At 38.1% G+C, this 144179-nt stretch overlaps 2 protein-coding genes across 2 annotated transcripts; both read left to right on the forward strand.

Annotated features, from left to right (window-relative positions):
* The first annotated feature begins 33014 nt into the window (after nt 1–33014).
* Nucleotides 33015–110281, forward strand: C1H2orf80 (chromosome 1 C2orf80 homolog). Its single transcript, XM_053690436.1, has 9 exons — nt 33015–33093; nt 36392–36465; nt 36700–36781; nt 42865–42947; nt 43789–43873; nt 51180–51257; nt 84226–84313; nt 97848–97957; nt 110052–110281. The coding sequence occupies exons 2-9, from the start codon at nt 36425–36427 to the stop codon at nt 110115–110117; spliced, it is 633 nt and encodes a 210-aa protein (XP_053546411.1). The 5' UTR covers nt 33015–33093; nt 36392–36424; the 3' UTR covers nt 110118–110281.
* Nucleotides 110282–115957: 5676 nt separating this feature from the next.
* Nucleotides 115958–131156, forward strand: LOC128659448 (gamma-crystallin 1-like). Its single transcript, XM_053713077.1, has 4 exons — nt 115958–115969; nt 121192–121251; nt 130484–130726; nt 130884–131156. The coding sequence occupies exons 1-4, from the start codon at nt 115958–115960 to the stop codon at nt 131154–131156; spliced, it is 588 nt and encodes a 195-aa protein (XP_053569052.1).
* Nucleotides 131157–144179: the final 13023 nt, after the last annotated feature.

The raw sequence follows: 144179 nt of genomic DNA on the forward strand, positions 1-144179 counted from the left end.
AGTCTGTACCTACTCCTGTTATACCTCCTGACCATATTTTGGCTACAATACGTACTAATTTGACTTCTCCCTTGCGGGAGGAGATCCTGGCTGCACAAATCAATGCACCTCCTGAGAAACCTAGTGGTAAGTGTTTTGTTCCTGAGAATCTTCGAACTAAACTTTTGCACACTTACCACTATCCTAAAGCCACAGGTCACCCAGGCAAGAACCAAATGATTTGGTCTGTCACTCGACAATTCTGGTGGCTAGGTCTTCGTTCTGATGTTGCTGCATATGTTGCCTCCTGCTCAGTTTGTGCACAGAATAAGACTCCTCGACGTCTTCCTGTGGGTCTTCTTTAACCTATTGTTAATGGTGAGTGTCCTTGGACACATCTTTCCATGGACTTCATTGTCGAGCTCCCTGTTTCCAATGGCAATACTGTAATCCTTATTGTGGTTGACCGTTTTTCTAAAATGTCACATTGCATTCCCTTGATGAAGCTGCCTACCGCTCAGGAGCTTGCTTCAATTTTTGCCCGGGAGGTCTTCCGTTTACATTGGTTACCCAAGGAGATAGTGTCGGACCGGCGGTATCCAGTTTCTCTCCAGATTTTGGCATTCCTTTTGTGCTCAAATGTGGATCCAGCTTTCCTTCTCCTCGGCATATCACCCTCAATCTAATGGGACTGCGGAACTGTCTAATCAAGCTCTGGAACAGTTACTCCATTGCTATGTCTCAGATCACCACAATAATTGGTCTGAACTGTTGGGCAGAGTTTGCTCGTAATAGTGCTATTAATGCTTCCTCCAACTTATCCCTGTTCATGGCGAATTATGGGTTTCAACCATCCTTGTTGCCCGATTCATTCATGTCTCAGGGTATTCTGGCTTTGAAGGAGCATCTCTGGTAACTCCGTTCCACGTGGGTGCAATTTCAGGATTGCCTCCATCTTTCTATGCAGCGCCAAAAGTTGCAGGCTGATCGTAGGCGTCTGCCCGCACCTTCCTACCAGGCTGGTGAGAGAGTTTGGCTATCCTCCCGCAACTTGAACCTTCGTGTGCCTTCCAATAAATTGGCTCCTCGTTGTGTTGGTCCTTTTCGAATACTTTGACGGGTTAATCCTGTGGCCTACGCTCTTGACCTTCCTCCTGCTATGCGCATCTCCAATGTTTTTCATGTCTCCCTCTTGAAACCATTGATTTGTAATCAGTTTACCACTGTGTTGCCTCATCCCCATCCTATCTTTGTTGACAACCATGAGGAGTATGAGGTCAGCAGCATTATTGACTCTCGTATGTCCAGGGGCTGTGTACAGTATTTGATTCACTGGAGAGGCTACGGTCCGGAGGAGCGTTCTTGGGTTCCCTCCTCTGATGTTCATGCTCCCGCCCTCCTCCGTGCCTTCCATGCTAGTTTACCCAGTAAGCCTTTTGTCCTCCCGCGGGGGAGGGGTTGTTGAGGGGAGGGTAGTGTCAGGGTTTTTCCCCTGTTTTGTTTGCCATGTGCTGCAGGCAGCCATTTTACTCACCTCTCTTGCTGACTATGGTGCATTGTGGGGGATGCTGCTCATTTCCTGCACTTCCTTTTATGGCCAGACTGGTGTGCATCATCCGTGTGAGACAGGATGCAGTCTCAGAATTGTGATGTCATCACTTATTATTTAAAGGGCCTCTGTTCAGTATGCTTTGCCTTTGCGTTGTCTCAGACCTGTTTGTGAGAGTTCCTGTGTATTACCTGGCTGCCTGACGTATTTCCTGGTTCCTGATCCCTGGCTTGTTCCTGACTCTGCTGTTTTCCTTGTTCCTGATTCCGGCTCGTCTGACTATTCGCTTTGGCTCCTGACTCGGCTCCTCTGACTACCAGCTCTGGTTTTGATTACTGGCTTGTTATTTGACTTGTGGACTTTTTTTTTTTTTTCTATTAATAAAGGTGTGATTATTTTTGCACTTCTCGTCTCAGTCTGATTCCTGGCACCCTGACAGATGGTCTTTAAAGAAAAAGGAGCGATAAAGTCACTTTCTAGATCAATTGAAGTGAATAGCTCGGTTTCAACAAGCCAGTCAATGCGATTTTAACTAACACGGCTATATTATATAGCTTAACATCTGGGAGAGAAAGACTGGCTGTCGCTGATTTTTGCATCAATTTATTTAGCGAAATGCGAGACCTGTTTCCCTTCCAAATAAAATTTGTTGTCTAAGAATATAATTTACGGCAATCATTATTAGTTATTAGTGATGTCGCGAATAGTTCGCCGGCGAATAGTTCCCGGCAAACATAGCATGTTCGCGTTCACCTCGGCGGGCGAACATATGCAATGTCCGATCCGCCCCCTATTCGTCATCATTGAGTAAACTTTGACCCTGTACCTCACAGTCAGAAGACACATTACAGCCAATCAGCAGTAGACCCTCCCTCCCAGACACTCCCACCTCCTGGACAGCATCCATTTTAGATTCATTTGGAAGCTGCATTCTTAGTGAGAGGAGGGACAGTGTAGCTGCTGCTGATTTAATAGGGAAATCGATAGCTAGGCTAGTGTATTCAGTGTCCACTACAGTCCTGAAGGACTCATCTGATCTCTGCTGTAAGGACAGCACCCCAAAAAGCCCTTTTTAGGGCTAGAACATCAGTCTGCTTTTTTTTTTTTCCCTGTGTAATATAATTGCAGTTGCATGCCTGCCAGCGTGTGTGTCAGGCTAACAGCGTATACTGTGCCCACTTGCCCAGTGCCACCACTCATATCTGGTGTAACAGTAGTGTACATTTAAAAAAAACAACACTTTTTTGACTGTGAAATAATAGCAGACAGCTGCCAGTACCCAAGATGGCCGCCAATAAGGCAGATGGGGAGGGTTAGAGAGCTGTTTTGGGGGGGATCAGGGAGGTTGGGGGCTAAGGGGGGATGCTACACCACAGCATATGTAAATATGCTATAAAAATAATAATTTAAAAACCTTTTATTTTAGTACTGGCAGACTTTCTGCCAGTACTTAAGATGGCGGGGACAATTGTGGGGTGGGGGAGGGAAGGGAGCTGTTTGGGAGGGATCAGGGGGTCTGATGTGTCAGGGAGGCTGATCTCTACACTAAAGCTAAAATTAACCCTGCAAGCTCCCTACAAACTACCTAATTAACCCCTTCACTGCTAGCCATAATACACGTGTGATGCGCAGCAGCATTTAGCAGCCTTCTAATTACACGAAAGCAAGTCATATATGTCTGCTATTTCTGAACAAAGGGGATCCCAGAGAAGCATTTACAACCATTTGTGCCATAATTGCACAAGCTGTTTGTAAATAATTTTAGTGAGAAACCTAAAATTGCGAAAAAATTTAATTTTTTTTAAAATTTGATTGCATTTGGCTGTGAAATGGTGGCATGAAATATACCAAAATGGGCCTAGATCAATACTTTGGGTTGTCTACTACACTACACTTAAGCTAAAATTAACTCTACAAGCTGTCTACATGCTCCCTAATTAACCCCTTCACTGCTGGGCATAAAACACGTGTGGTGCGCAGTGGCATTTAGCAGCCTTCTAATTACCAAAAAGCAACGCCAAAGCCATATAAGTCTGCTATTTTTGAACAAAGGGGATCCCAGAGAAGCATTTACAACCATTTATGCCATAATTGCATAAGTTGTTTGTAAATAATTTCTTTGAGAAACCTAAAGTTTGTGAAAAAGTGAACAATTTTTTTTTATTTGATCGCATTTGGCGGTGAAATGGTGGCATGAAATATACCAAAATGGGCCTAGATCAATACTTTGGATTGTCTACTACACTACACTTAAGCTAAAATTAACTCTACAAGCTTCTTACATGCTCCCTAATTAACCCCTTCACTGCTGGGCATAAAACACGTGTGGTGCGCAGTGGCATTTAGCAGCCTTCTAATTACCAAAAAGCAACACCAAAGCCATATAAGTCTGCTATAATGGCATGTCTGACACACAGTGTTGGGGCAAGGGTCCATGCAAAGCATGGTCAGGGCAGGTATATCACCTACACTGCGCACTGTGAAGCGGGCGTAACGCTTACACGTAACCCTTACACTACCTGATCGATACAACATCATACCTGATGTTTTAAAGCACGTTATTCCAAACAATTTAGGAATGTTAGGTGATTTATGCCCTTTATGGATTAAAACCAGACTCTGCATCAACTATGTAATTTTCCATGGGAGTTTTGCCACAGATCCCCCTCCGGCATGCCACAGTCCAGGTGTTAGTGCCCTTGAAACAACTTTTCCATCACTATTGTGGCCAGAAAGAGTCCCTGTGGGTTTTAAAATTCGCCTGCCTATTGAAGTCTATGGCGGTTCGCCCGGTTCGCCAGTTCGCAAACCTTTGCGGAAGTTTGCGTCCGCCGTTCGCGAACCCAAATTTTTAGGTTCGCGACATCACTATTAGTTATAAAAACGGTAAGTTCCGAAGTAAGAATAATAAGTGCGGGAAAATAATTGTTTTTATAAGGTTAACTCGAGCAGAGATGGATAAAGGAAAAACTGTCGAAATTTCTATGTCAGACTTGATTTTTTGTTAAAAGGGGACATAGTTTAGTTTATACCAACTTTTAGGATCTCTGTGTAGATAAATGCCAAGGTTTCCTGAAAGAATCAACTGTTTTAAATGAGCGATCTTGATAGCTAAGAATAGTCTTACTAACCCATAAAAGTTTGCTTTTCTGATAATTTATCTTATATCCTGAAAAGGAACTAAACAAGGTGAACAATGGAAGAACGGAATACTATGGGATGTGTTATGTAGAAAGGGAAGTACAGAATCTAAAAGACAGAGGAGAGGAGCGCAGACTCAAATGCAGGGTATAAAAAGTTTTAATAAAAGTCACACAGACAAATGGCAACTCACAAGAAGTAAAAGTTAAAACAGCATATCGTGTACCATATACACAAGAAAACGTATCCCCTCGACGTGTATGTCACCAGGACGGCTCCAGGAAAACAAAGGTGTTGCTGTATTCTCCCACAGATACCAGAACCAGGCTGGTAGTGAATCGATTTAACAGTCCGTTTTCAAGATATAGTGTATAATACAAATGTACACTGAAAGGGTGACAAGCTAGCACTTACATATATCATAAAGACAAAGCGAACAGTTTAAATTCAATTAAACAGATCCTCGGCGCTCATACCACACAGTTCCTAGCTGCAGACCCGGAACTAGGGCGGCCTCACCGGATCGATTGGCTGAAAAAGTGGGCGGGGCTCTATGCCTTTCGTCCCAGCAACGTAGGGACTTTCTCAAGAGTGGTTACGATACTCGGATGTTGCTATTATCTGATGTCACTGTGAGTTACTAGTTACCCTTCCCTATTGGTGGCGTATGTGGGAGTGTCAATACACACCTCCTTTAAAGATCATTGCAGTATCCGAGTCTATCACTCTTGAGAAAGTCCCTACATTGCTGGGATGAAACGCGTAGAGCCCCGCCCACTTTTTCAGCCAATCGATCCGGTGAGACCGCCCTAGTTCCGGGTCTGCAGCTAGGAACTGTGTGGTATGAGCACCGAGTATCTGTTTAATTGAATTTAAACTGTTCGCTTGGTCTTTATGATATATGTAAGTGCTAGCTTGTCACCCTTTCAGTGTACATTTGTATACACTATATCTTGAAAACGGACTGTTAAATCGATTCACTACCAGCCTGGTTCTGGTATCTGTGGGAGAATACAGCAACACCTTTGTTTTCCTGGAGCCGTCCTGGTGACATACACGTCAAGGGGATAAATTTTCTTGTGTATATGATACACAATATGCTGTTTTAACTTTTACTTCTTGTGAGTTGCCATTTGTCTGTGTGACTTTTATTAAAACTTATTATACCCTGCATTTGAGTCTGCGCTCCTCTCCTCTGTCTTTTAGATTCTGTGCTTACAATCAAGGTCTGTGGATTCACCTGTCTTAGAGGAGCAGCCGGATTCTTGTGCATTCTTTGCACATATTGGACTTGAACATATATATAGTTTTTATAGTTGTATATTATTTACTATTTGAGTGCACTTTCTTTATTATACATTTATTTCTTATATATTTTTATTTTTTTATTATTTAATAGGATTGGCGCTACTTAGGTGTGATTTTATCACATCTTTCTCTGTGTTTAGAAAGGGAAGTAAATCATTGGCATACAAAATAATTTTTTATATGTTTTTTACATGTTTACCGAATGGGATTCCTTCTAGGGCAGGGTTCTTCAAACTGTTTTTCCCAAGACCCAGTTTAATGATACCACATACCTTCGCGACCCAATTTCTGAAATAATTTACAAGATACCAGCAACTTTTGGCAAAGTGACTAAAATATCTGCGTACTTTAATCCTGATTGTAGTCAAATTTGAAAGTGTAAAAGGTGATAACACACACACTCTCATACAACACACACATCACACACACTCCCATACAACACACACACCACACACACACACATACAAAACACACATCACACACACACTCTCATACAACACACACATCACAAACACTGTCATACAACACACACATCACACACATTCTCATACAACACACACACTTTCATACAACACACACATCACACACACTCTCATACAACACACATGTCACACGCACTCTTATACAACACACATGTCACACGCACTCTTATACAACACATGTCACACACACTGTCATACAACACACACATCAAAAACACTCTCATACAACACACACACATCACACACACTCTCATACAACACACACAACGCACACACTGTCATACAAAACACACATCACACACACTCTCATACAACACAAACACATCACACACACTCTCATACAACACACAAACTCTCATACAACACACATGTCACACACACTCTCATACAACACACATGTCAAACACTATTATACAACACACGTCACACACATTGTCATACAACACACACATCACATACACTCTCATACAACACACACACACATCACACACACTCTCATACAACACACACATCACACATACTGTCATACAACACACACACTCTCATACAACACACACATCACACACATTCTCATACAACACACACATCACACACACTCTCATACAACACTCACACACACTTTCATACAACACACACATCACATTGACTCTCATACAACACACACGTCACACACACTCTCATACAACACACACATCAAACACACTCTCATACAACACACACATCATACACACTCATTCTCATATAATACACACACACCACTCTCATACAAAACGCACACCACCATTTCATATTATTCACACAAATCTAGGGAGTTTCTTCTCCTGCACTGTGGCTTACATATATTGGATTTCTTGGATGTATAAGTAATAGGCTGGTTGCTGTGGTAATTACTACTATTAGTGAGAGTGCCCTTTCTGCAAGAGTACACACATACACACACACACACACACACACACACACAGGTTAAGCCTTAACTTCTTCCTTCTGCTCTGTTTTCCATTTAACCCTTGGCTGCCACATAATATATATATATATATATATATATATATATATATATATATACATATATATATATATATATATTTATGTCAAGGTATCTGAGTATTATTAAATAATATACACATATATATTTATATTATTTAATAAATCTATGGTTGTGTACACCAAATAATTCATTTCATTGGTAAAACTCCTAATGTCACTGTGTGTAAACCAACCCCCTCCTTCCTAATTACAATGCATTCAGGTGAGAACAAAGAAAAGCCATGTGATCTAGTTAAGTTCAGGCAGTCATTTCCAAGAAAGACAGATTGTTTCAAAAAGATAGTCATCTGTATATTCTGTGTATTCCAGATCTTAGATCAGACAGTTACTTCAAAGTGACATTAGCATGCCCAAGATGAGTGATACATTTATCAGACATGGCCTAAGTGTATGCAAGATATTAAGTGCCCCTGTTGTGTAGAATCCACAAATTCTAGACATTACGTCTAGATCAAAATATAAGCTAACAGACACATGTGATAATTTAACACCATGGCTCATTGGATTTTATTTGAAGCTTGATTGGGCTCAGGAAAAAACAGTTTCTGGCTGAGGAGATGACTCATGTCACTTGGGTGTGAATTGTCCCTTGCGGAGTTTCCAATATACAACCCCAGCAAATTAACATTGCCAGTCTCTGTATGACATAAAAAAAAAGAATCTTACAAAAGGAATTGTGCCTAATCTTCATGTAAGTATAAAATACTCTAATGAATATATATATATATATATGTATATATACTGTATGTATATATATATATATATATATATATATATATATATATATATATATATATATATATATATATATATACATATATTCAGACAACATATTAAATATATGCCTTAGACTGTATTAAATATATATATATATGGATATGGGACATACAATTCAGATTTGTAATGGATTAAATAACAATTGTAATAATCCCATTTTTGAAATATAACATATTGTTGTTTTTCTATCTTCCAGATGCGGCTAAAAGATGCTATTACAGGATTGCCTGCATGGGGTGACCTAAGTCATATCATATGGTTATGCACTAAATATTTATGATACTTTAAATACATCTCTTAAAATATAATAAGATGAATGTATAGGAATTACTTTGATGTGATATGACTATAAAACACTGGTGTTTGGTATCAAATCATACATTTTCTGTTATGCTAAATGAAATATAGAGGCTGACCAGACAGATCTATTAATATAAAGAAATATGGTACATTGAATAAAAATATATAAGGAGATATTTGGAATGTAGCAGTGATTGATGGTGAGACTGTATTTGCTGGTTGTCTGCTGCCCCCTAGGGGATTGGAGTGGTGTGACAGCCAAATGAATTGTCTGTTGAAAACATATGCAAAGCCGAGTAACCAATCAATGCTCAGCATCCAAAGGGCCAATCCAATAAGACAAGCACCGTAGGGCCTCCCATATCGTTTCACCAATGATTAAGATATATAAGCTGAAAGCAAATTGGGCTACTTCTTGTGATCCATATTGCAAATACCCTTATGTTCATATGAGGTGAAACAAGAAAATACTTGGAAAGGATTGAAACATTTATTGGTTCCGGTTAGTGATGTATGATTGTTCTATATTTTAATATTTAAATCAAAGGTATTTAGTAACTGTAGTCAAATAGCAGATTTAAAAGAACAACTTATATTTAAACCTTGTGTTTCATAGTTTTGTATAGTGTTAAGCTTGTCTTTTGTATGCTAAGTAATTTATCTTTGCAAATATATACCTATATTTTAGAATTTACTTTATTGCTGCTAAAGAATGTATTTCATCTCAGATAACTTAGCATAGAAATTGACTGGTAAAGTGTATTGTTCTATTGTTTAACTAAGCACTGTTAAAGTTAGTGGCTCATATCTTGGTATCTCATTGTGGTATTTTAATGAAATTCCACTGTGAATAAGGTTAATAAATACAGTAACTTTTATGATCTTTGCCTAGCATATTATAACAATTTAAACGTGTATAGTTTGATTTAGATCTGGGTCTTTACAAATATATTTCAATGTGTCTATAAATTTTAACTAATATAAAGAATTTAGGAATTTACATTAATTTTAATATTTGGTATATACATTTTATTTGGGGTTTATTTTAAAGAATAATTATTAAATATATTGTATTATAACCCAGTCATATACTGACATATATATATATATATATATATATATATATATATATATATATATATATACTGTTATGATATAAAAATAAAAAGTATGGCCACAAACAAAATCTAACACTTACAATACAACATATATAAAGTTGTATTGTAAGTGTTAGATTTTGTTTGTGGCCATACTTTTTATTTTTATATCATAACAATTTTTTTGTATCTTAGCTTGGTTGTCTTCTGAGGCAGCCAATGGGTTAAATGCAAAACAAAGCAGAGGGAGGAATATAAGGCCTGACTATTAAGCTAAAAGCAGATACATTGCTTATTCACAGTTTTACTAGCAGTTGGAGAGAGAGACATTAGCCAGGCCCTGCAGAGACAGGAACATGAGCTGTAATGACCCAACATAAGAATGGCCGGATACCCTCTCCCTTTCTGACTTACCAGATAGCCTGCAGGACAAGAGGGCACACAAAATCAGAAGCAGTAGAATTTTCCTGTTTTACTGCTGTGCAATGCATATGAGTGGGATTCACAGAGTTCCATCAGCCCCAGTGACCACATAGGCTGTGGAGGGGGTGGGTCCATCTGCTGTCATCGCACCACAGTATTCTGCAGAGAGCGCAGGGGCTGTGCAGGGAAACAATTTAGTGTGATGCTTCCTGCAGATCTGGCTGCCCTGTGCTCTCTGTCTGTCAGTTAACGCTGTCAGTTTTAAAGAGAATCTTGCGGAGCTGCTGTTTGTGACATCAATTTTTTTAAACAGTGCTCTGCTGCTTGAACAAAGATATGCACGCTGGTGACCCAGTAAACATGGTGTTGCGACCCAGTAATGGTTTGCGACCCGTGGTTTGAAGAACCCTCTTCTAGGGTATTCCTTAAGGAGATAGCTAATGGTTCCAGCGCAATATTAAACAGGAGAGGAGATAACGGACAGCTCTGTCTCGTACCTCTCAAGATAAATTTTGGGGGAAAGCATCCGCTTAATAAGAAGATATGATATGGGGTTGTTATAGATATTATGAATAAACTGCGTAATTTGACTTTTAAATCCAAAGTTATCTAATGCCTTAAAAAGATGACCCCAGGTGATTGAATCAATGGCCTTTTCGGCATTCAGTGTAAGTATTGCAGTATCTTTAATCTTACGATTCTTCTCTTTGTCAACTATGCTCCAGGAGTAATCTAAAATGGTGACAACTTTACAGAGATTTTTAGTTAAGTTTCTCCCTTTCATAAATCCAGTTTGGTCTGAAAGGATAATTTTATCAAGACAAAGAATTTAATCTATCCGTAATAATAGAGGTTACAATTTTATAATCTACATTAAGAACCGAAATCGTCGGTTTGGTCTTCAGGGTTTTTACCTTTTTTAAGAATCAAGGAGATGTTAGCAGCTGTAAGATAAGTGGACATTGGGAGATTGGATAGATAATAGCTATTGTATAGTTTAACCAATGCATCTTTGATCTCATCCGACAACGTTTTATAATATTCACCCAGAAGAAAATCTGGGCCGGCTGCTTTATTTAATTTCGTTTTTTTTATAGCAAGATGAATCTTATCAACTGTGATAGGAAGATTTTGGGATCTTAACTTTAGACCAAAACAATTCTTGATTAGTAAGGTTAGGTTCGGTCCCTGTGTATGGTTGTTAATAAAAGGAAAAAAATGCATTACCAATATCCTTAGAATCAGTATATCTATTATTACCAGATTTGATAGCCGAGATATCATTTTTACTCTTTCTATTTTTAATAAGTTTGGCCAAATGTTTTGTGGAGGAACCATGGAAACCTCTATAATGAATGCTGATTTTTAATTCTTCTACCTGGGATTTTTATTTTAAAAACATCCCTCTCTTTTCCGGCTTCAGCATATTTGTTTCAATTAATATTAGAGCGGACCAACTGAAATCTCCTATAAGCATTTTTTACCCGATTGGCTAGCTGGATTTCTGAGGCTATTATTTTCTTATTTCAAAAGCTAAGATATGATTTAAAATCACCACGTAAAACTGCCTTGGAAGCTTCCCAGAATGTTTCTATCTTGTTATAGGAGGAAATATTAGAAGTACAAAAATCCTTCCATTTTTGTTTCAGACAATTCGTAAATCTGTGATTGTTAAGGAAAAAACGCGGAAAAGAGAAGTATTGTTTTTTATCTTTAGCATTAAAAGAAGAAGAGACTGATAGAGATAAGATCGCATGATCCGATATTATTATCTCACTTATTTCTGCTTTCATTCTTCAATCAAAGAGAAGGTTTTAAAAGACTTACGGCTAGATTTAGAGTTTTGTCGGTAAAGACCCGCGTAGCTAACGCAGCTTTTTTTCCTACCGCTGCTTCCAAACAACGCTGGTATTTAGAGTTGTCTGAAGGGCTGCGTTAGGCTCCAAAAGGGGTGCGTTGAGCCTAATGTAGCTCCACTTCAACCCTCAATACCAGTGTTGCTTACGGTAGTGGTAAGCTGGGAAAACGTGCTCGTGCACAATATCCCCATAGGAAACAATGGGGCAGTTTGGGCTGAAATAAAACCTAACACCTGCAAAAAAGCAGCGTTCAGCTCCCAACGCAGTCCCATTGTTTCCTATGGGGAAACACTTTCTAAGTCTGCACCTAACACCCTAACATGAACCCTGAGTCTAAACACCCCTAACCTTACACTTATTAACCCCTAATCTGCCGCCCCCGCTATTGCTGACACCTGCATTATACTATTAACCCCTAATCTGCCGCTCTGGACACCGCCGCCACCTACATTATCCCTATGAACCCCTAATCTGCTGCCCCCAACATCGCCGACACCTACATAATATTTATTAACCCCTAATCTGCCCCCCCCAATGTTGCCGCCACCTAACTTCAAGTATTAACCTCTAATCTGCCGACCGGACCTCGCCGCTACTATAATAAATGTATTAACCCCTAAAGCTAAGTCTAACCCTAACCCTAACACCCCCCTAAATTAAATATAATTTTAATCTAACAAAATAAATTAACTCTTATTAACTAAAGTATTCCTATTTAAAACTAAATACTTGTAAAATAAACCCTAATATAGCTACAATATAACGAATAATTATATTGTAGCTATTTTAGGATTTATATTTATTTTACAGGCAACTTTGTATTTATTTTAACTAGGTACAATAGCTATTAAATAGTTATTAACTATTTAATAGCTACCTAGTTAAAATAATTACAAAATTACCTGTAAAATAAGTCCTAACCTAAGTTACAATTAAACCTAACACTACACTATCATTAAATTAATTAAATAAATTAACTACCAATACCTACAATTAAATACAATTAAATAAACTAAACTAAATTACAAAAAAAACAAACACTAAATTACAGAAAATAAAAAAATATTACAAGCATTTTAAACTAATTACACCTAATCTAAGCCCCCTAATAAAATAAAAAAAACAAAAATAATAAAAGTCCCTACCCTATTCTACATTACAAAGTAATCAGCTCTATTACCAGCCCTTAAAAGGGCTTTTTGCAGGGCATGCCCCAAAGTAATCAGCTCTTTTGCCTGTAAAAAAAAAATATAACCCCCCCAACATTAAAACCCACCACCCACATACCCCTACTCTAACCCACCCAAGCCCCCCTTAAATAAACCTAACACTACCCCCCTGAAGATCTCCCTACCTTGAGTCGTCTTCACCTAGCCGGGCCGAAGTCTTCATCCGATGGGGCAGAAGAGGACATCCAGACCGGCAGAAGTCTTCATCCTATCCAGGCAGAAGAGGACATCCGGACCGGCAGGCATCTTCATCCAAGCGGCATCTTCTATCTTCCTCCATCCGGAGCGGAGCAGAGCCATCTTCTTCCCAGCCGACGTGGATCCATCCTCTTCAACCGACGCCTACTCGCCGAATGAAGGTTCCTTTAAATGACGTCATCCAAGATGGCGTCCCTCGATTTCCGATTGGCTGATAGGATTCTATCAGCCAAAAAAAGCAGGTGTTAGACTTTTTTTCAGCCGGCTCTCCTCGTTGATTCCTATGGGGAAATCGTGCACGAGCATGTTACACCAGCTCACCGCTGACTTAAGCAGCGCTGGTATTGGAGTGCGGTAATGAGCAAATGCTCATCTTCTATCTTCATCCATCTGGCGCGGAGCAGGTTTATCTTCAAGACATGCGACGCGGAGCAATCTGTTCATCCGACGACTAAAACAGAATGAAGGTACCTTTAAGTGGCGTCATCCAAGATGGCGTCCCTTAGAATCCGATTGGCTGATAGAATTCTATCAGCCAATCGGAATTAAGGTAGAAAAAATCCTATTGGCTGATGCCGTCTGGATGAAGACTTCTGCCCGTCTAGAGAACCACTTCTGCCCGGCTTGGATGAAGAATTCTGCCCGTCTGGAGGACCACTTCGCCTGGCTTGGATGAAGACGTCTCCCGGTAAGTCGATCTTCAGGGGGTTAGTGTTAGGTTTTTTTAAGGGTGTATTGGGTGGGTTTTATTTTTTAGATTAGGGTTTGGGCGGAAAAAGAGCTAACTGCCCTTTTAAGGGCAATGCTCATCCAAATGCCCTTTTCAGGGCAATGGGGAGCTTAGTTTTTTTTAGCTAGTATTTTATTTGGGTGGTTGGTTGTGTGGGTGGTGGGTTTAACTGTTGGGGGGGTTGTTTGTATTTTCTTTACAGGTAAAAGAGCTGATTACTTTGGGGCAATGCCCTGCAAAAGGCACTTTTAAGGGCTATTGATAGTTTAGTTTAAGCTAGGGTTTTTTATTTTTTATTTTGGGGGGGCTTTTTTATTTTAATAGGGCTATTAGATTAGGTGTAATTAGTTTAAATTTCTGTAATTTGTTCATTATTTTCTGTAATTTAGTGTTTTTTTTGTACTTTAGCTAATTTAATTTAATTTAGGTAATTGTATTTAATTTAGTTAATTTATTTAATTATAGTGTAGTGTTAGGTGTTAGTGTAACTTAGGTTAGGTTCTATTTTACAGGTAAATTTGTCTTTATTTTAACTAGGTAGTTATTAAATAGTTAATAACTATTTAATTCCTATTCTACCTAGTTAAAATAAATACAAACTTGCCTGTAAAATAAAAATAAATCCTAAACTAGCTACAAAGTTATATTGTAGCTATCTTAGGGTTTATTTTACAGGTAAGTATTTAGTTTTAAATAGGAATAATTTAGTTAATGATAGTAATATTTATTTAGATTTATTTAAATTATATTTAAGTTAGGGGGTGTTAGGTTTAGGGTTAATAACTTTAATATAGTGGCAGCTATGTTGGGGGTGGCAGATTAGGGGTTAATAAATGTAGGTAGGTGGCGGCGATGTAAGGGACGTCAGATTAGGGGTTAATAATATTTAACTAATGTTTGCGAGGCGGGAGTGCGGCGGCTTAGGGGTTAATATGTTTATTATAGTGGCGGCGACGTTGGGGGCAGCAGATTAGGGGTTAATAAGTGTAGGTAGGTGGCGGCGACATTGGGGGCGGCAGATTAGGGGTTAATAAATATAATGTAGGTGTTGGCGATGTTGGGGTCAGCAGATTAGGGGTTCATACATATAATGTAGGTGGCGGCGGTGTCCGGAGCGGCAGATTAGGGGTTAAAATCTTTATTTTAGTATTTGCGATGCGGGAGGGCCTCGGTTTAGGGGTTAATAGGTAGTTTATGGGTGTTAGTTTACTTTTTAGCACTTTAGTTATGAGTTTTATGTTACGGCGTTGTACCATAAAACTCATAACTACTGACTTTTAAATGCGTTAGGACTCTTGACAGGGTAGGGTGTACCGCTCACTTTTTAGCCTCCCAGGACAGACTCGTAATATCAGTGCTATGGAAGTCCCATAGAAAAAAGACTTTACGAAGTTTACATAAGTCGTTTTGCGGTAAGGCCAAAGAAGTGCGGTGACCCTAAACCTTCAAGACTCGTAATACCAGCGGGCGTAAAAAAGCAGCGTTAGGACCTCTTAACGCTGCTTTTTTACCCTAACACAGAACTCGTAATCTAGCCGAATGTAACAAAAAACTAATAATCTAATGAAAACAGCTTTTATCAAAAGGTGAATACAATCAAAATATAGGTGTTTTCTTTTTATAGAGGAACAGTTTATGAAAATTTCCAATATATTACCTATGTCTTCATTTAATATATGGTAGACAGATGTACATACTATCCATTATAATCTGATTAAAGTAAAAGCACTTGGTACATAAATTGCAAAACATTCATCTCACATCTTTGGTGTATAACTCATACAAAGTTGTATACAGCACCTTTTCTTGATTGATGCACGAGGAACAGGGTTAACTGCTTCCCCTCTACCATAAACATGCAGAATCCTCAGCACCATAAATTAGTCCACTTATTATTTATTCAAACATCTTGTACAATACAGCAGCAAAAAAGTCAAGCAGTGTTTCAGGATAGTCTCCCTTAATCATGCTCCTGTATATCTATGGTGTACAAATGTCTCACAAAATGTGGCCCCTCAACTCTCTGCACACTGCAGTCTAAACCCAATCACAATAATTTGTTTCAGAGATTAATGTTCAGCAGAATTCAAAATTCACTCAAGAACAAGTGAATGCTGGGATAAAAGAGGATTCATTTCTCAGTGTTAAAAACATTGTTATCCAGATTTTGCTCTACCTATCGCTGCCCCTTGACCTGTTAGTCGTCAAGTTCCGACCCCTTTCAAAACAAATATTTACCACCTTTCAAAACAACCCCAACACCCCTTAATGAATGACACAAGACTTAGTTATTGGTGCAACTTGGCCGCAGCTCCTTTATTCAATAAATAACCTTTTAGAATAAACTTAACTATCTTAATAATTAACAGTGCAAATATTGCAAAAACATTTTTAAAATTACCCATTAAGCAGTGCTAGTTCAATGTAATAATTTTTTGATATGGCCGTCATTCCACTGGACCCAACCATGCAAGTAATTGAGCCCATCAAAGATAATCACCATCAGTCTCAAGGAACCCCTTGCCCTTAGAGACCCCAAATAGCATTCCACCCAGTGGGAATGCAATATTCCGTCACACTACCAATTGGCCATAACCTACTGTACCTGCAAGGACTAGCACCCCCGCCAATCAACTGCGACAAACAAAACATACAAAATACACAAAACAAAGAAAATAGGAACGGGTGGGAGGGAGATGCTTCCTCTAATTTTTCAATAACAAACTGCTGCCTTTCCTGCCCAGACCAGCCTTACATAATGGCCTCTAGGCTCCACCCACTACACCCTCTCACCCTATCACAAGGGGCCTCTTCCTCCCTGGTCAAAGCTCCCTACGACAATGCTCTGCCCACCTCCAGGAGCAACTTGACCTGTTAGTCGTCAAGTTCCGGCACCTTTGAAAAAAAATATTTACCACCTTTCAAAACAATCCCAACACCCCTTAAAGAATGACACAAGACTTAGTTATTGGTGCAACTTGGCCGCAGCTCCTTTATTCAATAAATTACCTTTTAGAATAAACTTAAATATCTTAATAATTAACAGTGCAAATATTGCAATAACATTTTTTAAATTACCCATTAAGCGGTGCTAGTTCAATGTAATACATTTTTTATTTGGCCGTCATTCCACTTGACCAAACCGTGCAAGTAATTGAGCCCGTCAAAGATAATCACCTCAGTCTCAAGGAACCCCTTGCCCTTAGAGACCCCAAATAGCATTCCACCCTGTGGGAATGCAATATTCCGTCACACTACCAATTGGCCATAACCTACTGTACATGTAAGGACTAGCACCCCCGCCAATGACTGTCCTGAAACCTCAGTCCCTCCAACTTCACAACCTTACAAAGGGCCTCCTTGAAATCAAGGATAAAAAGCTGCAGTCCAAAGTCATTTAGATGCACCCCATCCTGCAAATAAAATTCACCCTGCCCAACCTCCTCCAAGTCTGGATGATGAACTACTGCACCTCCAATTCTCCGGACAAAAGACCCCATCGGCTTATTAACTTTCCGTCTGCTTTTATCTAACCGCACAGGGTCGCAAGCTGCCCTCCAAACCATCCGTGGAATAATATCTGACTACACAACCCTCAATGTAGTGTACAACTCAACCAACCTCCCAAGATCTCTCTTAATGTGCCGCACCAAAACCCTCTGTGGCACAAAACCCAGATCATTGCCCCCGGCGTGGACCACCAACACAGACGGAGGTTGAAACCGCCTGCAATAGTCCACCACCAAAGGCAACAACCTGTCCCAACGAAGTCCCCGGACACCGAACCATTTAACTTCACAACGCGACTTGTCATAACCCAGCTGCAAGCCATTCAGCTTCACTGCAGCCGCTCGTCATGCCCAATAAATAAAAGAGTGGCCGACCAACCATAACCGTTCCAAACCTAGAACACAGAAATATAAATGAACAACACCATTAGACACCCAACTCAGGACGGACATACAGACGGAACCTCCCAGATCCCCACCTACCAATGCCCTTAAAAGCATTCTCAGACAAACCTCTAACTGAGGCCTCTGTTGCAGCCCCAATTCTGAAAGAATGGAATCCAAAATCCCAGAAGAGAGCCCCAACTTCACTAATGATTTTTTGAGAACAGCCAGAAACTGGAACTGAGACAAAGGAGAACCATACTGGTGAACCAACAACGATCCCCCCACAATGGGGCGAACCCCCAAATAAGTCTTCAAACAATTCCAAGGACAAACTTCCAAACCATTTGGAAAAAGGACAACTGTCCATCCCTTCCCCATCTGGTCCATTTTACTCTGTCTCAAGAATATTTCAACCTTGGAATCAGACAAAAACACATCTAAAAAACCTAAGCCCCCCATGGTAGCCAAATTCTTACTAACCAATTCTGAAATTCTAAAAGCCCCGAAAAAGGCCAAAACAAAAGCCAATCAGAACAAACAAACTTCAAAATCCGATACACACACGACCAATAACACCCCATAAAGACTTTGCAACAAGGAGAATGTAATCGGATGCCTGCTATCAGGAAGACTACATCCAAAACCCCTCTTCAAACCCTTCAGAACCTGACAGACACAAAAACTTTTGGTAATGTCATGCAAACCCAAAAACGTAAAGCTAACACAAACAAACACCTATCCATAGCAGAAGAGGACAAACAAGGATACAACAATTGGAAACAATTCCAAAAAGACCAAGTTCCTAACCAAATCCAATGCCGACCATTCAGCCGGCCATGCAGGGGCACACCAATGGCCCACAAAATAGGCCCCAAAACCGCAACTGCCAGTATAATCAGTCACAAGACCCAATTCCTCATTAGACACCCGTGCCTTCTGAATCAAAGTCGAGCCATTAAATCCCAACACAAAATGCCTCCATACCCTCAAATCATCCTTAAGCTCCTTAGAAATCCACACAAAATGATGCGGCTTGACCACCCAAGCAGTAGCCAGGGACAATCTCCTGCAGAAAACCCTCCCAATCGGGATAATTCTGCAGGCATAATTCAACTTGCCCAACAGGGATTGGAGCTCCCGGAGCGTGATCTTTTTAGCCAACAAAGCCCGTTCAATGACTGCCAAGAGGTAAGCGACCTTATCACTGGGAAGCTGACATTCCATATTAACAGAGTCAATAGTGATTCCCAAAAGCTGAGGGACGTGACCGGTCCCTCAGACTTCTCAAGAGCAATGGGCACACCAAAATCTGCTGCTACCAGGTAGCACACATCCCTCAATAATTTACAAACTCCCACACCAGCCGGGCCCACGAACAGGAAGTCATCAAGGTAATGAACTAGAGATGTAAGACCCGACCTTTTCCTGACAACCTACTCAAGGAATGTGTTGAAACATTGGAAGAGTGAACAGGAGATGGAGCACCCCATGGGCAGACACAGGTCAACGTAGTAAAGACCATCAACACAACAACCCAGAAGATGATGCGACGACGGGTGCACCGGCAACAAGCGAAAAGCAGCCTCAATGTAAACTTTTGCCAACCAGACAGAAGGACCAGCCTCCCTAACCAGGCTGACTGTTTGATCAAAAGAAGAATACTTGACAGAAGACAATTCCTTCAGAATACCATCATTTACCGATGCCCCTTTAGGAAAAGATGGATCAACCTGAATTTACCCAGGTGGATCAACCTGAATTTACCCAAGCGGCGAAACTCTCAAATCCACAATTGGAGAACCGGTAAATGTACCAGCCATGCAACCCAACAAGACCTCCTTCTGGAGCTTGTCACGAACAACCTCCGGCCACAAACGAGCAGATTTTAAATTACCACCGAAAATCCCACTACCCCCTTGGGAAGGAATGACAAAACCAAACTGGAAGCCGTGCACTTCCACTTGGCTTACCCTTGTGGAAACACTTTGCATAGGGGTGGGAGCCCCCACACCCAGAGCATTCATCCTTAAACTTGCACGCGGATCCCCACTTGCCAAATTTTTCGTTATAGGCAAAACAAAACCCTTTTATAGCTGCTGTCGATGACCCGCTGTTAGATTGTCCACCGACAGCCGGACAAAAGGACTGCGAGGCCCTCAGAGGCGTCATAATTTTGAGCCACAACCCCATGTCCCAGTCGTCCCACTTCATATCCGGTTTTACCAACAAACGCTGTCTAAACTGTTCATCATAAGACCACCAGGCCATACCCCCGTACGTCCGCTGGGCGGCCGCCATCTCATCAAGATAACAAAACCACGCCCCACCCTGCTCTGGGAACCGACCTGCGAGTACACTCGCATAGATAACAAAGGCCTGGAACCAATTGGTAAAGGTTTTAGGCAACTTTCTATACTGTTTTTTACGCTCCTCTTCCTCCTTCTTAGCAACATCCTTCTTGGAGTCCTCAGGGACCTCAAAAGGTCAAGCGGAAGGAGGTAGAACAACTCAATAAATTCCCTCATATATTTTCTCCTTAACCTCTGACGGAAGGTGCATACCCAAGAGATCTATGGAGCAGAGGCATGACCGAGACATAGCCGTGTCTGCCACCCTCAATTCAGCCCCCTCCCACCGACTTCACGGGAACACTAGTGGGCGCATTGGGCACCACAACAATACCCGGCCCTGAAACGGCCAAAGGAACACTGACCACGCTAGAGACAGGGGGTGGAACGCTGATCGCCTCCAACCGCCCCAGTACTGGCGCACCTGCCACCTCAGGGGCAGGTACTCAGGCCCTCTCCACCAAAGCACTAGGGGGAACTGAGGGACCTTCCAGCTTTAATAACAATTCCCTCAAACCAGCTACAACCCTACCTGCCACTGAATCACTTTCACCCCCATGAACACTCCCCTCTAAAACGTCCCTCCCCCACACAGTCTGCAACCCTGCCTCACCTATCAAGGCCTCCGCCGAATGCTGTGCTCTGGAGAAGTCGAATGGCACCGACTAGAGCCCGCCCATTATCCGTTGTCCCCTTCAGGGTATTATGGCAGCAGCCCCTCGAGGCTGAACCGGCTGCCGTGGTTGATCCTGAAAAATAGCAGAACGTGAACACATCTCCAGGGGAAGAATCCTCTGCTTCCCCATCCCCCCCTGTGCAGGCTGGAACCCCTAGCCGTAAAGCCGCCCCTCCCTCTCTTAGGGGCCCCACTTCCAGCACCACCAGACCAAGCAAGTTCAGTCACTAGTCGTCTCTGCGACTTGCCCCTTGTCTCACCAACACAGTCCCCAGGCCTACCAGGCTGTTTTATTCCACCCCTACATCCCTTAGCGGCAGCTGTACATATCCTGGCCCCACTGCGATCCCTGTCCAACTCTCCAACCTTGGCCGTACACCTCTGCCTCACCTGGCTTCCGCCAACCGGCCAAACCTCTGGCTGCATGCAGTCATCAGGCCAAAGATTAATAGACTCCGTCCAAGAGCCATACAGGCCAGAGAAATCCTCCTCAAGGCCGTCAACTCCCTCAGCCACCATTGATGGGCTGGGCTGAGCCACTGGCCTTTGCCCCACAGGGCCAGAAACTGGAAAAGAAAAACTGACATGTGAGGTACCCACTCCAACATCCTCCAATACCCCTGAAGCCCCAGACCCCCCAGGAAGGGGCAGAATGACCACTGACCTATCCCCAGTAACAGACCTGCCACTAAAGCCCTTAAAGCGGGCTCCAGAGCGGCCCTGGGCCCCAGGGGAGGGGGGACATATTCATCCTCAGAGGAATTTAGGTACAATTCCACAACACCTGCATCTAACTCCAACTCCTCCTCATCACTGGACCCATACTCCTCATCCACCAATCTCCGGTCAGACACAACCCCACTATCCCTAAAGAGGCATCCCTCAAGGGCCCTGGAGCTACTACCCCCCAACGCAGGAGGTTCTCCTCCCTCCTCTCCCACACTAACATCAAAGGCTTGGCTGGGAGCCCAAACACCCTCCCCCTCACTCCCGCTATCCTCAACCACCGCCCCCAAAATCAACAGCAGGCCCAAACAGGCCGTAACTCCCCTGCTTCCCAGAAGGCCCTTCCCCCACAGGATCAGGCCCACACAGACCGTGCGCCACCTTAGGACGGCCCCCTTTACCCATGGTGGACCGCTTGGAATAGGCTCTCAGCTCTGGATCACCGCCGCTCACAACCTCTGCTGACAGCACTACTGAAGGCCCCATTTGATCCGCCGCCGCATCTGAAGACTCCTGACGAGCCGATCTCCTACCGGAACCAGAGCTGCTCTTCTTTCCGCCTCCCGGCCGCCTACCGCCATCAGGACTGAGCCGGACCGGAGGCCTGGAACACCTGGACGACTTCTGCCGGGTTACCATCTTCTCCTGGACCGGATCCGGATGGATATCAAGCAAGGCCCAGACCTGCGATTCCAACCAGGTAGGTCCCCTGGACTCCGCCGCCTCCTTCAGCTGCGCCAGTAAATCCTCAACAGAGGCCATGGCCAGGGCGGGAAAGACATGCAGTAAGAGATGCTTCCACTAATTTTTCAATAACAAACTGCTGCCTTTCCCGCCCAGACCAGCCTTACATACTGGCCTCTAGGCTCCACCCACTACACCCTCTCACCCTATCACAAGGGGCCTCTTCCTCCCTGGTCAAAGCTCCCTACGACAATGCTCTGCCCGCCTCCAGGAGCAACTGTCCAGTACTGCCTGGGTCCCATGCTTCCACCTGGTCCAATTCTAAAGTCGGCCCTACTTATGAGTATTATAGTACCAATCATAGATGCCTAGATTATTTAATGCACACTGTGTGTGTGCTTTAGCAGCTCACAGATCACATAAGAGTTATCATTTTTAAATTCAGTTTAGGGATGGAAAACTTTAAATACAAATAAGATCTGTCTGGACCCAACACAATGTTTTTATCTCCTGCCATGTTATTAAAAAAAAAAAAAAAAAAAAAAAAAAAACAACAACCCTCTCCCAACCCCTTATTGTTAGTGTGGGAGAGGAGGTTCTCCTCCCTCCTCTCCCACACTAACATCAAAGGCTTGGCTGGGAGCCCAAACACCCTCCCCCTCACTCCCGCTATCCTCAACCACCGCCCCCAAAATCAACAGCAGGCCCAAACAGGCCGTAACTCCCCTGCTTCCCAGAAGGCCCTTCCCCCACAGGATCAGGCCCACACAGACCGTGCGCCACCTTAGGACGGCCCCCTTTACCCATGGTGGACCGCTTGGAATAGGCTCTCAGCTCTGGATCACCGCCGCTCACAACCTCTGCTGACAGCACTACTGAAGGCCCCATTTGATCCGCCGCCGCATCTGAAGACTCCTGACGAGCCGATCTCCTACCGGAACCAGAGCTGCTCTTCTTTCCGCCTCCCGGCCGCCTACCGCCATCAGGACTGAGCCGGACCGGAGGCCTGGAACACCTGGACGACTTCTGCCGGGTTACCATCTTCTCCTGGACCGGATCTGGATGGATATCAAGCAAGGCCCAGACCTGCGATTCCAATCAGGTAGGTCCCCTGGACTCCGCCGCCTCCTTCAGCTGCGCCAGTAAATCCTCAACAGAGGCCATGGCCAGGGCGGGAAAGACATGCAGTAAGAGATGCTTCCACTAATTTTTCAATAACAAACTGCTGCCTTTCCCGCCCAGACCAGCCTTACATACTGGCCTCTAGGCTCCACCCACTACACCCTCTCACCCTATCACAAGGGGCCTCTTCCTCCCTGGTCAAAGCTCCCTACGACAATGCTCTGCCCGCCTCCAGGAGCAACTGTCCAGTACTGCCTGGGTCCCATGCTTCCACCTGGTCCAATTCTAAAGTCGGCCCTACTTATGAGTATTATAGTACCAATCATAGATGCCTAGATTATTTAATGCACACTATTTAATGCTTTAGCAGCTCACAGATCACATAAGAGTTATCATTTTTAAATTCAGTTTAGGGATGGAAAACTTTAAATACAAATAAGATCTGTCTGGACCCAACACAATGTTTTTATCTCCTGCCATGTTATTAAAAAAACAAAACAAAAAAAAAAAAAAAACAACAACCCCTTATTGTAAAATTAAAATTTGAGGTCAATGGCGCTGGCACATTTTTCAATGAAAAAAATAAAAAATTTGATTTTTTTTTGTTATATTCTCTTAACCCCTTAACTACTGAACCATTTCCACCTCTGTGCTGAGTTGTTTTGGAGTCTTTAGATGCTGCTCACATTTAACCCCTAGGTAAGGTTTTAGCGAGAAACCCACACATATATTGTTTTGCTTTATTTCAACAGACCCAGCAGATTTAAACTATACCTTAATTATATGTATATATCAGGCAAGTAGTAACCGTACAACAAAGTGTGCAAAAAAATGAAAAATTTTACTAAACAGGGATGTAAACAATTGTGTTTTTGTTGTTATTTTTTATACAGTCTATAGCTACAAGCAAAATAGGTTTTCCTCATATAAATAATAGCCTTCTGGTATAGTTATATAACTTTGATGTGCACATAGGGGCTCCCATGAGCCTGCCTCTGTTCAAATAAATGTACATTTAGGGCTAGTTTACAAGTGTAGGGCTAATTTATCACCCGTTTGTGGGCCTGATAAATAACCAGCCATTACAAGTGGTAGGTTGTCACTACCGCAAGCGTGTGGTAGCAATCAACGCTTATAAAATTTACCAGAGATCAGATCTCTGGTTAAATTTATAAATGTCCACCAAATACCCCCAAAATAGAGTGTATTATACTTAATTAAAAACTAAAGATAGTAGCATCTTTATTTTTTAATGAAGTAATTGCACTTAGCAGTTTTTGGGGGCTAAAGTTGGCAGTGTTGGTTATGTATCAAAAAGACACTGGATGCTTTTAGGAATACTGCATTTGGCTTTACTTATAGCAGCATTTAGAACATACCAATCACTTGTAAAACAGTAGTCAGCACACAGAGAGGAGAAACAATAGAGAAAAAGAATACAACTTCCTTCCTGTTAGTGAATGAACAAGTTCACAGATATAAACTTTTAGTAATCTGAACTGAACAGCGCCATCTACAGTCTTAATGTTGTTCATGCATGTGGTACAGTACATGCTGTTGTATTTCCCAACAGGCAGCTCTAGTGTGTTAGAAAGAAACTTTACATTGTGGTCTATGGGAACTGTGTGTTCCCTGTAAATATATATGTATATGCTTATATACATATATATTTATGTGTTATTATGTGTATATACACATATTAACACATAAATATATATATATATTTATTCATACATATATATTTAGAATTTGCTAGTTCTCATGCCGTGTCTGCCCATTGGAGCCTATGGAAGCGCGCTCATTTGCGTGTGCTGGTATTACTCAGTGGAACGCTTACTCAGTGGAACGCAAATATTGCTTTCGCAAAAGCGATATTTTACGCTACACTTGTAATCTAGCCCTTATTAGGCAAGGCGATCACTTTTACCATAGTAATCATCTGGTTATTAAAACCTATATAGGGGCTTTATTTTAAAGAGAGGCTCTTAGTGGTCTCTAGGTTTTTTGATGGTCTGTTCTAAGGGCCTAGAGACACCCTCATTAAAAAAATTATATTAAAATTTCAAAAATCAAGGTTTCAAAAAAAGTGTGTGTGTTTTTCTAAACACTGTAGTCAAAAGAAGAAGGGGTTATCCTCATATAAGTGACGGCCCTTGGGTAAATTTTTATAACTTTAATGTGCAGATAGGGGCTCTATCCAAATAAATGCACATTTATTTACTTAAGGTGGTCATTATTAGCTCATAACCTCTTAAATGTAATTGCATGTTTTTATTTTCTATTTTTTTTGTGGTTAAATTGTGGTTTCACGTTACACTCCCAAACACACACACCAATTGCCTTTGGGCTTATAGTACTTAAGGGAGCTAAGACTGAGAGGTTTCAATACTTACCCGTCCGTCCAGCTCCAGGGAGATGTAAAGTAAAGTGTGTGTGTTTGTGGGGTTCAATTAGCTCCAAAAGCTGACCACATGCCGTTATCCACAGCAAAGAGGTTAAATAAAGTGCTATACATAAAATACAAACCAAAATGAGTAGAAATTGAAAATATTATATTGTACTTCATTAATCTCTCTTCATCCAAGAATGTAGGAAATCCCTTTGTTAAAGGGACAGTGTAATGTACAATTTCTTTCCATTTTTGCACCTAGATTACGAGTTTTGCGTTAGAGACTGTGCGGTGCTAACGAGCAGTTTATGCTCACCGCTCACTTACAGACAGCGCTGGTATTACGAGTTTTTACAAACCAGACAAGAAGTGAGCGTTGAGCAAAATTTTGCTCATTACCGCACTTCAATACCAGCGCTGCTTACGTTAGCGGTGAGCTGGTGTAACATGCTTGTGCACGATTTCCCCATAGGAATCAACCGGGAGAGCCGGCTGAAAAAAAGTCTAACACCTGCAAAAAAGCAGCGTAAAACTCCTTAACGCAGCCCCATTGATTCCTATAGGGAAATACATTTTATGTCTACACCTAACACCCTAACATGAACCAAGAGTCTAAACACTCCTAATCTTACACTTATTAACCCCTAATCTGCCATCCCCGACACCTACATTATAATTATTAACCCATAATCTGCCGCCCCAACGTCGCCGCCACTATAATAAACATATTAACCCCTAAAGCGCCGCACTCCTGCCTCGCAAATATTAGTTAAATATTATTAAACCCTAATCTGCCATCCCTAACATCGTCGCCACCTACCTACATTTATTAACCCCTAATCTGCCACCCCCAACGTCGCCGCCACTATATTAAAGTTATTAACCCCTAAACCTAAGTCTAACCCTAAACCTAACACCCCCTAACTTAAATATAATTAAAAGAAATCAAAATAAATATTCCTATCATTAACTAAATTATTCCTATTTAAAACTAAATACTTACCTATAAAATAAACCCTAAGCTAGCTACAATATAACTAATAGTTACATTGTAGCTAGCTTAGGGTTTATTTTTATTTTACAGGCAAGTTTGTATTTATTTTAACTAGGTAGAATAGTTAGTAAATAGTTATTAACTATTTAATAACTACCTAGCTAAAATAAATACAAATATACCTGTAAAATAAAACCTAACCTAAGTTACAATTACACCTAACACTACACTATAATTAAATTAATTCCCTAAATTAAATACAATTAAATACAATTAAATAGAATTAGCTTAAGTACAAAAAAACAAACACTAAATTACAGAAAATAATAAACAAATTACAAGATTTTTAAACTAATTACGCCTAATCTAATCCCCCCCAAAATAAAAAAGCCCTACCCTACACTATATTACAAATAGCCCTTAAAAGGGCCTTTTGCGGGGCATTGCCCCAAAGTAATCAGCTCTTTTACCTGTAATAAAAATTACAAATCCCCCCAACATTAAAACCCACCACCCACACAACCAACCCTACTCTAAAACCCACCCAATACCCCCTTAAAAAAACCTAACACTAACCCCTTGAAGATCACCTTACCGGGAGAAGTCTTCATCCAACCGGGCCAAAGTCCTCAACGAAGCCGGGAGAAGTCTTCTTCCAAGCCGGGCGAAGTGGTCCTCCAGACGGGCAGAAGTCTTCATACAGATGGCATCTTCTATCTTCATCCATCCGGCGTGGAGCGGGTCCATCTTCAAGACATCCGACGCGGAGCATCCTCTTCATCCGACACTTGGATGACGTCATTTAAAAGAGCCTTCATTCAGTGTTAGCTGTCGGGTGAAGAGGATTCTCCGCGTCGGATGTCTTGAAGATGGACCCGCTCCACGCCGGATGGGTAAACTTATTAACAGCTATGGCTTCAGCTATCACCTCTATGCTGATGATACCCAGATCTACCTTTCCACCCCTGCACTCTCTCCTTCTGTCAACTCTCACATCAGTGACTGCTTATGTGGGATTTCTTCCTGGATGGCCTCTCACCACCTAAAAATAAATATGTCCAAGACCGAACTACTTCTAATTCCCCCCTCTAGCTGCACTCCAGTTTCTAATTTTTCTATGAATGTTGGCGGCACCACTATCTCCCAATAACTCGAAGTCCGATGCCTTGGAGTCACACTTGACTCAAATCTGAACTTCATTCCCCACATCCAACTGCTGCTCTCTTCATCATGCCGCAACCACCTACGCAATATCTCCAAAATTAGTCCGTTTCTGAGTGCTGAAACTGCTAAACAGCTCATCCACTCCCTGGTAATTTCCCGACTTGACTACTGTAACAACTTACTAACTGGCCTCCCTCTCTCCCGCCTCTCTCCCCTCCAATCCATCCTAAATGCATCTGCCAGGCTAATCCACCTCTCTCAACGCTCTGTTTCTGCTGCACCTCTCTGTGAGTCCCTTCACTGGCTCCCCATTCACAACAGAGTTAAATTCAATATTGTCACCCTGACCTACAAAGCCCTCACCAATGCTGCCCCACCCTACCTGTCCTCACTCATCAACAAATATACTCCTGCCCGTCCCCTAAGATCCAACAACGACTTGCTTCTTGCGTCCTCTACCATCACCTCTCATTCTAGACTACAGGACTTCTCTCGTGCGGCACTAACCCTCTGGAACGCACTTCCTCGAGATGTCAGACTTGCCACTTACCTCTCCTCCTTTAAACGTTCCCTAAAGACCTTTCTGTTCAGGGAAGCTTATCACTCGACTTATCAACAAACTAACTTCACTTAAAGGGACACTGTACCCAAAAATTTTCTTTCGTTAATCAGATTGAGCATGAAATTTTAAGCAACTTTCTAATTTACTCCTATTATCAAATTTTCTTCATTCTCTTGGTATCTTTATTTGAAATGCAAAAATGTAAGTTTGGATGCCGGCCCATTTTTGGTGAACAACCTGGGTTGTCCTTGCTGATTGGTGGATAAATTCATCCACCAATAAAAAAGTGCTGTCCAGAGTACTGAAACCAAAAAAAAGCTTAGATGCCTTCTTTTTCAAATAATGATAGCAAGAGAACGAAGAAAAATTGATAATAGGAGTAAATTAGAAAGTTGCTTAAAATTGCATGCTCTTTCTGAATTACAATAGAAAAAATTTGGGTTCAGTGTCCCTTTAACTAACAGTTGCCCTCTATCTCCTCACTAATATCATTCTCACCTCTGCAGTCCCCACCTCCTGTTTCCATCCTCCTACCCATCTAGATTGTAAGTTCCCATGGGAATAGGACCCTCAATTCCCCCTGTATTTTTCTGTAAAATGTTGTGTCTTATTGTATTGTTTCTCCATTGTACTGTTATCCTTGTACCCATGGGCAGCGCTGCGGAATCTGTCGGCGCTTTATAAATAAATAATAATAATAATAAGATGCCGTCTGGATGAAGACTTCTGCCCATCTGGAGGACCACTTCGCCCGGGTTGGATGAAGACTTCTCCCGGCTTAGTTAAGGACTTCGGCCCGGTTGTTTGAAGACTTCTCCCGGTAAGGTGATCTTCAAGGGGTTAGTGTTAGGTTTTTTTAAGGGGTTATTGAGTGGGTTTTAGAGTAGGGTTGGTTTTGTGGGTGGTGGGTTTTAATGTTGGGGGGGGGGATTTGTAATTTCTTTTACAGGTAAAATAGCTGATTACTTTGGGGCAATGCCCCGCAAAAGGCCCTTTTAAGGGCTATTTGTAATTTAGTGTTAGGTAGGGCTTTTTTTATTTTGGGGGGCTTTTTTATTTTGTTAAGGGGATTAGATTGGGTGTAATTAGTTTAAAAATCTTGTAATTTGTTTATTATTTTCTGTAATTTAGTGGGGTTTTTTTGCACTTTAGCTAATTTTATTTAATTGTATTTAATTGTATTTAATTTAGGGAATTAATTTAATTATAGTGTAGTGTTAGGTGTAATTGTAACTTAGGTTAGGTTTTATTTTACAGGTACTTTTATATTTATTTTAGCTAGGTAGTTAGTAAATAGTTAATAACTATTTACTAACTATTCTACCTAGTTAAAATAAATACAAAGTTGCCTGTAAAATAAAAATAAACCCTAAGCTAGCTACAATGTAACTATTAGTTATATTGTAGCTAGCTTAGGGTTTATTTTATAGGTAAGTATTTAGTTTTAAATAGGAATAATTTAGTTAATTATAGGAATATTTCTTTCTTTTAATTATATTTAAGTTAGGAGGGTGTTAGGTTTAGGGTTAGACTTAGGTTTAGGGGTTAATAACTTTAATATAGTGGCGGCGACGTTGGGGGCGGCAGATTAGGGGTTAATAAATGTAGGTAGGTGGCGGTGATGTTAGGGCCGACAGATTAGGGGTTAATAATATTTAACTAATGTTTGGGAGGCGGGAGTGCGGCGGTTTAGGGGTTAATATATTTATTATAGTGGCGGTGATGTCCAATTCGGCAGATTAGGGGGTTAAAAAATTTTTTTTAGTGTTTGCGATGCGGGAGGGCCTCGGTTTAGGGGTTAATAGGTAGTTTATGGGTGTTAGTGTACTTTTTAGCACTTTAGTTAAGTTTTATGCTACAGCGTTGTAGTGTAAAACTCTTAACTACTGACTTTAAAATGCGGTATTAGTCTTGACAGGAGAGGGTGTACGGCTCACTTTTTGGCAGACTCGTAATACCGGCGCTATGCAAGTCCCATTGAAAAAAGAGGATACGCAATTTACATAAGTGGATTTGCGGTATTTCCAAGTCTGGCCAAAAAAGTGAGCGGTGAGCCTGTACCTTCAAGACTCGTAATACCAACGGGCGTTAAAAAGCAGGGTTAGGACCGGCCAACGCTGCTTTTTAAGCCTAACGCACAACTCGTAATCTAGCTGATTGTGTTTCTATTGACTTGTAATACCAGCTACAGAATATTAAATTATGGAGAATTGTTCTTATGTTTGTATGTGAAATAGCTGTTTTTGTTCATCCAGATCACTACCTATAGTTCTCAAGAAATACTTATTCAAATGTGCTGATCATATGGGAAGAGCAGTCCTGATTATCTTAACTCTCTTCCTCTATACACAAAGGCCAATACTGGGTAAAGGCTTCAATTTGCAAAATCAACTATTTCAGGTGTAAGAATAAAAGGACACATTTCCAATACATTGTCACTGTAAATCTGGTATAACTAGCCATTGGGAAGACATTACCTTCAAAAAAATTATAGTACAGTACAGTGTCCCTTTAAATACAAAACACTATATGCAACATTTTCTTTAATAAGGGAAGTCACACTTCTCAAATATATCTTGCAGCCCCAGAGAATTGTAACGAATTAAAGCAAATGTAGACTATTTTTTTATGTATTTTATCATTTCCAGTTAAATATTTTCCTGTATATAATTTTGGTCTTATGCAGAATAACAATTCATCATATAATTACACAGTAATTTTCCTCTTAACATGTGGCTGGTCTGTGTATGGAAGTGGTCAACATTTTAGTAGGGTAGCAACTTCTTCTTTTGCAGTACAGAAAGAAATTCTGTTTCTTTATATGTACAAAAACAAGTACTCTTAAAGGGTTAGAGAATTATGCAAAATTTAACCTAACTAAAACAGATTATTATAACAACTATGTTATATTCTATCAAATAAAACTATTTGTGGTGAAAAACGAAGATTCTACATACGATTATTTTTATTTTAAAGTTGTTATGGAAAGAGGGATAATGACAACCCACAAAAGGAGGTGTAGTTTATGTTAATCCTGCTACCGCCGCCCCATCCAATGGCAAAGCGTTTGGGTCCCTTGATTTTAATATTATTTTCAGCCCACAGCGCATGTGCACTTGCTTAATAAGGAATTTTCATGCGCACTACAGCGGCCATATTTGTAGTTTGTAAGTAATTTGTAGTACTCCATATAACATGCTCGTTAGTCTAGGGGTACTTTGTGTACTTACCTCAAACGACACTGCTAAATCTGCTGCCGCTTCTTCCTCTTCAACTTCCAGAACTTCAGCGCTCTGGTGCGCCACTCACGATCCACATGTCCTCCCAGCATCTGGCGCTTGGATTGTGATGTGCTGCTAAAGTAGAGGAGGGATGATTCTGCGCACGCGTGGGCAATAGAATAATAATTTTAATGCGCATGTGGGCCACCATGATTTCTACCTAGGTAGAACATCATAATAGGGCTCATATAACGAGCAAAAAATGGGGTTGGCACAGTAGTAATTTTATAAATTATGGATGCCGGACTCCCCCCACCATTACTTAGCTGCCTTCTTCTTCAACTGATAAGCAAATCAGAATCCAGTCCTCGGACTGAAATTGCACGCGCTTGCAATTTCTGTCCGATGCCTGGATTCTGATTTGCTTATCAGTTGAAGAAGAAGACAGCTACGTAATGGTGGGGGGAGTCCGGCATCCATATTTACCGGGTATTAGAGTAGTTAGCGCCGCTGATTAGGACAGAAGCAAGGCGGCAAGGCAGGAGGGGTATAGTGTAGGCGGACCTCCGTTTTGTTATTTTCAATATAAAAACATGTTAAAGTAAGTGTTGACTGTCCCTTTAAAACTGTCAAAATTATGTTTAGAATTTTTGATGTGACAAGCTAGGAACACTGATCAAGCTATTTTTGTGCAGCATGTAGCAGGATCACTGTTCTGAATAGTGCACTCCCCTAAGTTAAATTATATGGAAAGCTGGCAAAATAAATAATACATTTTTCTACTGTGCATAATTAATCATTTTAATGCTTTTTTTTATTTATTTTTTTTACAGTGGCTTTGAAATGCAATATAGATAACTTAGAAGTATCATGTCTTGTTTGGATTCTTTGATATAATGTTCTTAGCTATGGCAATGTCATTTAAATTGACACTTACTGATCTCTAGTGTAATTGTCTTTTCCTATATCCCAGCAACCTTGAGGGCTCAGGTTGCCCTTTCATTCTGTAACCTAATACGTAAAACAGGTAATTGAACTCAGTGCATGAAAAATCTCATAGCTCAAGTGTTTTTGTTCACTAAGCCATGTGGTTTCATAGCAACATCAGGAAAAAAAAATCAGCCTTGTGAGCTGCCAACCTTTCTCTGCCACATTCAGAAGCAGTGACAGGAATAGCAACGGCAGACTTCTACAGGTAAGTGAGAGGACTGTAAGTGTCTTGCTATTACATGCTCACAGTTCTTACAGTCTTGCAATCTTTGTATCTCATTTCAGATTATTTTTTCCCCTGGTTCTAATAATGATTGATTGATATTCTTTGTGTATGATTTCCCTCTATCTTTGCCTTTATGTATGTTTAAGCAAGTGACTTAGCATAGCATGTCACACACACTAATGTATGGTTCTCTTTGGGACTTAGACTTGTATATCTTCTCCCCTGTTTTCTGACCATGATAGAACTGCACTGTTTATACTTTTGTTATGTAAGAGAGGGGCAAGTAGTATCATGGAGAGAGTAACGGACAGGATATAAAGGAGGAAACAAGAAATGCAGAGCATAAGAGAGGAGAAAAGGGTAGTCGTGGATAGCCAGAGAGAGAGAGAGAGAGAGAGAGACAGAAATAAAGAAAGTGGGACAAAATACAGACATGTAAAAAAAAATAAAAAATAAAGGTATAAATAAATAAAAGCAATTTTTGAAATAAGTTCTCTTTTGTCATTATGGGCAGATTATCTAACATTTACCTGATCAGAAGTAAAAAATGCACTGAAACTCGCAGGGACTGTCCTCCCAGCTCACTGGAAAGGGAAACTTTGCTGGGGAGGGAGAAGTTAGCATGGAAGGGGGGGGGGGGGGGGTGACACACTTTAAAAATTAAATAATACAGCCAGTACAAATCAGATTACCCTGTTTCCAGCATATATTATCTCATTATGACCTCTGAATTGTAGTAACTTTTTTTTAAATTTACCTTTATTTTGTCTATTGTTTTGTTTATTAAATAACTGTTGTTTTTCTGTTAAAACTGACATCTATATTGAAAATTTCAATACTACGGGGGGGGGGGGGTGTCCATCTTAAAGGGTATTCCTAAAGCATCTTTAAACACAATGAACTGTTATCAGTCGCTTGCCTGATTACTTTGTCTCTTTAAGGTCACATAAAATAAGAAAAAAAACTAATGTGTTCACAATGTGAACACTTTAACCCGTATTTATTGGCAATTTGTATTCTAGATAGATAACAATAACTAATAATAAAATATTACCTATTTTCTCTCTTCTTTGTGTGAAAAAAAATCAGCAAAAATGACTCATCTGTAGGCAGCTAGTAATTGTTACCATTAATACAGTATTGACGTCACAGCCAGCTGCTGTCACCTATGATTATTTTTAGCACTGTGCATCTCAATAAACAAAGCTTCCTAGAAAAGAGTTCTATACCAGTAATATATCTATAATATTTATAAGAATTACATCTATAACACATATGATCTTCATAGTCTTCATATTTTTCATAAAAGCTGTGAGAGGGCAAATGAAATTAAGCATATTGTCCATAAAATACTGTAAACTATTTGAGGAAAAATAATGTAATTGAATGTAAATATATAAAATAAACTAACATTTTCAGATTCCTTGAAAATAGATTGTATATTCTGTATGCCCTCCATTTATACGTTCCTTAGTGTAAATAACCTTAACTGAGTTTTTATAAGCGTCTCGCAAGAAAACGACAATAATAATATAGAAAAGGAAATCGTACAACTTTAGTCCTGTTTTATTGATTTTTTAGTTGTTGTATTATTTATTTAGTCATTGTGTGTAGCTAGTTTTATAGCTAACATGAAATATATGCCAAAGCTTTACAAAAAAACAGTTAAAAATATTTTTTTGGTTTCTTATTGGTTTATTTTTGACATTCTTAAAAATTGTATTCCAATGTGTACAAAATTGTTGTATTTGAAAATGCTAGGCCACCCAGCTTATGCCAGTGATATTTCTAGCATTTGGTTTCCCTACATTGACCCACACACTCATCACATTACGTACTAATTAAATAAGACACGACTACAAGCTTGGGGTGAAAAGGCCGCAGCCCGGATTTATTAAAACCAAACATCCTGATATAACCATTAAACATTATAAATCTGGTTCAACATAGGGTGCAGCCTCCCAAATATCCTCACTTGCCTTCCACTGGCTAATGCCAGGCACGCCCACACCTGAAAAACTCTCCCCTCGAAAAGGGGAAGATTCCCACTTGAATTTAAATCCACCTCAGAAGGCCAGCACCCGCCACAGCTGCGACAACCTCTGGGAGGGAGCTTCTCTCTTGCCGAAACAAAAAGCCTAACGCCTCCCGCTGCAACCCTTATTTAATTACTCCCTTTTAGCTCCACCCACTAATCCTCTTTTCCCGCCTCACACCACTACATGGCCTCGGATGTGGTCATACCCCCACCGATTCACTTTGTCCCTCCTGGGGGTATTTTTATATTTGTTTCATCAAAAACTAATACAATGGTGGCGATTTATCAAATGTCAGATGGACATGATTCGATGTAGTGGATCATGTCTGCCCGACATCGCAAAATGCCGACAGCGTATTTGCACAAGCATTTCTTTTGGCCCACATATGCTTAACAATTTCTTGTATATAAACAATTAGTTGCAATAATAAATGAATAGTCAAGTGTTAATATTTTATATGTGGTTATGTTCCATATTTAAAAGTGTGTTTACTATTTCAATAGAAGCAGGATGTGGTCATGCTTGATAAAAATGTGTGTGAGATTAGAAGCAAAAAAAAAAAGCACTTGTGCAAAAAAGTCTCAATGTGCTATGCTAAAATAGGAAATGGGTTATCAGCTTTGTAAATATCTGTAAAAATATTTTTTAAACCATGTGGGAAAAAATACTGCAGAGAATATTTTCTGAAGGATGGAATATTATTTATACAAAGTAATTTGAAAAACATTTAAAAATATGTTTTCAAACAAACTGAGATTGCTCTGTATTTTAAAACATATTATTGTGCCATGTTAACCTTTGTTTATAGTTTACCAAGACAATTATCCCAGAATATCTCACTTTTGTTTGGAAAATTGTTTGCCCATATTCTTTAATTGTGATTTTTAGTTAAGTAACTTATTTTTTTGTAAGAAAAAAATGGCTTGCCCTTTGTGCATATTAGTAAAATTTGAGCAAAATAGCAAAATATTAATCACACCATTTTTAAAGGATTTACTGGTATTAAGGTAGAAGAATAATACAATGAAAGTCACATCTGTCATCAATTAAGTCATTAACAAGTGATGGAGAAAACTATAGATACTGTAATATCTTACATCCATGACCTTCTATGAAGATTTTTAAAGGTTCATGAAGCTGCAGAGAACATATTTCTTGTGGTGGCTTTCACACAAGAATATTTATCTTAAAATAAGATTATTATTTAATGTTTGTCTTTTTTCCCCTGCTAAATACAGGACTTAATTGTGCTTGGACTCGTTCTGAGACATATGGAAAGAAAATTGCTGAAAAAAGAGATTGAAAAACTTCTGTAAGTGTAAAGAGATTTTTAGCAATTGTTAAATTATTTTTTTTAACCCTCAGAGTTACCTAGATATAGATACCCTCTATCTTTTCTTAACCTTTAGTCAAACTGCTGCATACAAAAAACAAGACCAACTAAAACAAAAGACCACATTTGCTACACATTGCTTTTGTTATTGTGTATGTAGTAATCTATGTGTTGCTTTCACAAACCTAGCTAACCATTATTTCTTATTTGAAGGAGAGAATATGTTAGCACCACTCTCAGGGAAAAAGAATTTGACCCAAAAGGAAGAAAAGAATCCACATTTCTTGATGACATGGTAACTAAATGTAATTAAATGCACCACTTTACCATTTTAGTAGCCCTCTTGTGATTAGTGTGTCTATTGCATTGGTGTTAATAAAGCCAATAATTCAGGTTCAACCAGAGGTTATGTAGTATTATTTGAAGCCAGACATTGTAAATGGTAACAAAGTAGACTTTTATTGTTATGTTATTTGCTCATTTAAAAATACCAATAAACTCATAACTGACTAGGGAGCAATTAAATGCAATATATAATATATTAGGTTTGGTTCAATCTAGCTCAAGTTGTCCAGCATAGGTTACTTGACCATTCTTAAAGGGACACTGAACCCCAATTTTCCTTTCATGATTCAGATAGAGCATGCAATTTTAAGCAACTTTCTAAGTTACTCCTATTGTTAATTTTTCTTCGTTCTCTTGCTATCTTTATATTAACACTGTAGCAACATATTCAGATACATTACCTAGTGCAAATGTTGACATCAGCTGAGGCATAAATATTTAGAGCCATTTCTAAAGTTGGACAATAACAGCTCTTACTATATTTAACCTCAGGTTTTTGATTTAATAGATACCTATAATATATTTCTGCTATAACACATATAGTATATGCATCTTGGTGCTGTATGTTTGCTGCAGTTTTAGTAACGTCTTAACAATTGTACACAGTGAGGAATAATATTCTTATATGTACAGAGCTCTTTTTTGTTATATAATATAAATGATTGTTTAAGCAGCACCACGATTTAGCCATCTTGAATACTATCTGAACATCTATAGTGACTCAGTGTTTGTTTCAAGATATCGCTATTTATTATGGGGTTTACTACAGTGTTTTTAAATGAAAGGGTCATGAAACCCAATTTTTTCTCTCATGATTTAGAAAGAGCATGCAATTTTAAACAACTTTCTAATTTACTTCAATGATCTATTTTGCTTCATTCTCTTTATATCCTTTGCTGAAAAGCATATCTAGATAGGCTCAAAAGCTGCTGATTGGTAGCTGCACATAGATGCCTTGTGTGATTGGCTCTCCCATGTGCATTGCTATTTCTTAAAAAATATATCTAAAACATGAAGCAAATTTGATAATAGAAGTAAATTGGAATGATGTTTAAAATAGTATTCTCTACTTGAATCATGAAATAATTTTTTGGGGTTTAGTGTTCCTAAGAGAGCAGCAAACTTTTTATCCTTGTTATGCTGTCTTTTTTAGAAGCAACAATAAAGTTACATTTTAGATTTCAGCTTCCAAATCCTTAAAGGGACACTGAACCCAATTTTCTTCTACCGTGATTCAGATAGAGCATGCAATTTTAAGCAACTTTATAATTTACTCCTATTATCAAATTATTTTCATTCTCTTGATATCTTTATTTGAAATGCAAGAATATAAGTTTAGATGCCGGCCCATTTTTGGTGAACACACTGTGTTGTTCTTGCTGATTGGTGGGTAAATTCACCTACAAATAAACAAGTGCTTTCCATGGTTCTGAACCAAACAAATTAGCTTAGATACCTTCTTTTTAAAATAAAGAAAGCAAGAGAACGAAGAAAAATTGATAATAGAAGTAAATTAGAAAGCTGTTTATAATTGCATGCTCTATCTGAATCACGCAAGAAAAAATTTGGGTTCAGTATCCCTTTAATTTCCTTTTTTTTTTCTTTGTGCCCATATGCATTTCTTTACCCTTTCCTTCTGAATATTATAATGGGAAGGGTTTGAGTCTCAGTCCTAATTGTTTTTAGTGTGTACCAAGATAGTATTGTGTGCATGCAGAAGATTTCAGGTTTGAGGCTTCTCTTATTTTTTTTCTTATGGGGATGTGAAAGTGATTTTTTTTTATAATTTCCCCTGGATTGATTTTCTCTAGTGGGGGACCAGATAGGCATTCTGCTGTAAAAGTTGTTAGTTTGAGATACCATTGGTTACAGAGCTAAGACAAGTAGAAATATGGGGTAAACCCTACTATGTTCATATATTTTGAGAAATTAACAGATGTAATATAAGCATACAAACAATAATAATTAATAATAATTAATAGTATTTAAAGTAATTATGTTTATATTGACACACCACAGTTTCAAGCTACATGTTTGAATAGAAGCTTAAGATTTCCTCACTCAGTGCCTGATATTCAAAAGCTTGCTGAGATGGACATAAATCATGTAAAATCTTTGAAATCTTCTATAGAATAATTTTTTTATAATTTCCCCTCACGTTGGGTTGATTATGTCTGGTGGGGGACCAGATAGGAACCTGATAGTTTCACAGATATAAATCCTCTATGGAAGCATTCTGCTGTAAAGGTTTTGAGTTTGAGAGTCTACTGGTTACAGAGGTATTATTAGTAGAAATCTTGGGAAAAGCCTACTTTATTCATGCGTTTTGAGAAATTAACAGATATAATATAAGCATAACAAATAATAAAAATTAACAGTATTTTAGAACTTCCGGTGGCCGGCTCTCTAATATGGTGGCAGGTTTCTCTTGCTCTGCAGAAAAACTTAGATGATTTTGGATATATGCCACTATATCTTACCATTCGTGCCTTCCTTGACAGATTAGGCTGTCCGGGAACTTATAACGAATAGAAGGAAAGAAATCTCTTCTACCCCGGAAGACACACTTAAGAAATATAAAAGGCTTTGCCCTTCTGATGGTAACTATCGCACACATTTGCTATAACCATGCAGTGTGCCAGTGAAATTGTGCTGGCTGAAATTTCAGACATGTTCCTTCCTACCTCTATTTGACTTGCTCATTACTAAGTGCTCAAATCTAAGTGAGTCAATTAGTCTGAAATCAACCCAGACCTCCGATGGCAGAGCCCAGCAATATTATGGGGAATATTTGGTGCCAGTTCTGAAACAAGCGGCAGCAAATCCCATTTTGGATGCCAAGAGAACAAGTAGCATCAGTACGCCACCAAGTTTCATGCAAGTACTGACGGAGCCCGGACTCTCTTGCAAGACACCATCCGGCACTACTCGCATGCTAGTCATGTATAAGGGAAAGAGCAAAATCTGTTCTCTACTGCCTTACCTCGCTGACCCACTGCAGGACTATCACTCAGGACACTACACAAGACTAACCTCGATATGCCTACCTACATACAAAACATGCGAAAGCAATACATTTGCAAGCACCCTTCAGTGCTCACAGCTCTCTCTGTTAGGGGGGCTTGCGCTTCCCATGTTGCCCCGTATATCAAGCTAGATGGCTGCCAGACCCGCGCCGCCAACCACTGGCTTTAGACACAGATGGTATTGGCTAGAGCAAGAAGATCATACACAAGCTGACTCTTATGGTATTTGGACTAACAGGCACCTCAAAACCTGACCAGCTCCTACAAACTGGGCAAAATATAATGCTAAGCTTTGCAAAGCGTTTCAAGCCAAAACCATCGTAGAGCTTAAAACTTTGTGAATATAACTGTTTGCTAAGACATTAAACTATACGACATCATGAAAAAACAGATCTGACTCTGACATTACAGCTTCCACAATACCTGCTCTAACGATAGGTTCTATAAACATCCTAATTATACATGGAGCAGAATTGACTCTCTTAACACTCTGTGATAAAAGTTTAATGTCTCACTTTAATATTCTTATATATCTGCCAGGAGCCCTTCTATCTAATAACATGCAAAGTGTTTAGATAGCCGTTGTTGAAGATATTTTCGTGGGGGGGGTTCGTTTTATTTTTTTTGTTGCATTTTTGTTTTATGTTACCCTCCTTTTTAACCCTCATTAAAACAATCACCTGGGGCTAAAAGTTTCATCCGCAATTGACTCAAATTCTATTATATGCTATTCCCTTTAAATACCAACTGATTATACTTGTTTGCCATATTCATAGCTTAATCAACTGCATATACAGATCATAGGAGCCTCAGTGCTATAAATCTATGGAGCTGTCCGTGTATTAGCATGTGGGGAGATTTCCTGGTTAAAGGAGACGTAACTTAAAAAATCCTTTCAAAGATAGCTGCAACGTTAATATCCTATTGCACTTTGAATAGATCATAGCGAGTTAATCTCTGCTTTATTTTTGTAGTTTACCCTCTCTGCTCGTGTAGGAGTTAGAGTTAGCATCCTTTGCAGCAGTAAGGTATCCTGCTCACCCCCCTCAGGTTCTTCTATAACAAGACACTGTTATAAAAGGACGGCACTAGCATTTTTCTGTGACATGTTGCCTGCAATATCTTTTAAATAAGCACCCACATAACAACATAGATTATGTTAATTCTCTCTCAATGCTGTCACAGTTGTCACTTTGCATTTCACACATAAGTAAACCTTACTTTATTTTATGTGCACAAACATGCTGTCATACTTTAGTAATTTGATTTGAAATGTTATGCATAATATGGGTCTCAGGTCTCTGGTCTCTGGTCAAAAAATGTCCAGGTTCTTGAACTGTAAGCTCCCTTCTAGTCTCCACAATATAGCTTTAATGATTAGTGTAAAGCCTTATCGTTTCTGTTATCTACCCTACTTTTTACATTATATGATGCAATATATACGTCATAGCTTGGTTTATCTCGTTTTATTTTACAAAAACACTGTTCCACTGCATTTGCTTCAATGGCAACATAATACATAACATATGTTATTAGTCAGAGAAAGCACAGTTTCTTGCACTAAAAACTGTTATGCTATTTATCAACAGTACATAGACATGTATTTTACATACTATGGAGCTGCATACTATCCACTATATTCATTGTAATTGGAGCTAGAACAGTGATTGGCAAATTGTTCTGTCAATCAATATTGGCAAGATGGTGGGCGGACAAATAAACGATAACGGGGACTAATTTGAAGGTAAAATATAAATGTTATTGTCAATAATTCAATAATTGGGCAAAATCATGAATGAACATGAAGGTTTTTTTTCCATGAACTGCAGAACGTAGTGAGCGACTAATCCAGACTTGACCTTCACTTTAAGAAGCACAGGTTCAACAGGAGGTGGTAGTTTTGACATACCTCTGAATACATAGTTTTATTTATTTTGGGCAGTATCAAGGTTCTGTATTTAAACTTGTGCAGCCCACACATACTCAAGAGTAATATCTGTCCTCGTTAATCTCTCAGTATGCAAAAATGCTCTGCAAGGACTATAAAGGTTGATCGCTGTATAGTGCATACAATTGTCTATTTGTACCTGTGTTTCTTTAATAAAAAGAATTTGAAAAAAATTAACAGTATTTTACAGTAATTATGTTTACAATGATCAATGAGGTCTGAAATCTTGTTACATTTCATAAGAAAAATTAAGAGAAGTCTCAAGCTTGTAATGTTCTGCATGCACATTATATTTACCAAGGTTCCCCCTAAAACAATTTAGGACTGAGACCTGAACCCTTCCCATTATAAATTGACTCTAAAAGTGAAACTTTAAGCAATCTTGGTCATTACATTAAGACTTAAGTTCTGACTATGGAAAAGAATGTGCAAAATGTTTATATACTGTATGTACGAATACCTCATAATGTGCTCTAGACATCAGTTTTTGTTTCAAGAAGCTAGGACCATTATGAGCTGAGAATTGAGTTGAGGTTTTCCTAAACACCTATGTAACCAAAATTTGTTGTGCACCATCTTAAGACTGCTGCTCCTTAACTGGTCCGCTGCCTCTGAGGCTGCGGTCATCAATCCGCCCGATTCTATACGATTGGGTTGATTGACACCCCCTGTCAGCGGCCGATTGGCCGCAAATCTGTAGGGAGCGGCATTGCACAAGCAGTTCACCAGAACTGCTTGTGCAATGTTAAATGCCGACAGCTTATGCTGTCGGCATTCAGCGATGTCTGGCGGACATGATACTCTACAGAGCACTAGATTGCTGCATTGTTTGCTGCCATATAGTGCGCCATACACATGCATGCTATGTACCTAGGAATGCTCTTCAACAAAGAATACAATAAGAATTAAACAAATTGGAAACTTTTTAAAAATTGTATGATCTATCCGAATCACAAAAGAACAATTTGGGGTTTTATGACCCATCAAATATTGCTGGCATGGATTTGTTATGGCTTCTATACATGTACAATAATTCTCTTGCTTTATATCTTTCTTTAGGCTCATTATGATTTGGCTCTTGGTGTCGCATTGCAATGGTTAAGCAGTTCGGAAGATATAAAAGCACTAAAAAATGGAAAGATGTAAGAAGAAGATAGATTTATTTCTACATTAACAGTATGGGTTTGGTAGGGTTGGGAAAGCTGTTTAGCTTACAGTACAGAGTATTACATTATTTTAACAAAACATTCCTTTATTCAGTATCTCAGCCCTGCCAATAAAAGATGGTATCATATCTTTAAATTCTGCGCATTCCTGATTTCTCTGAGCTTTTTAAATGCAGTTTACAATAATATAGCACACAGTTGTGGTCAATGATATGTTACAGTTTACAGAACCTGTAGATTATTCATTTTAACAGTAGGTAAATTAAGTTGTATTCTTTTTCCTGTTTATTTTATCACAGATACTATCTAATGATTTTTACAAAACTTTGGAAATTCTATTATATAAAAAAGTATAAGATAATAAGTCAGATTATAAAGTGCAATCAGAGGCTACAATATTCTATTTAGCAATTTTTGGTTTCTGAAATTAGTATGGATATACCACATGGTACAATGGTACATTTTGTTTCACAGTATATTAAACTATAACATTTATATTAATAAATATATTTGTAGAGATAATATTGTGTTTTTAAAATTTATGTGACTATCATGAAAATTTACAAAAATCTGGTATCTTTTATCAACAGTAGGATGATTATAATGTATGTTCCAGCATATTTTGTATTTATTATTGCAATGTATCTGAAAATACACAGATGTGAAGTTCATATTGTAATGCCAGGATGAAAAATGTCTCACACAACCAGAAGTTAGAATGCTACTTTTTGTGACATTAGTTGCTGCTAAATATACTATCTCTGTCTTTGAAAATGTTTTTTTTTTAATTATTATTGTATTTCTATTTAATACACAGAAAGCTGCAGCAAAGCCTTTATAAATACCCCAATCGCATGGAAAGAGAAGCTATGATTTTGTCCTCCTTTGCCGGAATGTTAATGGTAAAAAAAAAAAAATTGTCAAAAGTTTAGAGACACCTAAAATCTGATTTTTGAGGTTTAAAAGAAACTTCACACTGAGCTGAATCAAAATCTGCTCAACATATAGATTTTCTTACACCGAGATTACGAGTTTTGCGATAACAGGGGTGCGTTGCTAACGAGCCTTTTTTTTTAACGCTCCCTTAAGACAATGCTGGTATTACAGGTTTTTTTAAACCCGGCGTTAGCTGCAAAAAGGTGAGCATAGTGCAAAATTTAACTCCACATCTCACCTCAATACCAGCGTTGCTTACGGTAGCGGTAAGGTGGCTAAATGTGCTTGTGCACGATTTCCCCATAGGAAACAATGGGGCTGAGCCGGCTGAAAAAAAACCTAACACCTGCAAAAAAGCAGCGTTCAGCTCCTAACGCAGCCCCATTGATTCCTATGGGTAAATTAATTTTATGTCTACACCTAACACCCTAACATGAACCCGAGTCTAAACACCCCTAATCTTACACTTATTAACCCCTAATCTGCTGTCCCGACATCGTCACCACCTACATTATAATTATTAACCCCTACTGCCGCTCCGGACACCGCTGCCACCTACATTATCCCTATGAACCCCTAATCTGCTGCCCCCAACATCGCCAAACCCTACATTATATTTATTAACCCCTAATCTGCCCCCCCAACGTCACCGCAACCTACCTACATTTATTAACCCCTAATCTGCCGCCACCAACGTCGCCGCCACTATAATAAAGTTATTAACCCCTAAACCTAAGTCTAACCCTAACAACCCCCTAATTTAAATATAATTTAAATAAATCTAAATAAAATAACTACAATTAAATAAATTATTCCTATTTAAAACTAAATACTTACCTATAAAATAAACCCTAAGATATCTACAATATAACTAATAGTTACATTGTAGCTATTTTAGGATTTATTTTTATTTTACAGGCAACTTTGTAACCTCTCCTGCCAGACTCGTATTACCAGCGGGCGTTAAAAAGCAGCGTTGGGACCTCTCAACGCTGCTTTTTAAGGCTAACGCAAGACTCGTAATCTAGCCGTTAGTTTTTTGAACATCAATTCTTTCCTTAAATTTTTTTTCACGTCTCTGAACACATAGATTAGTGAAATAATACAGATTAGTTTCTTTTTATATTTTTTATATAAAAAAATGATCTTAATACAAAACAATTGCTGCTAAAATTGACTTCATTTAATAATGTATTGTTTGTTTGTTTATTAATTTAAAAAGACATTAGACACCCTTTTTCTTTTGTGAAAAAAACTTGTGCTTTCTCCCATGCCCCCTAGAGTGGCCAAAAAGCAAATTAAATTATCCCCTATAGAAATATTATTATTTATAGTTTTGAAATAGATAACATTAATGGCTACTTTGATTTTTAAGTATATTTCAAATGTATTGGAAATAATTTATCGCAATAGAATGTTTGATTTCTTAACCTGTGTAACATTTCCTGAGAAAGATATTGTTACCAGCCTCCTTCATATTTTAAACTCATTAACACATTTATACTAATTTAAATCTGCATTGCTCCTCCTATTGAGTAACATTTGAATAATGTTGTAGCTTATTTAGCTTGTAGGGAATAACATTTTGTTAGAATAGGACTGTAGATACACAGATACACAGTGGCTTGGACTACAGTTTCACTTGCAACCTAGAAAAAGTAAGTTTACAGTCAGACTACTGTTTCTTTTATATACACTTAATCCAACAATTTGACCATATGAATCAAGTTTAATGGAAACATTAATATATATATATATATATATATATATATATATATATATATATATATATACAAAACATGGAAGGGGACTGCACTCACAGACTGGACTGGGTACACATCCCATGGCCGTGCAACATGCTCAGCCCTGAGTGCTATAGCACTTTTAGGAAGCTGTGCTGTCTCCAGAGTCACAGGCAGTTAACCCCAGACAAGCCTGGGTGCAAGGCCCATAGGGAAAATTACAAAATAAATTAAAGGGACACTGAACCCAATTTTTTGTGTTTGTGATTCAGATAGAGCATGCAATTTTAAGCAACTTTCTAATTTACTCCTATGATCAATTTTTCTTCATTCTCTTGCTATCTTTATTTGAAAAAGAAGGCATCTAAGGTATTTTTTGGTTTAGAACAATGGACAGCACTTGTTTATTGGTGGATGAATTTATTCACTAATCAGCAAGAACAACCCAGGTTGTTCGCCAAAAATGGGCCGTCAGCTAAACTTACATTCTTGCATTTCAAATAAAGATACAAAGAGAATGAAAAACATTTTAAAATAGGAGCAAATTAGAAAGTTGCTTAAAATTGCATGCTCTATTTGAATCATGAAATAAAAAATTTGGGTTCATTGTCCCTTTAATACAACACACAGAGAAAGTCCAGCACTCGCTTACAAGCTCTCAGCTAAGATTAAAAGCAAAACTGGAAGAGTTAGTTACAGCATCTGGGCAAATGGGAAAAGCCCAGGTACTACGTCAAGGTCTCTTCCAAAACCTGGGTCCCTAATACAGCCATACAAATGCTAGCCGGGAACAAGTCAGGGTTCACAGACTTATGTAATCACCCTAGACATATACAAAACACGAAAGGGGACTGCACTCACAGACTGGACTGGGTACACATCTCATAACCCTGCAACATGCTCAGCCCTTGGTGCTATAGCACTCTCAGGAAGCTGTGCTGTCTCCAGAGTCACAGGCAGTTAACCCCAGACAAGCCTGGATGCAAGGCCCATAGGGAAAATTACAAAACAAATTAATGTAACACACATAGAAAGCTCAGCACTCACTTACACGCTCTCAGCTAAGATTAAAAGCAAAACTGGAAGCGTTGGTTACCGCATATGGCCAAATGGGACAAGCCCAGGTACCACGTCAAGGTCTCCTCCAAAACCTGGGTCCCTAATACAACCATACAAATGCTAGCTCTCAATCAAACAAACTGGGGAGTTGGGACAAGTCAGAGTTCACAGACATATTATTACCCTCGACATATACAAAACACGGAAGGGGACTGCACTCACAGACTGGACTGGGTACACATCCCATGACCTTGCAACAGGCTTAGCCCTGGGTGCTATAGCACTCTCAGGAAGCTGTGCTGTCTCCAGAGTCACAGGCAGTTAACCCCAGACAAGCCTGGGTGCAAGGCCCATAGGGAAAATTACAAAATAAATTAATACAACGCACAGAGAAAGTCCAGCACTCACTTACAAGCTCTCAGCTAAGATTAAAAGAAAAAATGGACGAGTTAGTTACCGCATCTGGCCAATTGGGACAAGCCCAGAAACCACGTCAGAGTCTCTTCCAAAACTGGGTCCCTAATACAGCCATACAAATGATAGCTCTCAATCAAACAAACAGGGAGCAAGTCAGGGTTCACAGACTTATGTAATCACCCTAGACATATATAAAACACGGAAGGGGACTGCACTCACAGACTGGACTGGGTACACATCCCATGATCCTGGGGTTAACTGCCTGTGACTCTGAAGACAGAACATCTTCCTGAGAGTGCTATAGCACCCAGGGCTGAGCATGTTGGCTGACTTGATCCCAGTTTGTTTGATTGAGAGCTAGCATTTGTATGGCTGTATTAGGGACCCAGGTTTTGGAAGGGACCTGGGCGTGGTACCTGGGCTTGTCCCATTTGGCCAAATGCGGTAACTAACTCTTCAAGTTTTGCTATTAATATCTTAGCTGAGAGCTTGCAAGCGAGTGCTGGACTTTCTCTGTGTGTTGTGTATGTGTATATGTATATATATATATATATATATATATATATATATATATATATATATATATATATATATAATCCATTATAGAAGAGGACTGCACTCACTGGATTTGGTATATAAAATAAATTTTTTTATTTAGGTGACGTTTCGGGGTACGCAGACCCCTTCCTCAGACCAGGCAACAGTGCAAATGAACAGTGTGCAATATAAAGCAACATAGCCCCTCCCATCAAACAATTAGTGAAATTGCGCCAAAACCTATGTAACCATGACAACAGGTGAATCACCTAATTAACAATATTCCATATTTACTAATGTGATAGTTAAAAACAGTATAATTGTGCAAACCATATAAGTGTATCTTAAAACTATTCTCAAACAATAGATGACATGACATATGAGTAGCACCTAAAACACTCAAGGTGCACCCAAAGAAATAAAATGTCCCCCTACAATGTGATGTGTGACATACTGAAATAGCTACCACAAAGAAACAACTTAACATTGATAAAGGCAGTCTATAGGAAACAGCGCTCAATAAAAGATAGTTGCAGGACCTAGGCAGTATATCAGCATTTAAACATTAGTGCATTAGTATCTCTCAGTAAAACATACTTCTCAGTAAACAAAGGACAAGTAGAGAAAAAGGACAAGTAGAGAAAAAGGACAAGTAGAGAAAAAGGGCTCATAGCCAGAAAAACACGTATGTCAAGATTTAGGCAAGCATGTAGATGTGTGTGTCAACTGTTGAACATCAGTAGGTATATCGTATAGCATCCATAGACTAATCTTAGAGAGAAAGAGGGTGTCATCACACCATCACCAACTACTGAGCCTAAGGGGTAATATAGATAATTTCAAAGCAGTGTGATTGCAATACATACAAAGAGTCAGCAACGTAAGATCGCTATTTATATCTCAAAGGGGAAAATATATATATATATATATATATATATATATATATACTGTATATATATCTCTACCAGCCAGCAATGTCTCTAGTTCAGGTAACTTACTCGGCATGAGATGTGATAGATACTGTCAAAGTGATTGCAGCGTGTTGCAGAGAGGGAGCTGGAGACAAGATATGTCAGTTAGAAGTTTCAAAAACAGGCGCGGATCAACACAGTCCCGCGTCTGTGTCAACGGTGTCAGCGAGCATGGCTAATTTGCATAGCCGTCTGACGTCATCAGGGGGGTGTGTATCAAGCAGTCAGAAAACATAGATGACAGCTAACCGATGTTAGCCGCAACTGCTGGGGCAAGCCAAAAAATGATTGTACATACCTACACTTGTAGGAAAGGGGCGAATTGTCTAAACATCTGAGTATATATCACAAAAACAACAGCATAACATGGGTCTATATTGCTTGTATACTTCTATCATATCCCAAAAAGGCTAAGAGAAGCCGTCTGACTTGCAGATAGTTGTATGGATCTGAGAGCCCTAGTCTGCCCAAAATGTGCTAATGTATGTTATGAGTACCATATCTATCCAGAGAGCCATATGTGTACGAAACAGTATAGGTATAGGGTTAGTAAATGAACTTAAAGAGAGCATAGTCTACCAGAATGTTGGTGCTAGAGCTAATCATGATACAAAATAAACAACCAAAAATCCTATACTGGTAAAAGATATGCCAGAGTCTTGTGCCTGAGTAACATGTTACTCTTACAGTGGGACCTCAGTGTGACAATCATAGGTCCCCTGTTACAATTGGCAATCAAGTGTGGTTATATGCAAAAGATAAAATCAGGGTTATATTAACAGCGAGCCATGGTATCCAGATAAATCAATAAATTATATGCATAGTCAGTGGGCAAATTTTGGAAGTAAAAGTAAAACATCCTATCACTATGCAAACAGATATTGATGATATGGCCAATGTATGTTCTTGCCTAAATCAGGAAACCTTGCCATTTAGGGTAAGGTATCATGCACAGTCCGAGGAAGGACCATTGCTGGTTACACAGATATTATAGGAAACAGTGCCAGTCATTGGACATATTAAGTCCCCTCGGGTATAGGGTGTCAAGTCTGTGTATCCACTTGGTCTCCCTCTGCAGGAGTATTCTATCCCGATTACCCCCCCCCGCCGTAGCGGTGGGACGTAGTCAATGAGGATAAAACGTATGTCTGTTACCTTATGCTTGGCCTGTAGGAAGTGTCTAGCCACTGGTTGGTCTGCTGTTTCCTTATCCAAAGCAGTACGAATTGCTGAACGGTGATTTGCCATTCTTATCCGTGCGTTGTCAGATGTTTTACCAACGTAATATTTTCCACAACAGCAGCTTAGAAGGTATACAACGTGACTTGTTGTGCATGTGATGAAGTGCCTTATGGTGTACTTCTGTGTGGTGTGTGGGTGTCGAAACACCTTGCAGGGGATCATGCCACTGCAGGTGGTGCACCCCAGGCATCTGAAGCAACCTGTTTTAGTGGATTTTAGCCACTTCTTTGTGTAGCTTTGCTCGGGGTCCGTCTGCATCAATAGATCCCTGAGGCTTCTGCCACGTCTGTATCCGATGATTGGTGGGTCCAAGTGTCCAAAGGGGAGCGTTTGGTCAGTGCCAAGAATTTCCCATCTGTTGTTGATAGAATCAGCCAAGACCTTTTTCCCTTTGTTATAGGTGGTTGTAAAAACCATTCTTGGTTTCTTGTCAGCAGGGTTTGTTCGTTCGATTTCAGACATTAATTCTTGTCTTACTTCCTCTATCAGTTCAGGTGAGTAGCCCCTCTGCAGGAATTTGTTGGACATTTCATCCATTTGGGTTAACCTGTTGGTTGCCTCAGTATTGTTCCTCATTACCCTGATCATTTGGGATTTCACAATAGCCCTCCTGGTATGTGGCGGGTGGTTACTTGTTGCCTCAAGTAAAGAATTCCGATCTGTGGGTTTTGTGTATAAAGTTGTAGATAGTTTCCCTTCCTTCTTGTAGATTCTTAGATCCAGAAAATCTATCTGGTCTGGTTTGCACAATTATACTGTTTTTAACTATCACATTAGTAAAGGTAGGAATGTTGTTAATTAGGTGATTCACCTGTTGTCATGGCGCAATTTCACTAATTGTTTGATGGGAGGGGCTATGTTGCTTTATATTGCACACTGTTCATTTGCACTGTTGCCTGGTCTGAGGAAGGGGTCTGCGTACCCCGAAACGTCACCTAAATAAAAAAATGTATTTTATATACCAAATCCAGTGAGTGCAGTCCTCTTCTATAATGGATTATTGATATACCTGACTTGGCACCCTGGTTGATGTCTCTATTGCATTGTGAGTGCAGACACACATGGAAGTTATATATATATATATATATATATATATATATATATATATATATATATATATATATATATATATATAGTATATTAAACATGTTTCCATACAAAATTAAGAGTGATACAGTGACAATAGATTGTATTGCATTATTTTACATTTCTGTTTTATTTTTATAACTGGTAAACTGCAAAAATAAAAATAAAAACAATAATAACAGTTTTTCTATTCAATATATCTTCTAACTTCACAACAGGACCGTTTTCCAGTGGAAGATGTCTTTGAAATATACAAGATCAAACCTGCAGCAATGCAACTTCAGAGCTCAGCTAAGGTAACATGGTTTTTATTGTTTATAAATGTTACATACTAGTGATTGTGTGTCACCTTATTGCATGAACTGTCAAGCAACCCTTGGGCAACATTAACTCTAGAAGATCATATATAATTTCTATCAGGAGAATTACTATTTTTCTGGTGCCTCTTTGTACTTTGCTCTCTATGTATTAAAAATGATATGTGACCATTTAAATAAAATTTGTATCATTTTACTTTGGTGGTAAATGGTCAGACACTGCAGTTGTAATGTAGGGCTATTTTAAAGAGTTTGAAAGCACAAAAAAGCCTGGGCATTGAATTTCTGATTTCAGATGAATGTGTGCTCATAAGTATATTCAGGAAAAACCTCCACAAAGTCTAATAAAACAGTATCTAATCATTATACTATTAATGTGAACAAAATGCATTATAATAAATATATATATATATATATATATATATATATATATATATATATATATATATGTATCAAGAATTGGTAAAGCACTCCAGGTGGGGCAAAAAAGTATTTAGTCAGCCACCAATTGTGCAAGTTCTCCCACTTAAGAAGATGAGAGAGGCCTGTAATTTTCATCATAGGTATACCTCAACTATGAGAGACACAATTTGGAAACAAATCCAGACAATCACATTGTCTGATTTGGAAATAATTTATTTGCATATTATGGTGGAAAATAAGTATTTGGTCACCTACAAACAAGCAAGATTTCTGGCTCTCACAGACCTGTATCTACTTCTTTAAGAGGCTCCTCTGTCCTCCACTTATTACCTATATTAATGGCACCTGTTTGAACTTGTTATCAGTATAAAAGACACCTGTCCACAACCTCAAACAGTCACACTCCAAACTCCACTATGGTGAAGACCAAAGAGCTGTCGAAGGACACCAGAAACAAAATTATAGACCTGCACCAGGCTGGTGCAATAGGCAAGCAGCTTGGTTTGAATAAATCAACTGTGGGAGCAATAATTAGAAAATGGAAGACATACAAGACCACTGATAATCTCCCTCGATCTGGGACTCCATGCAAGATCTCACCCCGTGGGGTCAAAATGATCACAATAATGGTGAGCAAACATCCCAGAACCACACGGGGGGACCTAGTGAATGACCTGCAGAGAGCTGGGACCAATGTAACAAAGGCTACCATCAGTAACACACTACACCGCCAGGGACTCGGATCCTGCAGTGCCAGACGTGTCCACGTGCTTAAGCCAGTACATGTCCGGGCCCATCTGAAGTATGCTAGAGAGCATTTGGATGATCCAGAAGTGGATTGGGAGAATGTCATATGGCCAGATGAAACCAAAGTAGAACTGTTTGGTAGAAACACAACTCATCGTGTTTGGAGGAGATAGAATGCTGAGTTGCAACCAAAGAACGCCATACCTACTGTGAAGCATGGGGGTGGCAACATCATGCTTTGGGGCTGTTTCTCTGCAAAGGGAACAGGACAACTGACCGTGTACATGAAAGAATGAATGGGGCCATGTATCGTGAAATTTTGAGTGCAAACCTCCTTCCATCAGCAAGGGCATTGAAGATGAAACGTGGCTGGGTCTTTCAGCATGACAATGATCCCAAACACACCGCCCGGGCAACAAAGCAGTTGCTTCGTAAGAAGCATTTCAAGGTCCTGGAGTGGCCTAGCCAGTCTCCAGATCTCAACCCCATAGAAAACCTTTGGAGGGAGTTGAATGTCCGTGTTGCCCAGCGACAGCCCCAAAACATCACTGCTCTAGAGGAGATCTGCATGCAGGAATGGGCCAACATACCAGCAACAGTGAGTGACAACCTTTTGAAAACTTACAGAAAACGTTTGACCTCTGTCATTGCCAACAAAGGATATATAACAAAGTATTGAGATTTGAACTTTTGATATTGATCAAATACTTATTTTCCACCAAAATTCTTTCCAAATCAGACAATGTGATTGTCTGGATTTGTTTCCACATTTTGTCTCTCATAGTTGAGGTATACCTATGATGAAAATGACAGGCCTCTCTCATATTCTTAAGTGGGAGAACTTGCACAATTGGTGGCTGACTAAATACTTTTTGCCCCACTGTATATATATATATATTTTTTTTTTTTTGGTGTGCTTAACCAACCCCCCCCCCCTTGTGTTTACTTCTACAGGGAGTGCAGAATTATTAGGCAAGTTGTATTTTTGAGGATTAATTTTATTATTGAACAACAACCATGTTCTCAATGAACCCAAAAAACTCATTAATATCAAAGCTGAATAGTTTTGGAAGTAGTTTTTAGTTTGTTTTTAGTTATAGCTATTTTAGGGGGATATCTGTGTGTGCAGGTGACTATTACTGTGCATAATTATTAGGCAACTTAACAAAAAACAAATATATACCCATTTCAATTATTTATTTTTACCAGTGAAACCAATATAACATCTCAACATTCAAAAATATACATTTCTGACATTCAAAAACAAAACAAAAACAAATCAGTGACCAATATAGCCACCTTTCTTTGCAAGGACACTCAAAAGCCTGCCATCCATGGATTCTGTCAGTGTTTTGATCTGTTCACCATCAACATTGCGTGCAGCAGCAACCACAGCCTCCCAGACACTGTTCAGAGAGGTGTACTGTTTTGCCTCCTTGTAAATCTCACATTTGATGATGGACCACAGGTTCTCAATGGGGTTCAGATCAGGTGAACAAGGAGGCCATGTCATTAGATTTTCTTCTTTTATACCCTTTCTTGCCAGCTACGCTGTGGAGTACTTGGACGCGTGTGATGGAGCATTGTCCTGCATGAAAATCATGTTTTTCTTGAAGGATGCAGACTTCTTCCTGTACCACTGCTTGAAGAAGGTGTCTTCCAGAAACTGGCAGTAGGACTGGGAGTTGAGCTTGACTCCATCCTCAACCCGAAAAGGCCCCACAAGCTCATCTTTGATGATACCAGCCCAAACCAGTACTCCACCTCCACCTTGCTGGCGTCTGAGTCGGACTGGAGCTCTGTGCCCTTAACCAATCCAGCCACGGGCCCATCCATCTGGCCATCAAGACTCACTCTCATTTCATCAGTCCATAAAACCTTAGAAAAATCAGTCTTGAGATATTTCTTGGCCCAGTCTTGACGTTTCAGCTTGTGTGTCTTGTTCAGTGGTGGTCGATTTTTCAGCCTTTCTTACCTTGGCCATGTCTCTGAGTATTGCACACCTTGTGCTTTTGGGCACTCCAGTGATGTTGCAGCTCTGAAATATGGCCAAACTGGTGGCAAGTGGCATCTTGGCAGCTGCACGCTTGACTTTTCTCAGTTCATGGGCAGTTATTTGCGCCTTGGTTTTTCCACACGCTTCTTGCGACCCTGTTGACTATTTTGAATGAAACGCTTGATTGTTCGATGATCACGCTTCAGAAGCTTTGCAATTTTAAGAGTGATGCATCCCTCTGCAAGATATCTCACTATTTTTTGACTTTTCTGAGCCTGTCAAGTCCTTCTTTTGACCCATTTTGCCAAAGGAAAGGAAGTTGCCTAATAATTATGCACACCTGATATAGGGTGTTGATGTCATTAGACCACACCCCTTCTCATTACAGAGATGCACATCACCTATATGCTTAATTGGTAGAAGGCTTTTGAGCCTATACAGCTTGGAGTAAGACAACATGCATAAAGAGGATGATGTGGTCAAAATACTCATTTGCCTAATAATTCTGCACTCCCTGTATAATAGGGAGTTGACCAAATCCCTTTGGTTAATGCACACCACCCAGCCCAGGAGCCCAGGTGTATTACAGATATGTGATTGTGGTATATATATAAAGCTAGGGAGTTTCATTCTGTGCAGTCATGATTTGAGGCATAGTACTGCAATGTTGGAATTCTGTATTTAATATTAGAATCGAATGACTCAGCCCAGCTAAGCTTAACTTATTAGTGTTAGTACCATTCTATTTTGGGACACCTTGTAAGTGGTGACTGGTTTAGCAAAATATGGCCATATTGTGTGACTAAGATCCCAACTTTATTTAAAAGTATATAGGCATAAAGTCTTGCAGCATAAATATATGTTAATAATTTTGCGTGACAATGATCCCATTTTATTTTAACAATTTAAGAATATTTAGCTAGCATAAGTGATTTTGCAGTATATAAAATGTTATACACATGTGGACTTAAGTGTTTGGATGTGCGCCAACCCTCTTTGTTGTTTGTAATTGTTTTGGTCATTTTGGCAGCACTCCCACAATATGTATGCTAGTATATAAAAAAATATTTTGTTTTTGTTTTTTTGGTGTGCTTAACCCAAACCCCCCCTTGTATTTACACACACACACACACACACATATATATATATATATATATATATATATATATATATATATATATAAAACAAATGTAGCAGACAGTCCAGCACTATTTTCCTGTTCTCTTCAAGGAGTATCACTTTTGCAATTTTACCTTTAGAGTGCACGTTTGCCCTTGGACGCCTGCCATCCTCCCATACATAATTCCAAAAAAATAGATAATGGCAACAGCACAATTTTTTAAAAAAACTTCTTCTTTATTTAGAACAACATCAGGATATAAACATAGCGACGTTTCGAGCCTCTTGGGCCCTTCCTCATGCTATGGATTAAGAACAGATTTCTCCCTTATATACCATCTGTGCATAGGGTGTGGCTTAATTGATTACAGTGAATTGTACAAACAGAATTTTTTTGATTGTACCCCCAACCGGTCAGGTTCCAACATAATAACATTTATTTCTAACATTTTTATAAAAGCCTTAATATTCCTATTGATTCTGTTTAATCTTTATATTTTTTACATCACTTGAGAAAAAACTATATTACACAGATAATTAAAAACAACTATAAAAACAAATGCAGATCATAATCCTTGTTTAATCCATTTGGATATAGAGTTTTCAAATTTTGTATCCACCAAACCTTCTTTCTTTTTAAATAACAGCTCTCTATTACCTCCTCTTCTTTGCTTAGGGATATGGTCTATGACCTGAAACCTTAGCTGGCTAACTGTGTGCCCTGCAGTGATAAAGTGTGATGAGATAGGTAGTGTCATGTCTTTGTATCTTATTGAAGATTTGTGTGCACTTATTCTGTCTCTGATAGGGTTAATAGTCTCCCCTACATAACCCCGCCCACATAGGCATTTCAAGACATATATTACATAGTTGGCATCACAAGTAAAGAGACCATTAATTTCTCTTTTTTTGTATAATAATTTGTGCTACATTTTTTACCCTTTATCATTGAGTTGCACTGAGCACAGTGCAAGCAGGGATAAGATCCCTTATTTGCAGTAGTTAAGTAATTTGATTGTGTCTTTTTTTATCACAACAATGTGTCTGCTTTAACTACCATAGTCTCTAATATTTTTTACCCTTTTGTAAGAGTTAATAGGGGGGGTTGTTGAAACTCTTTAATATTGGGGTTTGTTCTTTGAATGTGCGCCAACCCTCTTTGTTGTTTTGTAATTGTTTTGGTCATTTTGGCAGCACTCCCACAATATGTGTGCTAGTATATAAAAAAATATTTGTTTTTTGTTTTTTTGGTGTGCTTACCCCAAACCCCCCTTGTGTTTACATATATATATTTATATATCTATATATATATATATATATATATATATATATATATATATATACACACACATATATATAGAACAACTTTAAGTGTGTAGTTAAAATAATGCAACATCAGCATTAATTTGGATAATAAATTAAAGGTTCATCCATATTAATATTTTACTCTTTTTTTGTGGCAGCTTGGGTGGTCCATTATATTCCTTCCTATAGCAACCAATATTGACCAATGAGAACATGAGGTTTAAGGTTGTAGTAAAAATCTGTAATTGTGTTTTTAACCAGTTATGCTGAACTAGTGTGGTAGAAAGAAAATATATTTTTTTTGTATGGGAACATCTGCGTAGGTACTGTGTCAGAGGAGTATGCCAGGGCTGAGGATGAGTGTGTGATTTCCAAGCTATGGTAAGAGGGTCCAGATTTTCAAGGACGGATGTAAGGGTGGAATTATAGTGGCAGATAGATTGGTCAGGGCAGGAAAAGGAGGAGAAGGATGAGAGGAGAGGTACGAGGGAATCAGCAAGCTGTTGCTGATCTAATGACATAATGCTTCTGTGAAGTTTGGTGTGAGGAGTAGAAGGAGGGGAGGAGTTGTATGGAGGTATGATATATTGCAAGTGAGGAGATGGTGGTCAGAAAGAGGAAAAGGGGAGTTTGTGAAGTTTGAAATAGTGCATCGACAGCTAAGATCAGGTCAAGGGAGTGATCGTCTTTGTGAGTGGGGGAATCAGTCCATTGTGACAAAATCAAAAGAGGAAGTGAGTTGCAGAAGTTGTTTTGCAGAGGAGGCAGTGGGATTGTCAAGAGGGATATTGAAGTTGCCAAGAATGAGTGCAGGGGTGTCTGAGGAAAGGAAATAAAGTAGCCAGGCAGCCAAGTGATCTAGAAATGAGTTGAGGAGCCAGGGCGTCGATATATGACTGCAACACGCTACTAGCATACATTATGAAAACAAGAAGCTTTTATATTCAAAAGTATACCCTTGTCTTAGCCAAAACTACCCTCTTCTTCTTGAAAGTGCTTTCTATGGCTCCTGCTTCTTACTCAAATATTAGCTCTTTTGACTGAGACAGCAGCAATGCACCGATTCAAGCATTTAGAAAGCAATGAAAATGCCTTTGATGCTTTCCAAAGATCAAACAAACGGCTAGATTTAGAGTTTGGCGGTAGCCGTGAGAGAACCAGCGTTAGAGGCTCCTAACGCTGGTTTTAGGCTACCGCCGGTATTTGGAGTCAGTGATTAAAGGGTCTAACGTCCACTTTTCAGCCGCGACTTTTCCATACCGCAGATCCCCTTACGTCAATTGCGTATCCTATCTTTTCAATGGGATCTTTCTCTAAAGCCGGTATTCTAGAGTCGTTTCTGAAGGTGAGCGGTAGAGCTCTAACGACAAAACTCAACCGCCGGAAAAAAAGCAGGAGGATTAAGAGCCTTTCTGGGATAACGCCCGGTTCATAAAGCTCTTAACTACTGATCAGCCAATAGAATGCGAGCTCAATCTGATTGGCTAATTGGATCAGCCCAATAGGATTGAACTTGATTCTGATTGGCTGATTCCATCAGCCAATCAGAATATTCCTACCTTAATTCCGATTGGCTGATAGAATCCTATCAGCAATCGGAATTCGAGGGACGCATCTTGGATGACGTCCCTTAAGGAACCGTCATTCGTCGGGAGACGCCGGGAAGAAGAGGATGGATCCGCGTCGGCTGCTTCAAGGTGGACCCCGCTCCGCACCCGGATGGAAGAAGACTCGAAGATGCCGCTTGGAGAAGTGTTTGCCGGTCGGATGTCCTCCTTCTTGCCGGATAGGAGGAAGACTTTGGAGCCCTCTTCTGGACCTCTTCAGCACCGGATGCCCAGGACGGATCCGGTGATACCTGGATGGTGAAGACAAGGTAGGAAGATCTTCAGGGGCTTAGTGTTAGGTTTATTTAAGGGGGGTTTGGGTTAGATTAGGGGTATGTGGGTGGTGGGTTGTAATGTTGGGGGGGGGGGTATTGTATGTTTTTTTTTACAGGCAAAAGAGCTGATTTTCTTGGGGCATGCCCCGCAAAGGGCCCTGTTCAGGGCTGGTAAGGTAAAAGAGCTTTTACATTTATTAATTTAGAATAGGGTAGGGAATTTTTTATTTTGGGGGTCTTTGTTATTTTATTAGGGGGCTTAGAGTAGGTGTAATTAGTTTAAAATTGTTGTAATATTTTTCTTATGTTTGTAAATATTTTTTTATTTTTTGTAACTTAGTTCTTTTTTATTTTTTGTACTTTAGTTAGTTTATGTAATTGTATTTCTTTGTAGCAATTGTATTTAATTTATTTATTGATAGTGTAGTGTTAGGTTAATTGTAGGTAATTGTAGGTATTTTATTTAATTAATTTATTGATAGGGTAGTGTTTAGGTTTAATTATAACTTAGGTTAGGATTTATTTTACAGGTAATTTTGTTACTTATCTTAACTAGGTAACTATTAAATAGTTCTTAACTATTTAATAGCTATTGTACCTGGTTAAAATAATTAACAAGTTGCCTGTAAAATAAATATAAATCCCTAAAATAGCTATAATATAATTATAATTTATATTGTAGCTATATTAGGATGTATTTTACAGATAAGTATTTAGCTTAAATAGGAATAATTTATTTAATAAGAGTTAATTAATTTCGTTAGAATTAAAATTATATTTAAGTTAGGGGGTGGTGTTAAGTGTTAGGGTTAGACTTAGCTTTAGGGGTTAATCCATTTATTATAGTAGCGATGAGCTCGGGTCATCAGATTAGGGGTTAATAATTGAAGATAGGTGTCGGCGATGTCTAGGGAGGGCAGCTTAGGGGTAATACTATTTATGATAGGGTTAGTGAGGCGGATTAGGGGTTAATAACTTTATTATAGATAGCTGCTCAGGTACCGCTCGGCAGATTAGGGGTTAATAAGTGTAGGCAGGTGTCGGCGACGTTGTGGGGGGAGGTTAGGGGTTAATAAATATAATATAGGGGTCGGCGGTGTCTAGGGGCAGCAGATTAGGGGTACATAGGGATAATGTAAAATTGCGGCGGTTTACGAAGCGAAGATTAGGGGTTAATAATATCTTGCAGGGGTCAGCGATAGCCGGGGGCGACAGATTAGGGGTTGATAAGTGTAAGGTTAGGGGTGTTTAGACTCGGGGGTACATGTTAGGGTGTTAGGTGCAGACGTAGGAAGTGTTTCCCCATAGGAAACAATGGGGCTGCGTTAGGAGCTGAACGCTGCTTTTTTGCAGGTTGTTAGGTTTTTTTTCTGCTCAAACAGCCCCCATTGTTTCCTATGGGAGAATCGTGCACGAGCACGTTTTTGAGGCTGGCCGCGTCCGTAAGCAACTTGGTATCGAGAGTTGCATTTGCGGTAAAAATGCTCTACGCTCCTTTTTTGGAGCCTAACGCAGCATTTTTTTGAACTCTCGATACCAGACGTTAATTTAATGGTGCGGCCAGAAAAAAGCCTGCGGAGCGTTAACAGCCCATCTACCGCCAAACTCCAAATCTAGGCCAAAGAGTTTTGTGTAAAGCAAGAGTGTGAATCTAAATTGTACTTCAATAGGGTAGGAAGGCCCATAACACTGAGAAAAAAAATCACATGCTCTAATTTGTTCAAACATATCATTTTAACCCTAAGCAAACACCCCAACTCTATGTGTTTAACCCTCTCAAATGGGATTTAAATGCAGAGGTTTAGAGTTGGGGGCATCAGTAGTGTAAAATGACATGCTCTAAGGAAGTAGAAACATGCCATTTTTTCACTGTCATTAACTTTAAGACACATGCCATAGTATATTGATATATTTTCTTTGCCATTCATCAATGGGAGTGAGTGTAGTAAGTGAATAATTTTGCCTCAGTTGCACATCTGCCTCCATTGTCCTATGTGATGTAAATTAGTATACTATTTCATAATATAATCTAAATATTAGATGTTGGAGGAATATTACTGGTGATTTTACAGTGGTATTGAAGCAGTTACTGTCCTTGCCTTACAATATATAATTATGTTTTGTTGCAGAAATATTATGACATTCTAACCTATTCTATAATGTAGGTAAGGGTATGAAATCAAGGTGCAAATCTACTGTGAGAAAATACAGAGAGTCACTCAAGATAACCCTATTTCCATAACATAATGCGATACCCTACTGGTGGCTTAATAGGTGGACTATTTCCTCACTTAAAGTGATGGTAAACTTTACATATTTTTTGTGAGCTAAAGATTTGAACTGTTCTCCAATCAGCGCTCTAGCTGTACAGCAGTTTTTTTGTAGCTACAGCACCGATTGGAGAACAGTTTTATCTTTAGCTCACAAAAACATATGAGCTTTGAAGTTGGCCGGCCGGAGTGAAGGGTATCTACAATGGTTCAGCTAGATTAAAAAGTAAGTTTCAGTGCATCTCTATAGAAGTGATCAATTAAAGTCCACCTTAGATTCCTGAACCTGATTTTAAAAACTATCAAGTTTACCATCACTTTAACATGACAATATGTATCCTTCTTGCATTCACATAACAACATATATAGTTACTATTCCAACAAACAGCTAATCCATATTTGGACAAAATAAAAATTCAGAAAACAACAAGTGATTTTTTCATTGACACTTTAATGTTAAATAATCAGTAAAGTTCATAATTAATAGTTTTCTCTGACCCCTTCTGAAGGAGCCAACTCTGGCATTTACAGCACCCCAGTCACTGTATCTTCTGTACTCTCCAGGCCTCAAGGTAGGTCACTGGCGCCCCCTTGTAGTTTGGCAGCCTCATAAAAAATCCAGTGGCCATCAAACACATTACAAGAGTAGATGTCATGGTATTTAAAACGTCATGGACAGCATGAGCAAGTCATCTACAAACTCCATGCTCTCTCCTCTGAAATCCTCTCTCTCATAAATCCCTAATTCTGTAAAGATCCACGTTGCTAGAATATAAAATAAGGTACATTAAAGCTGTCTGGAATTTGTAAGTAGGATTTACATTACAACCGCTCATACAGTAAACAGGCTTTTAGTGCTTAGAGGTAATGTAAAGCATATGATGGTAGAGAAATATATATTTTTATTTTCTCCAAAACAAAGTGCTATTCTTTGATATAATAGTAATATCTACACATAATTGCATCCCAGTTTAAAACAATGTGTATCTTGTGTTTGAATTTAAATGTATTAAAGGGATGTGTCTATCATGATCAGATAGCGTGTACAAGGAAAAAGAGAAACCTTCAATTTATTTCTATTACCAAATGTATTCTTTCTTGTAGTATCCTTTGTTAAAGAGCAAAACCTATGTAGCACCATATTGCACGCACAAGCCGGGTTTTGAAAAACTTGTAATGGCCTGCGCTATAAGTGGTTAAATAACTTTTCTTGCGTTCGTTAATTTCCCTATAGAGTGCATAACTCGTAATCTAGCTGAAAGTTATCTAGGGTAAGTGATACACATGATCTAACTAACTAAATTTTAAAATCTGATCCAGTCGTACCTGAGGGATGACACGGCAAGATCTGATGGAGTCATTGAAACCCTGCCACTGCTGGGAAGTCAGGATACTCTCCCCTTCTCAGAAAGTACTGGTGCCCTGTATAGTTGGGATGCTCATACAGCATCCAGTTTCCATTCTCCACTCGGATAGAGTTACAGCGGGTTGAAGTAAGAGTGGAGGTCAGAACAGTCAGAGCTGCACTCTAGGAGCGGCCCTGGAGAGTTCCTTGTCTTCATAGAAGATGATCTGTATTCAGAAAAAAAGTAACAAACAAATGACCCATGCAATGAAGTCAACAGTGCATTCAAATACTTGGTTATGCAACATGTTGTCAATAATAAGGAGACATTTGCTCAAATTAAGATGCTACTGAGGCTCATCCTTCAAAACACACATTCAGTTCAAAACTAAATTCCCCCCATATATGAAAGAATGAGAATATTATTATTATTGGGTCTTGGTTTTCCTTTGCTTTCACTGTAAAAACATTGTTTCTCTGTCACTCCCCAGAGAAGCTGGTTATTACCCATCTCCATATACTACACACACAGTTATTGATAAGAACAGTGCCCAGACCCATTTAACTAAGGGCCCTGATAATCTAAAGCTCTCTGGGCTGGAGAATTTCTTTAAGAAATTTCTTTAAAATTTTTATGTAAATTATACTGGAATAAAATTATATTAAATATGCACATTGTACATCATAATTAAGTACACTGTTGTGCAAAAAACCCCACATAAATCCGTAACTATAGGTACAAAGTACAAAGCGTAATTGTTTATTCTATTGTAAAATGGCCTGAATATGGGCGTTCCACTGGACGTGTAGGAAAATGTCTCTCAAATCCAAGCGTTATTATCTAACATTTCCGCCCCTACAGATCTCACTGTATTTTCTACATAATAAAAGTTGGTGAGGTTGTGACAAACTATGCAAAATACTTAATACCCCTTATAAAAAAAGCAAGTATACAGAAATAGAGGTGATTGTAAGATGCTATATGCAGAAAGCAGCGCAATGTGATCTGTTTTTAATGCAGGATTTAATTTTTAATGTGCGCCCCCTGATCACTGCTAACATTACTCTACCCAGTGAAGTTTTCCTTTCCAGCGAGCTCCATTACTTTCTATAGGAGACATCTCACCACTTGCAGGAAATGCCCATTTTTTAAGATAATTCCACTTTGGCAGCCCTTGCAAGGGGTCAGCATGAAAACCGCCACAATAAAGGGAAAATAAGAAAAGTAGTTGATTCAGCCATTTATGAATAATACTTAGGTAACCGGAATTGCTTTTTGACCTATCAAGGGTGCATGGTAAAGCAGAATTGTTAAAGCAAATGCAAGTTATTTACAGCAAAAGGAAGTAAATAAATAATCTATATATATTACAATGATGTTTCTTTTGCATTAATACTTAATTAATGGGGAATTCAATTTAGGGTTTTTTGTCCCTTTAACTTGAATGTAAATGTTGTTTATTGGTACTATTAATAGTAAAAGTCACAACTTAATTCACTCGTGCAGACAAAGGCATTTTTTTGAATCCACAACCTACTTCTGAGAGTCTAGATTTATTACTTTTTTTTGTAACAGGAAATTTCTACACATGTAACCTTCTGTTTAGAAGCTTCATATTGGAATTGTATGCAGCTGTGCTCTCTCTCTCTCTCCTCATCTCTACTCTCTCTCTCTCTCTATATATAATATAATATCTATATATATATAGATATATATAAAATACTTTTCAATTTACTTTTATTCTCAAATTGTATTTTGGTATTTGGAGCTAGGCAGTGAGTTATGGCTATGCAGTCATGCCTTTTGTGACTGGCTCACAAGATGTGTTTAGCTACCTCCCCAGTAGTGCACTAGTACTCTGGAACTGACTTTACAGGGGTTAAACATACAGGGTCAATCACAATCCTTTTTTTCTACAGAGAAAGAACAATAAAGGGATATAAACCCCGCATTTTTTTCTTCATGATTCAGATAGAGCATGTGATTTTAAGCAACTTTCTAATTTACTCCTATTATAAATGTTCCTCATTCTCTTGGTATCTGTATTTGAAAAACAGGAATGTAAGCTTAGGAGCTGGCCCATTTTTGGTTCAGCAACTGGGTAGGCTAAATGTAGCCACCAATCAGCAAGTGCTACCCAAGGTTCTGAACCAAAAATGGGCTGGCTCCTAAGCTTACATTCCTGCTTTTTCAAATAAAGATACCAAGAGAACGAAGAAAAAATGATAATAGGAGTAAATTAGAAAGTTGCTTAAAATTGTATGCTCTATCTGAATCATGAAAGAAAAAAAATGGGTTTCATATCCCTCTAAAGTTTATAGAGATTTTTGTAGATAAATATAAATAAGTTTTTCTATAGTTATATTCAAGCAATTGGGCAATAATGAAATGCTCATACACATTACAGCATTTTCTCTTTTCATCTACATGTCCCTTTAAGTTGAGAGATTTCTTTTCGTTGAGACACAATTTCAAGCCTTCTGTTATTATAAGAAGCATATACAATAACATTTGTGAAACAAGACATTTAAGGACATATAGTGCAGAAGGTTGAATTATTCATATGTTAACCTCTCCTAGTAATGAAAACACAGCAAATTGTCCTATCTCTGCAAGATATATTGTTACCTTTCCCATTATGGCTGTTCAGCTTCCAGATAATGCTTTGCGAGCAGTGATATGCTGGGTATCTGGCATCTTTTATATACTCTTGAGTTGGGCCAGGGGAGGAGGCAGAGCAGACTTGTTGTTTAAGTCAAAATGTAGTTTACTCAGCAAAAGAGACCTAAACAATTCAGTGACTGGGTGTCACGCTTTATTGGAGAATTTTCTTTCTGCTGTTAACGCTTGGGCAAAATCCGCTTTGTAGCGTTACTAAAACAAAGAGACCATGTCAAATGTCATATATGGGGTCAGCAGATTTTTTTTTTCTTTCAGGAATGGTCATTAGTAGCAGGAAAATTATGTTTACAGTATAAAAATGCAGTTTTCTTACAATATAAGTTATTATTAATAACAGTAATGGAGGCCTGCAAATGTAATTATTTCTGCAACTGTAGAAATATTTATTAAAAATGCAACATGTGGGATAGCAATAAAAATATTCTTGTTAAAATATTTTACATATTGCATAACTATCACAGACAATCGTGCCACAAGATATCAAATATACTGCATACCTTTTATAATTATTTCATGTGTTATTTTTTTTTATATTATTATTTTTTATAGCAAAATATATTAAACCGGCCTGTTGTCAAAGTAATTATTCCTAAAATACCCATGTATTTTAGTTGAAATCTTTTTATTGAGAAGAATCCGATCATATTTTTACAATATACAGTAACATGTGTATCTACATAGATTTTCACAAGAATGAAGATCAGATTTACAATGATACAGATCTTATGTATACAATTAAAGAAAAAATTTAAAAGGGTTATTATTACAAAAACGCTGTGACAATACAACAAGTGTCATGTCTATTAGTGTTAATCTTAATATGATGTATGGTCATTAAAACTAATGTGCAGTAATTCTCCATCAGTGTTATTTTAATTTGATAGTAGTTCTACATTTTCTTTCTCGAATTGGTCTCTGATTGATACTTAAAGTTGTTTATTGGATTTGTTACGGTTTTTAACATAGTCATCCCACAGTGCATGTACTATTTGAAAGCTATCTAAGTTACCATTTTTATATGCAGCATACCTCCTCCAGCTCAAGTAGCTCCGCCACCTTATCTCTCCACATATCCATGGTTGGGATGCCTTTAGATTTCCATGTTTTTGTGATTAGGACTTTAACACTATTGTTAAAAATTCGGAATAAGGGTAGCAATATCTAAAGGGCAGAGTTACAGGTTTATTTACATAGCCCAGATTTGGGGATCTGGAGGATTGCTATCTGTAGAATATGTTTAACCTCTCATTAACCTCATACCCAAAAATGATTAATTAGTGAACCCACCACCACCATATGTCCCATTCCACTTCCAACATGTCCACATCGCCAACATTTATTATTAGTTTTAGAGAATAGGCGATGTAGTTTTCTAGGGGTTAAGTACCCAACAATGTAATATCTTATAATTGATTTCCTGAATAGAGGCTGAGGCGGATGATTTCTTGGTTTTGGAAAACATATACATTGCCGTTTGTGGAAGGATTATTGTTCCTAGTTCTCTTTCCCACATTTCCAAGGCATAAGGAAGATTGCCTGGGAGAGGATGTGTTAAGATTTTATATATTTTAGAGAGGGAGTGTCTCACGGGGATTCTAATAAGTATAGCTTTTCTATATTTGTAAGGGGGCAGGTGAGGTTACATTTATGCTTATTAGTTGAGATATAGTTATACAGTCTTCTGTAAGAGAACCAGTTCCCAGCCCATTCAAAACCCTTTCTCAAGTAGTTGGTCTTGCGTACATATGGAATTGTTTGTGGTTATATGATGGATAAGAATGTCGTAGTAAGGTGTGGTTACTGACTGGCATAGTTCTAAAAGATGTTAACGAGAAGTCGGGTTATGAATTAGATAAGTCAAGGGGCCCAGTCTAGAAGTCAGACAGGGATAACGGTTAACTGCCCTCACCACTGTAAAACAGTCTCTCTCGTGATAGGTTTAGTAATCGTTTTGGTCTTGTCAGGTAGATCAGGTCTCCCAGCACAGGCCTGGCCAGCAGAACCATTGAGCCTATGTTCTCTTCCAACCGAACCCCACCTCTTTTGATCCCCCCCTCCAGTCTAGAATCCTCTGTAGAAATATTGAGGTTCTATAAGCTTCCAGGTCGGGCAAGCCCTAGGCCCCCCAAGATTTCTAGGTAGAGCCATAGTAACTTTGTTTATTCTGGGTGGCTTCCCTTTCTCCAAACAAAGGAGCTAAATATGCGCTGAATCTATGGGATGTATCTAGGGGGTCAGGGGAATCGGTAGTGCTTCCATAATATATTCTTGGAAATATTCATTTTTATAGTATTTATACGCCAAGCCAAGAAAGTTTCTTGGTTCCCCCAAGAGGATAGGTCATTAGTAATTACAGCTTTAATTGGAGATAGTTAGACTGGTATATTTTGTAAAAGAATTGGGTAGGTGAATGCCTAGATATTTCATTGCACCTTGACACCATCTAAATGGGCATTCATTTTTGAGCAACTAACCGTGGGAGGTTGAAGCCTAAAATTTCTGATTTGTCTGGTTGACCATGAAGTTCGAGAGACTATTAAAGTTGAAATTTCAGTCAAGAGTGGGGGCACAGATTTCTCCGGATTCGCCAATGTGAAAAGGATGTCATCCGCGAACAGAGAAAGCTTGTATGCTTCCTGTCCAGAGGGGATCCCTGTTATTCCTGGATTATCCTAATCTTAGATGCTAGGGTCTCGACAAGGCAAACAAAAGTAGGGGCGAAAGGTGTGGCGCACCCTTGCCGAGTGCTGTACTAATTTCTATCAGCGGGGATAAGGTACCATTAACAATAATACGAGCTCTGGGGATGCATAAAGTGCGAAAATTCTATGTAAAGTGATAAAAAACTGTCGGGGTATTACTATTATTGATGTGCCAAATTAAATGGGCATTTCGGACTGTGCTGTCCCTTGCCTCTCGACCAAGGATGAAACCAACTTGGTCTTTAATGGATTAAGCTAGGGAGGAGTTTATTTATGCGGATTGTCATAATTTTTGCAAAGATTTTTTATATCTGTATTAATGAGGGAAATCGGGCAGTAGTTAGAAACCTGATCTGATGGCTTGTGGGCTTTAGTATTACAGAGATATGTGCTTGGAGCGCTAACGGGGGAAAAGATCTGTTATCACTCTATGCCTCTGAAAGTACCTTAACAATTAGGGGGTTATTATTTCTTTAAAAATGAGAGTAATAGGAGTTTCCGAACCCATGTGGACACCGGGGCCTTCCCTGAGGGGAGTAAACGAAATTGTTTCCATTAGTTCTTCTTCTGTATAAGGGGCATCTAGTTCTTTACTTTGGTCAGTTGTTAGTTTGGGCAGAGGTATCTGGGACAGGTAATTTGCTATGTCCAGCAGGATTGGGAGCTCTAGTTGTTTTGTGTATGTTATATAATTTATCAATAATATTCCTTGAAGGCGAGTGCAATGTCATTGGTGGAAGACTGGAGCTCACCCGAGGACCCACGGACACCTACAATGAATTGCTTATTCTTTTTTCTTTCAAGCTGACATGCTAGCATTTTCCCTTGCTTGTTAGCTACCTCATAAAATGTCTTTTTAAGAAATAAAGCTTTATTTTTAGCCTCTGTTCCATTAAGAGACGGAGCTAATTACGTTTGTGTGTTATACTCTCGATTAGAGAGGGGCTTTTGGGGATGTTTTTTTATGAATTTCCTGTAGTTTGGCTAGATCTTCTAGCAGTGAATTCAGGTATATATTTTTTTGTTTTAGTTTGGCTGCCTTTAGAGCAATAAGCTCCCTCTAAGAACACACTTGTGTTTCATTCCAGATATGCTGAATGTCAGTATCTGTGGTGTCATTTATCTGAAAGTAGTCTAATAAGGCTTTTTGTAGTAGAAGGTATATTTGTGGGTCCCTAAGCATTGAATCATCAAATTTCCAATTGATGTTGGGGGGGTGGTGGAAGGTGGGCAGCGGAGGTTGACAGCCTAATTTTAGCGTGGTCTGACCAGGTTATGGGGATATTTTCAGTGTGTGTGATAAGTGATAAAACTGGTGACGTCAGTGAATAGATAGTCCAATTCTAGTGTATAACCTGATGAGGATTAGAATAGAACGTGAAGTCCTTTTGTGGTTGGATGCTGCAACTCCAAGAGTCTTGAACTGCTCTAGTTGAGATAGGGCTGATTTAATCTGTTTAAGTGTTTTATTGGGCACTGAAGACGTGCCTGAGGAGCAGTCTAAGGTCGGATCGAGGTAGAGGTTAAAGTCTCCCCCCTATAATCAAACTACCCCTGGAGACCTCCAAGATCTTGTTGCATAGTTGATGAAAAAAAGGGGGAAGGGACGCTATTTGGTGCATAAACGTTAATCAAGGTTATAAGGCTTGTGAAAAAGAGTCCCAACTATAATAATGTACCTTCCTTCCTTATCTCTATGTACTGAGGTGTCACGAAAAGGGAGTTGTTTTTTAATTAGCACACCTACTCCGTTATGTTTAGTAGAGTGAGAGGACAGGAAAACCAGCCCAAATCTTCCAAGGATGGCTTAGGCTCAAAGCCTCTTTTAAAGTGGGTCTCCTGGAAGAACCAGGATATCATCTTTACATTTTTTATAATCTCTCAAGGCCATTGTTCTTTTCTGGGGAGCATTGAGACCCTTCACATTATGAGATATAATTTTAATGTGTATCGGGGCGTTATCCACTTATTAAAGGGGAAATTCTATTTGAGAGCTAGTTGAAGCTACTATTTAATGCACATATCCCACTCATATCCACTCATTAGTATCCCTATCTGAGACAAACCAACCAAAAGTAAAATTAACGATAACTTTGAAACCGGTGTAATACTCTCTCCAGAATACACCATTCAATTGGGGGCAAGAATTGCAGCATTACATACTATCGTGTTAGAAATATACTACTAAATATAATGTAAGGAGAGGCAACTGTATAATTATTATTATTTTATTTTTTTTTCGAGATGGTGGTACTCAATGTGGATAAAAAATTATTAGTAGTTGTTTATGTTTGATATCATTACAGAAGCAGTATCCTTTATTGCTTAAATATATTTAAATTAGAGTTCCAGCTAGTTATTCTCAATTCCCTTCATTTGCAGCTGAGATTGTATTTAAAATAAGATTCCCTCCAATTAATCTTGGTTCCAGGGACTAGATTCATTACTAACTCCAAGGAGGAGAATCCTAAGGGTAGTAATTTGTTGTAAACAGATAGGGTATACCTATTTAACATAACATATTTATGGAGCATTACCTTATAAACCAAACATAAACATACTATTAGAATTAAAATAATTAAGATAAAATATTTCCATACCCTGCTCCCGCTATCTCTTTCCCCATCTCCCTTCCCAAACATGCAGCACAGGAGCTTCAAGGAGACAGAAAACTGATAATAATTGGGTCTCCAAAACGTCTCTATTGTTACACTTAGAGTCAACATAGACCTAGTAATCAACTAGGTAGTGAAATGGACGGGATTTGGAGACAAAAGAACGTTTCTCTCAGCGGGAAGATCCACCCTCTTCCAGTTGTGAGGAGCCAGTCTTCCTTCTCTTGATTGCACCCGGATCCAGTGTGACCTTTGTTCCCCTTGGGGCAGGACGGGCCAGAATCCAATGGCAGGGGAGGAGGAACGATGACAGCCTAAGGTGGTGAAGTGAAATTGATGTTAAGAGACCCTGGTCTATCTGATCAAGGTCATTAAAGTCCTTTGTAGATCAGTTGTGATCCATTGTGGGAGATAATCAGACTAAAAAGTAAACCCCATCTATTACTTTATATGGTGTTCTTATAGCTTCGCAGTTATAACTTGATTCTTTATGTCTTTGGACCCGTAAGAGGGCTTAAGTCCCTGATAAACCTGTATAGTATGGCCCTGAAAAGAAATTGACTGGTGGTTCCTTGCTGCCCTGCTAGATTTCTTCTTTTGCAGTGTAGGGTACAAATCTGACAAACACATCTCAGGGTGGCTGGGGAGGCCTAGGCATAGGGCGCAGTGCTCAATGGGCTCTATCGATATCTTAGCTAAGTATTGGTGTTGAATTTGGCAGGAGGTGGAGAATAGGCCTCTGAGATAGGGCTTTGAGTTGATCTTGCAAGATGGATTCGGGTATTCCGCGTATACGCAGATTGTTTCTGCGACCACGATTATCCAGATCCTCCACTTTGTCCTGCAAAGACTGGACCATTGAGTCTTGTATATTAATTTGCTGTGTATTTGTGCTTACAAGATTGTTGAGGTCTCCTGCCCCTCCTCCAGATACTCTATCCTAGAGCCCATCTCATTTAAGTCCTTTTTAAGATCTCTTTTTCTCTTCCTTTATGAAAGTTTTTAAGTGATTCCAAATCTGATTTAGATGGTAAGGTCGAGAGTTGCAACCTGTATTGCCTGCAGGGAGTCTTGTTGGACAGAAGCTATCCCTGGAGTGCTCATGTACACCTGGTATTCTTTTATGCATGGTAACTGTCTCTGTTAAGGTGTCAGAGGCATGAAAAAAGGACGATACAGAAGGTGTCTGTGTTTGGTTCTTGGAGTTTTATCTGCTTTTTGGCCCTTCTTTGGTGTCATTATAACTGTTAGCTGAAAGTTCAAATGGCATATTGAGTGAAAAGTGTGGTCCCTGAGCAGACAAACTGGATCTGTGATAATTTCAAGTCCAGGCCGGCTCTATAGCAGAAAAGGTAATCTTGGTGTTTGTTAGATCAAAGGGAGGTATATTTATAACGCCTGTGTAACTGAGTATAACAGCCATTAGTTAGCACCCATCTGACCCACATCACCAACCCTCCTCAGCACTATCTCAGGATTATAACAGCACTTATTGGTGAATCTCAGTGCTCGTGTAACTTACGGCCTGATTAAGCTGTTGACCGGATCTGTCCACGTGGCCTCCGGGGCTCTGATCAGCTAGATCGAGATTGCAGCCACTCACTGTCTCCCTCCCTCCGTGAAAAGTCTCAGAGCCACTTCCGTCGCTGCTAGCTTCAGCTCACCCTGAGCGATGGCGATCTCAGGCTGGGTATGACAGTGTCAGGCTATAGATACAACAGGGCGATTAAGATGGCGGCCCTCCGGTAACTATCAGGCAGTCCCAATCTTCTGTCCACAATCACAACTCAAGAGAGAGGCAGAGTTACCAGTACCTGTCTCCAGGAGTACTAAGAAAGTTGGGGATATTATTTAAACTGCCCCTATCCCTCGCTAGTATTATTGAGAGTGTTAGCTGCTACGGAGAGAGAAAGATACACACACACCCACTCACACACAAATATATCTGAGTCTCCATATTAATTTTAGAAAAAAAATACATTAAATTCCAGCAACTTGATCTTGTTTATGTTTTTACAATTTTACAACAGTTGCTATACAGGGAGTGCAGAATTATTAGGCAAATGAGTATTTTGACCACATCATCCTCTTTATGCATGTTGTCTTACTCCAAGCCCTGTATAGGCTCGAAAGCCTACTACCAATTAAGCATAATTAGGTGATGTGCATCTCTGTAATGAGAAGGGGTGTGGTCTAATGACATCAACACCCTATATCAGGTGTGCATAATTATTAGGCAACTTCCTTTCCTTTGGCAAAAATGGGTCAAAAGAAGGACTTGACAGGCTCAGAAAAGTAAAAAATAATGAGATATCTTGCAGAGGGATGCAGCACTCTTAAAATTGCAAAGCTTCTGAAGCGTGATCAACGAACAATCAAGCGTTTCATTCAAAATAGTCAACAGGGTCGCAAGACGCGTGTGGAAAAACCAAGGCGCAAAATAACTGCCCATGAACTGAGAAAAGTCAAGCGTGCAGCTGCCAAGATGCCACTTGCCACCAGTTTGGCCATATTTCAGAGCTGCAACATCACTGGAGTGCCCAAAAGCACAAGGTGTGCAATACTCAGAGACATGGCCAAGGTAAGAAAGGCCGAAAGACGACCACCACTGAACAAGACACCCAAGCTGAAACGTCAAGACTGGGCCAAGAAATATCTCAAGACTGATTTTTCTAAGGTTTTATGGACTGCTGAAATGAGAGTGAGTCTTGATGGGCCAGATGGATGGGCCCGTGCTGGATTGGTAAAGGGCAGAGAGCTCCAGTCCGACTCAGACGCCAGCAAGGTGGAGGTGGAGTACTGGTTTGGGCTGGCTATCATCAAAGATGAGCTTGTGGGGCCTTTTCGGGTTGAGGATGGAGTCAAGCTCAACTCCCAGTCCTACTGCCAGTTTCTGGAAGACACCTTCTTCAAGCAGTGGTACAGGAAGAAGTCTGCATCCTTCAAGAAAAACTTGATTTTCATGCAGGACAATGCTCCATCACATGCGTCCCAGTACTCCACAGCGTGGGCTGGCAGAAAGGGTATAAAAGAAGAAAATCTAATGACATGGCCTCCCTTGTTCACCTGATTTGAACCCCATGAGAACCTGTGGTCTATCATCAAATGTGAGATTTACAAGGAGGGAAAACAGTACACCTCTCTGAACAGTGTCTGGGAGGCTGTGGTTGCTGCTGCACGCAATGTTGATGGTGAACAGATCAAAACACTGACAGAATCCATGGATGGCAGGCTTTTGAGTGTCCTTGCAAAGAAAGGTGGCTATATTGGTCACTGATTTGTTTTTGTTTTGTTTTTGAATGTCAGAAATGTATATTTGTGAATGTTGAGGTGTTATATTGGTTTCACTGGTAAAAATAAATAATTGAAATGGGTATATATTTGTTTTTTGTTAAGTTGCCTAATAATTATGCACGGTAATTAGTCACCTGCACACACAGATATCCCCCTAAAATAGCTATAACTAAAAACAAACTAAAAACTACTTCCAAAACTATTCAGCTTTGATATTAATGAGTTTTTTGGGTTCATTGAGAACATGGTTGTTGTTCTAATAATAAAATTAATCCTCAATAAATACAACTTGCCTAATAATTCTGCACTCCCGGTAGGTGCGTGCATGCGATTAAATTATTATTTTTTTGTAGAAAAGGTGATTAGCATTTGCTATGTTACTAAAGAGTTCATTATGTTAATTTAAACTTTTCTACCATATAGCCAATTTTCTCTGCTGAGAAAACAATTACATAATCAGATTACTTTTTTTATGTTTTATTTATGTATATATATATATATATATATATATATATATATATATATATTATTCTTTATTTATAAAGCGCCAACAGATTCCGCAGCGCTGCCCATGGGTACAAGGATAACAGTACAGTGGAGAAACAATACGATAAGACACAACATTTTACAGACAAATACAGGGGAATTGAGGGCCCTGTTCCGTGGGAACTTACAATCTAGATGGGTAGGAGGATTGGAACAGGAGGTGGGGACTGCAGAGTGTGAGAATGATATTAGTGAGGAGATAGAGGGCAACTGTTAGTTAATTGAAGTTAGTTTGTTAATAAGTCGGGTGATAAGCTTCCCTGAACAGAAAGGTCTTTAGGGAATGTTTAAAGGAGGAGAGGTTAGGGGCAAGTCTTACATCTCGAGGAAGTGCGTTCTAGAGGGTTGGTGTCGCACGAGAGAAGTCCTGTAGTCTAGAATGAGAGGAGGTGATGGTAGAGGACGCAAGAAGCAGGTCGTTGTTGGATCTTAGGGGACGGGCAGGAGTATATTTGTTGATGAGTGAGGACAGGTAGGGTGGGGCAGCATTGGTGAGGGCTTTGTAGGTCAGGGTGAGAATTTTGAATTTAACTCTGTTGTGAATGGGGAGCCAGTGAAGGGACTCACAGAGAGGCGCAGCAGAAACAGAGCGTCGAGAGAGGTGGATTAGTCTGGCAGATGCATTTAGGATGGATTGGAGGGGAGAGAGGCGGGAGAGAGGGAGGCCAGTTAGTAAGTTGTTACAGTAGTCAAGTCGGGAAATTGAGCTGTTTGGTAGTTTCAGCACTCAGAAACGGGTGAATTTTAGAGATATTGCGTAGGTGGTTGCGGCAGGATGAAGAGAGCAGTTGGATGTGGGGAATGAAGGACAGATTTGAGTCAAGCGTGACTCCGAGGCAGCGGACTTGGGGTGATGGGGAGATAGTGGTGCCGCCAACAGTGATAGAAAAATTAGAGATTGGAGTGGAGCTAAAGGGGGGAATTAGAAGTAGTTCGGTCTTGGACATATTTATTTTTAGGTGGTGAGAGACCATCCAGGAGGAAATGCCAGATAAGCAGTCGCTGATGTGAGAGTTGACAGAAGGAGAGAGTGCAGGGGTGGAAAGGTAGATCTGGGTATCATCAGCATAGAGGTGATAGCTGAAGCCCATAGCTGTTGATAAGTTTACCCCAGTGAAGAAGTGTAGATAGAGAAGAGTAGAGGACCCAGGACAGAGCCTTGAGGTACTCCAACAGACAGGGACAATAGAGAGGAGGAGTCACCAGCAAAAGAGACTGAGAAGGATCTGTTAGAGAGATAAGAGTGAATCCAGGAGAGGGCAGTGTCACAGAGACCAAGAGAACTGAGAGACCGTAGGAGAAGGCGATGGTCAACAATGTCAAAGGCAGCAGATAGGTCAAGTAAGATGAGTATAGAGTAGTAGCCTTTGTTTTTAGCAGAAAGGAGATCGTTAGTAACCTTGGTGAGGGCAGTTTCAGTTGAGTGTTGGGGACGGAAGCCAGATTGCATGGGGGTCGAGCAATGAGTTCGAGGACAGGAAGTGGGTTTAGGCGATTGAAAACTAGTTTTTCAAGGAGTTTTGAAGCTAGTGGGAGCGGTGATATGGGGCGGTAGTTTGCAGGGGAGTTGAGGGTCAAGGGAGGGTTTTTTGAGTATGGGGGTGACTTCGCATGTTTGAAGGAGGCAGGGAATGAGCCGGTAAAAAGGGATAGGTTAAATATGTGAATAAGAGCCGGAGTGAGGGTGGTAGACAGAGGAGGGATTAGATGTGAAGGATAGGGTCAAGTTGGGCAAGTAGAGAGGTGTGAGGAAGACAAAAGGGAAGCACTTCACTCTCAGTGGTTGGGAGGAGGGTGCAGAGAGTGGCAGAGGGGTTGACTGGGAGCGGAGTTGGGAGTTGCAGGTTTGTGTTTGGGATGTTTCCTCGGATTGCAAGTGTTTTATTGAGAAAATAGTCAGCAAGGTCTTGAGCACTGAATGCAGATGAGGGGGGTGGTGCAGGTGGGTAGAGGAGAGAGTTGAAAATAGAGAAGGTTCTTTTAGGGTTTGAGGAGTGAGTGGATATAAGAGAGGAGAAGTAGGTTTGCTTAGCTAAGCGAAGGGCAGAGGTGTAAGAGTAGAGAATGAACTTATAGTGCATAAAATCATGTTCAGAGCGGGATTTCCTCCAGACACGCTCAGCAGTGCGGGAGCATTTTTGTAGGTGACGAGTTTGTTGGGAGTGCCAGGGTTGGAGCTGACGAAGTGGGGCTTTGCGAGGTTGGGGTGGAGCGAGAGTGTCAAGTGCAGAAGAGAGAGTATTGTTATAGTGGGTTATAGCAAGGTCAGGGCAGGATATCGTGGAAGTGTGGGGGAGGCGTAGTTGAATAAGATTGGAGAGTTGGGGAGCGTCCACAGTGTGCAGTTTTCTGCTGGTGCGGGGGCGCGAGGGGGAAGTAGGTTTAGTATCTATATTAGGATTAAAGGTGAGCAGATGGTGGTCTGAGATGGGAAATGGGTGACATGCAACAGTAGAGAGAGAGCAGAGATAGGAGAATACCAGATCAATCGAGTGTCCATCGCGGTGGGTAGGGAATAGGGTGGATTGTGAGAGTCCGAAGGAGTTAGTGAGTGAGAGAAGTTTAGAGGCAGCAGGGGCAGATGGGTTGTCAATGGGGATGTTGAAGTATACTAGGATTAGAGCAGGTGTATTTGTGGAGAGAAAGTAAGGAAGCCAGGCAGCAAAGTTGTCAAGGAATTGGGAAGTTGGTCCAGGGGGGCGATAACTGCCACTCAGAGAGAGAGAGGGGAGAACAGGCGAATGCAGTGGACTTTAAAGGAAGAAAAGGAGAGAGATGGAAATGGGGATAGGTACTGATAGGAACAGGAGGGGGAAAGTAAGATGCCAACACCGCCACCATGTCTCTCACCTGGCCTAGGTGTGTGGCTAAAGTGAAGACCACCGTGTGTGAGAGCAGCAATGGAAGCAGTGTCAGAGGAAGATAGCCAGGTTTCAGTAATAGCTAAGAGGTTGAAAGCGTTGGAAACAAACAGGTCGTGAACAGACGGAGCGAGCATTCCAGAGGGCACAAGAAAAGGGAGGGGTTAGGCGCTGTGTGTTAATTGAGATGAGATTGTTGGTATTGCGTGACCTAGGATTTTTGCAGTGGGAGATGGAGCAAGAGTGTAAAAGTGTGGCGATTGTTGCAGGGCCAGGGTTAGGAGAGACATCACCAGCAGCAAGCAGTAGTAGCAGTGAGAGAGACAGAAGGTGAGAGTGAGATTTGTAGGAGCGGGAATGATTAGACACAGGAGAGTTAGAGGGGGAAGTGTTTCTAAGGAAACAAAGTAGTTCATGAGAGGACAGCATAGGGGATGAGAGAAGGGAGGGGGAGATATGGATAGTGTGGGGATTGTTGTTGTAGGGACATGCAGTGATTTTTAGGAGAAGGGAAGACAGAGAGAGCAGGAAAGGCATAGAGAGCATTGTGTAGAAGTATAGTTATTAAGTTTACCTGTTAGTTGATCTGCAGTTTCAACCTCCAGTTTCTAACTCCAGTGTGCTAACTCTTGCTACTTGTAACAGAGAGCTACTTAGATCAGAGAGCCTCGGCCCAAAATGAGCCTTAAGCCTTCTCCATATGTAGTGGTGAGAAGTGATGAAATGATTCTAGCCAGCTGTTACAGACAGTTTTAGCTAGCAGGAATTACACACTTGCAAATTAGGGAGGGGGTGGGGTGAAAGGCTGAATAAGTTTTAGACAATATAAGATAAAATGATTACAGGTAGACAAAATGGAGACAGAGGAAATGGTTACCAGAGGAGTCTAGCAGAAATGAAAGGGGCGTTTAAAAGCAGTCAGTTAGGCAGAAACAGGGAGACATACCAGAGGGGTCTAGCAGAAATTAAAGGGGCGTTTAAAAGCAGTCAGTTAGGCAGAAGCAGAGAGACATACCTGTAGAGTGATGAGATGAAATAGGATTAGAATCGTGAATATTGGTCCAGTGTGCTAACTCTTGCTACTTGTAACAGAGAGCTACTTAGATCAGAGAGCCTCGGCCCAAAATGAGCCTTAAGCCTTCTCCATATGTAGTGGTGAGAAGTGATGAAATGTGTATATATATATATACATACATATATATATATGGTAGTAAAACTACATATTAAAATTATATTGCAGTCTCCAGAAAAATGTAACTGGGTATTTTTCTTTTAATAACTATTGTTGGATTTATTTGCATGATCATCATGAATTGGTCCTTCTAGTCTTGTTCTTGTGACGATAACAGCAAAAGGAGCCCTAGAATACCCTGGCTTGATAATCTAGAATTATTTTAAAATCTCATCTTGTGATAAACAGTTATTTACATGCAAATACAAAATGTAAAATGGAGTTTCTGTTTTGATATTTACTACGTAAAATGTATAAAATAATTGCATTAAAATATCATGGTTAAAATATTGCCTCTGAGTTTATTCTCCTGGAGTTTATGGAGAGCATTCAGGTCTAACCACCTGTAAAACACACAACATTTTAAGTTCTACATGCTCCATTTATTAGTTGCCCCTGAAATGTTGTATGCACGTTTCTAATAGATAAGTAAATGTACAAATCCCCAAACCTGGATTTCCAAAATCTGGAATTAGAAATCCAAACTGTTTTTAAAAAATAAAATGATTAAAAATGACTGCTTTTCCCAGCTATTGTCACAATTAGACAAGTTCATTTGGAGGTTTCCTTCTCCTCCGAATGCCAAAGGTGGCGACTCTTTGTGCCGCTCAGCTATTTTCGTTACCACATTTATTCTTGTTAAATGGCAGTGCACTAAAATCTGAATTTGGACACATTTTAGTGTGTTGCTGTTGTGCAAGAATAAATGGGGCAATAAAAATAACTGAGTGTCACGAAGAGTCGCCTTCTTCTGCATTCAGAGGAGAAAGAAACTTACAAATTCACATGTCTAACAATCTTCTGTGCCTGCAAAAGTGAATCACTATGATTGACTGAAATATGCCATCTCTTATTGGTGGAGAAAGATAGTAAGCAGAAAATATTAAGGTATTTATAATAAGGTATTACATTCATGTTTATGATGCCTGTTACTATTTTTTTTTTTTTTTTAATTATATTATGCACACCTTTTTAAAGTGAAGTGCAAATACTAGTCTATATTTATTTAAAACAACAATTATTACCTTCTGATTACAATACCTTACTATCTTTCTGATGGTACTATTTACACTCTAGTATTAACAAGTGATATAAAACTATATTTAGGTTACATGTATAAGCTGTATTATGATATGCAAATATTCCAGGACATAAGATATTGTTTACACTTGGTCCCATACCCTCTCCAAGCTGCCCCACTTTAAAGCTGTACAGCTGTCCCAAACTAACGGCTAGATTTCGAGTCTTGCGTTATGAGTAAAAAAGCAGCGTTAAGCCTCATAACGCTGCTTTTTTACTCCCGCTGGTATTACGAGTCTTGCAGATTTAGGGGCACCGCACCCTTTTTTGGCCTTACCGCAAATCAATTTACGCAAATTGCGTATAGTCTTTTTTTCTGATTGGAACAGCCAATAGAATGCAAGCTCAATCCTATTGGCTGATTGGATCAGCCAATAGGATTGAAGTTCAATCCTATTGGCTGATTGCATCAGCCAATAGGATTTTTTCAACCTTAATTCCGATTGGCTGATAGAATTCTATCAGCCAATCGAAATCTAAGGGACGCCATCTTGGATGACGTCACTTAAAGGTACCTTCATTCCAGAAGAAGACGTCGATTGAAGAGGATGCTCCGTGCCAGATGTCTTGAAGATGGAGCCACTCCGCGTCGGAAGGATGAAGATAGAAGATGCCATCTGGGTGAAGACTTCTGCCCGTCTGTAGGACCACTTCTGCCCGTCTGGAGGACCACTTCTGCTGGCTTCATTGAGGACATCTTGCCGCTTGGATGAAGACTTCTCCTGGTAAGTGGATCTTCGGGGGTTAGTGTTAGGATTTTTAAGGGTGTATTGGGTGGGGTTTTTTTTTTAGGTTAGGGCTTTGGGCCACAATAGAGCAATGCCCATCCAAATGCCCTTTTCAGGGCAATGGGGAGCTTAGTTTTTTTTAGTTAGGGTTTTATTTGGGAAGTTGGTTGTGCGGGTGGTGGGTTTTACTGTTGGGGGGTTGTTTGTATTTTTTTTTACAGGTAAAAGAACTGATTTCTTTGGGGCAATGCCCCGCAAAAGGCCCTTTTAAGGGCTATTGGTAGTTTAGTTTAGGCTAGGGTTTTTTTATTTTGGGTGGGCTCTTTTTATTTTGATAGGGCTATTAGATTAGGTGTAATTAGTTTAAAGATCTTGTAATTTGTTTTTTATTTTCTGTAATGTAGTGTTTTTTTTGTTTGTAATTTAGCTACTTTTATTTAATTTAGTTAATTGTATTTAATTTAGGTAATTTATTTAATTGTAGTTTAGTGGTAGGTGTTAGTGTAACTTAGGTTAGGTTTTATTTTACAGGTAAATGTGTATTTATTTTAGCTAGGTAGTTATTAAATAGTTAATAACTATTTAGTAACTATTCTACCTAGTTAAAATAAATACAAACTTGCCTGTAAAATAAAAATAAACCCTAAGCTAGCTACTATGTAACTATTAGTTATATTGTAGCTAGTTTAGGGTTTATTTTATAGGTAAGTATTTAGCTTTAAATAGGAATTATTTAGGTAATGATAGTAATTTTTACTTAGATTTATTTAAATTATATTTAAGTTAGGGGGTGTTAGGGTTAGACTTAGATTTAGGGGTTAATAAATATAATATAGTGGCGGCGACATTGGGGGCAGCAGATTAGGGGTTAATAAATGTAGGTAGGTGGCGGCGATGTTAGGGGTAGCAGATTAGGGGTTAATGATATTTAACTAGTGTTTGCGATGTGGGAGTATGGCGGTTTAGGGGTTAATATTTTTATTATAGTGGCGGCGACGTTGGGGGTGGCAGATTAGGGGTTAATAACATTATGTAGGTGTTGGCAATGTTGTGGGAAGCAGATTAAGGGTTAATAAATATAATGTAGGTGTTGGCGATGTTGGGGGCAGCAGATTAGGGGTTCATAAGTATAATGTAGGTGGCGGCGGTGTCCGGAGCGGCAGATTAGGGGTTAATAAGTATAATGTAGGTGGCGGCGATGTCAGGGGCAGCAGATTAGGGGTTAATAAGTGTAAGATTAGGGGTGTTTAGACACAAGGTTCATGTTAGGGTGTTAGGTGTAAACATAAAATGTGTTTCCCCATAGGAATCAATGGGGCTGCGTTACTGAGCTTTACGCTGCTTTTTTGCAGGTGTTAGACTTTTTCTCTGCCGGCTCTCCCCATTGATGTCTATGGGGAAATCGTGCACGAGCACGTACAACCAGCTCACCGCTGACTTAAGCAGCGCTGGAGTGCTGTGTGGAGCTCAATATAGCTCTACGCTCACTTCTTGCCTGTTAACGCCGGATTTATGAAAACCTGTAATACCAGCGCTGTAAGTAAGTGAGCGGTGACAATAACGTGCAAATTAACACCGCACCCCTCGTAAAGCAAAACTAGTAATCCCGGCCGAATGTGTATAAAAGGGTTTTGTACCCGTATCATTTTAACTGTAAATGTACAGAATTCATTTCTTTGTGTGACATTCTGTGTGCTTTACAAAGCCTAGATTTGTGCCATTTTGAAACATTTGCCAGCAATAAATATCTTAGAGGGCATCTCATTAGTGAGTCTGTGTATTTCATGGAGAGTGCAGTCCTGAGAGCTTTGCTTGGTTTATATGAGCCAATTTGTCATCAATTTTCTTGCCCACAAATATTTATTTCTGTACAGTTGGACTCCTCATTTGAAATTAGTAGTTTCTTTTTTAAATTAGGTGTTTCTTGGATCTATGGACTATTTACCTAAAAAAGAGATACAGCCCCTGCACCTTCTATCTTTTTTGTTATTTAGTAAATGTATAATAGTTTAAGAAATTGCTACTTTTACCTTAATCAAACAAGGATTATCATATTTAGAATTGTATTGATTTTTTGGGCTAACCCTCTAGAACACGGGTGTCAAACACAAGGCCCGCGGGCCGAATCCGGCCCGCCAGACCTCGTCATGTGGCCTGTGTAGCCGCCGCCAGCCACCAGCCTTCACCTTTTATTCTCGCTTTTTTTTTTTTTTGACACAAGAAAGCCGCCTCTTCAGCGCATGCGTGGCAGCCTACAAGCAAGCCCTCTAGCGGCGCCGGCCGTTCTACACAGGAAACCTCCACTTTACATGCATTCAGGAAACCTCCACTTGTTTTTATATTGAGCGCATGCCATCCTGTGATGTGACAGATCCAACGGCTGCCTGAACCCTTCTCTCCTGTACTGTAAGTACATATGATGTATGTGGAGGGGAGGGGGGTCTGCTTATTAGGGGGGGTCTGCTTATTATTCTGCTTAAAAGTCTGAGCGGTAAACTTTGGATATACTGACCACTTCCGTGTCACTTTACAGTGGTATAACGTATCAGAGTGCTCTTGTGCTGTAGCAATCCGCAAAACAGCATGGAGGTTATCAAAGCCGGTAAAGTTTAAGTTCTGTTCTTTAAAGTCAGAAAAGCGTCGATTGAATTCATCAATCAGCCGATTCACTTTGGTACCATGCCGTTTTGCGGATTGCTACAGCACAAGACCTAACGCCAGACATCGATGGACTGACCTCAGGAAAACGATGTCATCCATCTAGTCAGAAAAGTTAAAAAAAAGTTAATGCCTTGTGTTTGCCATATGTGTAATAAACAGTGTTTGGCAATATTTGTATGTTTTAAAAAAAAAAAAATTACTGTCTGTTACCAAAAATAATTTTTCAATAAATTGTACAATAATTGTACATTTGAATATCTACTTGCCATTATTCTTATTATTAACAGTAATAATTGAATGCAGTGACAATAATTTATGATAATAAAGAGTGGACACATAGTCCTACAGATACAACCGGCCCTTTGAGGGTGACCAAACTGCTGATGCGGCCCACGATGAATTTGAGTTTGACACCCCTGCTCTAGAACAAGTGTCTATATATATATGGTCAGGAAAATACAATTTTGCCATCAGTCATGAGGAACAGCCTGAAAAACAATAAATGGCATCACAAGTAATCACCTAAAAACCTTTTTTAGAGAATAAATGTAAATTAAACATTTACCGCTAACAGAGAATGCTGTTGTAGATTATATTCCCTAAGGCTTGGGCAGCCTTACTGGACAGACACATCTTCACATATTAGTAAATATGATTCATGTGATAAAATAAATAGTAGATATTTGTTTAAAGGGATAGTAAAGTCCAAATTAAATTTTCATTATTCAGATAGGGTGTGTAATCTTAAACAACTTTCTAATTTACTTTTATCATCAAATTTGCTTTGTTCTCTTGTTATTCTTAGTTAAAAGCTAAATCTAGGTAGGTTCATATGCTAATTTCTTAGCCCTTGAAGGCCGACCTTTCATCTGAATGCATTTGACAGTTTTTCACAGCTAGATGACGTTAGTCCATGTGTTTCATATAGATAACACTGTGCTCACGCACGTGAAGTTATTTAAGTGTCAGCACTAATTGCCTGAAATTCAAGTCTATCAAAAGATCTGAGATAAGGAGGCAGTCTGCAGAAGCTTAGATACAAGGCTATTACAGAGGTAAAAAGTATATTTCTATAATAGTGTTGGTTATGCAAAACGGGGAAATGGTAAATAAAGGGATTATCTATGTTTTTAAACAATAACAATTTTGGTGTTTACTATCCCTTTAATAGGAGCACATTTATATTGTTAGTTTCCCTTAAATCGCCTATATTGGAATTCTGGCATTCTACGAAAACAAACACAAAAACAAAACTAATGTAATATAAAACCTTCAACTGCATATATAATGCACAGAACTTTAAAATAGCTCTACACAAAACTGTGTAGGAGCAGGATGTCTTGGGAAAATATAATGCTAACAAAATGTATATGTACAATATGTGCCTTTCTCTGGTATATTAAAATGATTCATTCTAATTAATTTCTTAAATTAATTATTAAATATAATTTGTTTCCAGAGTCATAGGACACAGCCGTTTAATCTCTCATTGCATCCCTTTGCCATGCTGACAGCACACCAGGCGGCAGAGCATGCTTGGAAGCACCGTAAGTATTCCACTGCAGTCCATCAAACTGACCTACCATAACTGTCATAATACCCCATACTAAACAATCTGTTCAACATGAAGATATTTACCTCATCATAAAATAGCTTAAATAATGAATATTTAAAGGGACACTCAAGTCAAAATAAACTTTTATGATTCAGATAGAGCAGCAGTTTTAAGATACTTTCCAATTTACTTCCATTATCAAATTTTGCACAGTATATTTATATTCACACTTTTTTGGGAACAAGATCCTACTGAGCGTGTGCACAAGCTCACAGGGTATATGTATACTAGTCTGTGATTGGCTGATGTCTGTAACATGACACAGGGGGGCGTAAAATAAAAATAAATACATTTTTTTAGAAAACAATGAACTGCTTATTTGAAATTCAGAGTAGAATATTAAGTCATTGTCTTTTTATTATGCATTTGTTAATTATGCAATTCTACTGCATTGCGTGGTCCTCTAAATAATCAGATAACTGCAATTTTCTTTTTTAACAGATTCATTTTAACCAAATCTGCAGCATTATTGTAATATAACTGAATTAAGGGCGGCTACTAATTGTATACGTGTTGTATTTAGATTAAGGGCTGCTACTAATTGTATACATGTGCTGTATTTATATTAAGGACGGCAGTTAATTGTATACATACATGTGCTGTATTTATATTAAGGATGGCTAGCAATTGTATACATGTGCTGTATTTATATTAAGGGTGGCAACTAATTATATACATGTGCTGTATTTATATTAAGGGTGGCAACTAATTGTATACATGTGCTGTATTTATATTAAGGGTGGCAACTAATTTGTATATATACATGTGCTGTATTTAGATTAAGGGTGGCTACTAATTGTATACATGTGCTGTATTTAGATTAAGGGTGGCTACTAATTGTATATATACATGTGCTGTATTTAGATTAAGGGTGGCAACTAATTGTATACATGTGCTGTATTTAGATTAAGGGCTGCTACTAATTGTATACATGTGCTGTATTTAGATTAAGGGTGGCTGCTAATTGTATACATGTGCTGTATTTAGATTAAGGGTGGCAACTAATTGTAGACATGTGCTGTATTTAGATTAAGGGCTGCTACTAATTGTATACATGTGCTGTATTTAGATTAAGGGTGGCTACTAATTGTATATATACATCTGCTGTATTTAGATTAAGGGTGGCTACTAATTGTATACATGTGCTGTATTTAGATTAAGGGTGGCAACTAATTGTATACATGTGCTGTATTTTGATTAAGGGTGGCTACTAATTGTATACATGTGCTGTATTTATATTAAGGGTGGCAACTAATTGTATACATGTGCTGTATTTATATTAAGGGTGGCAACTAATTGTATATATACATGTGCTGTATTTAGATTAAGGGTGGCTACTAATTGTATATATACATGTGCTGTATTTAGATTAAGGGTGGCAACTAATTGTATACATGTGCTGTATTTAGATTAAGGGTGGCAACTAATTGTATACATGTGCTGTATTTAGATTAAGGGTGGCTACTAATTGTATACATGTGCTGTATTTAGATTAAGGGCTGCTACTAATTGTATACATGTGCTGTATTTATATTAAGGGTGGCAACTAATTGTATACATGTTCTGTATTTAGATTAAGGGTGGCAACTAATTGTATACATGTGCTGTATTTAGATTAAGAGTGGCAACTAATTGTATACATGTGCTGTATTTAGATTAAGGGCGGCTACTAATTGTATACATGTGTTGTATTGTATTTAGATTAAGGGTGGCAACTAATTGTATACATGTGCTGTATTTAGATTAAGGGCGGCTACTAATTGTATACTTGTGTTGTATTGTATTTAGATTAAGGGTGGCAACTAATTGTATACATGTGCTGTATTTAGATTAAGGGTGGCTACTAATTGTATACATGTGCTGTATTTGGATAAAGGGCTGCTACTAATTGTATACATGTGCTGTATTTATATTAAGGGTGGCAACTAATTGTATACATGTACTGTATGTAGATTAAGGGTGGCAACTAATTGTATACATGTGCTGTATTTAGATTAAGGGCGGCTACTAATTGTATACATGTGCTGTATTTAGATTAAGGGTGGTAACTAATTGTATACATGTGCTGTATTTAGATTAAGGGCGGCTACTAATCGTATACATGTGCTGTATTTAGATTAAGGGCAGCTACTAATTGTATACATTCACTGTATTTAGATTAAGGGTGACTACTATTTATATACATGTGCTGTATTTAGATTTAAGGAACATTATAGAATAGATTTTTCTTTGCATAAATGTTTTGTAGAGGATACATTTATATAGCCTATACAGCTTTTTTTTTATTTTTAAAAAAAGTATAGTTTTGCTTATTTTTAAATAACATTGCACTGATTTTCAGACTCCTAACCAAGCCCCAAAGTTTTAGGAGAATACTGATGTATACCTACACCAGGTTGCTCCTGTTTGTGTAAAGAGTCTTTTCATATGCAGAGGAAGGGAGGGGGTGTCTACTATTGCCCACTTGCAGTGGGTGTTCCAGCTAATCTTTTCAACAGAGCTAAACTGGGAGCTTTTAAGTTTTTCAATGGTTTTATACTGGATTTTTAGATCAGTATCTGTGCATATTATTCTTTATAGTAGTGTCTATTACAAGCAGTTAAATTAAAATTGGTGTATACTGTCCCTTTAAGGGTGGCTACATAATTTGCGCTCAGTCTTGCGTCGTGCTAAGCAGTCAATCGCAAATTTAGATTGCGCTCAGCGGTGCGCATTTACTTTCAACTTGTAATACATCTAATACTCTAACTTTATTGCGCCACTTGTAATCTAGCGCTAAATGTTAAAAACTGGTTCAAATGTCTAGCCCTAAATACAAAACTGAGAAAAAAAATCTCAGCTACCATCATATGAAGATTACTAGTTATCATCAATCTGTTGCTTGCACAGTCTGAATCTCTGTATTTTTAAAGACAATTTAAAAAGCAACAAAATAACCAATTTACCTACCTCACAATAACTAAGTATAAAACGAATGGTCCGCTTTATCAGTTATTTTAAAAACTCACCAACATCTAAACAACTGAAGAGTCAAATTGCATTGCTGTACTACATATAAGAAAATCAATAAAGTAGGGAAATATATCTACAAGGGTTGATAAATTTGCTCTTTACAATTATTGGGGAGAGTATTTCAGCAGACAAAAGACTAATAATAATAATAGTCTTTGTTTGAGGAATATGTTCTCCCCTAGAGTCACAGCTATCTTCCATAAAATTACTGGATAATTAGAGGAAAGCGGTAGGTGGGTTGTGAGTGGACTTATCTGCCATGTTCCTTGTCCAGTGGATGATTGCCTGGTATTTTGGCGCTGACTGACCTTACTAGGCGGGATTAGACTGATATACTTCAAGAAAACTTTCCTCTGTGAAAAGCTCAATTGGGCTAAAAGAGGTGGTAACTTACCATTGAACAAGCTACCAAGCTGTTGTTCCTTCCTTGTAGAAAGCTTCTCATTCTGTATACATTTGTATTATGACCCTGGTGAAGTCTCCTTATGTGTGATGGGGGAAACCAGCTGTGGAATCCTTGTCCAAGGTGCTTAGAGGGATATGGCTGCACCTCACTGATTATGCACACAGATGACCTGTCATGGGACCAGGGGTGCATTCCTACCTGTTCGCCGATGAGTAAGGCGGAGGGCGGCATAACAGGTTTATTCTACGGTTGTGATAGCGCCTGGCAGTACGGTTGCACCTTTGGGCAGGTGCTCGCATGCGCGTGGATGTGCGCACGGGCGCGTGGAAGATTGTTTCAGCTGCTTCCCATAAATGTGAGGAATCTTAGTGACACGCCTCCCTCTTCTCTGCCTTCTCATTGGGTACTTGGTATCTGAGGCTTTCGTTGCCCTGGATACGGGGGGGGGGGGGCATTCCTGGGCCTTGTTAGGTTTAAATTCTGGGCTGAGCCCTGGCTTATTGCTGAGTTATTCTGCCAGTTTACCTGCATAGCTAAGCGTTGTACCTTGTCCTGATTCCCTACCTACTATTTGACTTCCTGGTTTTGACCTTTGGCCTAACTCTTGTTTATAATACTTTCTACCTGGACTGACCTATATTACCCTGACTATGCCTTTTGGATCTTCCTTATATGTACCTTGCCTTGGATTACTTGCTCTTCGCTATTAGGTTTCACCTCCTGCACACAGGGTAGCCCTGCTCCCTGACATGACCAAAACAATTGTCTGTGTTTTCCATGTTTTTTGTTCAGTGGAGGATTGCCTGGTATTCCAGGGGCTGGACTGACCTTACTAGGGGGATTAGACTGATAAACTTCAGGAAAGTTATCCTCTGTGAAAAGCATGATCAGGCTAAAAGAGGCTGCTCCTAGGTAACTGGTAAGTGCCATCAACAGGCCTTACTTTTATGCCCATATTATACTTTAGATCAGATCCATGGGCTGGCAGCCTTTGTAAGTTATAGAACCATAACAGACCATAGATTAGACTATTTATACACATGTGAAGCAGGATCTAAACTCTGACTCAATGGTCTTTGATTTGTTAAATCACATAGACCAGCAATTACTGAAAGTGTATAGAACACTACACAATTTAAAATTAAATTACAAAAAAATTAAATCAGCAATAAAAAAAAAAAGTTTGTGCTTTTAATGTGGCTGTTTTAGAAAAATTAAGGAACAGTACTGATACATAATCATACACATGCACAGGCACACACACATATACATAATCATAGACATGCACAGACACACACACATATGCATACACATTCATACACATTCATACATACAGACATATACATACCTATGTATACATACACATGCACAAAGTTAAAAACACATGCACATACACACACACACGTGCATACACATTCATACACACATCCATCCATCCACATGCATAAACACACACATATGCATACACATTGATTCACACATGCACCTACATAAGCATGCACACTAAGACACACACAATGCACAAATACACACAGACATACACATATGCATACACATTCATAACCCACATATACATACATGCACATACATATACATGCACACAGAGACACACACATACATACACATGCATGCACATGCACACACAACTAAAATACTACACAATTCCAAATTACATACACAGACACATATGCATACACATTTATACACACATACATACATGCATATACATAAACACACACAATTGCATACACATTCATACATACACGCATATACATACATGCACCTACATAATCATGCGCACAAAGACACACACATGCATACACATTAATACACACACATATCAACATATGCACATTCATATGCATGCACATAGAGACACACACATGCATGCATACACTAGGGATGGGTGAATGTGTTTATATCCGAATTCGAATGTTAGAACGAATGTTATTGTAGAAATTCGATTTACATAATAGAATGTTGATAACAACGAATATTCTTAAAAATTCAATTTTCGAATGTTATTTACAGTTTTCGAATGTCACATTCGAATTCGACTGTCACATTCGAATTCGAATATCACATTCAAATTCGAATGTTACATTCAAATATCACATTCAAATTCGAATATTACATTTATAAAACACAATTGTAGACTAGAAACATTATTTCGAATGTCACATTCGAATTTGAATATTACATTTATAAAACACTGTATTAGACTAGAAATACTATTTCAAATTTGAATGTCACATTCAAATCAAATATCACATTCGAATCGAATATCACATTCGAATCGAATATCACATTTAAAACACAGTATTAGACTAGAAATACTATTTCAATTTCGAATGTGACATTCGAATTCGAATGTAGCATTCAAATTCAATTATTACATTTATTAAACACAGTTGTAGACTAGAAATACTATTTCCATTTTGAATATCACATTCGAATTCGAATGTCACATTCGAATTCGAATATTACATTTTGAAATTGAATGAATACATAGCTAAACATTCTATTATTCAAACGAATATTTTCGAATTTTATTGAAAAATTTGAAAACGAAAATTCAAAAATAGAATGTTATATAAACATTTGAAATTCGATTCGAACGAATGTATCAAAATTCGTTTTAAATTTCGAATTTTTAGAAACATTCGCCCATCCCTAGCATACACACATGTACACATGCATGCACATGCACACACAGCTACAATACTACTACAAATTTGATTTAAAAAATCAACCTTCATTCTTCATTAGCCGTCAAGAGAAGAGGATGCTCCGCGCCAGATGTCTTGAAGATGGACCCGCTCTGCGCCGGATGGATAAAGATAGAAGATGCCATCTGGATGAAGACTTCTGCTCGGTTGGATGACGACTTCTGCCGCTTCATTGAGGACTTCTGCCGGCTTCGTTGAGAATGGATGTCGGGTCTTCAAAAACTGTAAGTGGATCTTCGGGGGTTAGTGTTAGGTTTTTTAAGGGTTTATTGGGTGGGTTTTATTTTTAGATTAGGACTTTTGGGCTGAAAAAGAGCTAAATGCCCTTTTAAGGGCAATGCCCATCCAAATGCCCTTTTCAGGGCAATGGGGAGCTTAGGTTTTTTAGTTAGGGTTTTATTTGGGGGGTTGGTTGTGTGGGTGGTGGGTTTTACTGTTGGGGGGTTGTTTGTATTTTTTTTACAGGTAAAAGAGCTGATTTCTTTGGGGCAATGCCCCGCAAAAGGCCTTTTTAAAGGGCTATTGGTAGTTTAGTTTAGGCTAGGTTTTTTTTTATTTTGGGGGGGCTTTTTTAATTTTGATAGGGTTATTAGATTAGGTGTAATTAGTTTAAATATCTGATAATTTCTTTTTTTATTTTGTGTAATTTAGTGTTTTTTTGTAATTTAGTTAATTGTATTTAATTTATGTAATTGATTTAATTGTAGTGTAAGGTTAGGTGTTAGTGTAAGACAGGTTAGGTTTTATTTTACAGGTAAATTTGTATTTATTTTAGCTAGGTAGTTAGTAAATAGTTAAAAACTATTTAGTAACTATTCTACCTAGTTAAAATAAATACAAACTTGCCTGTGAAATAAAAGTAAAACCTAAGCTAGATACAATGTAACTATCAGTTATATTGTAGCTAGCTTAGGTTTTTTTTTATAGGCATTTAGTTTTAAATAGGAATTATTTATTAATAGTAGGTTTTATTTAGATTTATTTTAATTACATTAAAGTTAGTGGGTGTTAGGGTTAGGGTTAGACTTAGTTTTAGGGGTTAATAACTTTAGTATAGTGGTGGCGACGTTGGGGGTGCAAGATTAGGGGTTAATAAATGTAGGTAGGTGGCGGTGATGTTAGGGGCGGCAGATTAGTTGTTAATAATATTTAACTAGTGTTTGTGATGCGGGAGTGCGGCATTTTAGGGGTTAATATGTTTATTATAGTGGCGGCGATGTCCGGAGCAGCAGATTAGAGGTTAATAAATTTATTTTAGTGTTTGCGATGCGGGAGGGCCTCGGTTTAGGGGTTAATAGGTAGTTTATGGGTGTTAGTGTACTTTTTAGCACTTTAGTTATGAGTTTTATGTTACAGCTTTGTAGCGTAAAACTCATAACTACTGACTTTCAGTTAACGGTATGGATCTTGACGGTATAGGGTGTACCTCTCACTTTATGCCCTCCCAGGCAGACTCGTAATACCGGCGCTGTGGAAGTCCCATTGAAAAAGGACTTTTTGAAAGCTGAGGTAGTTACGTTGTGTTACGGCCAAAAAAGTGTGCGGTGCCCCTAAACCTGCAAGACTCGTAATACCAGCGGTAGTGAAAAAGAGCCATAACGCTGCTTTTTCAATCATAACACAAAACTCGTAATCTAGCCGAATGTTTTTTAAACGCAGCTGACGCAGATGAAAAAATTAAAATGCCTTTAAATTGTCTTTTTACAATGTGTACACAGAAGGTTGGAAACCACTCCTGTGGAAAGTCTTACCGTAAAGTTTTATCAGCACATAAAATCAATCAACATCTGTGATAGGGTTTTGCTCAACTATTTACATGAAAGATTGTGGTTCATGAAAATACCTAGCCTTATAAATTTTACTGCATTTTGTGACCTGTTCCAGGCCGGTAAGGCCTAGATGTACAAGTTTTCTGAAGCCATCTCCCGGCTTGCTGAACATCACTATTAACTGGTGATAATCTGTCAATCAGAGGAAAACAATGGCATTTACTGAAGAAACTAAGGGGATGCTACAAGTTCTCTTGCAAGATCTGAGCCATCAACTAGACTATTCCTTTTCAGATATATCTGATACATTAAAAGAAGCAATGGCAGGAGCAGATAGAAACAGCACAGCTCACATGAAGTCAGAGACTACCCTGCAGGAGATACTAGCAAACTGCCTTACAGCACCATATCACGAGAAAGCACAGTCTGGCTGTTGCTACACTACACTTAAGGCTGCTTCACAGGAATGGAGCGACTGGCCACTCGACGATCTCACAGCACGGAGAACGGATGATAAGGCAACAGCTGGGAACAGTACCGCAATACCGGATGGGATATTACAGACCCCGATGCCACAAGCCTCCACAGCAGAATTAAGTCACCCTAGAGTGGATATTATGAATAAAGGCGGCATAGTAAGCCCAAGCACTTGGATGGTCATGGAGGCGGGACTGCTACAAAAGAGACCCATAACGGAGGTGTCATACCCCTGGTCGAAGGTTCACTTAGGTACTACAGTGCTCCATTACTCTTCAAGGACCACACCTCACACTTATACTGAGACACAGTACGGAGCTCAGCTTATACCGGACAGTTGGTCTCCTGGTTCTCTATCGGAAATTACTGGTAAGGGCGTTCTTAGTGAGCTCAGCAGAGACTTTTACATTTATGGTAGAACCCCAGGAACTCTGGCTACACCTACCTCAATAGCTCCCTTGTCTCCCGCTGACACCGCTCCCGCACAGTTGATTACACCCGGGGAACAGTACTGCAGAGCTGACTTTAACTCTGCGGTATCTCCTGCCCGATCACTGCTCGCATCCTCTAAGAATTTCCGATATGAGTCTTTTATATGCTCATATGGCGGTTTTCTACTTGGGACATTTGACTCTATTCCCCTGATAGGAGTAGGCTAGTGCTGTGACTTATCGACCTTCCAGGGTGCTTCTGCTAGATCTAGATATGTGTGTAAATACCTTTTTGAAATTCACAATGTTCTATATGTGTAACAGAATTTAAACCCACACTGTCAGGTTACTTTTTACAGTTTTTTTCTTTTCTTTTTTTATTGATTAAGGTCTAGTTCCCCTTACAGATCTCACTTATTTTTAAGTTAATTATGTCACACTCGTATGGGCTGATTTTCTATTCTAGTGATATGTTTGGCAGAGGTTGTGTTGTTTCTTTTCTATACCCGTTTATATGTAACCCCCATATTGTTTTCCACATTTGGTAGAGACTGATATTACTGTGATAGTCCTCCCAATATACTTATATATAAGCCAAGCAGGATTTAATGCCTGATTTAATGTTATCTCTCCCCTACAAATGTTAATGTATAAACCTCTATTGCTTAGAATTAAGTTGTAGGCAAGCCTACATGGAATCTAGGAAAACAGGAGCAGGGTAACAGTGTGTAGATCACCTGCACAAAACTAGGGGTAGCTGGTTACATGTTATGGCAGACAATAGCCATGATTATAGGCACACATACTACAATGTTTCCTAACCTGTAGACCTGTAGATCTGTTTATATGTATTAACCGAGTTTTAAATGTTGTGTTTTTATGTTATAACTACATAGGTTTGATATTTGCCTGTCACACCTGAACCCTATTCCTAGAGTACATGGCCCCATATCATTTGACCAGAACTGTGAAATGCCATATTACTTACCCCAGGTTGATTTTTATTGTAGTTCTCCTTAACTATCTTATTATCACAAACACCACACTCCCTAGGTTTCCATAATCCTGGGATTCCCATATTTTAAATATGTAAGGCTTATCTATATAATCGGCTAATATATATGACTATTATACCCATGGAGAGCTCTGTCTGTGGCCGAGACAGAAAATTACAGCCTGAATGAATGATATAGCCAAAACACGGGAGTTATTTTACCCACTATTTGCCCTTATTGGGATTTATCACAACTAAAATCTTTATATAACAGGTACACAGGATGGAAAGGATAATTAGAGGTCATACTGAATCTTCCCATTGTATTTACTGAGCTACGGGTGTTAAGATATCAGATATTTCTATTCCTACATGCTTTACATGTTGGTTCATGCCCTGTACCTTAGAGAACTTAACCTCCTTTTCTACCCTAAGGCTTATCCCACTGTTTAACATTAATCATAGTTACATCGAGCCTCTTGAGATCCATAGGACCTATATAACAAGACCCATCTTCACATTTGGACACTGATACATCCCATCTATTATATAACCTTAGAGGGAAATACCTCCCAACATCACCCCATTTTTGGAGAATTGGCTATCTGGGTCATAAGCTTTCATCTTAATAATATTATGCACTAGATTCTATACTATCACTAGACAAGGAGTTATTCCCTATTACGCCCAAATTAGACTCTCTCTTTTACTGACTTATCAGACCTCTCGGACATGCCCCCCCCCCCCCTTATCCCTAAAATATTCGTGCAGCTCTGGTCTGCAGATTCCCCCCCCCCTAATTTTTCATTTACTATTACATATTCAACCCTAACTCTATTAAAAATGAGATTCCATTATTCTTAGTTCATTTACTCTCTCAAGGGCAGAGATCTGAGATGATTAATAGATTTGATTGGTAATAGTTTAATTAAAAAGGTTTTATTGCATCTTTACACAGTCATTTATTGTTGTATAAAGAAGCATATCTGTATTAAGGTGAAAATCTGTCTACTATTTCCTTTAAGACAACTCTTTTAGACATTCATGTGTTGGTAAAATACCTGTGTTTATTAATAAGCCTACTGCTATATTATGTAACCAATTATTTCACATATTGGCCCTTATGTATATTATGTATTTTATACATATTCTACTTTCATAGATGTAAATGGACGAAAGTTATGTTTTGTATTTACCTAATATCTCAATAAAAACAGAATTTAAAAAAATATAAAATAAAAAAAAAATACAAAATTACCACTGCATACTTCAAGTAAAGACAGAATGCATTTTATTCACATAAATAATACACATGATGACTTCAAATACATTCCCAATGTAGACTTAATTTTATTTTTATCATAATATACTTTATTAAAGTGAAGGTAAACTTAACCCAACTTGGTCACGTCATATAATAGATTTTTGAAAATTAGGCATAGTTTAATTCATCATTTTATTTTAATATGCATATATTTTGCTGCTTTTTACCTTTTTTAACAGCCGCCGATAACCTCTGTTTTTCCGTCCACCATTTTTTCTAATTGATTGACAGGCGAGTTGAGATTTCATCCTCCAATGGTCGTTTCCCCCCTGGGGGAGTTTATCCCATTGACTGAAATGTCAGGCTGTTGTATAGCGCATACGTTAAATGCAGAATACCACTGTTTATTCTAGCAGCTCGTTCATGAGACGCGCATGCTCTTTAGGCATCAAAGTTCATACTTATTTACCAAATACCATCACACATAGATTGTGGTTCAAGTAGGTATCATAGCTGTTTAATAGTGTATCTATGAAATAGATTGGCAAATATTTGAACAATTTTGTTGTTTCAATCACGCTAGCACAGAGTTTAATGCATGCGCTGTGGAATTCCTGATTGTGAGTGCACTTTTGTGCGACATAGAGAGCGTGTGGGACGTCAGAACAGGAGAACAAGGAAGTAGGGTTTGGGAGGAGTTGGGAGAGAACCGGTAGGAATTTTAAAACATAAAATTCTTATGAACAATAGCTATAAGATAAAAAAAAACTTAGCGACTACATTGAGGTTATAGCAATATATGCATTGCGGTCATCAGTAACTGTAAACTTTACCTTCACTTTAACCGACATACAGAATATATATAAACAAGAGAAAAAAATATAAAATAGGTCAGAAGAAGGGACGTTTGAGGTTCCGAAACGTCACAAATAAATATTTTTGTACACAGTATTCTGAAGTCCAGTGAGTGCTTCAACTTATCTACCTTGTGTATATATATATATATATATATATATATATATATATATATATATACAATTTTATAAATAACATATAATTATATAAACCCACCTTATTAATTGAGGCTGTCAGGTCTGCACCTCTTGCTTGCGGCAGATTGGATGGAGAGGGGCTCGCAAGTATTGAAAGCTTTTAGTGGCCCTGTGGTGACATAGCTTACAGATTTTATCCCTGGAATATTCACATAGCCATTTTTAAAATCCCTTCCCCTCAGATACACCTTTGTCTCTTAGGCTAGGTGTTTAGTCTAAGTTTTAATGACACTCCCATATAGCCTTTGACTGGCATTTGATAGGCCAAACCCTTTTGAATTGAGCATAACATGGGAAACCAAACTAGTCTCTCTCTCTTCCCCCTCTTCTGGTGAAGATGGCTGATTTTGGACACTAGACAATTTGACTATGTATTCCTGGGATACAATTATCTGTGATTATTTTATTTTGTTAGCAGTGGGGCATAAATTGGGGTTGTGGTAGCTAGAATTGTCCTGTATTATTATTTGGACTGTTTTGTTGTAAAATATATGTGTATATATCTGTAAATATTCCTCTTATTATAACATATATATATTGGTTCCTAATAAATTATTTGGAAATAATGGAGACCCTTTCAGTTGTAATGGTTTAGTGGATTTACCATATAAATATATTTAGTATAAAATTAAAAATATATTTAGTATTAAATTAAAAATCCTGATATATTAATAACCAAATGTTGGCGACCACGAAGATAGACCAAAACTAGCTTAATTATTGTTTTAAGTCAAATGATTAAGTACTTAAAACACCCTTTGTTCCACTGGAAATAGACCAGGTTTTCACATAAACAGTCCGACAACTTAAAGGGACATGAAACCCATCTTTTTCCCCCATGATTTAGAAAGAGCATGCAATTGTAAACAACTTTCTAATTTACTTCTATTATCTAATTTACTTTATTCTCTTGATATTCTTTGCTGAAAAGCATATCTAGATAGGATCAGTAGCTGCTGATTGGTGGCTGCACACAGATGCCTTATGTGATTGGCTCACCAATGTACATTGCTTTTTCTTCAACAAAGAATATCTAAACAATAAAGCAAATTATATAATAGAAGTAAATTGGAATGCTGTTTTAAATTGTATGCTCTATCTGAATCATGAGAGAAATGTTTTAGGTTTAATGTCCATTTAAGCTGAACTTAAAGATGTTTCATTGAAATCTAGATTGAAGTTCCAAGTACAGTTCCAATAGAAAACCCAGTAATTTTGAAACTATATCTTCCCTTTATGCTATTGGAGTTTGCACAACATTTTATTGGTACTGTGTCTGTGAAAACAATTAAATATACCTACAGAAAATAATTGTCTCTTTTCTACAAACAGGTACCAGAGTTCACAAGTCTATATGCATGACAGATACCAATACAAAACAAGAGCAAAACATTATGATAGGTCAACAAAACCCAAACCAGGGTTCAAAGAACCAACACATGGTAAGTCTTAAAAGAAATGTTTATTGTATTGGGTGATACTGAAGTCTTTATGAAGCATTCAAGAATAATACACCATTTTCAACATATTTTCTCTGTGTACAAAAATCCCACCATGCAATCTTCTCAAAACTAATGACTTTCTCTGGCCATTCTCCTCTTTGCTTCTTTAAAATTGTACTCCTATATACAGACTCCATAAGTATTATAGCTTGTACCGTTCTTAATCCATTTTGATTCAGCCAAGTAGAAGACATTAATTTCAAAACACTAGGGGCTCGATTTATCAATGTCTGGCGGACATGATCCGCTGTAGCTGATCATGTGCACCAGACATTGCTGGATGCCAACAACATATGCTGTCGGCATTTAACATTGCACAAGCAGTTCACCAATTGGCTACTAGCAGGGGGTGTCAATCAGCCCGATCGTACACGATAGGGCGGATTGCAGACCGCAGTCTCAGAGAAGATGTACAAGTTAAGGAGCAGTGGTCTTAAGACCGCTGCTTCGTAACTCCTTTTTCCGGCGAGCCTGAAGGCTTGCCTGGAAACAGATGAATTTGGCCCAATTGACACTGTGATAAATCGGCCCCTAGATTTGCATATGATACTAATCATCAAGATAGGATGTTATATTTTCACTGATAAAGTCACATAATATATAAATAGTCACTGCATTTCTTGTTCAATGACTCTAGGATAAGTTAAAACCAGGGAAAAATTAATATTTTGCAAACTCTCTAGAACTGCTTGTGCAATGATAAATGCCGACAGCTTATGCTGTCGGCATTCATTGATGTCTGATGTCATTTCAGTTTTGACTTCTGTATACCAAAGGGTAAAACTTAACAAACCCTAAGACTCTGATGTCCCTCTCACCCACATGCCCACATCAGACCTGAGATTATGCCCCTAGTCCATGAGCTCAAAGGGACATAAAACCCAAAATGTTTCTATCATGATTCAGATAAAACATAGCTTTTAAACAACTTTTCAATTTACTTCTATCTTCAATTTTGCATCATTTTGTTGGTATCCTTTATTGAAATAGATAATAAAAGTAAATTAAAAAGTTGTTTAAAATTGCATGCTCTACAGAAAGTGGGAAGATGGATGTTTACAGACCTTTCCTTGAGATTTCTTATATATGTAACAAGTAGGTGCTTACCAGCGTTTATCTGCCATTTACCTACGCCTAGATTTAGAGTTCTGCGGCCAAAGGGGTGCATTAGCTATGCATGCTTTTTCCCCTCCGCACCTTTTAAATACCGCTGTTATTTAGAGTTCACAGAAGGGCTGCGTTAGGCTCCAAAAAGGGAGCGTATAGCATAATTTACCGCCACTGCAACTCTGAATACCAGCGGTGCTTACGGACGCGGCCAGCTTCAAAAACGTGCTCGTGCACAATTCCCCCATAGGAAACAATGGGGCAGTTTGAGCTGAAAAAAAACCTAACACCTGCAAAAAAGCCGCGTTCAGCTCCTAACGCAGCCCCATTGTTTCCTATGGGGAAACACTTCCTAAGTCTGCACCTAACACCCTAACATGTACCCTGAGTCTAAACACCCCTAACCTTACACTTATTAACCCCTAATCTACCGCCCCCACTATCGCTGACCCCTGCATATTATTTTTAACCCCTAATCTGCCGCTCCGTACACCGCCGCAACCTACATTATAGCTATGTACCCCTAATCTGCTGCCCCTAACAACGCCGACCCCTATATTATATTTATTAACCCCTAATCTGCCGCCCCTTACGTCGCCGCCACCTACCTACAATTATTAACCCCTAATCTGCTGACCGGACCTTACCGCTACTATAATAAATTTATTAACCCTTAATTCGCCTCACTCCCGCCTCAAAAACCCTATAATAAATAGTATTAACCCCTAATCTGCCCTCCCTAACATCGCCGACACCTAACTTCAAGTATTAACCCCTAATCTGCCGACCGGACCTTCCCTCTACTCTAATAAATGTATTAACCCCTAAAGCTAAGTCTAACCCTAACCCTAACACCCCCCTAAGTTAAATATAATTTTTATCTAACGAAATAAAATAAATCTTATTAAATAAATTATTCCTATTTAAAGCTAAATACTTACCTGTAAAATAAACCCTAATATAGCTACAATATAACTAATAATTATATTGTAGCTATTTTAGGATTTAAATTTATTTTACAGGCAACTTTGTATTTATTTTAACTAGGTACAATAGCTATTAAATAGTTAATAACTATTTAATAGCTACCTAGTTAAAATAATTACAAAATTACCTGTAAAATAAATCCTAACCTAAGTTACAATTAAACCTAACACTACACTATCAATAAATAAATTAACTAAACTATCTACAATTAAATACAAATAAATACACTAACTAAAGTACAAAAAATAAAAAAAGAACTAAGTTACAAAAAATAAAAAAATAATTTACAAACATTATAAAAAAATTACAACAATTTTAATTATACCTACTCTAAGCCCCCTAATAAAATAACAAAGCCCCCCAAAATAAAAAAATGCCCTACCCTATTCTAAAATAAAAATTGTAAAGCTCTTTTACCTTACCTGCCCTTAAAAGGGCCTTTGACGGGGCATGCCCCAAAGGATTCTGCTCTTTTGCCTGTAAAAAAAAACATACAATACCCCCCCCAACATTACAACCCATCACCCACATACCCCTAATCTAACCCAAACCCCCCTTAAATAAACCTAACACTAAGCCCCTGAAGATCTTCCTACCTTATCTTCACCACGCCGGGTATCACCGATCCATCCAGAAGAGGCTCCGAAGTCTTCATCCTATCCGGGCGATGTCTTCATCCAAGCGGGGGCTGAAGAGGTCCATCATCGGGCTGAAGAGGTCCATCATCCGGCTGAAGTCTTCATCCAAGCGGGGGCTGAAGAGGTCCATCATCCGGCTGAAGTCTTCTATCAAGCGGCATCTTCAATCTTCTTTCTTCCGGCTCCATCTTCATCCCGCCTACGCGGAACATCGATCCTGGCCGACGACTTCCCGACGAATGACGGTTCAGCCAATCAGCCAATCAGATTGAGCTTGCATTCTATTGGCTGATCGGAACAGCCAATAGAATGCGAGCTCAATCTGATTGGCTGATTGGATCAGCCAATCGGATTGAACTTGCATCTGATTGGCTGATTCCATCAGCCAATCAGAATTTTCCTACCTTAATTCCGATTGGCTGATAGAATCCTATCAGCCAATCGGAATTCGAGGGACTCCATCTTGGATGACGTCCCTTAAAGGAACCGTCATTCGTCGGGAAGTCGTCGGCCAGGATGGATGTTCTGCGTCGGCGGGATGAAGATGGAGCCCTTATATAATTTTGGTCCAAAAGTGGCCCTATATTACAGTTCTCCTCCTGCTATTCTATATGCTATTACACTTTGGAGTCCAAAAGTGCCTTCAAATATCAAAGGAGGTTTAACCGTTAACTAATGAAAAATAAAGAGGTTCACCATCTAAGACCCAAGAGTAATCTCCTTTTACTAGACACTACCTTCTGTAAATTCACATTTTCCATAGCACTAGGAGGTCCATAAGTAGGGTGACCATATTGCCGTTTTAAAAAGGGACACATATGAAAAATACATATGTCAGGGTTCTTATGCAAAACATTTCTTTAAACAGCCCTGAAAATAGCCTTAACATATGTATTTTTCATATGTGTCCCTTTTTAAAGCAGCACTATGGTCACCCTATCCATAAGTGGCCTCACATATTAGTTAGAAGGTATGCGGTTTCTTTGCCAAGTTATATGTATACATATGCTACCAAAATTTGCCATGTAATCCTACAATGTATACTTATTTGTATGTGTTTATATTGGTTGTAAGTCTTGCAACAAATTGTCTTTGCATTCTATAGTGACATGTATACCTGTGTATGCCTTAAAATGAACCTCAATAAAAATAATAAAAAAAAAAATCTATCTGAATAATGAAAGAAACATTTTGTGCTTCACACTTTAAGCCAGATGTCTTCATCAGACCTCAGATTAACATACCTGAAAATGTAACCTTGAAAAGGTTCAGTTTCCCTTGCACCAGATGTTATGTGTACAAAAACATATGAAGATCATTATTTGGCAAGATTGTTTAAGCCTTTTAATGTAAGTAAAAGCCATGCAATTCAATACAAAAGAGGGGTTCTTGTATATAATCTGCTGCCTAATCCTGAGAATTTACAGCTGTAGCAACTACAATCTCTTTATCACTCTACCTCATACAATGGACACATTTGCACGTACATTGAAATCAGAGAAATACCTTTCTTTCAAAATAGTGTCTTCTTATCGACATAAAAAATACTGGGTCAGAATGAGATGTTCGTATAACGCATAACCTCTAACCTAACATTTGTCGCTTATGTTGCACTCACTATTAATATGAATATTTTTCTAAATAATTGCCCTGTTTTGGGACAGATTACGAGTGGCGTGCTAACAGTTACATGTGAGCGAAAAGGGGTTTATCGCATCTGTTTGTGCACATTGTGTTTAGTGCTCTTATTACAAGTTGAAAGTAAACACAAAGGCTTGAGCGTAATTTAAGTTAATGCTCGTCAGGATATTGTGTCCTCAGAGCTCTGGTTAACTGTTTTGGGAAACAAAAAATTTTCACAAAACACATAAAAAATACATTACAAAGTATAGATACACTTATAATAAAACAATCTAATAAAAATTATTAAAATAAATATTGCACAAAAAAGTTATAAAGGCTCAAAGATATAAGGTCTCAGGTATTAGAAAAAATGGCAGGCAAAAGGCTTTAACATAGAGATACATAAATATGTATAAGTATGTGTGTGTATATATATATATATTTGTATTTATAGACATATATACACATACAGTATAAACGCATAAATACATATGTACACATACTGTATATAGAAATGCATTGGAGCCCTTTACAGTCAAGAAATACTGCCCAAACTCTTTTTTTAAATATATTGCACTATACAGCCCGGCCACCCATATCTTAATTTACAGAATACATTTTAGTAGACTAATTGGTCCAGTTAACAGCATCAATGAGTTCTGAAATCGAATTGGAGACTAATTTGCCTGTTTTCATGTCACTTAATATAGAAATTCCGTATTGAATTTATCTAGAGAAAATTTGTGTCTATGTTATCCCAGTATTAGTGATAAATATTAATATCTCTGTTGGCTGCTATTGGTGCAAGAAACATTTATTTGTTTTAATTATAATTATTTTATATCTGCATATTTTTTGTTTGCCAGATGTCATCTTTAAATCAGTTGGCAGATAGATATAATTCATATTGATTTAATGCAATTATACATCATAATCTATCTATCTATCTATCTATCTATCTATCTATCTATCTATCTATCATCTATCTATCTATCTATCTATCATCTATCTATCTATCTATCATCTATCTATCTATCATCTATCTATCTCTCTCTCTCTCCATGTAGCTTTCTGTCTGTTAATCTGTGTGTCTGTCTGTCTATCTAGCTATCTAGCTTGTGTCAACAGCTGAGTTACAGAAACAGATGTACAATAATAAAATGCATACATTTGTGAATCATTGAAAATAGCTAAACGTGATGGAAAATCCTAGTGTTTGTGAAACGCTAGGATTTACCACTGGAACATATAAAGGCGACTTTCATTCATGAAGTATAAAATACTTCATGCTGAAAGCTCCTTTATTTGTTCCAAGCGATCGCCGCACTGAGCTGCTAAGGCAACCCACCGGCAGAACGCTATCTTCACTATTTGGCTGGCAGGTGACAGTTCCACCTCTTAGCCAATAGCCGTGTGGGAAATCCGGCTTGGCACCGCATATTGCACTATTTGCCTTCAGATTTAAGTAATAATAATTTTTTGTTTTTGTTTAAAATAGACACGCTTTAAAGTGACAATAAAGTTTATATTTATCTTTAATACTCTTAAATAAGCTTTGCAGTACTAGATTTGCAGGTCTTGCATGCAGACCTTCAAAACATATTTCAAATGTGTATTTTACAATTAGCTTTGGGTGTCCTTTCTAGCAAGCCACATTTCGTACCACACATCCCATATTCTACCATTGCTCTTTTCCATGTCTGTGGATCTATTATTCATGTAGAAAACTCCCCTCAAGAAACATTTATGGAAATAGTTGTTCAGGAATTGGTATCAGAGATCCTTGTTCTACTTTTTAATTCAGAAAATGTCCCCCTGGTCCCATATTGTCAGTACATTTTTGAACAAATATCAACTATTCCACAGTGGTCTAACACTTTAGTTACATAGACAAAGTCAATTAGAGCAGTCTGCGAAATTGTTTGTCTTTATTTAAGCCATAATTATTTTCTTTAAAATAATATTAATTTGTTTCCTTACTATTTAACTTAAACTGACAGGCCTGTAGTAACCAGTGTATCCCTCACTACCCTTTTTTTTTAACTACATTAGCTATTCTTTATTCTTCCAAAACTCCTGTCAATAGCGTTTGATTAATACCTTCATGCCCAGGGCAAGTGTTTAACATCACAACAAAGTTCTGATGTAAACACTTGCTCAAAATATGAAGTCATGTGATCATTTTGTTATCTTGTGATTTCAAGGCCCCCAGTTTGATTCTCATTAAAAAAAGGAGGAGGGTGCAGGACACCAAAAAAGATAGGACGTTCCATGCTGTCCTAACAGTGTTAAAGCCCAGTGCTGTTAGGACGGCATGGAACGTCCTAACAGTGTTGAGCGGTTAAATAGATCAGTAAATGGGGAAGCTATCATAGATTGAAGTTCCTTTAAAAAATTCTTAAATAATCGGGATGTAAATAAAAAAATTGGAGGATTGGACGGACTGAGACCAACCAGGGCTCTCAGACAAAAATGATGGAAGGGACCTCTAAAGAGGAGAGAATTAAAATATAATATAATAGAAACTTTATAAGTACATTATACGCTAATTATGTTGCTTAATAAAGCTGAGGCTCTAACTATTTTTCATAAAAAGAGCAACACCAGAACAAGGGTTCATGATCTCAAATTGATGAGTAGCCTGTTTAAGAGTAATTTTTGGAAGCACTTCTTCACACGGTGGTTGAATCATAGAGACCTACTTATCAAGCCGTCAACTTTCTTGCATTTGACGGCACCAATACGCTCGCCTGACATCGCCTAACATTGTGGCCGCGGACCTGAATACGCTCTCCATATTTATATAAAAAGCTGTCAAAAAGCCACGCACCAAGTATGGGGCAATGAGCAGCGGACTGTTGTTAACTAACAGTCATCGATCTCGCTGCTATTCGCTTTTTCCCAGCTTTATTTATACCCTGTCACTAAACACCGCCACTATACTAAAATGTTTAACCCCTATCCCGCCGCTCCCGGACCCCACTGCAACTAAATAAAGTTATTAACCCCTATCCCGCTGCTCCCGGAGCCCACCACAACTCTAATAAAGTTATTAACCCCTATCCCGCCGCTCCCGGAGCCCACCGCAACTCTAATAAACTTATTAACCCCTATCCCCCCGCTCTCGGAGCCTACCGCAACTCTAATAAACTTATTAACCCCTATTCCGCCACTCCCAGACCCCGCCGCAACTAACTAAATGTATTAGCCCCTATCCCTCCGCTCCTGGAGCCCACCGCAACTAAATAAATGTATTAACCCCTAAACCCTTGGCCTCCCACATCACTACCACTTACTAAACCTATTAACCCCTAAACCCAGCCCCCCCACAGCGCCATAAACTAAATTAACCTATTAACCCCTAAACCTAACAACCCGCTAACTTTATATTAAATATTAACTCATCACTAATTAACCTACCCTAACTGTTATACTAAAATTACATTAAACTATATTAAACTAATAATTAATCTACCCTATTATACTAAAATTACATTAAACTACAAATTAAATTAACTATATTATATAGTTAAAAACCTAACCCTACTCAAATAATTTAAATCTACTATTAAAAATTACAAAGTTACAAAAAACTAACAACTAAGTTACACAAAATAACAAACACTAAGTTACAAAAAAAATAAATAAACACTAAGTTACACAAAATAAAAAATAAATTATCAAATATTTAAACTAATTACACCTAATCTAAGAGCCCTATGAAAATAAAAAAGCCCCCCCAAAATAAAAAAACCCTAGCCTACAATAAACTACCAATGGCCCTTAAAAGGGCCTTTTGCAGGCATTGCGCCAAAGAAATGAGTTCTTTTACCTGTAAAAAAATGCAAATACTCCCCCAACAGTAAAACCCACCACCCACACAACCAACCCCCCAAATAAAAGCCTAATCTAAAAAAACTAAGCTCCCCAATGCCCTGAAAAGGACATTTGGATGGGCATTGCCCTTAAAATGGCATTTAGCTCTTTTTCCTTGCCCAAACCCTAATCTAAAAATAAAACCCACCCAATAAACCCTTAAAAAAACCTAACACTAACCCCCGAAGAGCCACTTACAGTTTCTGAAGACCCGACATCCATCCTCAACGAATCGGCAGAAGTCCTCAGCGAAGCCAGCAGAAGTCTTAATCCAAGCGGGCCGAAGTTTTCATCCAACCGGGAAGAAGTCTTCATCCAGACGACATCTTCTATCTTCATCCATCCAGCACGGAGCGGCTCCATCTTCAAGACATCCGGAGTGGAGCATCCTCTTCTTTCGACGTCTTCTTCCGAATGAAGTTTCCCATTAAATGACGTCATCCAAGATGGTGTCCCTTAGATTCCGATTGGCTGATAGATTTCTATCAGCCAATCGGAATTAAGGTTGAAAAAATCCTATTGGCTGTTGCAATCAGCCAATAGGATTGAGCTTTCATCCTATTGGCTGATCCAATCAGCCAATATGATTGAGCTTGCATTCTATTGGCTGATTGGAATAGCCTAGAATTCTATCAGCCAATCGGAATCTAAAGGACGCCATCTTGGATGACGTCATTTAAAGGAACCTTCATTGTTGAAGAAGACGTCGAAAGAAGAGGATGCTCTGCGTCGGATGTCTTGAAGATGGAGCCGCTCCGCGCCGGATGGATGAAGATAGAAGATGCCATCTGGATGAAGACTTCTGCTGGCTTGGATGAGGACTTCTGCCACTTTGTTGAGGATGGATGTCGGATCTTCAGAAACTGTAAGTGGATCTTCGGGGGTTAGTGTTAGGTTTTTTTTAAGGGTTTATTGGGTGGGTTTTATTTTTAGATTAGGGTTTGGGCAAGGAAAAAAGCTAAATGCCCTTTTAAGGGCAATGCCCATCCAAATGCCCTTTTCAGGGCAATGGGGAGCTTAGTTTTTTTAGATTAGGTTTTTATTTGGGGGGTTGGTTGTGTGGGTGGTGGGTTTTACTGTTGGAGGGGTATTTGTATTTTTTTTTTACATGTAAAAGAGCTGATTTCTTTGGGGCAATGCCCAGCAAAAGGCCATTTTAAGGGCCATTGGTAGTTTATTGTAGGCTAGGGTTTTTTTTTATTTTGGGGGGCTTTTTTATTTTCATAGGGCTCTTAGATTGGGTGTAATTAGTTTAAATATTTTATAAATTATTTTTTATTTTGTGTAACTTAGTGTTTATTTTTTTTTTGTAACTTAGTGTTTGTTATTTTGTGTAACTTAGTTGTTAGTTTTTTGTAATTTAGTAATTTTTAATAGTAGATTAAAATAATTTGAGTAGAGTTAGGTGTTAATGTATTTTTAGTATAATAGTTAGGGTAGGTTAATTATTAGTTTAATATAGTTTAATGTAATTTTAGTATAATAGTTAGGGTAGGTTAATTATTAGTTTAATATAGTTTAATGTAATTTTAGTATAATAGTTAGGGTAGGTTAATTATTAGTTTAATATAGTTTAATGTAATCTTAGCATAACAGTTAGGGTAGGTTAATTAATAGTTTAATATAGTTTAATTTTAAACCTAAAGGTAAGTTTAAATTTATTATAAGATAGGGACGAGTTAATATTTAATGTAAAGTTAAGGGGTTGTTAGGATTAGGGGTTAATAGGTTAATTTAGTTTATGGTGATGTGGGGGGCTGGTGGTTTAGGGCTTAATATGTTTAGTAAGTGGTACTGATGTGGGAGGCACGGGGTTTAGGGGTTAATAACTTTATTTAGTTGCGGTGGGCTCCGGGAGCGGCGGGGTAGGGGTTAATACTTTTATGTAGGTGGCCGCAGTGTTGGGGCGGCAGATTAGGAGTTAATAAGTATAATGTAGGTGGCGGCGGTGTCAGAGCGGCAGATTAGGGGTTAATAAGTATAATGTAGGTGGTGGCGGTGTCAGGGCGGCAGATTAGGGGTTAATAAGCATAATGTAGGTGGCGGCGGTGTCGGAGCGGCAGATTAGGGGTTAATAAGTATAATGTAGGTGGCGACTGTGTAGGGGGCAGCAGATTAGGGGTGTTTAGACTCGGCGGTTATGTTAAGGTGTTAGGTGTAAACATAACTTTTATTCTCCCATAGAAATCAATGGGATATCGGGCAGCAGCGAACATGAGCTTTCGCTGCTTTCAGACTCCCATTGATTCCTATGGCATGAGCCGCCTCCAGGGTGGTGGATTGAAAAGCAGGTACGCTGGGCAGGAATAGTGGCGAGCGTACCTGGTAGATATTTGATAACTAGCAAAAGTAGTCAGATAGTGCCGAATTTGCATTCAGAACATCTGTAATGACGTAAGCATCGATCTGTGTCGGAATGAGACCAGCGGATCGTATATTACGTCACAGATTTCAACTTTTGCCAGTCTGTAGTCTTTGATAAATGAGGCGAATCAAGCTCGCCACAATTACGCTGCGGAATTCCAGCATATTTGCGGTTGACAGCTTGATAAATAGGCCTCATAGAATAAACCTCAATTAGAGGTGGTAAAGACAAACTGTGGGGGGCTTCAAGAATGTATGAGATAAGCATAATGCTATCCCACAAACAAATTAAGTTTACAATTTATAGGAAAATTTGGGCAAATTTGTGGGGCCTATGTTTATTTTCTGCCGTCAAAATGCATTCTTATGTTACTATGTATGTATATACACAAGTAGTACAGGTTAATGATATATTGTATATACTGCCTTCAGATAAATATATCTCATGTAATCTCAGCAGTTAAAAAATATATGTTGGGAACATTTAAGCTATTTCAGAGGTAAATGTGGTGAACCATAAGCAATGATTCAAATAAAAATGCTGCAGAATCTGATCGCGCTCTACAAATAATAATGAAACTACATAACTGTGTTAAAACACTGTGATGTGTGATGTGTGCAATTTAACCCCCCCCCCACTCTGAATGACATTATTTGCAAAGGAAAGTACATGGCAATCCTGAATCCTAGAATTAGTTCTTGTACACCTAGTCAGAGGCGTAACTAGAAACCACAGGGCTCAGGTGCAAGAATCTAAGAAGGAAAATAAATGTGAATCAGATTACATGTCTGCAAAAGGAGGTACCCTGTGCCCACAGTCTGTGAGATGGTCTGACCCCCTATTACTGTATATAGTGACACTGTTTAACCCACCAGTACTGTATATAGTGAGTCAGTGACACAGTCTGTAATCTGCCGGTGAGATGGCTGGCCTGCCCCTACCTGCCCCAGTATTTTATAAAGTGGCCACAGTAGTCTATGACATGTAGTCTATGACATGGTCCAGCCCCCCCCGTACTGGATATAGTGGTACGCCCCCCCATGCTGTAGTAACAAGGTCTGTAATTTGCTGGTTCCATAAACATACACACACATACATGCAAAGATACACACACAGTCACATACACACATACACACATGCACACACACACTTAAGTACCAATGGGTAAAACAGAAACACTAACCCCTGTAGTCAGAGACAGAGAAGCATCACGTCACTCACATTATATCAGTGCAGGCAGTGGCAGGTCAACATTTTTAACTAGGAATTTTTTTTTTTTTAAAGCTGGGACCCCACCCTCGGTTGCGACCTCTGCATCCCCTGTAGCTCTGCCCCTGCACCTAGTTGTTTGCAAGCAGTAGTTCAATAATAACACATCACTCTTTCTAAGCAAATGAAAAGAAAGTAAAATCTCTAATCTTTTCTTTAATTGTTGTAGGATTCTGCTGATGGGATGGAACTTTCATCTGAATCTGTCACAGAAGAAGAGAAAGAAATTGTATAGCTCCATAATGTCATTCTCTTGTTGTACATTGTAACTGCTATTTCTACCAGAAGTGTTTAAGACAATTATAGAGTTTGTATTTTGTTACTCTTTAGATCTGTTACTAAACACATTACTAAACAAATATAATTGACCAGATTCAATAAAGCTTGTCTAAAAAATGGTCTGCATAAAGAAAGAAAAATCAGGACCTCATTTTGTTATTTTTTTGGAGCAGAAGGCGACAATAATCATTTGAAAAGTAAGAAGATATACAGAGGGCGACTCCTAGTGTGGAATTAGAAAGCAGAGTGTGAACCCACCAGCTTTACCCTTCAGAGATATACTCACAAAGTATAGAGCACACTGTAGTGCTAATGAAGCAAGCTGGGTATATTAAAAGTGGCCCAGCGCACATACCACTCCGGTGAAAGATGGTCCAATGTATTCAGAAGGTTCAGATAAAAAATTCAGGAGACTCCAGATATATATAAAAAACACTTTATATAAAAATATAACAGTGTACAATAAAAATCAGTAGAATTCGCTACGCGTTTCTCAGAGCTACCACTCTGTTTCCTCAGGCAAGTTATACTGATCTAAAACTGAAGTCTCCTATTTATACATCCTCAAATAAATTAAAACATTGGTCACACCCAATTTACCAATTACTTATGCAAATGTTGCTATGGTGACCTTCACAATACAAACTGACTTTTCTTGATACCAGTATGTGAATATATAACTCATTGTATGCATAGATCTACTTTAACATATACAGCTAGTATCAAAACAAGTATATAGCAGATATTACAATATATCTCATAAACATTTCGGAAGAAAACATATATAGTATGCACAATAGTGTTTCAGCAAAAAAACAAATACAGCACTCATATAGTTGGTTCATTAAATTTTCAGCAATCTCTCTTTATGAAAGTGAATGCACTATTTATTTCTATTTTATATGGTTAATAACTTCTTTATTTCCTGAGGATTTCTTTCCTCCCCTTTGTTCATAGTAGAAAGTCTAATTTATTTATTAATTAAAAGCATTAGCTAGTTTGTTTATATCATATATAAAGCTGTCAGCTTGTGGGTGTGTGTCATTAGCCTATCTCACACTTCCATATGTGTGGGTAATGGCTAGTGGGCGTGTATCATTTATCGCCGGTCTTTAAATACAATTCCTCAACTTTCTTCCTAATATATTCTTACCCCTTTTGACATGATCTCCTACAATAAACTGTTTAAATGTTATCTGAATTGTTGTATTGTGCATATCATAAGCTGATTTTATGAAGGGCTATGTCTATTTGTTTAAAGCTCCCTCTCTGATTTCACAATGTCCAATGTGTAGGTGATAATCCGTGGGCGTGTAGCATAAACCAATCACGCGTCACTATGTGTGTGAATCCCAGCTTATAGGCGTGTGTTTTCTATCGTTAAAAAAAAAAAAAAAAAAAATCAACTATTGTCTATTTATTTTTTTGGGATATGAACTGCTTTGCTATTATGATATATTTATATATAACCCTATGGCTATGTTCGAGATAGCATCAGCCAATTTGTGTAGCCCTTTGGTATTACTGCTCTGTGAAAGCATATCCTATCCTCACAGTATTCGTCAATTTTTACTGAATCATAACATTCAAAATAATGCCAGTCTCGTAATCATTGCGCTTCAATCGAATAGATGCATATACTCATATATTTTTATATATTGGTAACCTGTATAATGTATATAAATAAAACTATATATATATAAAAAAATATGAATTATAGTCTTCCATTTTTTGTGTGTGCTTTCTGTGCCCTAGTGAATAAATTAATAAATTGTTCTATATGAAAAGACATGTGAAAAAACATATAGAGGAAAATTATGGTTACTATATGCTATAAATAGTGATAATTAGTGAATTCTATGTGTGACTAGTGTTAAGTACTCTAACTATATCTTATTTTATGTAAATAAATATATATAAATAGATGTGCTATTATAAAAACCTATGTGACTAGAGTAATAATATATAAATAATATAACTATAATAATATTATGTGTATGACCATGAATATATCAATTCCTATGTGACTCATATGATTAAATGTGTATAGTGTGACAATGTTAAGTGTTTATAATTAATATAATAAATACTCTATGTGTATGAATATAGACAAATTGTATGTTTATAGTATTCTAAATATACATATCTCCATTAATGTGATTAAATGTGTTTTATAGTGATATGATGCTTGAATGATTGTAAGATGGATAGTAAATACTGAATATATTTTCAAGATGAAACATTACTGGTATATTAAGATATTTACTGGGTGGTGACCTCAGGTGATCTATACTTACATTCCTTCTAAATAATATATATCAATATCAATGAGGATATGATCCATTATATACACATTAATATTAAGTGCACTACTAATGTGAGAGAACAGATATGAAGCTTGTATAACAGAACCCTTAAATTAAAAGATAGAATGAACTGAATGTTTGTACTGGATTGATCTAAAAGGCTGCTGTATCAATTACTTCATTGAGGCCTTCTGGATGTAAAGATGAAAATCTATAGATCCAGAAGGTCTCCCTTTGACGAAGTTTAATCATTCTATTTTGGGAATTACTAGCAGTCACTACCTCGAGTGGGGTTATCTTCATAAGGCATTTGTTAGTGCCATGTGATGCTGTATGATGTCTAGAAGTACTGTATTTATCTAATCCTTTCACAATGCATCTGAGATGTTCAGACCATCTCTGTCTTATCATCCTGCAGGTGCGGCCTATATAATGTAGGCCACAGATGCAGGTGATACAATAGACCACATAAGTAGAACTGCATGTTATTTTTTGTGTTAATGTAAAAGTTTCCCCTGTGTTATTTACTTTGATACTCTTTTGTCCATTGATGGTATATTTACACATACTGCATCTATTTTTGTGACATCTGAAAAAGCCTATTTTTGCACCTTGAGTGCTATCTTGTATGTTTCCTCTATTGAATGGTGCATTTGTTTCCCTTTTGCACATCACTATCTTACTAGGTGCAAGTTTTTCCTTTATTGTTGGGGCTCTCCTAAAAGTGCATATTGGTTTCTCCCCTAAAATGGATCGCAGAACAGGGTCTTTCTTTAATAGTGTCCAATGTTTAGATAAGATCTTTCTAATCTCCCTATGGTTGTCGTTATATCTCGTAATGAATGTTGATTCATATCCTGAATCAAATGTAGATTCTTTCTTCTTTTTACTAGTGAATAATTCATGCCTATTTTGGGCACGTGCCCTATGGTAACTATGTTCAATGAGAGATGCAGGGTAATGTTTTTCTTTAAAACGATCTATGAGGGTCTGGCTTTGGATATCAAATGTATTGATATCTGTACAATTTCTTCGAATTCTTCGAAACTGACTGTATGGTATGTTTATTTTCCAACTGGAGTAATGGTTACTGTGATAGTCTAGTAAATTGTTGCTATCGACTGTTTTGAAAAAAGTGCATGATTCCACCTTATCATCTATGCCCCACATTAGGGAAACATCCAAAAAATCAATTTTATCTATTTGTACGTTCCATGTGAACTTAATCCCCATATTATTCATATTTAATTCATTCTGAAAGGCTGTCAGAGAATCCAATGGACCCTTCCATAAAAAAAGCAGATCATCTATATAACGGCCATAGAAGACCAGATTTTGCTCCCAGTTAGAATCATAGATGTAAATTGATTCAAAATAACCCATGAATAGGTTTGCGAAACTGGGAGCAAATCTGGTCCCCATGGCCGTCCCTTTAATTTGTATATAAAAGTTATCTAAAAACTGAAAATAATTATGGGTCAAAATAAAATTGATGAGTTCTAATATGTAATTTTTTTGAAGGTCCGACATATATATGTCTTCACTTAGAAAATAATCTATTGATTTTAACCCTATGTTATGTGCAATATTTGAATAAAGCGAAGTGACATCACAAGAGACCCAATACAAATTTTCTTCTTTTTTGATGTTAGAAAGTTTGATTAATAGATCAGTAGTGTCTCTAATGTAGGACCTCAGTTGTGATACATATTTTTGTTTCATTTGACAATAATCATTTGCATTTGACACGGGTATTAATGTGCTTTAATATTGTACTTTGTATTTAATTTCAAAAGGTTGTGTAACTTTAAGCATTTAAATGTGTTTCCTATATTTTACTGAAATAAAACATAACTCCTTGTCATAAAGTGAATAAAACTTTAATTTTCAATACAAACATGTTCTGTTAATGATATGCAAAATTAAATTACTTTACAATGCAGAGTTATATAGGAAAACAAATTTAAATAGTTGCAATTATACTTGCACCATTTCCTATGTAATATATATTTCACAGTGATGGCAAATAGATGGGATACAGTGTTTTTTTACAGGTCAGATTGAAATGGAAAAACCCGTCACAGATTAGTGTGAAAAAACTTTGCTAATTTAAAGGTGACCAAAATATATTCTCTCCTGAGCTGTGAGTTTTACTGAATCTAGTCTTCAGAAATGTTATTTGTTATGTCATTATGACTGCAAATTCTTGTTTTCCGTTTAATATATTCAAGATCATTGCCTTGCCAACTTAAAGGGACAGTCTAGTTAAAATTAAACTTCCTTGATTCAGATAGGAAATGCAATTTTAAACAACTTCCCAATGTACTTTTATCATCAAATTTGCTTTGTTCTCTTGGTATTCTTTGTTGAAAGCTAAACCTAGATAGTCTCATATGCTAATTTTCTAAACCCTGGAAGGCCGCCTCATATCTCAGTGCATTTTGATAATTTTTCACAGCTAGACACTGCTAGTTCATGTGTGCCATATAGATACTATTGTGCTCATTCTGAGAAGTATTTTCTTAAAGGGACAGTGTAATTTTTCTTTCATTTAAAGGGACATTGCATTGCTGAGTACAACTACAGTAGCAGGTTACTACTTACCATGCTATTATTCCCCCCCCCCCCCCGTGCCTGCAGCTGTATTCAAAGCTATTCTCTTATTTTAACCCCTTACAAGTATTAGTTAGTGAAGCTCTGCATCTTCACATTTCAGAACTTATATTTGTTATGTAACTGTGCAAAATTTAATGCTTCCTCTCTATATTATATGAGCTAAACTAAAGTGAAAGGTACAGCTGTCAAAAAAGTGGTCTGCATCTGTCTCATTATGCAGCAATATACGAGTTACAAGATGGCGGTGCCCAGTATGAAGTGCAGAACTTTACCAATTAGATTCTGTACGGAGTTAAAATTAGAGAACAGCATTAAAGAAAGCTATAAGAGGAAAATCAAGTAGTAACCCTGCTATTGTAGTTTTACCCAGCAGTTTAATGTCCCTTTAATATGTTCCTAATAATTCATTTTACCTGCTGGATTGTATTAAATTGCTTACAAATTGCTCCTTTACCTTTATTTTGTCATTTACAGAAAGATTATTTTGCTAGTTGAAATCAAAACCTATACAGAAAATATCAATACTACAATATTTATTATAGAAAAGTTATGCAACCAAGAGATAGTGGAAGAAAACAACCTTCAAGTGGATGTGTTGGAAAGAGAAAATCCCATTTGAATGGGTGTTCCTGTGACATTGTTTAATTGAATTAACCTATATCAACTACTTGTCTGAGTATCTTGTCTCTTTTACTTAAAGGGACACAACACTAAATACATTTTATAAGCATAGTATTGGGGTTATACCCCGTCCCCCTCTAATCATGGGTGCTGCCATGTTGAAATCTATATTTCATTACATTGCAGTGCTGACCTTCTTGCACATGTGCAGCAACTCTCCTTCGGATACCTGCAATGTAACCTAGATTTCACAATGGCAGCACCTGTGAGTAGAGGGAGATGCATGAAATGTATTTAGGGCTAAATTACAAGTGGCGCTCAAATTTATTGTGCGCCCACAAATGGGCAAATTTGCATGTTTGCGGGCGCGCAATAAATAACCAGCCATTACAAGTGGCTGGTTATTGCTACCGCGAGCTCGAGCTTGCAATTAGCGCTTAGAAAATTAACCAGAGATCAGATCTCAGGTTAATTTTATAAATGTGCCCCAAATGCCCTCAAAATACAGTGTAGTGTATTTTATTAACCCTTTAATGACCACAATGCACCCTGTATGTCACTGGTCGTTAAGGGTTTTTTCAGGACATAATAGCACAAGCCTAGCAAGAACACGCTATTAATGCCCTCCCTCCAGCAGGCTTTGTGAAATAGAGCAGTCTCAACGCTGGTGGCAAGACCGCGCTATAAAACAATCAAGTCACAAAAAAAGGCCAGTGACATACAGGGTACGTCGCTGGTCCTTAAGGGGTTAAAAAAATAAAAAATTTAGCATTTTTATTTTTCAATAAAATAACTGCACTAGGCAGTATTTGGGGGTAAAGCTAGCGGGTGTGGGGCCTTTACATTGCGGTCTATAGGAACTGTGTGTTCCCAGTAAATATATATGTACAGGGAGTGCAGAATTATTAGGCAAGTTGTATTTTTGAGGATTAATTTTATTATTGAACAACAACCATGTTCTCAATGAACCCAAAAAAACTCATTAATATTAAAGCTGAATAGTTTTGGAAGTAGTTTTTAGTTTGTTTTTAGTTATAGCTATTTTAGGGGGATATCTGTGTGTGCAGGTGACTATTACTGTGCATAATTATTAGGCAACTTAACAAAAAACAAATATATACCCATTTCAATTATTTATTTTTACCAGTGAAACCAATATAACATCTCAACATTCACAAATATACATTTCTGACATTCAAAAACAAAACAAAAACAAATCAGTGACCAATATAGCCACCTTTCTTTGCAAGGACACTCAAAAGCCTGCCATCCATGGATTCTGTCAGTGTTTTGATCTGTTCACCATCAACATTGCGTGCAGCAGCAACCACAGCCTCCCAGACACTGTTCAGAGAGGTGTACTGTTTTCCCTCCTTGTAAATCTCACATTTGATGATGGACCACAGGTTCTCAATGGGGTTCAGATCAGGTGAACAAGGAGGCCATGTCATTAGATTTTCTTCTTTTATACCCTTTCTTGCCAGCCACGCTGTGGAGTACTTGGACGCGTGTGATGGAGCATTGTCCTGCATGAAAATCATGTTTTTCTTGAAGGATGCAGACTTCTTCCTGTACCACTGCTTGAAGAAGGTGTCTTCCAGAAACTGGCAGTAGGACTGGGAGTTGAGCTTGACTCCATCCTCAACCCGAAAAGGCCCCACAAGCTCATCTTTGATGATACCAGCCCAAACCAGTACTCCACCTCCACCTTGCTGGCGTCTGAGTCGGACTGGAGCTCTCTGCCCTTTACCAATCCAGCCACGGGCCCATCCATCTGGCCCATCAAGACTCACTCTCATTTCATCAGTCCATAAAACCTTAGAAAAATCAGTCTTCAGATATTTCTTGGCCCAGTCTTGACGTTTCAGCTTGTGTGTCTTGTTCAGTGGTGGTCGTCTTTCAGCCTTTCTTACCTTGGCCATGTCTCTGAGTATTGCACACCTTGTGCTTTTGGGCACTCCAGTGATGTTGCAGCTCTGAAATATGGCCAAACTGGTGGCAAGTGGCATCTTGGCAGCTGCACGCTTGACTTTTCTCAGTTCATGGGCAGTTATTTTGCGCCTTGGTTTTTCCACACGCTTCTTGCAACCCTGTTGACTATTTTGAATGAAACGCTTGATTGTTCGATGATCACGCTTCAGAAGCTTTCCAATTTTAAGAGTGCTGCATCCCTCTGCAAGATATCTCACTATTTTTTACTTTTCTGAGCCTGTCAAGTCCTTCTTTTGACCCATTTTGCCAAAGGAAAGGAAGTTGCCTAATAATTATGCACACCTGATATAGGGTGTTGATGTCATTAGACCACACCCCTTCTCATTACAGAGATGCACATCACCTAATATGCTTAATTGGTAGTAGGCTTTCGAGCCTATACAGCTTGGAGTAAGACAACATGCATAAAGAGGATGATGTGGTCAAAATACTCATTTGCCTAATAATTCTGCACTCCCTGTATGTGCTTATATACATATATATTTATGTGTTAATATGTATATATACACATATTAACACATAAATATATATGTATATAATCATATACATATATATTTACAATTTGCAGTGCTACTTACCCGCTTCGCTGCGCGAGGTTCTCATTCTGTGTCTCACAGCATGACAAGGCTCCCATTAGAGCCTATGGAAGCGTGCTCTTGTGAGCGCAATGCTTCCCAGCAATGTGAACGTAAGCTGACGTTCGCATTGCTGTCCACTTGTAATAGCAGCGCACATTAGCATGCACTGGCATTACTCAGTAGAGAGCAAATATAGCTTTTACAAAAGTGATATTTAGCATTCCACTTTTAATCTGGCCCTTAGTGTTTAGTGTCCCTTTAAATTTTCAACATTTTAAATAATCTTTCCAGTTTTCATCTTCTTCTTGTTTAGTAATGCTTTATTCATTTCAATTTCAGGTTGTTTTTTATGGTGTAAAAGAATCCTTGAAATATCTAATTATCATGGCACTTCTTATTCCCCTGTTCTTCACCTTTCACAGCTACAAACAATTCTTAAACTGCTCTGAGCAGTGATGTTATTTCTAGACCGTATTCTTCCTGTCCATTCAGTGTAAGCCCATCTGTAAGGCATGAGCAGATGCAGTCCACAGTCCCAGAAAAAAAGCAAAAGAAAAGCATTCATTCATCTATGCTGGCCAATCAGAGCTAAGGTCCACTTCTTATATCAAAAAAGCATAGACACCGATAGGTATATAGCATTTTCCTATTTCAGTCCTGCATATAAAATAATGTTGTAACATTTAACCTTAGTGTTTGCAAATATAGAGCTAGATTACAAGTGGTGCACTATTTATGAATATAGCATTTTCCTATTTCAGTATGGCATATAGAATAATGCTATAACATTTAACCTTAGTGTTTGCAAATATAGAGCTAGACTATAAGTGGTGTACTATTTAGCACTCCCGCACAAGCAAAAAACCCCACTAGAAGTAATATTTTTGTGGGCGTGGGTTAGCACGCGTATTACAAGTTGAAAGTAAAACTTTTGTGAGCGACCGAAACACGAAGCATGCTAACGTCAGGATCTCAGATATTGCTACCGAGCTAGTTTTTTCTCCCCATAGGCTTTAAAAATATAGAGGCAGATAGATAAAGTCCCTCTGGGCGTACAGCCAGCAAGCATATAAAAGAAGTTTGTAAAGACAGTAAACAGAGTCTCACTAAGTTTATCTACGTTAGTAGTACTATTAGGGATATCTCGTCAAACTTAATTTGACAGGTACCACGCCCCTTTATATGCAAAACCACACCCCTTTATATGCAAACCCCTCCCACTATCACTTAGGTGTGTCACTGAAATAGACCTGGCCGAGGTGGTTTGTTGAGGCACTATGAAGTCCGAAATCATATGCTGCTATCAGCTCTTCTTCCAAGGCCGCATGATGATCGGAGAGGAGTTCACGTAGTGCTTGTAAAACAGCATTAAAACTTGTCGTGTCCATAGTGATCTCTTATATAGGTCGCAGGTCAGCACATTGGATAGGAGATTACAGATACACTTATAGTGCAAACTAACGACAGGAGCTGTAAAGCAACCTGCCGGGGGGGGGGGGGGGTATTTCACGTGGCCGATGTTCTGGCCTTCAAAGTAGCTCCGGGCTCTGCAGCTAACAGCGATCTTGGCAAAAATGATCTCGCTAGGTAGGCTTTCAATAGTAGGTTTCAGATATGCCAAACTTAGTATTAGATGCTTCGTGTAGAGGGCTATATTTGGTGGTAAGCTCAGGAAAGCTGGAGCAGCTCACAGAAGTCTCAAAATGCATTCTTATGTTACTATGTATGTATATACACAAGTAGTACAGGTTAATGATATATTGTTTATACTGCCTTCAGATAAATATATCTCATGTAATCTCAGCAGTCAAAAAATATATGTTGGGAACATTTAAGCTATTTCAGAGGTAAATGTGGTGAACCATAAGCCATGATTCAAATAAAAATTCTGCAGAATCTGATCGTGCTCTACAAATAATAATGAAACTACATAACTGTGTTAAAACACTGTGATGTGTGATGTGTGCAATTTAAAAAAAAAAAAAAAAACACTCTGAATTACATTATTTGCAAAGGAAAGTACATGGCAATCCTGAATCCTACAATTAGTTCTTGTACACCTAGTCAGAGGCGTAACTAGAAACCACAGGGCCCAGGTGCAAGAATCTAAGAAGGAAAATAAATTTGAATCAGATTACATGTCTGCAAATGGAGGTACCCTGTGCCCACAGTCTATGAGATGGTCTGACCCCATATTACTGTATATAGTGACACTGTTTAACCCACCAGTACTGTATATAGTGAGTCAGTGACACAGTCTGTAATCTGCCGGTGAGATGGCTGGCCTGCCCCTACCTGCCCCAGTATTTTATAAAGTGGCCACAGTAGTCTATGACATGGTCCAGCCCCCCCCGTACTGTATATAGTGGTACTGTATAGTGACACTGTTTACCCTCCCCCCCCCCATGCTGTAGTAACAAGGTCTGTAATTTGCTGGTTCCATAAAGATACACACACACACATACATGCAAAGATAAACACACAGTCACATACATACACACACACACACACACACATACATGCATAAATACACACACAGTCACATACATACACACACACACACATACATGCAAAGATACACACACAGTCACATACACACATACACACATGCACACACACACTTAAGTACCAATGGGTAAAACAGAAACACTAACCCCTGTAGTCAGAGACAGAGACACTAGTGAAGCATCACGTCACTCACATGATATCAGTGCAGGCAGTGGCAGGTCAACGTTTTTAACTAGGAATTTTTTTTTTTTAAAGCTGGGCCCCCACCCTCGGTTGTGTCCTCTGCATCCCCTGTAGCTCTGCCCCTGCACCTAGTTATTTGCAAGCAGTAGTGCAAAAATAACACATCACTCTTTCTAAGCAAATGAAATGAAAGTAAAATCTCTAATCTTTTCTTTAATTGTTGTAGGATTCTGCTGATGGGATGGAACTTTCATCTGAATCTGTCACAGAAGAAGAGAAGGAAATTGTATAGCTCCATAATGTCATTCTCTTGTTGTACATTGTAACTGCTATTTCTACCAAAAGTGTTTAAGACAATTATAGAGTTTGTATTTTGTTACTCTTTAGATCTGTTACTAAACACTTGGAAAATATAATTGACCAGATTCAATAAAGCTTGTCTAAAAAATGGTCTGCATAAAGAAAGAAAAATCAGGACCTCATTTTGTAATTTTTTTGGAGCAGAAGGCGACAATAATCATTTGCATTTGACACGGGTATTAATGTGCTTTAATATTGTACTTTGTATTTAATTTCAAAAGGTTGTGTAACTTTAAGCATTTAAATGTGTTTCTTATATTTTACTGAAATAAAACATAACTCCTTGTCATAAAGTGAATAAAACTTTAATTTTCAATACAAACATGTTCTGTTAATGATATGCAAAATTAAATTACTTTACAATGCAGAGTTATATAGGAAAACAAATTTAAATAGTTGCAATTATACTTGCACCATTTCCTATGTAATATATATTTCACAGTGATGACAAGTAGATGGGATACAGTGTTTTTTTACAGGTCAGATTGAAATGGAAAAACCCGTCACAGATTAGTGTGAGAAAACCTTGCTAATTTAAAGGTGACCAAATATAATCTCTCCTGAGCTGTGAGTTTTACTGAATCTGGTCTTCAGAAATGTTATTTGTTATTTCATTATGACTGCGAATTCTTGTTTTCCGTTTTATTTATCCAAGATCATTGCCTTGCCAACGTAAAGGGACAGTCTAGATAAATTTAAACTTTCTTGATTTAGATAGGAAATGCAATTTTAAACAACTTCCCAATGTACATCATCAAATTTGCTTTGTTCTCTTGGTATTCTTTGTTGAAAGCTAAACCTAGATAGTCTCATATGCTAATTTTCTAAACCCTGGAAGGCCGCCTCATATCTCAGTGCATTTTGATAATTTTTCACAGCTAGACACTGCTAGTTCATGTGTGCCATATAGATACTATTGTGCTCATTCTGAGAAGTATTTTCTTAAAGGGACAGTGTAATTTTTCTTTCATTTAAAGGGACATTACATTGCTGAGTACAACTACAGTAGCAGGTTACTACTTACCATGCTATTATTTCCCCCCCTGTGCCTGCAGCTGTATTCAAAGTTATTCTCTTATTTTAATCCCTTACAAATATTAGTTAGTGAAGCTCTGCATCTTCATATTTCAGAACTTATATTTGTTATGTAACTGTGCAAATTGTAATGCTTCCTCTCTATATTATATGAGCTAAACTAAAGTGAAAGGAACAGCTATAAAAAAAGTGGTCTGCATCTGTCTCATTATGCAGCAATACACGAGTTACAAGATGGCGGTGCCCAGTATAAATTGCAGATCTTTACCAACTAGATTCTGTACGGAGTTAAAATTAGAGAACAGCATTAAAGAAAGCTTTAGGAGGAAAAACAAGTAGTAACCCTGCTACTGTAGTTTTACCCAGCACTTTAATATGTTCCTAATAATTCATTTTACCTGCTGGATTGTATTAAATTGCTTACAAATTGCTCCTTTACCTTTATTTTGTCATTTACAGACAGATTATTTTGCTAGTTGAAATCAAAACCTATACAGAAAATATCAATACTACAATATTTATTATACAAAAGTTATGCAACCAAGAGATAGCAGAAGAAAACAACCTTCAAGTGGATGTGTTGGAAAGAGAAAATCCCATTTGAATGGGTGTTCCTGTGGCATTGTTTAATTGAATGAACCCATATCAACAACTTGTCTGAGTATCTTGTCTCTTTTACTTAAAGGGACACAACACTAAATATATTTTATAAGCATAGTATTGGGGTTATACCCCGTCCCCCTCTAATCATGGGTGCTGCCATGTTGAAATCTATATTTCATTACATTGCAGTGCTGACCTTTTTGCACATGTGCAGCAACTCTCCTTCGGATACCTGCAATGTAACCTAGATTTTACAATGGCAGCATCTGTGAGTAGAGGGAGATGCATGAAATGTATTTAGGGCTAAATTACAAGTGGAGCGCTAATTTATTGTGCGCCCACAAATGGGCACATTTGCATGTTTGCGGGCGCGCAATAAATAACCAGCCATTACAAGTGGCTGGTTATTGCTACTGCGAGCTCCAGGTTGCAGTTAGCGCTTATGAAAAATTAACCAGAGATCAGATCTCCGGTTAATTTTATAAATGTGACCCAAATGCCCTCAAAATACAGTGTATTTTATTAAAAAAATAAAAATTTTAGCATTTTTATTTTTCAATAAAATAACTGCACTAAGCAGTATTTGGGGGTAAAGCTGGCGGGTGTGGGGCCTTTACATTGCGGTCTATAGGAACTGTGTGTTCCCAGTAAATATATATGTGCTTATATAAGATATATTTATGTGTTAATATGTATATACACATATTAACACATATATATATATATATATATATATGTATACAAACATGTACATATATATTTACAATTTGCAGTGCTACTTACCCCCTTCACTGCGCGAGGTACTCATTCCGTGCCTCACGGCATGACAAGGGTCCCATTGGAGCCTATGGAAGCGTGCTCTTGTGAGCGCAATGCTTCCCAGCAATGTGAACGTAAGCTCACATTCGCATTGCTGTCCACTTATAATACCAGCGCACATTAGCATGCACTGGCATTACTCAGTAGAGAGCAAATATAGCTTTTACAAAAGTGATATTTAGCATTCCACTTTAAATCTGGCCCTTAGTGTTTAGTGTCCCTTTAATTTTTCAACATTTTAAACAATCTTTCCAGTTTTCATCGTCTTCTTGTTTAGTAATGCTTTATTCATTTCAATTTCAGGTTGTTTTTTTATGGTGTAAAAGAAGCCTTGAAATATCTAATTAGCATGGCACTTCTTCTTCCCCTGTTTTTCACCTTTCACAGCTACAAACAATTCTTAAACTGAGCAGTGATGTTGTCTAGACCGTATTCTTCCTGTCCTTTCAGTGTAAGCCCATCTGTAATGCATGAGCAGATGCAGTCCACAGTCCCAGGAAAAAGAAAAGCATTCATTCATATATGCTGGCCAATCAGAGCTAAGGTCCACTTCTTATATCAAAAAAGCATAGACACCGATAGGTATATAGCATTTTCCTATTTCAGTCCTGCATATAAAATAATGTTGTAACATTTAACCTTAGTGTTTGCAAATATAGAGCTAGATTACAAGTGGTGCACTATTTATGAATATAGCATTTTCCTATTTCAGTATGGCATATAGAATAATGCTATAACATTTAACCTTAGTGTTTGCAAATATAGAGCTAGACTATAAGTGGCGTACTATTTAGCACTCCCGCTCAAGCAAAAAACACCACTAGAAGTAATATTTTTGTGTGCATGGGTTAGCATGCGTATTACAAGTTGAAAGTAAAACTTTTGTGAGCGATCGAAACCCGAAGCATGCTAACTTCAGGATCTCAGATATTGCGACCGAGCTAGTAAAAAATATAGAGGCAGATAGATAAAGTCCCTCTGGGCATACAGACAGCAAGCATATAAAAGAAGTTTGTAAAGACAGTAAACAGAGTCTCACTAAGTTTATCTACGTTAAACAGTGAAGACCAGACTTACTCCACAATGCCATAAAGTTTAGAGATGAACCTCCGCCCCCCCTAGTGACGTACCTTTTAGCATACGTTTCCCACTTAATATGGCTTTTTCAAGGATTGATTGGTGCATATACGCCAAATGTGCACTTGACTCACAGGCAGCAGTGTACATACTGCACTGGGATTAGTATCTTGTGCGTGATACCATGTCAGTTTTAGGGTTCCTGTTATTTAATCAGCCTATAAACAGTTCATATTTCCCAGGTGTTTTAGTTAATACTAAGAGGAAAGGTCTAGAGAGAGAGAGATGTGTTATGAGGATTCTTTGTCTTCACTTCTTTGGTTGTAAGATCACATGGTGCTTGGAACACCAAGATTTAGAAAACCAACATATTGACAGATGCCTGTTTTTTAGTTGAGATAAATTATCTACCAAGAGAAAATGGTCATTCGTTACTCTAGGCATGAGTATGCTGAATTTATGGTTCATGGTTTATCAATACAATTTCAGACTTAAATTGCATGAAAAGCAGGTAAAACTAAAAATAATAATAATATTAAGGGAATTACATTTTGTGTTTACAATGAATGTATGCATCAGTTCAGAAGATAATTTATATCTGGCACTGGTGTACAAAAAAAAAAGGAAAAAACATTAACATACTCAAAATAGCTTTAGGAAATAAGAACATTTATATCTTTTTTTCAGACCTTTTGCAATATAATACTTATATTTATAATTCCTGCTATAAACTAAACTCTATGGACTGGATTACAAATAGAGAGTAAAAATATTAACTGTGTTGAGCGCTAACACCGCTCAAGTTAAATCAATAGTGCTTCGAATCTTGTACTTGTATTACAGGTTGAAAGTAAAATGTTAGGGTGCAAGGGAATGCCTCAGATGCGCTAACATCTGGAAGTTGGACAGCTCAGCCACGCTTACTCCCTTTCCCCATAGACTTCTGTGTGCTACAAAAACTCCTTTTGGCTTTCGCTTGCAAGCTAACCCAAAGTTGCACTAGGACAAATGCACTAAAGCCGAATGTGCATTAAGAAGTACTTCAAATACCTTTGTTCATCATTTAGCAGAAAATGTAAGAGTTTATTTGTAAATATCTATATATGTAGTTACCCTACGAAACGCGTAAGGGCCTCTAATGAAGTAGGGAGTTACCCTACGAAACACATAAGGCCACGCCCACCGTCTATACATCACAAAAAGCAGCTGATCTGTGAGACGGCTTTTCTTCGGATTGCTTTGCTTTATCTGTGAAAGTTTATTTGAAAAACGCTTGAACGTTTATACCTATTGAACTCAGATATACAAGGGAACTTTTAGAGGGCACTCACAGGTCTTTTTATAGTTGATTATTTATTCAGTAAAAAATGACATAATTCAGGTCGACGCTGTACAAAATACAATTACAGCATTTGGATATGGCGATGTGAACAAGCCACACATACAAACTAAGATTGTCTTGAAAAAGGCTCAATTGTGGAGCCGAAACGTTGACCTGAATTATGTCATTTTTTACTGAATAAATAAAGAATCAACTATAAAAAGACCTGTGAGTGCCCTATATTTTTCATATGGACATGTATAAAGAGTGATTAAAGAGTCACCCAGGCATTACAGAAAGAGAAGAAAGGTTGCAGTGCATGGAGTGCAGAATATATTCATTTATTTAAAATATTTAGCTATATTAATCTGTATATAGATATATTTTGGATCTGTTCTGAATAATTGTTTAATTCTGCACCCGATTATGGGGCCGATTTATCATGTGTCTGGCAGACATGATCTGCTGTAACGATTGTGTCCGCCAGACATCGATAAATGCTGACGCTGTTGGCATTTATCATTGCACAAGAATTCCTTGTGAAATGCTTGTGCAATGCCACCCCCTGCAGATCGGCCGCTAGCAGGGGGTATCAATCAACCCGATCATATATGATATGGCAGATTGCTGTCTACCGCGTCAGAGGTGGTGGATGAGTTAATTACCGCTGCTTCTTAACTTATGTTTCCGGTGAGCCTGAAGACTCGCGCAGAAACAGCTGCATATAGCAGCATTTGGGGCATAATAAGTCGGCCCCTATATGTCTTCAAGTTACCTGAATTTTCGCAAGTGTACCCAGAGGAATTGATGCTGTTTTGAAAGCAAAGGGTGGTCACATAAAATATTGATTTGATTTAGATTTTTCTTATGTTGACTAACTTTGCATTTTGTTATATGACAAAAGTAAACTATTAACATTTCTACTTTTGAAAGCATTCTTACTTACAACATTTTTCACACCTTTTGCCCAATACTGTATATATATAAAAATAAAAAGAACATTTTCTTCTAAATGAAGAACAAAAGTATTTGAAGTATTTCTATTAAAAAACTAAACAAAAAAGTGATTCCATTTGTTTTAAAAATATATTTTATATGCCATGGTGTTAGACTGGGAAGGGCTCAAAAGTGTGTGTATATACACACACTTTTGTGCTTAAAGGGACATGAAACCCAAAATATCTAGATAGGTAGCTTGCACATGTCTGGACAGGAAATAATGCTGCCTAGTCTTGCTAATGTATAACACTGTTGCAAAATTGCTGCCATATAGTAATGCTGACACATGCATACTCCTTAACTTGCTTTTCAACAAAACGTAAAAAGAAAATGAAGAACATTTGATAATAGAAATAAATTGGAAAGTTATTTAAAATAGTATGTTCTATTTGAATCATGAAATAATTTTTTGGGGGTTTTATGCCCCTTTAATGCAACATTGCTGACAGATTCACACTCACGCAGTGATCTTTCTTTAGGAACAATGGAACAAATCCCTACAACAATAACCCCATCTCTACTAGTTTACAAAGAATACATCCTACAGAACACAAAGAGCATGATTCACCTCCAATGACCGACAGGCCCACAACTGCTTTTTGTGCACATTTTCAGCCTATGTTTATATGGTGTATATAAGGCACAGTTGTTAGCAAGTCAGTGTGATTTGCAGATTATATCCAAAAAGCTACAATGGGAAAGGTAAGACTAATATTTTATATTGTATTATAAAGTATATTGAGAAGCTGATTTAAAATTTAACAAATGTGCAGCATTGAAAAAGTGGACAGAGAAGTAGTTATATTAAATGACTGACAATGTTTGGGATGCGCATGATTCTTATGACACAATGACCACTAGAACAAATCATAAAACTATTTTATAAAGAGGGGTGATTGATAAGTAAATTTTGTTTACTGAAAATTGGTGGGTTTTGCAAATCTAGAGTGCTTCAGGGATTAACTTCTTTAAAACCCTTGAGTATGTTTTCCTGATCTCCTTTATTGTGGACAATAAGAAGCCAGATGAAATCAAAGTCTTGCAATTATCAACTATTACTCTGCTAAATTCACTAAGTAGTCTCTCCATCCTTACTAGTTTTAAGCTGCTCCAGCGTCATCACTTTCAATGTTATATTTGATACCTGATGTCCAAAACCTCACATATCACTTCCGTCTCTAGTAAATAAGCAGCTTAGAATTATAAAGGAATTGGTGAAGTTGGGAAGAACATAGCGAAGTCTGCATACGTTTTAGGATAAACAGAGTCAGACAAAGGAGTAAATTTAGCAATCATCGGATGCTGCAGTCACCGGAAACAAGAGTTAAGAAGCAGCGATCATAAGACCACTGCTCCTTAACTCATCTGCCACCTCTGAGGTACGATCGGGATGATTGACACCCCCTGCTAGTGGCCGATTGACCGCAAATTTGCAGGGGGTGGCATTGCACAAGCATTTCACCAGAAATGCTTGTGCAATGTTAAATTATGTGCAGTGAATCATGTTCGCTCAGACATTTGATAAATCTGCCCCACACTGCTGCATATTTAAGTATTCTTATAAGACTCTGTGAGGGAAGGGTAAATCCTAATCTGCAGAGTGTAATTAGACAAAACCAATTACAATAAGTACTTTAATGCTCATTGCCTATGCTCAATTAAACATTTTATGGTGATTTTAATTTTGGTTTTTAAGCAAGCAGAGACTAGACAGACTAAATATGATTATTAATTCTAATCTTCAATCATAATATGTTTTTCTGATTATTAATTCTATAAACTAAAAAATGAGTCTTAGTGTTGGATGTTCTTCTATTGATTATATCTGAATCATTGATAACTAAATATGTCATGCTGATAAATACTGCATGATGTAGGAGGGTGATAGTATATGTTTAAAGGAAGTTTAAATGATGTTGTCAATCATGAATTTACATTGACATCTGTGGTGCATTTGATTAGGTCATATATAAAATCAGCGTTTTCCTCCTTTTGCTCTTTCAGAGTTAGAAAATGGCTTCAACAATTGTTGTCATGTTCAATAACATCCTGTCTGCTTTTTCTTTATGACAAACTTCTTCAGGTTCATATCCTTGCTCTCATTCTTCTTGTACCACATTCACTGAGGACAGTTAGGGACAGATATGCAGCAGGGTTACGTTTCTGGAGTCTGGAGAATGCACTTTAAAAAAAATAAAATAATAATGCAAGTACACTGCAAAATATTTTACTGTGCATGATTAGACTTGTCATATTACTGGCTTATACAGAAGTATCCTTTAATATGATGATATACTAAAATGTATTACTTTGTGTAGAAGCAAAGGAACAAAGACTAAATTATGCCAGTTTGAATTTGAATAAATTTAAATAAAATCTAGCAATAAATACATATGTGCAAACTTACACTGCTGTAGTAATGTTCACTGTCTGATGAAACATATATCTAATGCTATGTTTTAGATACAGCAGAGTAAAGTTTGAATAGAGTGCACTTGAGTGCATGGCGTGATGATTTAAAGTAATTTTACAGCTAAGAATTTGGGATGTAAACGACTTTTTGAAAACAAAAGCCAGTTATTTTCATTCTAGTTAATTTACTATCATAATTACAATGCCAAGTTTGACAGGTTTGGGCAACTTTTAAAACTTAGATACTTAAATTACAAAATGGATACTTTCAAAGGACATTTAACACTTCTTGCTTTTGTGTAAAACTACATGTCCTACACTCTCAGTATTGAACATCTAAAAATGCTGTGAACTGATGGTATCAGGTCTGAGACCTCATTTTCTAATATGGCTGCTGTCTGCATTTATTTATTTTCTGCAGTGTAGCAGTCCCATCCGTTCCTGCCCCTCCCACACCACCAACGATCGGCAGCATCGTCGTACAGGCTATGGCGCTGTTCGTTAGGTGTTTCAATTTACTTTTTTCTAATATGGCTGATCTGAGGGTTTATATAAGCATATAACTTACGGACCCTGTGGTCTGATCATAAAATCCATCCAAATCTTTTTCCAGATCATCCACTGACTGTCTAGAACAGCCGAGAACCATAGTACCTAGAAAGACCAAAAAAACTAATTCTGTAATCTAACTTTCAAAACACTGCAGATTGCCTACAACACCTATTTTACAGGAAGCATTTTGAAAACCTATGTTACAGAATTTGCATTTTGGCCACTCTAGTGAACATAGGGCAAGAACATTTTATTACACAAAGCAAGATGTTTTTAACGCCCCTTTAATTCAGAAAAAAACACCTAAGCTTATATTTTGTGAATATTTTTTACACTACAGATCATCTTTTACGAGGACCGGGACTTCAAGGGACACTCTTATGAATGTAGCGGGGATAGCTCTGACTTGTTATCCTTTTTTAACCGTTGTGGTTCTATCCGGGTAGAACACGGAAACTGGATGGTCTATGAGTTTCCCAATTACAGAGGTTGCCAGTTATTTTTGAAAAGAGGAGAATATCCTGATTTTAACCAGTGTATGGGATTTGGAGACACTATCCGATCTTGCAGGATCATACCACAGGTATCTGAAAATAATGATGTTAATGTTCTTGCTGATTAATAGATTCAATAGATTATTTTAAAACTGCAAACGAAATACAGGTAGAGTTTAAAATAAATTTTGTCAAATGTTCATTAATAAGACATTTTTAAAATGTATTTTTAATATATATTTCTAGCAGGGCTCATGTAAGATAAAAGTTTATGAGAGAGAAGACTTTAAAGGACAAATGATGGAGTTCACTGAAGATTGTCCTCAAGTTTTTGAGAAGTTCCGCTACCATGATATCCACTCCTGCAATGTCCTTGAAGGCCACTGGATCTTCTATGACGAACCTAACTACAAGGGACGTCAGTACTACCTGAGACCTGGAGAGTATAGGAGATACAGTGACTGGGGTGGCCTCAATAGCAAAGTCGGCTCCTTCAGACGTGCCATAGACTTCCACTGAATGTAATTCCTTTCCAAAGAGAGATAATAAATTATTTGGATTTAAAACATCTGATGTGTTTATGAAATATTTCACATTGCTATCTACAGGACATGATAAAATTAAAAGTTGTGTTTTTTTTTTAAATGACACTTAATATAGATACAGAATTTTGCATAGATGGGAACTAAACAATTTAGTAATCATTTACATATATACAGTAAGTACTGGTAGAACTTTATAAATGTGACCAATTATGAGAAATCATATTTTGAGTAAGTCATGGTATATATTAAGATTTAGTAATTCCCCCAAGAGAAAAAGGGGATTTACGTTTGGGAACAGGTCAAAGCTCTCAAAAGTCCCAGCAGGGTAGGCCTATGTATCCCTGGAGGGCAGTGCCTGATACCAAGTTATATATCAAAGAAATACAGAGAAGAAAAAGAGGTATCTTGTGACACACTTAAATGGGGAGCTTATATTTTCAATCTATATATCAGAAAAGGCACTAAGGAAGAAATTAAATTAAAATATAACTTTTATTGATTTCTTTAAAATAAAAACATTTATTGTGTTAATGAGAATAAAAATAGGGAAAATTTGTGTTTTCACAATAAAGAGTACATTCCAATTTGTACTGAGTTGTCACCCATGAGATTCATAGGAACAGCTAAATATCTACTATTACAGAGTAAACTGTATCAGTTCATGTATAGTTTTCCTATTTCCGTAGGAATATACTTGTGCTCATTTGTGTCAAATATCCCTAGAGATGATCTGAGTCATCGTACACTAATTACCATTGTTAAAATATAAGGTGCAAAAACATTAAAAATACTGTGTCCAGGATCACACAGAGTTACTAGATAGTGATATGACTATAGATGTGGCTTGCAATTTCAAGAGGTGGGGTGATATGTCAAAATATTATTGTGTAGCAATATATATAAATCTTATTCACCAGTTGCCGAAGAGGGTGCTTAAACAATATTACAGCATTACCCAGAACGGACACAGACTGATTTGGCTTAAAACGCAAGATAGCATGTGTAATGCCCAGTAATTAATTTTGAATGTAATGATTACCCCACATATATTGCTACACAATAATATTTTGACATATCACCCCACCTCTTGAAATTGCAAGCCACATCTATAGTCATATCACTATCTAGTAACCCTGTGTGATCCTGGACACAGTGGCCTAGATTTGGAGTTTGGCGTTAGCCGTGAAAACCAGCGTTAGAGGCTCCTAACGCTGGTTTTAGGCTAACTCCGGTATTTGGAGTCACTCAAAATAGGGTCTAACGCTCACTTTTCAGCCGCGACTTTCCATACCGCAGATCCCCTTACGTCAATTGCGTATCCTATCTTTTCAATGGGATCTTTCTAACTCCGGTATTTACAGTTGTGTCTGAAGTAACGACAAAACTCCAGCCGCAGGAAAAAAGTCAGTAGTTAAGAGCTTTCTGGGCTAACGCCGGTTCATAAAGCTCTTAACTACTGTACTCTAAAGTACACTAACACCCATAAACTACCTATGTACCCCTAAACCGAGGCCCCCTCACATCGCCGCCACTCGATTAAATTTTTTTAACCCCTAATCTGCCGACCACCACCTACGTTATACTTATGTACCCCTAATCTGCTGCCCCTAACACCGCCGACCCCTGTATTATATTTATTAACCCCTAATCTGCCCCCCACAACTTCGCCGCCAGCTACCTACAATAATTAACCCCTAATCTGCCGACCGCAAAGCGCCGCCACCTACATTATAGCTATGTACCCCTAATCTGCTGCCCCTAACACCGCCGACCCCTATATTATATTTATTAACCCCTAATCTGCCCCCCACAATGTCGCCTCCACCTGCCTACACTTATTAACCCCTAATCTGCCGAGCGGACCGCACTGCTACTATTATAAAGTTATTAACCCCTAATCCGCCTCACTAACCCTATAATAAATAGTATTAACCCCTAATCTGCCCTCCCTAACATCGCCAACACCTAACTTCAATTATTAACCCCTAATCTGCCGACCGGAGCTCACCGCTATTCTAATAAATGTATTAACCCCTAAAGCTAAGTCTAACCCTAACACTAACACCCCCCTAAGTTAAATATAATTTTAATCAAACGAAATTAATTAACTCTTATTAAATAAATTATTCCTATTTAAAGCTAAATACTTACCTGTAAAATAAACCCTAATATAGCTACAATATAACGAATAATTACATTGTAGCTATTTTAGGATTAATATTTATTTTACAGGTAACTTTGTAATTATTTTAACCAGGTACAATAGCTATTTAATAGTTAAGAACTATTTAATAGCTAAAATAGTTAAAATAATTACATATTTACCTGTAAAATAAATCCTAACCTAAGTTACAATTAAACCTACCACTACACTATCAATAAATTAATTAAATAAAATACCTATAATTATCTACAATTAAACCTACCACTACACTATCAATAAATTAATTAAATAAAATACCTACAATTATCTACAATTAAACCTAACACTACACTATCAATAAATAAATTAAATGCAATACCTACAAATAACTACAATGAAATAAACTATCTAAAGTACAAAAAATAAAAAAGAACTAATCGGAACAGCCAATAGAATGCAAGCTCAATCTGATTGGCTGATCGAATCAGCCAATCGTATTGAACTTGATTCTGATTGGCTGATTCCATCAGCCAATCAGAATATTCCTACCTTAATTCCGATTGGCTGATAGAATCCTATCAGCCAATCGGAATTCGAGGGACGCCATCTTGGATGACGTCCCTTAAAGGAACCGTCATTCGGCTAGTAGGAGTCGGGAGAAGAGGATGTTCCGCGTCGGAGGTCTGCAAGATGGATCCGGAAGAAAGAAGATTGAAGATGCCGTTGATAGAAGACTTCATCCGGATCATGGACCTCTTCAGCTCCCGCTTGGATGAAGACTTCATCCGGATCATGGACCTCTTCAGCTCCCGCTTGGATGAAGACTTCAGCCGGATCATGGACCTCTTCAGCCCTCCGCTTGGGCTTGGATCAGGACATCGGAAGAGCTCTTCAGGACGGATCGGTGAACCTGGTAGGGTGAAGACAAGGTAGGAAGATCTTCAGGGGCTTAGTGTTAGGTTTATTTAAGGGGGGTTTGGGTTAGATTAGGGGTATGTGGGTGGTGGGTTGTAATGTTGGGGGGGGTATTGTATGTTTTTTTTTACAGGCAAAAGAGCTGAATTTCTTGGGGCATGCCCCGCAAAGGGCCCTGTTCAGGGCTGGTAAGGTAAAAGAGCTTTGAAATGGAAATGTAGTAATTTAGAATAGGGTAGGGCATTTTGTTATTTTGGGGGTCTTTGTTATTTTATTAGGGGGCTTAGAGTAGGTGTAATTAGTTTAAAATTGTTGTAATATTTTTCTTATGTTTGTAAATATTTTTTTATTTTTTGTAACTTAGTTCTTTTTTATTTTTTGTACTTTAGTTAGTTTATTTCATTGTAGTTATTTGTAGGAATTGTATTTAATTTATTTATTGATAGTGTAGTGTTAGGTTTAATTGTAGGTAATTGTAGGTATTTTATTTAATTAATTTAATGATAGTATAGTGTTAGGTTTAATTGTAACTTAGGTTAGGATTTATTTTACAGGTAATTTTGTTATTATTTTAACTAGGTAACTATTAAATAGTTCTTAACTATTTAATAGCTATTGTACCTGGTTAAAATAATTACAAAGTTGCCTGTAAAATAAATATTAATCCTAAAATAGCTACAATGTAGTTATAATTTATATTGTAGCTATATTAGGATTTATTTTACAGGTAAGTATTTAGCTTTAAATAGGAATAATTTATTTAATAAGAGTTAATTAATTTCGTTAGATTAAAATGATATTTAACTTAGGGGGGTGTTAGTGTTAGGGTTAGACTTAGCTTTAGGGGTTAATACATTTATTATAGTAGCGGTGAGCTCCGGTCGGCAGATTAGGGGTTAAAAAGTTAGGTGTCGGCGATGTTAGGGAGGGCAGATTAGGGGTTAATACTATTTATTATAGGGTTAGTGATGCGGATTAGGGGTTAATAACTTTATTATAGTAGCGCTCAGGTCCGCTCGGCAGATTAGGAGTTAATAAGTGTAGGCAGGTGGAGGCGACGTTGAGGGGGGCAGATTAGGGGTTAATAAATATAATATAGGGGTCGGCGGTGTTAGGGGCAGCAGATTAGGGGTACATAAGGATAATGTAAGTAGTGGCGGTTTACGGAGCAGCAGATTAGGGGTTAAAAATAATATGCAGGGGTCAGCGATAGCGGGGGCGGCAGATTAGGGGTTAATAAGTGTAAGGCTAGGGGTGTTTAGACTCGGGGTACATGTTAGGGTGTTAGGTGCAGACGTAGGAAGTGTTTCCCCATAGCAAACAATGGGGCTGCGTTAGGAGCTGAACGCGGCTTTTTTGCAGGTGTTAGGTTTTTTTCAGCTCAAACAGCCCCATTGTTTCCTATGGGGGAATCGTGCACGAGCACGTTTTTGAGGCTGGCCGCTTGCGTAAGCAACTCTGGTATCGAGAGTTGAAGCTGCGTTAAAAATGCTCTACGCTCCTTTTTTGGAGCCTAACGCAGCCTTTTTGTGGACTCTCAATACCAGAGTTATTTTAATGGTGCGGCCAGAAAAAAGCCAGCGTTAGCTACGCGGGTCCTTACCGACAAAACTCTAAATCTAGGCGAGTATGTTTAATGTTTTTGCACCTTATATTTTAACAATGGTAATTAGTGTACGATGACTCAGATCATTTCTATTGATATTTGACACAAATGTGCACAAGTATATTCCTACGGAAATAGGAAAACTATACATGAACTGATACAGTTTACTCTGTAATAGTAGATATTTAGCTGTTCCTATGAATCTCAAGGGTGACAACTCATTAACACAATAAATGTTTTTATTTTAAAGAAATCAATAAAAGTTATATTTTAATTTAATTTCTTCCTTAGTGCCTTTTCTGATATATAGATTGAAAATATAAGCTCTCCGTTTAAGTGTGCCACAAGATACCTCTTTTTCTTCTTTGTATTTCTTTAAGTCATGGATATACAATATAGCAGAAAATTATTGTATATTTTATTATAAATGTCTGTCTGTCTGACTCTCTCTATCAATCAATCATCTAAGAGCTAGTAGAGGTGCATGGAGGAGGAACATACAGTATCTTTCAAGTTATGGAGACCATGTTTGTAGAAGGTCCAATGGATCACTGGAAGTAATTTGAACGTTTTATGATTGATGTTCTCTTGCTGGTCTTCCTACGTGGTAATGCTTTGGTTCCTATAAAACGTCTTCCTTCACTGTACAATTTAACCTATATCCCTTATCTTGATCCTCTTTAAAACCTCACATTGCTTCTACATACTAATTTTTCTATACTCTCTGGAACAAATAATCTGTTCACAATACATTGATCCCATTTATAATTTATCTTCTTCAACTACCTAAACTGTGATAAAAATAAGATTACTGCCTCAGATAATACAACTTATCAGTTACTTTGTTAAAATTTAAATGGCCTTTATGCCATAGCATCTGATAACATCCAGTGAAAATGAGTTTGCATTCTGCTAAATCAAAATTTACTTTTGAAACAATTATATGCATAATATAATAATAACTCATTTTTTTTTAGGTTTAATCAATGAGGTTTTTCCCTTTTTCCTTCAAGCCATGGCATGGCACAGATGCTAAACCTCAACGGAGGTCAGTTCTCCTTAAATTTAAATTTAAACAGGTTTTACTTAATATTTTTTGGGCAAAAAAAGTCTTCACATGTGTATATCCTGTGCTTATGCATATATATATATATATATATATATATACACAGTAAACTCTCAATTAACCATCACCCATGGGGATTGGTAGATTCCAGATAAGTGTATTTCTGGTTGCTTGAGAGTTACTATTAAAAATAGGCCCAGATTTTACTATAAACGCTGTATTTACTTGATATTAGATTAATATTTAAATACGTACTGTACTTTTGAACTTTGATGATTATCCTTTGAGCTGGGCCACTATTGTTTTTTCTATTGGGGCAAATCTTTTACATCATTGGTTATTCGTGGATCACATGGGCAGGTGTCAGTTGCAGAGAGGTAGAGGCGCACACTAGACGCAAAGTGACAACAGGACGTATCATCACTCTGAGGTGGACTTCAACAGGAAACACGCTACCGACCGGAAAGGTATCTCATTAGACAGGCAGTACAAGCACTCTACCCTGCATCGGTTAGTAGAAGACTGGCCACCGGAGAGGTATTGAGTGTGGGAAGGATTAGTGTAGCAGAAAAGAGTCCTGAGACATCAATTACTGTGCCTGTCTATTAGTCTATCTACCACAGCTCCTGCTGTTTCAAAAGATCCGGACTGTTTGTTTGTTATAGAGCACATTTATGCTGTAACATGAGAGTGCTGGTTGCTTGAGTGCCGTGTAACTGAGAGTCTACTGTATATATATATATGTATACAAAGAGAAAAATTTTATGATAACGGCGCAAAAATAGGTGATGCCAGTAAGAATCCTAATTTGGAAGAAGAAAAAAAAAAAAAAATATATATATATATATAATAAAAAGAGAATAGATGGCTCACTATGCTGCCCCAAAATTACTTATTAGGGAAGTGGGATCCCCAAACCCCACAGACCTAATATATAGAACAAGAAATCTGTAACCAAGAGAGGGTAAAATATAGGGGCGCTTAGTATAAAGAGCTAATTAATGTGTATAAAGGGTCACAATATAGGACCGCTGGATAGTAATTAGGGAATGTAGAAAGTAGTTAAAAAAACAAATACATATATAAAACTCTCGCAGTATATAAATAAAAAATATTTCAAGTATCAAACATCAAACATCAAAGGCTGGCTAGAGCAAAGATACACTGGTCTAGCAGATGGTGCCGTTAATACTAAAACACCACAGTGGACAGAGAAGAATCACTTATGGACTCTATTTGCATGTATATCTTGTGGATTTACTTTTGTAATTGCACATTTTGACTGTATGTACTGTGATTCTTCTCTGTCCACTGTGGTGTTTTAGTATTAACGGCACCATCTGCTAGACCAGTGTATCTTTGCTCTAGCCAGCCTTTGATGTTTGATGTTTGATACTTGAAATATTTTCTATTTATATACTGCAAGAGTTTTATATATGTATTTGTTTTTTTAACTACTTTCTACATTCCCTAATTACTATCCAGCGGTCCTATATTGTGACCCTTTATACACATTAATTAGCTCTTTATACTAAGCGCCCCTATATTTTACCCTCTCTTGGTTACATATATATATATATATATATATACTGTATATATACAGGTGACCCTCGTTTTACAACGGTTCAATTTACACCATTTCAGAAAAACAACCTTTTTTTCCAGTCATGTGACTGCTATTGAAAAGCATTGAGAAGCAGTGCATTTATTAAAATAGCCAGTAGGTGGAGCTGTCCGCTTGTGTTGCAGCAAAGCCAAGAAATCTGAAATTAACCAGTTTAACCAGACCTGAGCTATCGAGCAGATTTCAAAGGAACAAGATCTTCCTGTCTATAAATCAGTCCAGATTGGAATGCATAGAAAGAACTGTTTGCAGAAAAATGCAAGTGAAGTCTGTGTTGTGTGATTATTTTATTAGGTTTATAAAGCTGTTTAGCAAATGTTTTTGTTCATTTAAATTAGTTTAATTATATATTCTATGTTGTGTGATAATTTTATTAGGTTTATAATGCTGTTTAGCATTTAAAGTCTTCATTTCAAAGCTTTAAAAATAATGTATTAGGTGTTACTTCTAACAATTTTGAGAGGGGCCTGGAACCTAACTCCCTCACTTCCCATTGACTTACATTATAAACTGGGTTTCAATTTACAACGGTTTCGATTTACAACCATTCCTCCTGGAACCTAACTCCGGCGTAAACCGAGGGCTACCTGTATATATTTACAATGTGCCTCTAATGCAAAGTAAACTCTGCCACCCTCCTTAAAAATATATAACATTCTCTTGTTAAATAAAGTGCTTCTGTATAATGTAGCATACTCACTTTTGGTTTGCACTTCCATGCAGTATATTTTAAGTTTAAGTCTCAGATGTCCATTAACCTCTTAACAGCACAAGTTGATATTTGGTCATAATCCACACAAGGAGTTAAGTGTGGATGACAACCTTGGGTCGTCATCTGGGGGTGGTGGGGGTGAAGCTTTTGGAGCTTATAGCGGCCCCCTGCACTTACCTCCAAATCCCTGGTGGTCCAGGAAATCTGGGAATTCCGGTGACATCTCATTGCCTAGGCAACTCCAAAGGACTTAAGGAAGCTGGATGGGGGGATAAGTATTTAAACCTATCGATCTCAGCTCCCTTAAAGGGACATGACCTCTTATTGTAACACTCAGAAACCCCTCTTTAATATAAAACCCTTATACAGGTTATTATAGCTAGGTGTATACTTCAGTTCAATAATGCAATCCAGCCTTAGATAGGAGCGTAGAAAATCTTTTATTAATACCACAATTTGGGGTTAAAATACAAAGTTTTGGGCCACTTATTGGCTCTTAGTGATGTCAGCTAAAATTACATCTATACAGATCTCTTTTATACACTGTTATGGTGCCAAACCCATAGTGCAATGACTCCATCTAGTGGTCAAATAATATTATTACATTTTGCAGATACATCTAATTTATAAATAAGAATATATAATCTCTATTTTAATTCTAACAATAATGCATCTGCCTATATGTAAAAAAAAAAACAAATCAGATGAATTAAGGCACAACTACATATACCAAAATTTTAAAAATCATAAACAGGAAAAAGAAAACTGATTCACAAAAATAATGTCCAGTCAAAGTATTGATTGAGAACTTTCTGATGCAGTGTATCTAATTTATAAATCCATTATATCTCTCTTTTTAAGGAGATGCTCTCGGCTCCTCCCTTCCATGGTTTGTTTACCATCTCTATTAACTGGAACCTTAGTTGGCTTATATTATGTCCCATTGACTAGTAGTGCGAGGAGACAGGGGCATCTCTATTTTTACACCTAATATTGGACTTAAGTTCATTTATTCTTTCTCTTATCTCTCTTGTTATCTGTCCTATATACACCAATCCACATGGACATTTGATAAGATACACAACAAAGCTTGACTAATTGTTTTGTATCTAGACTAATAGTTCTGGATATCCTCTGTTTCCGAATTTATTAGCCATTGACTGTAATTGTATTTTATATCTCTATTTATCCATAACTATTCTCTTAACTCTTCTGAACGGACTCCTTGGTAATGTCTTAAAATACTAGGCAATGTCAGCTATCATATTTTAATAAAGTGTTTTTATCCATGTGTGGTGATGTCACCAGGCACCCTAAACCAGGAAGTAAAAGGGAGAGAGATGGGGGGTAAGTATTTAAACCCCTTGATCTCCACCTTTAAGGGACATGAAATAAAAAAGTGTTCCTTCCTGATTCAGATAGAGAATACAATTTTAAACAGCTTTCCAATTTACTTCTATCTAATTTACTTAGTTCACTTGGTATCCTTATCAACAAAGTATACCTAGGTAGGCTCAGGAGCTGGGAGCAAGCTGCTGATTGGTGGCTGCATGTATAAGCCTCTTGTAATTGGCTCACTGATGTGTTTATCTAGCTCCCAGTAGCTGCTCCCTCAACAAAGAATACCAAAAGAATGAAGCAAAATTGATAACAGAAGTAAATTGGAAAGTTGTTTAATAATGTATGTTCTATCTGAATTATGAAAGAAAAATGTGCGGTTTCATATCCCTTTAAGTCATAGATCCACCTTTAAGATCCACCATTTGAAAGGAAGTTGCCTGCTCTTTTAAATGATGGTAACTTGGGGGTTAAATGTTAATTTGAGTAGAGGCTCATGAGAGCCCCTACGTGCACATCAAAATTGTATACTTAAAGGGCCTTTTTATATGTGGATAACCCCTTTTTCTTTTAACAACCGAGTTTAGAAAAACACACACATTATTTCTACATCTATTTTGAGTACATATTTTGTTGTTGAGTTCTCATGTGTCATGATATATACATAAAATAACAGTATAATGTGAATCTGCTTGGTCTGATTAAAAAAACAAACAATTTATAATATGTGTGTTTTTTTCATTGAAAAATTGCCTACAGTGAGGCATAAATGCGAGCAGCATTTAAAAACTCCAAAATAGCTCAGCACAAGGGTGGAAATTGCTCGGCAGTTAGAGGATTAAAACAGAGCAAAAATCATGAATTTTCTTGCTTTTTAATGTTTGACCAATAAATTAACATTTAAATGAATGTAAATATTTTGTAATTAATTTTTATACTAATACATATACTTCAAACTTCTACTTTTGAACCCCAGCTGTGACATCTAGACAGCTCCAACTGTACACTTCCTGGTAACACAACCCTAACTTACTGTTCTATATGGAAGATAGAATAACATAACATAACAACTCTGTTATATAAATATACAGGTGGCCCTCGTTTTACAACGGTTCAATTTACACCGTTTCAGAATAACAACCTTTTTTTCCAGTCATGTGACTGCTATTAAAAAGCATTGAGAAGTATTAAAATAGCCAGTAGGTGGAGCTGTCCGCTTGTGTTGCAGCAAAACCAATCAAGCTGAAATTAATCAGTTTAACCAGACCTGAGCTATCAAGCAGATTTCAAAGGAACAAGATCTTCCTGTCTATAAATCAGTCCAGATTGGAATGCATCGAAAGAACTGTTTACAGAAAAATGCAAGTGAAGTCTGTGTTGTGTGATTATTTTATTAGGTTTATAATGCTGTTTAGCAATTTTTTTGTTCATTTAACTTAGTTTAATTATATATTCTGTGTTGTGTGATTATTTTATTAGGTTTATAATGCTGTTTAGCATTTAAAGTCTTCATTTCAAAGCTTTAAAAATAATGTATTAGATGTTACTTATGACAATTTTGAGAGGGGTCTGGAACCTATCTCCCTCACTTCCCATTGACTTACATTATAAACTGTGTTTCAATTTACAACGGTTTCGATTTACAAGCATTCCTTCTGGAACCTTACCCCGGAGTAAACGGAGGGCTACCTTATACATATATATTTCCACAATCTGTAGAGTCTGCAACGTTGTCACCTTTAATATACATGCAGTCACTCAGAAACCCCTTATATCACAAAAGGACATTTCTGTCTAGGTGCAAAGATATTGTAATAAACACAGAGTATCAATCTTGTACCACTTCTCCCGCCGACTACGACAGACTCACGCTCACAGCCTGTGTGTTTAAAATAAGATACTCCGGCAAACCACGGATCCATAACTTTTCAAGGATACAATATAACCAACTACAAATCGTAGCGGTATGCTCACAGTTCTGTGGTGGATACGTCAATCTCTCTGTTTAGACCGCTGTGTGTGAGTAGTGGTCAAAACGGCTGACGAAGAGATGCTTGGGGGTTCTCCATAAACCCTTAACTTGAATCCAGGTAAGTCAAACAAAACAATTCAGCATACCCAACTCAGCAGACACAAATTCAAAGTAGGAGGGAACGATAGCAGGTTAAAAAGTCCTTTTTATTAAGAAAACATCTTTAAGATTGTAAAGAGCACAGCAGAACAGACCTGCACAGCTGACACGTTTCCTGCCTCTAGGGCACTTCCTCAGAGCTGCTAAGCAGGTGTATCTTACGCATATAAATTCACAGGAGAAGTAACCCAACAAGCCAATCAGACTCGTTATTTGAGCAACGCCCCTGTGAACTTATAAATAACATTAACATATAAAAAATGCAAATACACATATAATTATAAAAACCTTAAGGAATTTAAGCTAATTTAATTATTCAAATGAATAAGATAAACAATGTTAGTAGATTTATTGTAAGCTTAAATAATTTTATGTACAAAAAAAAACTTCAATACAAGAAATACAAGTAAATATACTTAGAGCGAGGATAGATCATATATCTTAGTTAGGGGAATATCAATATCATGAAATTATATCTAACATTTAGCCCATCTAATTTCAAACAGTTGCCATAGTATATATTATAAGAAAATACCATCAGCTAGATTGTGAGTTGTGCGTTATGAGTGACAAACCATTGTTATGGCTCTTTTTCACTATTGCTGGTATTACAGGTGTTGTAGGTATAGCTGTACCCCACACCTTTTTGGCCTTCACGCAACATAACTACCGCACCTTTCAAAAAGTCCTTTTTATTACGAGTTTGCTTGGCAGGCCAAAAAGTGAGCGGTACAGCCTATAACTACAAGATCCGTACCGCCACCTGAAAGTCAGTAGTTATGAGTTTTACGTTACAAAGCTGTACCATAAAACTCATAACTAAAGTGTTACAAAGTATACTAACACCCATAAACTACTTATTAACCCCTAAACTGAGGCCCTCCCGCATCGCAAACACTAAAATAAAATTATTAACCCCTAATCTGCCTCTCCGGACATCGCCGCCACTATAATAAACATTATAACCCCTAAACCGCCGCACTCCCGCATCGCAAACATTAAATTGGGGCAATGCCCCGCACAAGGCCATTTTAAGGGCTATTGGCAGTTTAGTTTAGGCTAGGGGTTTTATTATTTTGGGGGGGCTTTGTTATTTTGATAGGGCTATTAGATTAGGAGTAAATAGTTTAAATATTTGATCATTTCTTTTTTATTTTGTGTAATTTAGTGTTTATTATTTTTTGTTATTTAGTTAATTGTATTTGATTAATGTAATTTATTTAATTTTAGTGTAATGTTAGGTTTTACTGTAAGACAGGTTAGGTTTTATTTTACAGGTAAATTTGTATTTATTTTAACTAGGTAGTAAATAGTTAATAACTGTTTAATAACTAATCTACCTAGTTAAAATAAATACAAATTTACCTGTGAAATAAAAATAAAACATAAGCTAGATACAATATAACTATTAGTTATATTGTAGCTAGCTTAGGTTTTATTTTACAGGTAAGTGTTTGTTTAG

Source organism: Bombina bombina, chromosome 1 (genome assembly GCF_027579735.1).
Source record: "Bombina bombina isolate aBomBom1 chromosome 1, aBomBom1.pri, whole genome shotgun sequence".
Taxonomy (NCBI): domain Eukaryota; kingdom Metazoa; phylum Chordata; class Amphibia; order Anura; family Bombinatoridae; genus Bombina; species Bombina bombina.

Bases quoted from the DNA above. Each gene is read 5' to 3' on its own strand.
- LOC128659448 (XM_053713077.1), top strand. The intron at 121,252-130,483 runs GTATAGCTCCAT...TTTACACTACAG, and splicing joins CAGAAGAAGAGAAGGAAATT to ATCATCTTTTACGAGGACCG. The intron at 130,727-130,883 runs GTATCTGAAAAT...ATATATTTCTAG, and splicing joins CTTGCAGGATCATACCACAG to CAGGGCTCATGTAAGATAAA.
- C1H2orf80 (XM_053690436.1), top strand. From the start codon at position 36,425: ATGGAAAGAAAATTGCTGAAAAAAGAGATTGAAAAACTTCT. The intron at 51,258-84,225 runs GTAACATGGTTT...ATTTGTTTCCAG, and splicing joins AACTTCAGAGCTCAGCTAAG to AGTCATAGGACACAGCCGTT. The intron at 84,314-97,847 runs GTAAGTATTCCA...TTCTACAAACAG, and splicing joins AGAGCATGCTTGGAAGCACC to GTACCAGAGTTCACAAGTCT.